Source organism: Alosa pseudoharengus, unplaced genomic scaffold (genome assembly GCF_046254945.1).
Source record: "Alosa pseudoharengus isolate Yale_2024_CS ecotype anadromous, Long Island Sound unplaced genomic scaffold, YU_APseudo_1.1 YU_APseudo_1.1_scf_1, whole genome shotgun sequence".
Classification (NCBI taxonomy): domain Eukaryota; kingdom Metazoa; phylum Chordata; class Actinopteri; order Clupeiformes; family Clupeidae; genus Alosa; species Alosa pseudoharengus.
The window spans coordinates 47,464,890-47,609,068 of record NW_027468564.1 but is presented as its reverse complement, the minus strand read 5'-3'; the positions used below and the strand labels follow the sequence as shown (position 1 = coordinate 47,609,068).

The 144,179-nt window shown below is 39.8% G+C and overlaps 3 protein-coding genes across 4 annotated transcripts in view; all 3 read left to right on the top strand.

Annotated features, from left to right (window-relative positions):
• The window catches only part of LOC143119215 (cytosolic phospholipase A2 gamma-like), a 19,766-nt gene extending 7,427 nt beyond the window's left edge, over window positions 1-12,339 (top strand). Inside the window, exons 12-15 of the mRNA XM_076280565.1 lie at window positions 2,757-2,919; window positions 8,043-8,215; window positions 10,991-11,162; window positions 11,334-12,339. Of these exons, the coding sequence (XP_076136680.1) occupies window positions 2,757-2,919; window positions 8,043-8,215; window positions 10,991-11,162; window positions 11,334-11,503 (678 nt within the window). The 3' untranslated portion in view covers window positions 11,504-12,339. The remainder of the gene's footprint in view (window positions 1-2,756; window positions 2,920-8,042; window positions 8,216-10,990; window positions 11,163-11,333) is intronic.
• Window positions 12,340-42,387: 30,048 nt separating this feature from the next.
• On the top strand, window positions 42,388-120,731 carry LOC143130910 (cytosolic phospholipase A2 gamma-like). 2 transcript variants are annotated; one of them, XM_076290195.1, is made up of 15 exons: window positions 42,388-42,468; window positions 44,299-44,328; window positions 49,356-49,449; window positions 49,691-49,833; window positions 69,405-69,609; window positions 77,815-77,902; window positions 78,065-78,217; window positions 86,677-86,754; window positions 87,041-87,076; window positions 87,240-87,341; window positions 87,640-87,807; window positions 92,405-92,488; window positions 92,591-92,745; window positions 112,314-112,476; window positions 119,685-120,731. In XM_076290195.1, exons 2-15 carry the CDS (start codon window positions 44,312-44,314, stop codon window positions 119,858-119,860), a joined length of 1,662 nt encoding a protein of 553 aa, XP_076146310.1. In that variant the 5' UTR covers window positions 42,388-42,468; window positions 44,299-44,311; the 3' UTR covers window positions 119,861-120,731. The 2 variants fall into 2 exon arrangements, with proteins under 2 accessions (XP_076146310.1, XP_076146318.1); XM_076290203.1 differs by having other exon boundaries at window positions 42,412-42,468; window positions 44,303-44,328.
• A 16,802-nt stretch (window positions 120,732-137,533) lies between these two features.
• LOC143119208 (cytosolic phospholipase A2 gamma-like) overlaps window positions 137,534-144,179 on the top strand; it is a 16,279-nt gene continuing 9,633 nt past the window's right edge. The window contains exons 1-4 of the mRNA XM_076280553.1: window positions 137,534-137,550; window positions 142,269-142,362; window positions 142,563-142,705; window positions 143,357-143,558. Of these exons, the coding sequence (XP_076136668.1) occupies window positions 137,534-137,550; window positions 142,269-142,362; window positions 142,563-142,705; window positions 143,357-143,558 (456 nt within the window). The remainder of the gene's footprint in view (window positions 137,551-142,268; window positions 142,363-142,562; window positions 142,706-143,356; window positions 143,559-144,179) is intronic.

The following is a 144,179-nucleotide window of genomic DNA, read 5'->3' as shown; positions in this document are numbered from 1 at the left end:
GCTTGGGCTGCAGCTTTCGTCGCACAGAGGGCTAGGTCGGTTACTCGGCGTAGTTCCTCCAACGTGTTGTTCTTTTCTTCTAGCTCACCCTCCGCCAGCCGCTTCAGCATTTCAGCATAGAACTCTGGCGACGCAGGAGGCGGCTCCCTGTGTGGATGTAGCTCTTTTGCCTCCCCCACAGACTCCTCTTCGGAGTGGAAGGGGGGTAACGTTTCTCCCTGCTCGAACACGAACACCCCGTCCAAGTCCTCGTGGGGCATTTCACCGCCATCGAGAAAGACTACGGGGGGCTTGATGAACCGGGGATGGTCAGCGTGGGCACAGTGTTGCCAATTTAGCGACTTTGTCGCTAGATTTAGCTACTTTTGGCCGTCTCTGGCGACTGAAAAGTGTATCTAGCGACTGACAACAAATCTGGCGACTTTTTTGTGTGTCTGGCGACTTTTGTTTTCTCTTTGCGTTATCCTTCGGTTTGCCCAGGCTGACTGCAGCAGCAGCTCAAAGCGTGAGAAAAATCTTCTAGCAAAGATGGCAAACTCTGTTTCATTGTTGAAACGTCAGAAAATCTCCCCTCTCATGCCTGTTTCGTTAGTGAATTACATCGCGAATTTGCCCAAAGCGTTGCCCCATGATTATAAAAGGAATGACTGGCCTATATAGTATCAGCCCATTTTATTACAAGGAAGTAGATGTTCTATAGATCTAAGCTCAGACAAGCTGGAAGGTGCAGCAACTTCGGGTGAAATTAAAACAAGAGAGTCAACGAGACGAGAGCAATGATATGATGACAGGGAAACAGGGACACGCTTGCCAGCATCGTTCAACAATTGAACAAAGGAAGTAGGCTACAACTTCATTCACAAGCAAAGCAGATAGTTAATCGAACATACATGTTAGAAAAACCTATAGCATTCGTTTAGGCTATGTAGGCCTAGCTTCAATGTTGTCAATGCAAGTTGATGCAGGACTGAGTAAAAAAAAAAAAAAATTCTATCGGTCTGTCCGAGTGACATTTAAGCCTATATTATGTAGCCTAAATATATCCAAAATATAGCCATTGCCGTAAGGGTAGCCTACATTGCGTGTAGGCTACCCTATGGTCACGTTATAATCAGTCTAGATGATAGGCAGTAAAGTGTAGCCCAGTGGTCTCCAACATGGTGCCGACTATGAGGCGCCCCCAGCGCACTTTCTAAAAGCGCTGCTCGCACGCATAGACAGTAAAGGGGGAAAAAACTTGCTTGTCTGGTGTAGCCAATGGTGGCCATTCCATGTTCGTCAAATACGGTTCTTGCATGATTGTTCAAGGACTGAAAAACAATTGCTTTAGCTCACAGGCCTTTTCTCCTCCGTAGGCAACTGCCGTATAATAGCGCTGAAAATGTTATAGCATGCATGACTGAGCAGGACTGTGCATTACCCTTTTTTGTCAGATCATGGATCATTTCAGGTGTGCAATAACTTTAAAAGGAGTTTTCATATGTTAGGGTGGTGTGGGCGATTACTATTGAAATGTTAAAACCGAATTGTCCACTGAAATCAGAACTTAAACAACCCCTGAATTCATATTGGTGGGTGGGTATAAATTGGGTACAAATTGTAACCCAAATTATTAATTGCACAAAAAGATAGATTAGATTCCCCATGCAAACTTTGAAATGAACAAACTGAACAAAAATGTTGGTAGTGTTGCATAGGTTATTGATATTAAATTTGAAAATACAGTTGCTTAATATATAAAGACGTATAGGCCTGCACAATATTAATAATAAAAATCACATAGGCCTATTATTTAGGAGGACTACCCTCGCAAAAAAGGGGTGAGGGTATGTTTGTTTTAAATGAGTAGCCCTCCATATGATTTCGGGTCTTCAGGTAGCCCTCATTCCCAAAAAGGTTGGAGACCCCTGGTGTAGCCTATCAATAAATATAAAAGTATATTAAATAAAATATATTTAAACTAGGCCCTTAAAGTTGCCTATATGAGTAGGAGAAAAGCAAACGGGGGGGGCGGGGGGGTAAGTACGACGTGCTGACGTTATTAATATGCAAATTAGCACGTGACGTCATCTAGCGACATTTAGCGACTTTTGGAGCTGGCTTTAGCTACTTTTCATTTGAAATAGTTGGCAACACTGTGTGGGCAGTCCGTCTGCGAAGAGAGAGCCACCACTGCGTGAATAAGCCCCAAGCATCCCACGCATGAGTCGTCCAGCGTGGCCCACCTCTTCTTCGATGCCATGGTAAGATCAGAAAAAAATCCAATCCAAAAAATCCAATCCAAAAAGTACTCGCTACCGTCCGGGCTCTCTTGCGAGCAGTGGACCGTTCAGGTAGTCAGTGAGAAAAATATCTACAGCTTACAGCATACACGGCGAAGTGTATCGGTCGCGCTGAAAGAATCAAGAGGAAGTACGCAGGCACGTCACGTATACTTATAGGCTAGCCGCGGTGGCGAGTCTAGGGCGTGCGTGCCTGGAGCCAGGTGATTGGCTCTTTGGTGTTATATAGCTTCAGCAGGTCGTCCTAAAGGGACTCATTCCCATAGCGTCTTCGACGCAGCATCTCGTGACCGATATTCACATTGCACTTTTCTGCTTTTTTGCACTTCTGGTTAGATGCTAACTGCATTTCGTTGTCTCTGTACTTGTACCCTGCATGACAATAAAGTTGAATCTAATCTAATCTAACCTAATCTAATGTTACCACTTACTATTGTAATTATTACAATCACTATTGTGTTGTCCCATACTCAGACACTGAAAGTGGCCAGTGATTATGCAGACAAGAACGGCCATCCCTTCCCTAATGTGGACATTACACGGTCGGACCGTAAATGCCCAAAGTCCTGCTATGTGTTGGGAAAAGGCAAACCAACTGTAATCCACATTCCTGTCTTTAACATGGGCAACTGCAAGGGTGAGTTACCTATATTGTGTTTTTTATTAAAGCATACACCTCAGAGCATACACTTCATAATAATCCAAATCACACACAAAACAACCAATTAAAAGCTACCATGATTTTCTCTCTGGCAACAACATAATTACTTCTTTACTTATGACCGCCGCTGGCGTAACGGTCATATAGGGATTGTCAAAGTTTTTTTCCCCCGTCATCAACTTCCTTAATTTTTGGTGAACGATTCCTGGGACACAGAAACACCAGTGCACATGAAACTTGGTGGTCATGTAGCCCCACTAAACTTTTACGTAAAAAAAATGTTTGGTCCCTGGGGGCCATTTATTTTCGCAGAGAGGATGTATGGGACTGAGTGGTGGCCATATTTTGTACCGCTATGCGGTTCATCTACTTATTACATTATAACAGCACAATTCACACTTATCACTAAGTAACAGAGAAAGCAAAGAAAGAATGATGCCTGCCACTCAGTTAGCTTACTGAAAAGTTGCAGTCTGGAGTGTATGTAGTTTATTTCCTGTAGTAAATAAATGTCCGTAATAATATGCCATCAGATACTGTAATAAGGAATCTTGTTAACGTTGACTGGGTGTTATCACCTCAAAGGGGTCTCCATGACTGAAATCAGAGAGGGTTAAAGCGGAGCGATAGGCGCAAACGTTTGACAACTTCCACGTTTGATTATTGCAAGGGGGGGGGGGGATCCCCCTTTATGCAGACCAGAGTAAGCCCTCGCTGCACTAATGTCAATGGAGACTTGTGGAATTTTATGTCTTTATATTTATGTTTTTCTGGATTTGTTGAGGGTTATTTGGAAAATTTTGTCTTAATCTGTAAGTCTTTTTGATCATTTCAAGCCTAATAGTGTAATTTTTTAGTGTTCGGATTTGTAATAAAATAACTTGATATCAGACCATGCTGCTGCCAGTTACGGTCTGGTTGTTAGCATGCTAGCTAGCCTCTTAGCTAAGGTAACATTTTAAACAGAAGTGTAATTTTTTTGAAAAGACAACTAGCTGAATAACATTACTGGCATTAGTTAAAGTGAACTTGCAACAGTATATTAAGTTTAAGCGAAGTCCTTCAACTACTAGTCACTTGGTAGCGCATAGCTGTATTGCCAGAGCTACTCCCATTCACTTGTATAGCGTTTTAATCTAGCGTTAGCTAGCTCGGTTCACAGACTAATTAAATTATTAAGCATGTCCTAAAGAACGATTCATTGGCATCATACATGATTATAGACAATATTACTGTAAACACAATTATGTTTATCTGCTCTTATTGCTTGTCAAGAGATAAAGTTTATTTAGTGATGTAAGGTGACACTCCCACTTATGCAGACCGGAACTGTCCCGTTTTGCTGCCATAGTAACGAATTACGTTGGTGTATCTTGCTAGTAATCAAGGATCTTTGCTGAAATCAAAGGATATGATGACACCACCTGGTTCTCTGTTATTTTCAGGTCATTTATGGATTCTTAATCTCCTCCACCGTAATAGGTCTGTCACATAACAGCCTTAGAGTGGAATTCGAGTTATCTAAGCCTTGATAATTAATAATACTATAATAACAATAATATAACCACAAGCGGTGATTGTCAGGGTCCAAGCAAAATGGCAAGAAGGATGGATGTGTACAGCAGGATAAAAGTGGGGGCTGTAGCGCCCCCTTTCGACCATATTGTACAAGATTTGCTTCCAGAGAATGTAGTATTGATTGTGTGTAAGTTTGAATAAAATTGGATCTTTATAAGATACAATATAGGTAATAGAATCGTTATAGGCCACATCCCAAAAGTTGATTGATGCGTAACTTTCAGACGGAGCGACAAATGAAAAATCGAAAAAAGCCAACCTGTTCAGCTTGGTCCGAAGATGATAGTGTACCAAATTGTGTAGCCATTAGATCAATGGTCAAGGAAAAGATAGATTAGTTTCACTTTTGAGTTTTTGGAAAATGGAAGGAAAATGTGAATGATGGAAATGGGTGTGGCTTGGTTCATTGGATGTAGAAGATCGAAAGGAACAAATGGAATGAAGAATTTATCAAAAATTCCATACGTAGACATGGGCAAAAACATAATTGCTGATTATAGCACCCCCTATGGAAAGAAATGGGTCATTTCTGTTTTGTGAGATCATGCATTAATTTGGGACCTATGGTAAAAATATAGCGTCTGTACCTATTATGGTTATGGCTGCAGATGCTAATGTAGTGCCCCCTATGGACAGAATTTCCATTTATCATTAACCACAACTCTCAGAATGGTCAAAAAGCACACACATTGGAACATTGAGAGTTTTTATGAGAACACTAGCGGCAGCAATAAGCTTCACTCTATTGTCACTTGATGTGGTCTCCCATCCAGTTATTGACCAAGAACATCACTGCTTAGTTTTTAACTATAGGACTTTGAACATAGGTAACACAGCGAGCCACGGACTTGAACAGACTGCATCTTCGATTTGACAGCTTTGTTTCACCCTAAACAGCTCTGAGGTGTCAGAATTGTTTCAAAGCCTCGAAACAATCTGGCACAATTGCTTCAAAGGTTTCAGTGTTTCATAAAGCTTCACTTTGCTCATTCCCAGTGATAACTCACCTTAACTCGAACACCCACACAAAGCAGGACACACTGGAGTGCTGGGTTGGGATGAACAAAATGGGCAAACTCTGGGCTAGCAAACAATTTATACTGGAGTCTGAGCCCCTGCTCCAGAGCTACAGGGTTTCCCAGCAGGTAAACTGGGCGTGGTCAGACAGCAGAGCCAAACTATCCTCCAGTTTCCCCATAGTACTTTCACTTCCATGAATTGTGCAAATTGTACATTTAAGAAATGAGGAACAATATAATAATAGAAAATATATAAACATAGGGCCCTATCATGACAGTCAAAAGCACATCGTCACTCGTCAAAAGCTTATTCAAATTTAGCCCAATGAGAATGACATCTGTCATTCCCTTTAACGGCGCAAAGCGCGATGTCAGATAAATACATGCATCGGTATTTTGACATTCAACGGCGCATTTGAAGGAGGCTGCTTGCGAGACCGTATGGAATAGTCATTCCACTTAACCATACTTTACTAAAACCTAGCATAGCCTTCACACATTTGCACTCCTCTATTAATTGAACTCATTGGCAAAGTGAAACTAACTTCACCATGGTGTCAGTCAACGACAAGACAGTTATATGCAGTTACTTTCACTATTGACTGACAATGGGTTACCATCGAAAACATAGGCTGGAAAAAGCAACACTTACCCTAATATTGCTTAAATGACTGAATAAAAAAACATTTATCCTGCAGGGGAGTTGCTTATATCTCGTGACAGTGCGTCTTCAGCTGTGCTCCATACGTGTCTCTCGCCTCTTACCTAATCACTTTTAACCGTCATTACCAATTTGCAAATGATGGTGAATAACTACTCATCATGAGATGTACAGTATTTCGTAATATCATTATTCTAATTATGTTTCCCATTGTAATCGTGTAATTTGTAATGTTTTGCATGGACGTGCGCTGGTGTGGTGTTGATTGTTGACAATGCACTCTTAAAATAACATATAAACAACTCGTTAGGCTTGGTCTGTAGATGACGTGTACCGAATTATGTGGGAATTTGATCAACGGTCTAGGAAGAGATAGATTAGTTTCACTTTTGAGATTTTTGAAAATGGCGGTACAATTTACCATGGTCAAATTGGCATGGCTGGTTTCATTTGCTGCATGATCTCTAAAGGAGCAAGAGGAAAGAACAATTTGTCAAAAATTCCATACGGTTCCTGAGATATGAGCAAAAACCTAAATTTGCTAATTATAGCGCCCCGTATGGACAGAATTCTGTGATTTCTTTTTTGTGAGATCAAGCCCTGAACGTGGCACCTAATTTGGTGTCTGTACCTATTATGGTTATGGCTGCAGATGCGGTTTTACTGCGGAAACATAATTGCATGAAAGGGTTAAAAATCAGAACAAAAACAATAGGAGTCCTGTAGCTTCGCTGCTTGGACCCCTAATAAGTTACTACAAAAGCTGACTTTTTCTTTCAGGTTCTCTGTATAGCTATGTAATACCTTTTACATAGCCTGACGCAGCCAGACTCAATTATATTCAGAATTTCCCAAACTCAAATGTTGTGGACGGGGTAAATTCAGGCTGGCCTCCAGGCTGATTCTAATGTAGATGACACATAAATTAGCAAATCCCCTTTGGTCTTAATCTGAATAGATAAACCCTTCCAAAAGCTTGTATAGAACCAGACCGTATGGCTTTGTTAGGTCTATAGCCGAGGCCTAACTGACAAGGGAAAAATAATAAGAACTTGGTTACTTACCTTGGCATCTAATTTGGTGTCCGTGCCTATTATGGCTGCAGATACAGTTTTACTGCGGAAACATAATTTTATGAAAGGGTTAAAAATCAAAACAATAACAATAGGAGTACTATAGCTTCTCTGCTTGGACCCCTAATGATAAAAGTTACTACGAAAGCTGACTATTTATTTCAGGTTCTCTGTAATAACCCCATCAATATCTAGTCTTGTTATGTTGTTATTGTTTTACTAAGTTAAAGAAATGGAGTGAATTGTGTTCCCCTTCTTCAAGCCATTTAGCTCTGGACAGGATAAATGCACCTTTAGCTTTATAGGAGAAAGCAGTAAACAGCTTCTCAGCTGTGAATTGTTATTCCTTTCATTGGAACAACCAAATGCAGCACGAGAATACGACATCTTTTGAGCTGCTCAGGACGTGACCAGAACTTGTTCAAAATGTGAAATGACTGGATAAAGATCCATGCTGAGAAGCCAAAGACGATAATATCTAATATCTATGATCCATATGCAGCAAAGTTAGCCTATAGTTAAAAGGGAGCTATAGGCTAACTAGTGTAACCTAATTCCAGTGAATTATGCTAAGCTAGGCTAATGGTGTCAGAGTGGGCTATTGCTCACACAGAGAAGATAATGATATGTGTCCTCTTATCTAATTTATCAAATTTATTTTATTCTAATTAACCTAATTTCAGGCTGATTTGTGGCTCCCTGTGGCCAAGAGCCACCCCTACAGGCTTACATATCATGGCTTCACACTCTCTCTGTCTCAATCTACAGATGAAGTAACAATCGAAAAGGAAAGTTATGAATATAGAACCATCCAGATGCCCTACCGAGACGAAACAAAGATCAATCACTTGGCAGATCTGTCAGCGGAAAATGTGACGATGAACCGAGGAAACATCCTGAAGCACATAGAAGAGGCTGTGCAGCGACGCAAGCAACAGAAATAATCTCTATGGCCTTTGTCAAAACAGTCAGCATCAACATGCACTTACATGAAATTTTGTCAGTCTGACTTGAAGAAGTGCAGTGAACAAAGGCATAATGTTTGTGAGATGTCTTACTTAATTTGTTTAAAATATCATCAAAAATATCACATTAAGCTCTACTTTTTGTGGATTCATCAATTTTGTAAGTTAATTCATGCTATTAAACAAGCTTTGGGTATGTTTAAATAAATACATTTTAGCAGATTTTCATGACCCAAATTCAACCTTTTCTGTAGAATGACCCTGATGGTCTTTGTTTCTGTCATATTTTCCAATAATCACATGAAGAGATTTCTTCAAAAACTATGTTTCTCATGTTCCAACATGCATTTCCTGCTCCTACTCTCTTACTTTTTATATAATTATTTTAGAATTTTAATGTGTTTTTCTGTGTAAAATTGCTACTAGTTAAGATGATTAATGTCGCTACCTATTACATAGCCTGACACAGCCAGACTCAATTATATTCAAAATTTCCCAAACTCAAATTTTGTGGACAGGGTAAATTCAGGCTGGCCTCCAGGCTGATTCTAACGTGGATGACACATAAATTAGCAAATCTTCTTTGGTCTTAATCTGGATATATGAACCTTTCCGAAAGCTTGTTGCATATAACCAGACTGCATGGCTTTGCTAGGTCTATAGCCGAGGCCTAACTGACAAGAGAAAAATAATAAGAACTACATAAGTGATGTAGGTCTACATTTGTGGGGGATTGGCATATAACGCTGAAAAGAAGTTTGAAAAAAATACAATATTTTTTTTGTTGCACTAACTCTTACATTTCAAAATATAAAAAATGGTCTTTTAGATCTTTTTTTATATACATTTAGAATCTGTGTTTAGTCATCAATTTGTGTATGAATGCCTAAAACTGTCTCATGAAAGTTATTGTGCATAGAATGATATTTTCTTCTGTAACTAAATCTTCCAGAGCAACATTTCTAGCCTCAGTCTTTCAATGTTAGATTCCTTTTTACAAACCTTATTAGAAATAAAACAAAATCTGTATGATTATTTCTGTCTCTTCATTCTAGTAAATGGGTTAAATATTGCTATACCAGCCACACTTCTGTGCATGTTCACTACATGAATGTTCACCTCACTATACATAAGTTAGTTGTATTTCTAGAGAGTGGTAATAAAATTATTTGTTACTTTTGTTTGACGTGGCGGAGGACAGAGAAAAGGCCATGTCACGTCAATTACCCTTGTAAAAGATAAAACATGTGGAAACTCAGTTTTACTATTATCTGCCACTAGAGGGTGAGAAGGTATTGTACATACCGTAGGTAGGGGAGAACGGAGATGGTTGTAACATTTTTTACATTTCTGTCTGTATCTTCAAGCTCTTTTAAACCAGTGCGTTCAAATTGTTCTTCAAAGTACCTACAGCACATGTGTCTGCTATAAAATGGCATAGGTGTTATCTTTTCAACACAAACAGAAAAAGTGTGATTTAGCTTCACAAGGAGTGAAATGTTGCAATCTGCACCATAGTCTGTGTTAGTTGTAACAAGTCCTGAGATGTTACATGGTATATTCCACCGGGGTGAAATTATGAAAACATTATGAAATATTAAATGAAATATTATTAAAACATATATCAACTAAATTAGTGTATGTGTGTGTGTGTGTAATAGAACCAGCTTCAACAATTGAACACTATTTGTGTGAGAGGGTGTGTAGGCCTATGGTAAATTAGCATCATGATAATAGAACTGAATAATAAGTGCAAGTGTGCACCAGCATAACAAATTTAACATTGTGTGTGTGTATGTGTGTGTGTATTGGTGAGGAACAAAAGAAAAATCTAAACAGCTGGCAGATTTCTGCTCCATATCAGCTGTGATAGCCTTGCTCTGTGGCAAGTTCGAAATGTGCCAATTTCCTTCACCAAATCAATGGTAAAAGTAATCTGCACTGAATCATATCAGTGAAAAGTTTTTGAAAGCGGTCAACACACAGAGAGACACACATACTAATATATATAATATATAAACTAATATATATATATATATAACCTAGTGACATATTTATATGCTGAAAGCTGTAGTTGGGAACTTCTCCACAATATAACATGTCTTAATGAATTTAGAATATAGAATATCTTCCCTCTTGTCTTCCTTAATGTATGTGGAGCTGCATTTCATGTTTTACTCTTGCTGTCGCAGGGCTGGTGTCACTATGCTAGCGACCAGGGTTCCCATACATCCTGGAAAACTAGTGATCATGAGCTTGACCACACCTCGTTTTTTCAAGTTAGCATGCAAACCAACTAGCGCCAGGCTGGCTCTCTTGTAATACCACCACATTGTACCACATGCCCCAACCGACTGTCAATCACTGCTCGCGCACTTGCAGCTGATAGGCTCCTCTGTAGCACAGGGAGGGGCTTGGGAGCTCAGAGGAAGGGGCGGTGGACTGAGTTGTACAGTCATCTCATTGCGCAAACCTCCCCACTACACTGTTATAATGTATTGCATATAATGTGTGGTGACAAGGTAGTATGTGAAGACCCAGCTCTTCAGAGAGTCTCTCCTCTTGTAGCACTACCCAAAACAAGACTTGCCAATTCTAGCATGTATACCACCTGACTAGAACTGACGCTTGAAGTTTCACTTACTGCAGCACTAACTGTCCTTATCACACTCTACCTTAATTGCTTCCATTGTTTGAAGTCGCTTTGGTTAAAAAGTGTCAAATGTAATATAATGTAATGTGTGTGTGCAGTCATTAGAGGGAACCTGTAATTATGCAGCCGCCAACCAAAGAGCCTTTCCCAAAATAGACTTTGAGGCTCTGAACCCTGAGTCTGACTGTCCAAAGTCCTTCTATGTTTTTGAGGAAGAGGGGAAGCCAACGGTGATCCACATCCCCCTCTTCAACATTAAGAATTGCAAAGGTGAGTCAAGCACAAACATCTCTTTAGCTCTCCTCTTTTCACCTTCCCCACATTTGATCTATTGATTATTTTTTTTATCTTTTCTCATGACGACAACCTACTATTTCGCCATTACCTTTTCTTCTTCTCATACTCTGTTGTCACTTTTCTTTTGCCACGTTACCTCTCCAGATGAGGCCACCATCCAACAGGAATGGAGGAAATATGCCACCTTTCAGATGACCTACAGGGGCAAAAAGAAGATCGACCACCTGGCAGATCTGGCTGCAGAAAATGTGAACAGAGACGGCATCCTGAAAGAGATCCGAAAAGCAGCAGAGAGACGCAAGGCCAAACACTGAGAACAAACACACACGCACGGGTTAGGGTTAGGATTAGAGTTAGGGTTAGGGTTCATGTGTCATGACAATGTCATTTGTTCATGACAGTGTCATGTCACTCTTATGTCGATACTGTCAAGTAAAGTGTTACCATCATCCCTAATCTTTTTTCACAAATAATTATTATGTTTAATTCAAATCTACAATGGGTTTCCGACAAAAACGTATTACTAACAAATGTATTACATATTAGTTAGCAATAGTCTAATTATATTAATTCTAACTGTTGATTAAATTACTGAAGGCTGGGTGTACAAAGGTCATGCTCCACACACAGAAAGATGCACACGCACACACACACACACACACACACACACACACACACACACACACACACTGACCGCATTAACTTTGAAATCATTGGTCCAGCCTAACCAATCAAATTGATCAGGGATTCCTAACGTTACTTCCTACTTCGCCTAAACTTTACAAACTGATAATCAGCAGCATTGGCAGTCAGGAAACAATTTATGTACAATGGCCTACCTTTGCTGTAAATAGAAGTGTTGCTAATACTGTTCATCACAGCCACTTTCGATTTTGAAACTAAAGCGTCATCCCCTCTTGTCGCTGATTGGCCTGACCTTTTTGGGGTCTGATGGAAATGCTAGTGAGCCAGCTCCTCGTAAGTAGACCTAGGTGGGCATGGCTAGGCTAACACAGTGGGGCAGTCAATCACAAATGCCCAACAAATATGGGTTTTGTTAGGTGAATTGGGATTGACAGCAGAAACAACTAATGATTATTTCTAGGGTTAGTAATAATAATTATTCTACCCTGTGTCTTTTATGTTGCACTTTTAATTATTCTTTATTTTTTAAATGATTTTACCTTGTGTGTTTTATGTTTTTTTTTCTTATTATGATGTTTACTTTACTTACTAAAGTACATTGAATGACCTCTGTATATGGAATGTGCTATATAAATAAACTTCACTTGATTAATAGATTTGATTAATAATATTTTACCACATATTTAAATATATAAATATGCCCCTGTGTTACCAAATAGTACCTTAAGCAAGTTCATGTAGTGTGATCAGAATTTGTTTAGTCAGACAATAACAATCATTCAAGAATTTAGTCATTTAGCTGATGCTTGTATCCAAGGCAACTTACATAAAAAGAGAAACAATCAAGATACAGTGAAAGGAGGACATGTTAGTGCGGCAATAAGTACTTCTCTCACAGAATAGAACGGCAGTTCAAGCAAAGTTAAGTCAAGGGGAAAGTACTAGATTAAGCATAGCCTGTTGATTGTAGTGCTCTTGGAAGAGTTGGGTCTTCAGGATGTTTTTGAAGATAGAGAGGGATGCCCCTGCTCTGATAGGAACTGGTAGTACATTCCACCAACGGGGAACTACAGAAGACAAAAGTTTGGAATGTCTTGAGCGTATACGGGTGGCAGAGCCAGGCTTTATTCATTGGAGGAGTGCAACGATCCGGAGGTATAGCATATGCCTGTATGTGGGCATTCAAATAAGTAGGTGCAGAACCAGAGACTGTTTTGTAGGCATTATGGCAACTTGAATTTAATGTAGACAGCTACAGGAAGCCAGTGGAGCTCAATGAGCATTAGGGTAATGTGTGATGATAATTAGATAATTAGATTAAAGTCTCAGACTCAAGTGCAGTTTGGTTTTGTTTACTCAGCGAAGGTAACAAGTCCACAATCCAAAGAGTATCCAACAAACAAGCCAAGGTCAGTACACAGGGAATCCAAAGACAGGGCGAACAATCCAAAAACGTAATCCAAACAAGTGTGGTCAAAAAACAGACAGGCAAGGTCAAAACTGGAAATAAGCTAAACAGGTTATCTCAATGAATATCCATTATCCACAAACAGACACAGCTTAGTAGAGTTAATACAAACAATACCTCACGTCGAGGCAACAGATACAGAGTCCTTTTATAGGGCAAGTCTACTAATTGGATATCAGTCACAGGTGTCAAAACTCTGGGGAAGCCATGCAAGACTGCTGGAGGCCATGCTGGAGGTCAGCGAAGCACTTATTACACGCGTGATAACTGGTATGATGGTAGGCCTAATAGAAGGTTTGTTTGTTTATAGTCCAACGGGCAGTGTTGGGAAGAATACTTTTAAAATGTAATCAGTTACAGAATACAGAATGCATGCCCTTAAATGTAATTTGTAACGTATTCCGTTACATTACTAGCCTGGCGGGCAATCCTATATCATTGAAATGTATAGTCTGGCATCGAATCATTCACCTCGCTTAATCCAAGGGGCGGGCAGAGAATTGTCTTTCAAACTGCCTAGGCATGCAATAGGCCAGCGCTACGACCATATCCGTATCCGGTAGGCAAAACGGCAAATACATCCTTCTTCGAAAGGAATGACTTAAGTGCATTGTGTTGCTCAACTTTCAAAGAAAAGCACAAGTCCAACTCCTCCAAAGTTGACGCCAACGCCGATTCAAACAACCGCTCTTCGTTCGCCATAGCCACCTTCCTTGTTGTTCACCGTCACAGGACTGTCGTTATCCTGTTAAGCCCGCCTTAAGACTCTCTAACGAAATAGAGCGCGGTGATTGGAGAACATCCACGGTGTTAAGCCAATAGAAATCCCTTTGGCTTTGCTACTAGACGTACAGGCTGAGCAAATTAATTTGCCGCCGCTAGGGTGCGTCTAGATTTCTAGGCTATTACATTACTCCATCTAAGTACCGTATTCTAAATACTTGGATTACATAAGCGCTGTTTTACATTTTATCAAGTGGGAAATCAAGCTGCTATTTCAGTTTGTAAGACCCACAGGCGATGTCAGCAAAAAACCCACAACTTAACTTTATAGGATAAACTGAAACATTATACATTTTGTTAGTGCACAAGATCATCTCACAGAAATATTAGAATTTCAGTTCAAAAAGCCCAGAAATTCATATGAGAAGGATTCTAAAAGTAACCCCTTAAAATGGCCAAAGTAACTGTATTCTGAATACCACTCATTGAAAATGTAACTGTAACTAAATACAGTTACCGGTACTCATATTTCAGGGGTATTCAATTAATCTTCAGCGAGGTCCAGTTACGGAAAATTTCCTCAAGCAAAGGTCCGGAGCATCATAATGTTTAGGCTATGTATATGTTTGTATGTATGTATAATATATATACAGGGGCGGAGCCAGAGGGGTGGCTCCGGGTGGCACAGGCCACCCTTGAGATTCGATTGGCCACCCCAGGTGCCACCCCAAATCCTAGTCTACGATTGGCCATTAACATGGTGTAAGGTGGGACCTTTCTTGATGCACTTGCAGCAGTGTGAAGTGTCAGATGTCAGAAATGTAAGTGGCAAACACACTTGCCTTTATTGGCCTGCGGCACAATTGAACTGCGGAACGAAAGGTTTCCCCGATCAGGAAATACTCCTTAATACGCAACTTTGTGTAGGCTTAACAGAGGTAGCCTAAATATCATGCCTATGACGATGACAGCTTTAAAAAAAAAAAAAACATTTATTTCACTTGTCTCGCTGGATTGAAGGCAGAATGTGGGCTGTTGTGCAAATAGATGAATGAGGGTTGGGAGATTCCGTTAACAAAAACCTAAAGTTTTGCTAACATTTTCTCCATTATTATCGTAAAATATGTCTCCATGCAGGGCAGGGCTGGTTCTAACCTAGGCTAGCTAGGCTACTATATTTGGGTGGGCTGGTAGACATTTTGGGTGGGCAACATAGCAAAGCTGTCAAATTGGATCAAAACTAACATAAACACAAAACAAACACAAAACAATCAGTACTACCTAGCTTGAGTTGCTGCAGCCAACAGCCAGGGATAGGCAGTATGTCTGATACATGTATGTAAAATGCAAAATAGTATGTTGTCATTTTTATTTTATTTAGTTGGAAAAAAATGGCATCATATTTTGTATCAAAATACTTTATAGGTTTGTAGTTTAAAAATAGTGCCAAATTATTTTGGTAAAACCAATAACCTACTTTTGGTGATGTGATTATAAAAGTGCAAAACAATGAATGCAGCACTGGTTCTGACTTGTAATTTGCTTGAGTTGTTGTGATCAGAATATTGAGATTCAGGGAGTTTCTTGAGAACTTTAGTCATCCAATTCAAACACATGGAAGTCATCCAATTCAAACACATGGAACTGGTTATGTGGTTGCCCTGCAAGAAGTTGCACCATGTGCAACGTGCACAATGTTTGCACACATCCACAATACACTCCTTCATACCAACCTCAAGTTTCTTGAGAACTTTAAAGTTCTCAAGAAACTGATGATTAATCATCTAATCGGAAGACATGGAACCGGTTATGGTTGCCCTGCAACAAGTTACCCCACGTGAAAATGTAACTAATAATTTGCCCAGACTTGTTGTGATCATAATATTGAGATTCAGGAAGATGAAATTGCTCACATACACAATACAGTCCTTCATACCAACCTCAAGTTTCTTGAGAAAATAAACAAATAGACAAAAAAGCAGGTCAAATTATTGTAACAGGTACAAAAATAGATGGCCATAGAGTGGGGGAAATGTCTTGGATGAGTATATTTTGTATATCTTCATTTACAGTAATATAATAAAATTGATTATATTTTAATGTCCCCATGATGGAATTTGTTTTAGAACAGCATAGCCCAGTGACAGACAACTTAGATAATTAACTTTAATATGTTTGTATTAAATTTTATTCAAATACAAAGCCATTTTATGTGAGAGTAAGGTATTTGTGTTTTTTTGTCCTTCAATTTATGAGTATGGTGTTTGCGTCTGGTTTCCCTAATGTATTTGTGCTAATTTCACATCTTGAGCCTGTTTCTGTTTATCTGGATGTTTTGCCTCATGCCACCCTTGAATCAGTGCCTCACTAGTGCCACCCTTGTTAAAAATGTCTAGAATCGCCACTGTGTATATATAATATTAGGATGGATGGATGGAGCATAGTTGTAGATAGATAGATAGATAGATATATAGATACTTTATTGATCCCCAAGGGGAAATTCAAGAAGATTGTAGGCCTAGGCCTAATGTTTAATGTGAAATAAAATAAGTAGCCTAAAAGGCAACATTCGAAATGAGGAGAAATAAGGCAAGATAAGAGTGATTGGGGAGAAAAACTGAGTAGCCTTTCTTGGCTATTTTAAAGATCTTAACGTGAACTTAAAATAAAATTTGAGCTGAGACAAGGCTGGTTCCTTGAACCCATTAATCAGCAAGTTTAATTTAATTTTCTTATTTTTTTTTATGTTGACCCGAAATCATGGAAACCCAGGAACATCACGTTGTTGGGCAGTGAATGCATGTCGGCTTAACTAGATTGTGGTGGATCCAGGGGCGTAGATTTGCGTGGGGACCGAATGACGTGTCCACACCAATGTCACATTACGACTGAAATGTCCCCACCAATATTCAGGTTGAAATGGGGGGAAAAGCGCTCACATGCGCTACACAAAGAGTTAAATAATGTCTCACTTCAGTGCTGCGGATCATCTCTTACAGATCTTGTAGCCTAATGTGCAATAAGGGTAAATCGCGCTGATTTGAAGTTACCTATAATATCTACCAGTGAGCCGCAGTCTCCTGCGCAGCATGGCACAGCGCTTCAGCTTCACTTCACTACAAGGCATATGAAGTGCGTCCAAATTCACCCATTCTTCTCTGTTGAATTCCTGGAGAAGTAGGCTACTCATCACACATGTCACACGATAGAGCCTTTTCTCAGCTTTTAAACGGTGCTAGCTAGCCACTATTTTCTGTGATAAACAGTTCGCGAGAAAAACAACTTCAAGGGATTTAATAATTATTCTCTGCGCCCATCTCCACATCCAGGGGCGCCTGCAGGAATTAATGCTATGGTACGCACCCCCGACCCATCACCCCCCCCGCAAAAAAAAAAAAAAAATACGCGTGGACAATATTTGTCCGTTTCCCGGTTTTAGCCCCGTGCATTTGCCTACCTTGTTCTTGCCCATCTGGAATAACTCCTCTACCTTTGCTGCCTCTATACTTTCTGTTGTTTAAACTTGTGATATCCATCATGAGTATTGAATTAGTGAATTAGCTCAACATTGTGTGCTGATAACCAGATAGATAGCCGAGTAAAAGAAAACAACAAGTAGCCTACGTGCCTGCGTCTCCTGCTCAAACAAAATGTGTGCGCGTTAATTTTGATGTGTTCACTAAGTTACGTAATAGAAAATTGTAAATAGCCTGATGGCAGCTAATGGGATACTGTGCATAGTTGGAAAGGTATGGTGGGCCAATTTGGTGTGAATACACATTACACACACACAAGGGAAATTTTCTCTCGTTGTTGAGCCTGATAGTACGCACAGTGCGTACGGACGTACACTTGCAGGCGCGCCTGTCCACATCCATTTGTCTCGGTGGAATATCGTAGGCCTGCACACTCTTCACGCAACACATGACAAACCATATATCAGAATAAACAGCAGACCTTACCGAACACAAAGGTGTAATGCCCGTGTATTAGCTGTTCCAGAGTAATCCGGTTTTGAAATAAATTGTAGCAAAATTCAACATGGTCTTTCGGCTTTTAAGCATTTCTTAAAACTGAGCTGTGCTTACATCGCCTAGATATCTGTAATTATTAGAATCAGAGAATATACAGGCAGCTCACGGTTAAGAGTTTGTGAATGTAGCCTTAATGATTTCTTTTCACAAAATGCTAAGCATGCATACACGTTTCTTAAAACTGAGCTGTGCTTAAATGGGTCAATGCATGATTTCATAACAGACAAATAGAAAATAAATGTTAAATGTTAAATATAGCCTACATATCTGTAGCCTAGCCTACATATTAAAATCAGATAGGCTACACAGTATAGTTAGATCAAGTTGGACAGTACATTTTAATCATGGATATAGTTGGACACATTTTAATGATTTTATATATCTAGTGGCTGGTGAAAGAGTTGAGTGGCTTTTTTTCGGGGCGGGGGGGGGGGGTAGTGGTGTCCCCACCAAAGCTTAGACCAAACCTACGCCCTTGGGTGGATCAATCATATTGCCTTCTTAAATCGTAAAATATTCTGTGGTCTCAGTTCACTGTTGAATGGGCCTAGCCTACCCTAGGCTTAATCAATATGCTTTGTCTAGTAGAGGTGCTTCAAATTGGCGCTTTTAAAAATCGCCTGTCTCAGAATAGAAGAGGTCCCGGGCAATTCTGCGCAAAACTGTCACATCCATATTTAGCCTAGTTGGCGTTACAGACGTGACAGTTTTGCGTGGTATTGCCCCTGTATCGTTATATAAAGCTCTGTTCTCGCTGTCTAGCTTCCTCCTCTTTGAGCAATCAATGATTTGAAAATAACTTACTTAACCAGGGGCGCCTGCAGGAATTAATGCTATGGTACGCACACACAAAAAAAACAACCGTGGACAATATTTGTCCGTTTCCCGGTTTACATAGCATAGCAACATTCACATGCAATAATACAACAACAACGTCTTCAATGACCTATTCATTTGGACAACTTAATACAGCCCTATAAAGGCTAAAGTTACCTTTAGTTTTGTTCTAGCTTACCATGACGTCTGGCTTTAAACAGCTGTCTAATGCAGTCTAACGTTCTGGGGGTCGTTTCTAGAAAGCATCGTTTGCTAACTTGCGTCGCAACCTTGGTAGTACGCTCCATCATTCTTGGATTTGGTGTTTCTAGAAAGGGTAGTTCGAACTCTCAATCGCAAACAAGGACGCAAAGTTTGGTCGTTTGAACTACTGCCCCTAGGCAGTCGCACTTGTGTCGTTCCTTGGTAGTTCCTGTTGGTGTCCGGAGCGCCTAACCAAAAATCACAACCGCCTAACCAAAATTTGCGAAGTGGATGTTTATCTCGTTACTCAATGATTGATCTATATTGTAGCTTAATTTTGATTAAGACACCTACTCCCCTACTTGGCTCATTCTTGCTATTTATGTTAATTCAAGTATTGCCTTGCTTTTAGTATTATAATCTTCACAGTCCCTTACATCAGCAGTGATAAATAGTGTAGTGGCTAAAGCAGATGACTTATTATCCCAACGTTGTAGGTTCGATTTTCTTATGATGTGAGATTGTCCTCTTGCTTCTCGCTACCTGCAGGTGAACTAGTGTGACATTCAATTGTTTTTGACTGATGTATTGTAGGCCTACCTATGGTCTCTCGATGTAGAGTAACTATATACATAAATATGTATGGTCAAAACCTATTGTGTCTCGTAGGCCTACTCTTAGTCAGAGATGAAAAGAAGACATAGGACGCGAACTCCGGCCGAGCGCTCAGTGCACTGACGCGCTGCCGTTAAGCCACGAGACAGTTGATATGCTATGGGATACCCAGACATTTGTCCAAGCTATATATTTTTTCCAACATAGATATTTAACACAAATAATGACTACTCATATTGGTCTGCTTAAATTAACTGTTTTATATGCTTGCAATAGGTTTAGGTTTTGGCTGATGGCAATGACAATGCCAGCATAAATCACTCGGTTTAGATTAGAAAAGTGTCGACATAGGCCGTGACAGAACATTTCTAGGGGGTGGGGTATTATACGTTGCCACTGTTTCCACCAATGATATGTATCGCTGCATCATCAACAACGTTGTTGGAACTACGGTGTTCGAACGTCGGAGGTAGTGAATTGCGACACAGGCACGATGCTTTCTGGAAACAGGTGTAACAGTGTCGTTGTTTGGTCGCAAGTTGCGTCGTACCATGGTGGTTGAGCAACGTCGTTGCTAACTTTTCTAGAAACGACCCCCTGAAAAGCAATTGCCTACCTTGTTCTTGCCCATCTGAAATAACTCCTAGCTTTGCTGCATCCATTCTTTCTGTTTTCGTTGTTTAAACTTGTGACATCCATGATGAGTATTGAGTTAGTGAATTAGCTCAACATTGTGTGCTGATAATATAGATAGCCGAGTAAAATAAAACAAGTAGCCTAGTTGCGTGCCTGCGTGCGTAGGCTACTCTCTCCTGCTCAAACAAAATGTGTGCGGGTTAATTTTGATAACGTGTTCACTAACTTCAATAGAAAATTGTAAATTGTAGCCTGGTGGCATGCAGCTAATGGGATACTGTCCATAGTTGGGAAGGTATGGTGGGCTAAAACACACACACACAGGAAATTTTGTCTTGTTGAGTAACCTGATGGTACGCACAGTTCCCCATAGTAGGCTACTTTACTCACTGACTCGACTTTATCAGAATTCACAGATTTCACTGGCTGAGTAGCAGCAAGCGAAATGATGGTTCCTGAAGCTCCTGAAGTAAATGCTGCTATCCTAACCAACGAAACATTTAGCGCAGCTTTGAAATCTTACGTGAAAATCTAAATTAGGCTATTGGGTCCGGATAGGATCACGTCAGCGAGGTGAAGTTGGCTATACGTTTGATATTCAGTTGATATTCGATTTTAACTTCCCCTTCATTCGAGATCGACAACGCAATTCAACTCAATGGCGTGATCAGGGTTGACTAAAGTTGACATTATTACAGAGTATCAAGCGAAAACAACTAAATTATTATCGCTAGACATTGCTAACCGACATAAAGCTTCACAGCACTTCACCGCCTGTTCTGTCGCTATGGTCTGAGTAAGGGACCGTCGACAAATTAGCGTTTTGGTAGATCGAAGGTAGACAGTAGGCTACGGATGCAAAACGTTGGCTATTTCTTGAAAAATATGCCAAAAATCAATTAAATGAGTTTTTCTCACTCTGATTGCTGTAGTACTTCCCAATCACTCACTGCTACTTACTACAGGTCAAGGTTTCCTGAAAATACAATTTATATGGAAGCAGGACTAATTTTTTCTGAATATTTGTCTTAAATATTCACCACAAATCAGCGAAAAGACATTTTCTCATTCTGATTGCTGTAGTAGTTGCCAATGGTAGGCCGCTACTTACTACAGGTGCATTTATGCTGATATCTGGCATTATAGTGAAACGGTATGCATATAAATGTTTAAAATATTCACCAAAAATCAACAAAAAGACATTTTCTCATTCTGATTGCTGTAGTAGTTGCCAATGGTAGGCCGCTACTTACTACAGGTGCATTTCTGCTGATATCTGGCATTATAGTGAAACGGTATGCATATAAATGTTTAAAATATTCACCAAAAACCAGCAAAAAGACATTTTCTCATTCTGATTGCTGTAGTAGTTGCCAATGGTAGGCCACTACTTACTACAGGTGAAATGTTGCTGAAATCTGGCACTATAGTGAAACAGTATGCATTTAAATGTGTAAAATATTCACCAAAAATCAACAAAAAGACATTTTCTCATTCTGATTGCTGTAGTAGTTGCCAATGGTAGGCTGCTACTTACTACAGGTGCATTTTTACTGATATCTGGCATTATAGTGAAACAGTATGCATTTAAATGTGTAAAATATTCACCAAAAATCAGCAAAAAGACATTTTCCCATTCTGTTTGCTGTAGTAGTTGCCAATGGTAGGCCGCTACTTACTACAGGATATCACCTTGTAACTTTCTTTCATCAATACTGATTTCTGAAATTGTTAACATCCAGTAGATCACAACATCAAAGGGAAACAAGGAACAAAGGCAGTCTTGTTTTTTATTAATCTTCATCATATGGAACACTGATTGTGGATGATCGATTACATAACATTGAGAATGGCCTAATGGCAAAGCAAATCAGAGAATGTCTCAGGTAGAGTCAGGATGAGTGTCTAAAAGAATAAATCTTGAGAGAGAGAGTCAGGCCTTTATGCTGTCTCTCACCCTCCAAGTGTAAGCACATACACCACCCTGCATTGAATGTTATGGACAGACAATATAGATAAACATTCCAAATAAAGCCAAAAAACAACTACTAAAACAATGTTGCTCCCATGTACATTGTCTTTTCAGGAAACCGTGACCTGTAGTAAGTAACAGAGAGTGATATGGAAGTACTACAGTAATTAGAATGAGAAAAACTCATTTCATTGATTTTTGGTGAATATCTTAAACATTTAAATGCATACTGTTTCACTATAATGCCAGATATCAGCAACATTTCACCTGTAGTAGGTAGCAGCCTACCATTGGCAACTACTACAGCAATCAGAATGAGAAAATGTCTTTTTGTTGATGGTGAATATTTTACACATTGAAATGCATACCGTTTCACTATAATGCCAGATATCAGCAAAAATGCACCTGTAGTAAGTAGCGGCCTACCATTGGCAACTACTACAGCAATCAGAATGAGAAAATGTCTTTTTGTTGATTTTTGGGGAATATTTCAAACATTTAAATACTGTTTCACTATAATGCCAGATATCAGCAAAAATGCACCTGTAGTAAGTAGCAGCCTACCATTGGCAACTACTACAGCAATCAGAATGAGAAAATGTGTTTTTGTTGATTTTTGCTGAATATTTTACACATTTAAATGCATACTGTTTCACTATAATGTCAGATATCAGCAGAAATGCACCTGTAGTAAGTAGCGGCCTACCATTGGCAACTACTACAGCAATCAGAATGAGAAAATGTCTTTTTGTTGATGGTGAATATTTTACACATTTAAATGCATACCGTTTCACTATAATACCAGATATCAGCAAAAATGCACCTGTAGTAAGTATCGGCCTACCATTGGCAACTACTACAGCAATCAGAATGAGAAAATGTCTTTTTGGTTGATTTTTGGTGAATATTTTACACATTTAAATGCATACCGTTTCACTATAATGCCAGATATCAGCAAAAATGCACCTGTAGTAAGTAGCGGCCTACCATTGGCAACTACTACAGCAAACAGAATGGGAAAATGTCTTTTCGCTGATTTTTGGTGAATATTTTACACATTTAAATGCATACCGTTTCACTATAATGCCAGATATCAGCAAAAATGCACCTGTAGTAAGTAGCGGCCTACCATTGGCAACTACTACAGCAAACAGAATGGGAAAATTTCTTTTCGCTGATTTTTGGTGAATATTTTACACATTGAAATGCATACCGTTTCACTATAATGCCAGATATCAGCAAAAATGCACCTGTAGTAAGTAGCAGCCTACCATTGGCAACTTCTACAGCAATCAGAATGAGAAAATGTCTTTTTGTTGATTTTTGGTGAATATTTCAAACATTTAAATACTGTTTCACCAGGGGCGTCACTAGACCTTATTCACTGGGGCACGTGCCTTAGTAAAAGTCTCCAGTGCCCCAGTAAAATTCTAGCGCGGCTCTCGCTGGAAACGGCATTTGTAAGACCTATGTAGTATTCAGTATCTCAATCTGTTACAGCTATAATGTTTGTCCAGGGGGTGGCAGTAGAGCGTTTATATCAGTATCCAAAATGCTATGGCTAGTAGAAAAGAAGAAGAGTGTGTTCAGTTTTAACGTGGGTTCTGAAGTGTGCTGAATAGCAGAATAAACGACGAACTTTTCTAACACCGGTGTCCTTATTTCAAGTCGATGCCAGCGGTGTAATAATTTGGGGGCCCGTACGGGGATGTTTATTCTGCAGTGAGAGACATTGGAGACGGATACTAAAAAGGTACTCTTGTTGAGGGAAGTGGAAGAGATATAACGGTTAGCTGAGTTAAGTTTGGAGCTAGCTTACGTCAGGATAACGTTGATATCTAGCTGAAGCCCAAGACACCATTCTACTTTTTAGTGTCAGTCATTCAAGAAAATGTCTGAAACACGCGAAGAATTGTTAAATGACATTGAAAAAACACTGCTCGGATTATCAGTGGAACAATTGCAACGTGTGTGTATACACGTGTGTCTACATTGTCAGACAAAGAACAGTGAAGATGCAGACATTAACCGGAAAAGCCGACGTGCATTGATTAAACATGTGATGGAGTTCTGTGATCATGATGATTTATTGGAGTCGGAGGATACAGGCATGTCAGTGCTTTTGGAATTGATGGACTTTGTGAGCAACATACAGCAGGAAGGTGCACCGAAGCCTGCTACTGAGCCTGAGGGTCACACAGATCCCACCGCAGAATTCAAGACAGAGGCTATGGAGTCACCGCAAGCGCGGGAGTCGGAGACCATGCCAAGAGGGAGGAGCAATGCACCTCATAGGGGCAGAGAGTCGATCGGGAGCCAGAATTACAGTGTGGCATGGAATGGCTACAGAAAGGACTTCAAAATCAGCGGACAAATTGGTGAGGCAAACCAAAAAGATAAATTGACTTTTACCAGCCTTGAACATCAAATGGTTTAAGAAAAGGCTATCCTGATTTGGAAATAGTGGAAGCGGTAATCCGTGCTTTGAGTCCTGGAGTGAAACTGAGGAGTTATTTAGAGGGCAAAACAGACTTAACTCTACAGACTCTCAGACACATATTACGTGCTCACTATGCTGAAAAAGATGCCACTGATTTGTACCAGCAATTAGCTAAAGCCGTGCAGGGTCCATGCGAAACAGCTCTGGATTTTATTGTTCGAGTACTGGACCTGCGGCAGAGAGTATTGAATGCATCAGAGCGAGCTCCATCAGGCCTGAAATACAACTGTGAGTTAGTGCAACGCCAGTGTTTTCAATCCATTGTGACAGGCTTGTCAAATGATAACATACGAGCAGAAATGAGAAGTTATCTGCAAAATGTAGACATCAGTGATGAACTGCTACTAGAGAAAATGCAGATTGCACAGTACAATGAAAATGAGCGGGCTGAGAAAACAAAAACAGTTGCCAGAACATCTCTCAAGGTTAGTGTGAATTCAGTGGAATTGACTGACAATGCGGATGTGCCTAATGTGGCCCCAGTCCGAGCTACTAAACAGGCCAGAGAGAACCCCTTGTTTTCTAAATTGGAGGAGAGCAATTCTGTTATCAGGGAGCTTACCTGTCAAGTAGCTTCATTAGTCCAGACTGTCCAACGTGAGAGATGAACTGGTGATAGGCCTTCTACCAGACCTGCTACATCAGTGAGTAGAAGACCCAAAAGACAGTGCAACAAGTGTCAGCAGGAGGAAGCACCCGACTGTAACCATTGTTTCAAGTGTGGCAGTGACTCTCACTGGTCCAGGGGATGCAGACTGGAAAACAGCCGTAGGTGGTCGGAAAACAGCCGGAGGTTGTGACTGAGGGACGAGTCATGGCCTCTTCTGCAGAGAAGTCCCACAACCACGCTGGTCAACAAAGCTTGCCATCGGACCCACGTGCATTGGGTGAGTTGAAAATGTGTGGGGACAATCCACACATCGGCACAGTAGGACATAGAAAGCAAATTGTAAGCCACACTGCAAACCATCAGACTGTACCCCAACAATGTAGGACAGCAAGCTATGAAAATGATCATTGGCCTACCAGGCGCAAAAACATTGCACAATTAATTGGCAAAAAGTGTTTAGTGTGGTGTACAATGAACAATGTGAAAACTCAAGCGCTGTGGGATACAGGAGCGCAAGTCTCAATTATGAGTGAAGAATGGAAGTCTAAGCATTTGCCGAACACCCCAATTCAGCCCATCAGTGACCTGCTAGAAAATGAAGAACTGTTGAATTTGAAAGCAGCAAATGACACAGAAATTCCATTTCAGGGGTGGGTGGAAGTGAATTTCAGTCTGTTTGAACCAAAGTCTAAAGTAACTTCATGCATGTTGGTGCCAATGTTAGTTAGTAAAGATGTGGGGGAGAAACCGATTGTTGGTTTTAACGTCATTGAACAAGTCATGAAGAACATTGACAGGGGCACTTCAGAGACTACAGACAGTGTGTGTCTGCTGAGAAATGCATTGAGGTTGGGAAAAGGAAAAGCTGAGGCATTGCTTAGTCTCATCCAGAAGGAGGCAGATGACAATGACGGGTATCAAGTCAAAACTGAAAAGACACCCTTGACCATTCTGAGTGGACAATGGAAACAAGTTGGCTGTTACGTCAAATGCGGTATTGAAGATCTCAACGCAAAGATGCTGTTTGAACCAGATGAAGGAATGTTATGGAATGAGGGGTTGGAGATACACTCTCAGTTAGTAAACCTTCACAAGCCTCGCAAAATTAATGTCAATGTTTACAATGCTACTAACCATGAAATCTCCTTGCCACCCAGAGCAGTTATAGGCCGTGTCCAGAAAGTGAGACTGTTATCCTGTATGCACTGAAGGGCGAAAAACAGTTTCAGTAGCCTCTACCCAGCGGATAGCTACCACAACATCAGACGGACAAGTAAGTAAAACCAGAGACACTGTGTGGGATCCCCCTGTAAACCTTGAACATTTAACAAACGTGCAGCAAGCCATTGTAAGAGCAATGCTCAGAGAAGAGTCTGGCACCTTTGCTAGAACTAAAGATGAGATTGGCTATATTGAAAATCTGAAAATGGACATTAAACTCACAGATAATATCCCAGTGGCTAAAACATACAATGCCATTCCACGTCCTCTGTACGAAGAAGTGAAAAATCATTTGCAGGATTTGCAGAAGAAAGAGTTCATTCGAAAATCCAACTCTTCCTATGCATCTCCAGTAGTGTGTGTCAGGAAAAAGGACGGTGGCTTAAGACTATGTGTGGACTTTCGTGAGCTTAACAAAAAAACCCTTCCTGATAGACACCCTATACCCCGCATCCAGGAGATCATTGATGGCCTTGGGGGTAATGCCTGGTTCAGTGTACTAGATCAGGGTAAGGCGTATCATCAGGGCAGCATAAGTGAGAACTCAAAACCATTCACAGCCTTTACAACTCCTTGGGGGCTATATGAATGGAATAGAATCCCATTTGGGTTGACTAACGGGCCTGCAGCTTTTCAGCGTAGTATGGAGGAGAGTTTAGAGGGGATACGAGACCAAATTTGCATCCCGTACCTCGATGATGTGCTAGTCTATAGCAAAACATTTGAACAACACATTGAGGATGTCAAGTGTGTTCTGAGGCGACAGAAGGAGTATGGCATCAAATTAAGACCTGATAAGTGTGACCTGTTTAAAAATGAAGTTCGTTACATTGGAAAAGTGATTTCAGCAGAGGGCTATAGAATGGACGAGAAAGAAGTTGAAGCTGTACAAGCATTGAAAAATAAGCCACCTACTAATGTCAAAGAATTAAGGAAACTTTTGGGCTTCCTGGGGTACTACAGAGGTTATGTGCAAGATTTCTCTCGCCATGCAAAATGTCTCTATGACCTGTTGACTGAGGAGCCTGCCATAAATCCTGGGAACAAGAACACCAGAAAAATAAAGAGAGCTGGACAAGCACCACCACATCAAAAGGTAAACTGGAAACCTGTACACCAACATGCCTTAGAGTATCTCACTAGTGTACTGACTAACCCACCTGTTATGGCCTATCCAAAGTTTGAGGATCCATTTATTCTGCATATTGATGCTTCTGAGGAGGGACTAGGAGCTGTGTTGTATCAAAGGCAAGAAGGTAAACTTCGAGTGATAGGTTACGGTTCACGTACCTTGACACCTGCAGAAAAAAACTACAGACTACATTCAGGAAAGCTGGAGTTTTTAGCCCTGAAATGGGCAGTCACAGAACGCTTCAGAGATTACCTGTTTTATGCTCCTGCAGTAACTGTTTACAGTGACAACAACCCACTCACCTATGTGATGACGACGGCGAAGTTGAATGCAACGGGGCATCGATGGGTGTCAGAGTTAGCAGACTTTAACATCACTTTGAAGTACAGACCTGGAAAAGTGAACATCGACGCCGACTTCCTGTCCCGCACACACCGGGACATGGAGGACTACATGGGTGAGTGTATAGAGCAGTGTTCACCTGAAGTGATCAGCGCTGTTGTCAATGCCACTGAGAGACAGAATGATGTTGAGTGGATTACAGCTGTTACCGTAAACCCTGCAGTTCAGGATGGTGCTGGGGAAGAGAAACATGGAACAGAGTTGCGTTTGTCACAGCATGAACTGGTACAAGCTCAGTTATGTGATCCGGTCTTAAATAGAGTATTGCAACTAAAAAGAGGAGGAAAAAAACCTGATAGGAAAACAATGTTTCAAGAACCAGTGAAAGTGAAACAGCTGTTGCATGAATGGAAAAAGCTGGTTGTGTCCAAAGAAGGCCTACTTAAAAGAAAAACAGCATCTCGGACACAAATAGTGCTTCCAGAACATTACAAGCAACTGGTTTACAAACATTTGCATGCTGAGATGGGTCACTTAGGCGTAGAGCGAGTTTTGAATTTGGCTAGAGACAGGTTTTATTGGCCAGGAATGCAAGGCGATATCGAACATTTCATAACTAAAGTCTGCAGATGTATAAAACAGAAGAAGCCCACCGTCGTCAGTAGAGCACCCATGTGTCATGTACATGCAACAGCACCGTTTGAATTGGTTTCAATAGATTATGTGCATCTTGAAAAAAGCAGGGGAGGGTATGAATATATTTTAGTGGTCATTGACTGTTTCACTAAGTTTGCCCAGGCCTACCCAACACGCAACAAATCTGGCAGGACCGCTGCAGACAAAATCTTCAATGATTTCGCTTTGAAATTTGGGTTTCCTGCAAAGATTCATCATGACCAAGGTAAAGAATTTGAAAATGAGTTGTTCAGAAAGCTGCAAAAGTACACAGGCATGACAAATTCAAAGACGACACCTTACCATCCTCAGGGGAACCCAGTCGAGAGATTTAATCGAACACTGTTGGCTATGTTAAGAACCCTGGATGAGGAAAAGAAAGCACATTGGAGTGCATACTTGAATAAAGTCATTCATGCTTACAATTGCACGACTAGTGAAGCTACTGGTTACTCACCCTTTTATTTGCTGTTTGGAAGAAAACCCCGTCTGCCAATTGACCTCATCTTTGGACTTCAAACAGAGGGAGAAAGCAAGTCTTATCAAGACTATGCCCTCAACTGGCAGAAACAGATGAAGGAGGCATATGACATTGCATCAAGGACAATCGTGAAAACTACTGGAAGAGGTAAAGCCTACTATGACCGGAAAAGACAAAGTGCTGTACTTGTGCCAGGAGACAGGGTCCTTGTTAGAAATATGTCAGAACGGGGAGGGCCTGGGAAACTGAGAGCGTATTGGGAAGACCAGATACACATTGTTGTTGCCCAAAAGGGAAAAGATAGTCCAGTGTATGAAGTAAAGCCAGAACGTGGGTCAGGCAGAAGCAGAATACTCCACCGCAATATGTTAATGCCCTGTAATGCGTTACCACTGGAAGAACCGATCCCAGATGGAACCCAGAAACAGAGACAGAAACGAGGTGGCCTGAGAAAATGCCTCAGACAAACTGAAGCAGTACAGCCGTATGAGGATTCTGAGAGTTCTGCTGAGGAGGACTACTATTGGGCCCACAGTTACAGGCATCAGCAGCCAGAAGAAACAGAGCAAGCACCTGAACCAGTTTTCCATCCTGAAAGTGTGAGACAGCCTGATGAAGTGGAATTCAGCTCTGTGGGTCCTGAGCAGGAGCTTGCTGTTGAGGAGAGTGCTGATCCAGAAACAGTGCAGCCAACAGAGGGATCGGACTCTGGTGAACAGTCCGACAGCCCGGAGTCATCACAGCCTGATACTCCGGTCCGAAGGTCGCAAAGAGTGAGGCGACCCAGAGAGACTCTGACGTATGAGAGCCTGGGTCAACCCAGCAGTCGTGTCGTTCAACTGCACAATAACCCAGTGTATGTAAACACACTGAGTCCATGGAACGAACATTACAGTGGACCTTGGCTGACCCCGTACTGGTGGGGACCACCTGTGATGTACCCCACTCCTGTCTCAGTTGGATATTATTAATGGACGGTGATGACATTATGGACTGTTTGACCTGTTTGACTATACATGGACTGATTGAAAACCATGGACTGTGACTGAGAACTATAGACTGTGACTTGTGACGATATGGACTGTGACAGTTTGAACTATGATTCCTGAACTACTTCATACTTGAGCACTTGGGATCTGGAACTTTGAACTTGTTGACTTTCGGGGTTGGACGAAAAAGAAAAAAAAATCAGTTTAATGTGAAAAAAACAACAACATTTGTGTATGTTAAAAAGGATACTTATTGTGAATGCTCTGGTGAAAATTATAAAGAAAGAACAGTTTCACTGGTAAAGTTTAATGTGAGCAGTAAGAGCAGCAGAAGAACAGTTACTCAAGGAAATGTGCTTTGGAGATGTCCTGTGGCAGGATGGTAAAGTGCATGCACTAATAAGATACATGGTCTATGTTATGCAGTAGTTCAAGACTGATAAATTGGGATGATATTTATAGAGTAATGATTAATCTGGTTGTACAGCCAATGTTCAATCAGTTTTCTGTGTAAAATGTATGTTTTCATCTGGAAGAAAATGGTTAACCACCATAGGTAGATGTTGTTCTAGTGAAGTGGAAAAAAAAAAACCTTTGTTATTGTTACATGTTGAAATGTTAGCTTTGCTGTGTACTGCCTAAATATCCATATGTTGGGGACAACATTAATTTTGTGGGGGAGAAATGTAAGACCTATGTAGTATTTAGTATCTCAATCTGTTACAGCTATAATGTTTGTCCAGGGGGTGGCAGTAGAGCGTTTATATCAGTATCCAAAATGCTATGGCTAGTAGAAAAGAAGAAGAGTGTGTTCAGTTTTAACGTGGGTTCTGAAGTGTGCTGAATAGCAGAATAAACGACGAACTTTTCTAACACCGGTGTCCTTATTTCAAGTCGATGCCAGCGGTGTAATACATTCATGAGCGCATCTCCGTGCATGCTTTAGTCATGACTCGAGCCTGTCACTTACCAGCCAATAAAAAAAAAACAAGGAATAAAGAAAGGGGCCATAATAGCCAATCAGGAAATAGCACCTCCGTAGCTGGGTAAGATTGAACGCAACAACCAATGAAAATCGTTCACATGATTCTTCCGAGTGTTTCGTTGTACTGCACACACATACACTGTGGAATCCGCTGGAGCGCGTTACATCACTTTGAGCAGAGTAAGTCGTCCCCTGTTTAATGTTACAACAAATTCACAACTTGTTTGCTGTTAGAGAGTGTTGCCCACATAACTAGCATCTGTTTTTCACTATAATGCCAGATATCAGTAAAAATGCACCTGTAGTAAGTAGCGGCCTACCATTGGCAACTACTACAGCAATCAGAAAGAGAAAATGTCTTTTTGCTGAATTTTGGTGAATATTTTACACATTGAAATGCATACCGTTTCACTATAATGCCAGATATCAGCAAAAATGCACCTGTAGTAAGTATCGGCCTACCATTGGCAACTACTACAGCAATCAGAATGAGAAAATGTCTTTTTGTTGATTTTTGGTGAATATTTTAAACATTTAAATGCATACTGTTTCACTATAATGCCAGATATCAGCAAAAAACACCTGTAGTAAGTAGCGGCCTATCATTGGCAACTACTACAGCATTCAGAATGGGAAAATTTATTTTCGCTGATTTTTGGTGAATGTTTAAGAAAAATATTCAGAAAAGAATGAGTCCTGCTTCCATATAAATTGTATTTTCAGGAAACCTTGAACTGTAGTAAGTAGCAGTGAGTGACTGGGACGTACTACAGCAATCAGAGTGAGAAAAACTCATTTAATTGATTTTTGGAATATTTTTTCAAGAAATAGCCAACGTTTTGCATCCGTAGCCTACTACCTTCAATCTACCAAAACGCTAATTTGTCGTCAGTCCCTTACACAGACCATCGCCACAGAACAGGCGGTGAAGTGCTGTGAAGCTTTATAGCGATAATAATTTCATTGTTTTCGCTTGATACTCTGTAATAATGTCAACTTTATTCAACCCTGATCACGCCATTAAGCTGAATTGCGTTGTCGATCTCGAATGAAGGGGACGTTAAAATCGAATATCAACTGAATATCAAACGTCCAGCCAACTTCACCTCGCTCACCTGTAGTAGGTTGCAGCCTACCACTGGCAAATACTACAGCAATCAGAATGAGAACATTTCTTTTTGTTGATTTTTGGTGAATATTTTAAACATTTAAATGCATACTGTTTCACTATAATGGCAGATATCAGCATAAATGCACCTGTAGTAAGTAGTGGCCTACCATTGGCAACTACTACAGCAATCAGAATGAGAAAATGTCTTTTTGCTGAATTTTGGTGAATATTTTACACATTTAAATGCATACCGTTTCACTATAATGCCAGATATCAGCAAAAATGCACCTGTAGTAGGTTGCAGCCTACCATTGGCAACTACTACAGCAATCAGAATGAGAAAATGTCTTTTTGTAGATTTTTGGTAAATATTTTAAACATTTAAATGCATAATGTTTCACTATAATGGCAGATATCAGCATAAATGCACCTGTAGTAAGTAGCGGCCTACCATTGGCAACTACTACAGCAAACAGAATGGGAAAATGTCTTTTCGCTGATTTGTGGTGAATATTTAAGACAAATATTCAGAAAAAATTAGTCCTGCTTCCATATAAATTGTATTTTCAGGAAACCTTGACCTGTAGTAAGTAGCAGTGAGTCATTGGGAAGTACTACAGCAATCAGAATGAGAAAAACTCATTTAATTGATTTTTGGCATATTTTTCAAGAAATAGCCAACGTTTTGCATCCGTAGCCTACTGTCTACCTTTGATCTACCAAAACGCTAATTTGTCGACGGTCCCTTACTCAGACCATAGCGACAGAACAGGCGTTGAAGTGCTGTGAAGCTTTATGTCGGTTAGCAATGTCTAGCGATAATAATTTAGTTGTTTTCGCTTGATACTCTGTAATAATGTCAACTTTAGTCAACCCTGATCACGCCATTGAGTTGAATTGCGTTGTCGATCTCGAATGAAGAGGAAGTTAAAATCGAATATCAACTGAATATCAAACGTACAGCCAACCTCGATCAGGTCACGGTCCGGACTCGGACCGCGGTCCGCCATTTGGTGATCCCTGCTATAAACTATACAGTAAAAAACAATACAATTTGGCCCCTGTCATGCCAAATAGTATACCGTATATGCAAGTTCATGTAGTGTGATCAGAATTAAGAATAATTAAAGAATTTACATTTCCATTTAGTCATCTAGCTGATGCTTATCCAAAACGACTGACAGAGCTTCCAATTCGGCAGCCGTGGCCGGTTAGCGCTTTGGACTTGTAACCGGAGGGTTGCCGATTCGAACCCCGACCCCTCATTGCTACCCGAGCGCTGCTGTAGTTGCAGGCAGCTCACTGCGCCTGGATTAGTGTGTGCTTCACCTCACTGTGTGTTCACTGTGTGCTGAGTGTTTCACTAATTCACGGATTGGGATGAATGCAGAGATTATATTTTCTTAAATGCAGAGATTAAAATATACTTATACTTACAATTAACCACATTATAATCAATAGGCCAAAATATTGTTATATATAATATAATTGTGTATCTGTGCCGAATTTCGTAATTCAAGTCCAGTGTAAAACTCAATAAGAAAACCATAAGGCTGTATATCTTGAACTTCCAGTATGTGAGAAACTTGACTTGCCTTAATATCTCCAACCTCAAGTATGCAGCTAATAAGGAAATAGAATTGTTATTTAATTAAACAAGGTGAACTTCTCCCCACTGTGGAATGCAGAAAAGGATGCTACAAGGAAGGAAATTCAAACACACTCAACACCTTACCATCTATTGATGTCATTGTGGTTCATTGAGATATCTGACATTTTTTCTGTTAATTGGCTTGGATACAAAAGGACATTGTTGCCTTTGTCGGTGTCCTTATGTGAACTTGCACAGGTAACCTTGCTCATCTTTACTTGCGTACGACTTCTCACCAGTGCTTCAGGGCAGCTGTGGCCTACTGGTTAGCGCTTCTGACTTGTCACCGGAGGGATGCCGGTTCGAACCCCGACCAGTAGACATGGCTGAAGTGCCCTTGAGCAAGGCACCTAACCCCCTCACTGCTCCCCGAGCGCCGTTGTTGTTGCAGGCAGCTCACTGCGCCGTGATTAGTGGGTACCTCACTGTGTGTTTACTGTGTGCTGAGTGTGTTTAACTAATTCACAGATTCGGATAAATGCAGAGACCAAATTTCCCTCACGGGATCAAAAGAGTATTTATACTTCAGACCAGAGGTGATGCTTAAGCAAAGGCCGTCACTGAAAAGCTGTGAATGTCGTTGAACACAGCTGTTCTCACATTAGCTGATTGCGATAAACATTAACCATTGTTGCCTAATTACCAATTATTCATTACACCTGTGTGTAGTATCTACTTTTTTTAGTGTTTTTCACATATAGTATTTTGCAGTATTTTTAAAATACAAAAATACACCCCAATAAAGTATTTTGATATAAAATACAGAGCCATTTCCTTCAACCCAATAAAATACAAATGACAAAATACTATTTTGTATTTGAAATACATATTACATGTTTCAGAAATACTACCCATCCCTGAGAACAGGCAGATTACATCTTTATAGTTGGCCATATGATGACATACTGTATTTCACCACTAGGGCACCAAAATTGCCAGCAGCGGCACTGTGTAGCCTATCTTGACATGTCTATGTTTTGGGTTGCAATATAGTGGGCTCTCTGTTCATTTTAATGAGTAGGCCTAAGCCTAAAGTTACAGCATTTCTATCACAATTGACCAGACTTTGACCTTTGGTCTGCTTTTAACAAAATTCTGGCTATGATTGTTCCTTGTATTGCATCATGAGCCATCACTCTGCCTATTGCATTCTACTGTAGTTAGCCTTAAGCCTAGCTCAGTCATTATGTTATACGGTTGGTTATACCACATCGCCCTCCATTAGAAGTGCAATGAGCTGCATTCCAAATTCATATTTCTAGATATTTTGGTGAGAGTAACTCAAAAGTAATACAATTGTAGTGTAATGCCTTACAATTCAGATACATATTATAATGTAACAAACAGTGTTGCCACAGTTACCTTGAAAATGTAATCTGATTACTGATTACTGATTACTCCTTAAAAAAGTAACTTAGTTACTGATTACTTGATTTTAAAAGTAACTAAGTTAGATTACAAGTTACTTTATTAGTGTAACCCACTCAAAAATAGCATTCATACAGGATTAGGTTATTTTTAGTACTACATCCAACTTCTTGATTTCTTTTGGTTAAGTTTTCCCTGCACATCATATTTGTCCAGTAGGTGGCAGTGGTGGCGCTGCATAGAGGGGAAACTGCTATACTTTGTTAGAGAAGAAGACCCAGACAACGTGAACAGCAGAACGCTAGTAAGCTGAAGCTGAATTAGAGATTCCACACTGGTTAAAAAAATTTTTTTATAAATAATCGCATTTAAGAGATAGTTACGAGTTTTCCCATCAAGCTTACGTCTAAGTGCGGTTTTGACACAAACGTGTCTGGGGGTTGGGATTTCCTTGGGTGCATTCCCATTGGCTTATTTATGTTTGACGGACAGCTAAGCAAGCGTATTGCGAATGCCGTACTCTGCTTCTGATTGGTTGTAACAACGTCATCACCGGTGCGTCACAGTTTTAAACAAAATTACACCTTAATGGCAGAATGCAATCCGAGGTAACAGCGAAGCTACACAAGGCGCGTAACTGAAGCGTTACGTTCGCGACGCGTAAAATCCATTTTAGATGAATGGTCTATTTTTTTTGAACGTACGCGCCGCTATCACGTCTGGTATAGCTACTTCCATTGTTTATAGTGTAAGCTAATTGTTGCAGCAGACGCAACGCGAACGGAACGCTTCAGTTACGTGCCTGGTGTAGCTCAACCCTAAGGCAGGACATAGGCAAGTTTACGATTCAGTTTATTATTAACAATTGTACATTGTTGTTTACAGGAGCAAGTACGAACTGAGTTCTTACAAAGAATAGCTTACAACAAGCTCCAGGTTAAATAACACGTAGGTCGTCAGTACAATCCAATTTATCCGAGAGTGTAGTCTGAACAGCCGGTTAAGAGGAATCTTCATCTTGAGCCATGCTCGGTGACTGGCTAACGTTACTGTCCACAGAGCCTCGCCTGGAGCCCAGCTCAGCCACAGGCTAGCCTCTGTCAAACACAAACACGGAGCGGTTTACCTTGAGCCCAGCTCGGTAACCGCTAGTCCCAGTCAAGCACAATCACAACAGCCTTGCCTTGAGCCCCGCTCGGTAACCGGCTAGCTCACGTCAAGACACACCGCCTCGCCTTGAGTCCCGCTCAGTAGGCTAGCTAGTAGCTAACATTCCATTCCTGCTGGGCAACATCTAATAGATAGCCGATGTCTAGTGCTTCATTTCTCAACATTAAGAGGAATCTTTGTTGTATTCTTTGTAAGAACTCAGTTCATACTTGCTCCTGTAAACAACAATGTACAATCAGTAATAGTTACAATTGTTAATAATAAACTGAATCGTAAACTTGCTTAGCTGTCCATCAAACATAAATAAGCCAATGGGAATGCACCCAAGGGAATCCCAACCCCCAGACACGTTTGTGTCAAAACCGCAATCAAAAAGTCAGGGAGCGCAAACGAGAAAGCTGGAATCGTAATCAAAGAAAACAGCATCAAACAAAACTGAGAAAGAGGCAAAGACAAATATTTTACACGGTTACCCAAATGATTTCTTTGCAATCTTGTAGTTTTTAATTGAGTTTAATTTTTTTGTTTGATTTTTTCTATTTGGTATTTTGATTTGTATTTTTTTGTTTGCTATTTTATAAGTATTCATTATTTTTTTTTTACACAAAATTGATTCCATAAGTAAGAGACAACAGAGGAAAATATTCTAAGTTACTGAAAGGAATTTACTTTCTTTCATTCCTTTTCTCCGGTGAGTTTTACACGTGTTTCTCATGTGTTATTAGCAGACAGCGTGTTTAATGAGTTTAAGCATGTAAAGTTATCCCTTTGTATTTTTGCTGATAAGGGACCGTTCGTTATTTATAAACGGGGTCACCGGAGGAAAATAGGGGAGGGTCATGTCTTTTTACTCTTTGCTGAGGGGAGGGTCACCTAACTTTTTTTTTGTCTAGGAAGGGGGGTCACCCATCTTTTAATGAAAACAGCAAAAAATCAAAGTGGCTTATTTGATTGTTGATTTCTGTCGCCATAACGTTCTCTTTCGTTCCATAGCTCTGTCAACATTGAACAATGAAAATAAGGGAGATTTCCCGGGTTTCTCACGCAAAATACGGAAAATGACAACATCCGTCCCCATTAACGTTGGAAGGGTTGGAGCAACAAAGTAGCTTTATTCACGCCTAACAGCCTATATCCATTTGGTCAACTTCATCCAGCCCTAAAAAAGCTAAATTTAACTTTGGTTTAGGCTACTTGTAGTTTACCGTGTAGCCTAACTTTAAACAGTGTGCATGCTTATAAAGCATACTTGTGCTTCATTCATCCACACATCCAGCTCCTAACGTTTTGACAAGCATTTCTACCAATTGACCTTGTTCCTGCCCATCTCTAACTTTGCTGTCTCCATCCTTTCTGTTTTTGTTGTTTGCAAAAAAATATATAGGCCCTATTTATTGGTAACCAGCAACAAGTGCAATTTGTTAATCGCTGTCATTCTCTCTCCTGCCAACAAAAATGTGTTACGTTCCAAGTAGCAGGGCGTAATTCTGCTTCATAAAGTTGAACAAATACATTGGTCATATAAATAGCCAGTTTATGGTCTACAGTGTAGAGTTGGTAAGTTATGGTAGGCCAATTTGGAGTGAATATACAGGGGGATTTCTTTGGCTCTTAGCCTGGCAGGTGCGCACGTAGACATAGCCTACGGGCGAACACTGCAAGCGCCAATGAATCGTGCTCTCACGACCACGTCGATAACTTAAATAGGCCTAGCCTACTGTAGGTTAACATTACTCTGAGTTCGCATTCAAGCAAGCAAAACGATGATTTGAATACATCTGTTTCTCTGGAAGGGCAAGGGGTACAACCGGACAACACAGAGACAGGCCAGAATGCAGGACTAATGTTATGAGAGTATTACAGTAATAGGCTATGATATATTCTACGGGAAAATATTAAAATGGCAAGACAGCGGAGAAAAGTTAAAATGATAGGCCTAAACCCGGAAAAAGTTGGCATGTTAGGTATTTTTCGGTCCCTGTGATTATTTGTGAAATTGTGCAAACGGCCTTTTCAAGTCATTTGAGAGGTTTAGCATTAAGCTCCCAAATTGACGCTCTGAGAAATTGAGTTTTGGATAATGTTCTTCGACAGCTTTACAATGACTGAGGAAGCCTGAGACGAGTCCATAGCAACAAGTTCATGTGTTGAATTTGTTATTACCCAGTGTGCTTTGTTCAGTGGTCTCAATATTTTATTTGTATTGTTTTATTTCATGTGAATACTTACTAGAGGAGTAGGCCTAACTTATTTCAAGTAGGCTAATGCAGTTGCAGGAAGTGTGCATTTTCCATGCTTATTGTGTTTCCACAACAATGTTAGTGAGTAAATCTACTGAAATGGCCACCATCTTGGTGAAGTGTGATGTGTAAGATCAGAAAGCAGAGGGTGAATATAGAATGATTGCTTAAGTCGATGTGTTTAGCGCTTTATAGCGTGGGCGGAAGGTATCGACAATTGGCTGGGGAGGGTCATGTCTTTTTTGAAAAGACTGCTGGAGGGTCGTTGAAAATTTTCTTGCAGGCAGGGGAGGGTCATGCAACTTTTGATTGAAGCACTCAAAATCCCTCCGGTGACCCCGTTTATAAATAACGAACGGTCCCTAACTCAGTTGTTCGATATATTGAGTGAAAATGTATTGATGAGATGTGTGTAAGCAAAAAAACAATCGGAGATTGAACATTAGTTTGAATGATTTGAAGTACCATGCTATGTGAAAGTGTAACGTGTAACTGCGTGGTATGCTAGTTTCCTGTATAGTGAATGCAAATGTTCAAAAGAAAATAAGAATAGCTACTACAGTTCATGAATGAGTTTTATTTCCAGATCTGGTAGAGAGTATAAAGAGAGTAATTGAATGTTGCCCTGCTATGCAGGTTGGTTTTTCTTGGATGCATGATTTGAGAAAGATTTCCTTTGGAAAATTCGCCATTGGACACGAGGCAGCAGAGCGGAGGGCGGGGAAGGATCATCTTGCCTGCACCACGAACTGCTCCTATTCACCATTTCATTTTATCAATCAGATAAGCGCGAGATTTCGACCTACTTTAAAAAAACATACTACCCGGGTAGATGGACTTTGAATTTTATTATTTTGGGGTTAAACAGAGCTCTGTGGTCATTTTATTTTCTATTACTGTTTGATAACTGATGTAAATAAATGCCAGCTATATGTTCTGAGTAAACCACCTTGTTTTTCATATTCTCTCCTCTTTTGAAAAGTTCCTTAGAAAGGCAGCACTTCACTTTTATTACAATAAGTGCCCCTTACATTAGTTACTTTCAGCAGCTGCCAACAACACCCCCACCGCCTCAACATAAAAATGATAACCGGTTTTGCCAATACTCACTATACTGGAAGTGCATTTTAACAGCAATAGCAGACATCCCAACCTAACCTACTTAGATACTGAAATTCAGATGTTTGTTCAATAATGTCTAAGTACACCAAATAAGGAAGGCCTATTGATAGAAATTGTTGTAGTAAAACATGTAGATTTTTTCATGTAGCCTTGGCAACTAGCCATCTTGTATAGGCCTGAGTAATATGCAAATTAAATTACACTTGTTGAACTCACCTCAACAAGTCTTTTGCAATCATTTAACCCACCGTGAGCAATGCTAAAGTTACTGTTACAGACAGTGCAGTATGCAAGACTATCATTATGTTTTAATCTTATGAGACAATTGGGTACACTTTTGTGTAGTCTGATGTGAAATGGGTCTTAAATCTTCCTTTTTGAGGGGCACTGACGCTGCCATGACGCTCCTGTTCCTAGATACACTGACTGAACTGATTAATTAAGTTTGGGAGAAAAGAGATATAAGCACACTTACACTGAAAACTGATTGGTTGATTTAGCAAAACAGTCCAGGATGCTCTCTGTCTTGGATGGCTTCAGGCACAAACGCACCACTCCTCTTTCTCTCCCTCTCCGTTGTGTGCGCGTTAAACTCATATGCACACGCGATTTGTCTGGCTTGCGTGCTCTTGTTCGCTCTAGGTTCCGGGAGATTTTATGTAATTTGAGGGCGTCAGGAAGCCGCTATCAATATGTGGGAGACTCCCAAAACTTCGGGAGACTTGGGATGTCTAGCTAGACAGCACTTTTTCACCAGCACAGAATGTACCATGTACCTTAATGTTGTCATGTTTAGCTGACACAAACTCAAAGTAATGACTGATGAAATGTGCATCTCTCTCTCTCCCTCCATTGTTGTTGACGTTTGTGTCGCTGCGTGGCTTTACACTTGAATTGTCCTGCTGAAAACGTGAGCATAGCCTACATGACATTAATCCCCAAGACAAGAAGAACGCAAAGAATATATCTTTTTACGAAGGAAAATGACAAAAATAGTAACACACAGTAACTTAGATAAGTAACTTTAATCTGATTACTGGTTTGTAAATAGTAGCGCGTTAGATTACTCCTTACCGAAAAAAGTGGTCAAAATAGACCAAAATAGTTACTGGCATCACTGAACCTGACTTAAAACAGTCGATAGCATAGAGACCTTTCTGAATGTCTTGGGAGTCATGCTGGTTGAAAAAAAATAGGGTAAATTAGTTTTAGGAAGTAAGGTATCTCACTTGAGTTTCATTGCAACATCACACCATTAGGCTTCTTTAACTTAATTTCTAAACAGATGATAAAATATAGATGGTGAAACAGAAAACTTGTCATTACCGCCATCACCTGTCATTACCGCCATCACCATCACGACAAGTTTTGTGTTGGTAATGACGATTGTGGTAATGACATTTTTCATCTTATTTCAGGAAAAAAGATGCTAGGTAATGGATTTGCTAACATCATTCATCATCTAGTACAACATGAACTTTAAATACACATAAATAATGTGAATATTTCTTTTTTTTTCATAAAAATATTGCTGCAACAGCATTTATGGTAATGACGCTGAATAAGTCTACTCCATGATCAGAAGGAACACATGATTAAATTACTTACTTTTTCAGACATCACTCTTCACTCTTCAGATATCACTCTTCTCTCATGGATGACATGTGCTTCCCTGTCACTATTCATTTCCATGGTTACAGCACAAACAAGTCTTATCCTAAAAAAATCCTAGTAGTAATCATAGACTGTCGCAGTAATGATGGTATTGTTGGGGGACAATACTAAATTGTTAAAAATATTCACAAATTGTATAGATGTGAACCAAAATAATGCATAGAATGCATTTTTAAGTTACTATTTAAACATATATTGTGATTTTTTAATGAAATGATAACATTTAATCACATTTTAAGAGCAGAAAAGTTTGAAAGTCTGGGTTGGGGACAAGGCCTAAGTAGCCAAATATTGGTGTTAAAACCAGTTTTTAAAAATATAAATCATAAAGATTTTAGTGTATTACTTTTTTTGGTGGTGCAATAAACATTATTTGAAATAACTAAACTATTTATTTTGTAATATAGTATTTCTAACATGAATTTATAACCTGGGGACATAAAAGTTTCCCTAATCGAAGAATGACCCATATATGTAAGTCACTTTGGTCAAGAAGTGTCTGCTAAATGTAATTTAATATAACTGGCCGAAATCATATTACATTAGATTTATATAGCACTTTGAGGGGGTTATACGTCAACACTTCATCAGATACACTCCTCCAACTTCCAACTAAGTGTTTTTCACAGCAGACACACCTGACCTGGCAGTTTTACACCTGGTCTCATGCCAGCAGTTCTAATGAACTCAGGGGTGGAGGTGGGAAACGTGCATGACATTACAATCCATTGGTTACATGAAAACATATTTTCATGCATCAGATAAATCTCCTCCCATTTCATGGGTATAAAATCTCACCTCAGTATTTGTGATGAACCAGTTGCAATTTCTGGTGTTACATGTCAGAGCCATATTCTTTTGATTCCTCTTCAATCCAGATAGGATTTTGAACAAGGTAAGTTTCAGTGACTGATACACACATACCTTGTGTATTTATTAGTAGTGTTGAAATAATTAAAAGCATTCTTATTCATAAGAAATGCATAGTATTTTGATGAGTAACACTTTATAATAACTACACACAATTCATCATTTATTAAGCCTTTGTTACGTATTAGTTAATGGTTTGTTCATCATTAGTAATTTATTGTTCATACATAATTTATCATCAGTAAAGCATTTGTTCACACAGTTATAAATGGTTTGTTCATAGTAAATAAGCCTATATCTAAAATATGTTTATATATTATTGTTAATACTTAATAAATGATGCAATAATATGTTTTTTATAAAGTAATATTTCCATTATTTAACAGTTGTTACATACACATGCATTAATGATTAGATAGGGTGAGGATACACATTTTATAAACCACTTCCTAATACTATAATTCATGATTAACTTAATTATTAAGTGGTTAGTTAACGAAATTGTGTGAGCTCATCTAAAGTGAGAACGTTTTATGCCTTGCAACACATTTACAAATAAGTTATAAAGTTTACATTAGCATTTATTCATTTAGAGGACACTTTCACCCAAAGTGACTTACACATGTCAATGAAATTAAAGGGCAAGGCCACATTGGTGGACGCTGGGCCTTGAACCCCCAACTTTATGGGTAAATGCATGCTAACCCGGCTCCTTATCCACTACACTACTTCTGCCCAGTGGTATCACAAAAGTCAATTCAGAAATATAATATAGATATATACGTATTTACTTACTATGAACAAACCATTTTTAACTGTGTGTAAACATGATTTACAGATGAGAATTAATAGTGCTTTACAAATGAAGAATACAGCATTTAATTATAGTTTACAGATGTTTAATAGATGCTTAACGGTGTGTAATAGAAGAAAACGGAAACTCTTGCATGGTTGTTGTAGGTGTTTCTATCTGGGCCAAGGTAGTGTAGTGGATAAGGAGCTGGACTAGCATGCAGTAGCCTGTAAAGTTGGGGGTTCAATTCCCGGCTTTCACTATAACAGTCAATGTCAATGGTCAATGGCCTTCAATTTAATTGACATATGTACGTCGCTTGTCTGCTAAATGAATGAGTGTGAATGCAATCTTTACAACTCATTTGAAAATGTGTTGGAAGGCATAGAAAGTCCTCACTTCAGATAAGCTCACAAAATATCATTAACTAACCACTTGTAACTCCTGAGTTAATCATGAATTATAGTATTAGGAAGTGGTTTATAAAATATGTATCCTCACCCTAACTAATCATTAGTGCATGTGTATGTAACAACTGTTAAATAATGGAAATATTACTTCATCAACAAAATATTATTGCATAATTTATTAAGTATTAACAATAATTTATAAACATATTTTAGATATAGGCTTATTTACTATGAACAACCTATTTATAACTGTGTGTACAAATACTTTATTTATGAGAAACATAGGAGCATTGCTTTACAAATGATGAATAAAGCATTCTGTAATAGTTTGCAAGTGGTGTATAATGGGAAATGATTTCATTCATAAGTGCTTGTTTCATTATTTATTAAGTATAAATCATGTACTTACAAACATATTTTTGGATAGGCTTATTTACTATGAACAAACCATTTATAACTGTGTATACAAATGCTTTACTGATGATCAATTATGTATGAACAATACATTACTAATGATGAACAAACCATTAACTAATAAGTAACAAAGGCTTAATAATGATGAATTGTGTGTAGTTATTATAAAGTGTTACCTTTTAATGCAATAATTTAGTCGCTGATCAATGATACTGACCCCTTATAATTGTCTCCTTAGCTAGTCTGCAGACATGTCAGTGGTGATCAGGTATGTGTTACAGCCAGCATATGTGTGTGTGTTTTTTTTTTCATTTTATCTATGACTAGTGCAGTGCCCGTTCAAACATGCCATTCCTGAAGAAAACCCGTAGCTCAATTACATGCCCACAGGTATGCCTGCTTTAAAAATAGGATGATAGGGAAACATCATTCCAGCTAAGCATTCAATAATGAATACTGAATATAATAATATATTAGCCTATAATTAATGTGGCCTCTAATACATTTAGGCATGGCTGCATGTGACATTTCTACAGATCAGAATGACATAATGACAACTGTTTTAAGTGAAGGCTAAATGTGTATAGCTTACTGAATAACTTCCTAATTCTATTCGAAGCTTGCACATGGGACATTCCAGGATTTTGGTACATTTCCCGACCCACCACTTAAATCTCAAATGTACATATCCAAAATATCTAAATGACTATTTTTTGTGAATAATGTACTTGTTATAAGACAAACTGTAAAATTTGGTGGAAAAATAAGCTCCTTAGATATTATTCAAAAGACCGAATACCTTTGGACCACCTCAAAAAATGGCCATTTCTCTTGACCCACACATTGGGTGACCAACTCCTTTGCCAAATTTGATATATATATATTTGATACGGACTATGAAAAGGGAGACATAAACAGTGGCGTAAACGATGCTCAGCTTCTCACTCGCTATAGCTCACACCGTTCGCGATAAACACCACAGCTCTGCATAAACTTGGACCTCAACAAACACTCTCAACTTCGGCAAACATTCAGCTGGACGAAGATGGCAAGGGGCTTGTGCAAACACACACAATCATCTGCTCTCCCACCTATAGCCTACCTAACAGGGCTATATCCAGGTGCACTGCAATCAATGAGATTCCCCCTCACTACAAGCGACACACCTCCCGACGTCATTCCCGGTGATACCCCTTGACACCACACTACATGCGTTTTAGTAGATCGAGATCTCGAATATACTATAACGTGCTCATTTACATGTGTCAAGACAATATTGAGTGCACGTTTTACAAATTGTGGCCACGTTTAAGTAGATCGTGCACACAATGTTCTATAACCATGTTCACAAATTGTGCTCTCATTTTAATAAATCGTGCCCTCGTTTAAGTTAATCGTGCCCTCGTTTTAGTAAATGGTGCACTCGTTTAATAAATTGTGCCCTCGTTTTACTATGCTTAAAACGAGAGCTCAATTTAGTAAAATGAGCGCACACTATAGTAAAACATTGTGCACACGATTTAGTAAACCGAGCGTATGATTTAGTAAAACGAGTGCACAATATAGTTAAACGTGAGCACAATTTAGTAAAACGAGCGCACAATGTAGTAAAACGAGCGCACATTCTCTCAACATGCAAAACATTTTGCGATGACACCTCTAGGGCTCCGTAGTAAAACCATAGCTTTTGGTGAACGGAGATGCAGATCATCACCGTAATTACTGTGTTTGTGCAACAGCCCGTTCTGCAGTTCACTCCAGCAAGAGTGAAATAAATATATAAATAAGCGGTCATCACCAGGCTATTTGCTAAGAGGCTACCTTATCAAGTAAATAAACATCAAGTAAATCTGGAAAATGTTTAGTTTATTTTTCTTTCAGTCTGCGGTTCCATAATAGGCTACCATTTAATTGTGCCGCAAATGATCCGCGGACCAGTAATCTCCTCATCCATTAACACTTTGAATGCCACGCTGTTTTCGGAAGCTTGGCCCAGAGTGCCAGCAATCTAGATTGACTTTGGAGAGCCACAGCGTGTTCTGAGCACATACTATGGCTATGGTACATACTATGGTGGCAACATTTTACTGAAGCCGACCAATATGTGTCATTATTTGTGGTTAGGCGCTCCGGACACCAACAGGAACTACCAAGGAACGACACAAGTGCGACTGCCTAGGGGCAGTAGTTCAAACGACCAAACTTTGCGTCCTTGTTTGCGATTGAGAGTTCGAACTACCCTTTCTAGAAACACCAAATCCAAGAACGATGGAGCGAACTACCAAGGTTGCGACGCAAGTTAGCAAACGACGCTTTCTAGAAACGACCCCCAGAACCATAGACTGTATAGCCCTATCAGAACCCATCACATTTTAGCCATCACATTCATTTGCTTATCGTTGGTCAATGTGGATGCTTTTATCGTTATGGCTATAGTTATAATTTTTGGTGTGAATGTCCTTTAACGATAACTATAAAAAAGTACTGTTCTTGTTTAACCTAAAGGAATGACGACGTTCACACATAGGCTAAACTAGCTATAACGATAACGACATGAAGAACGATAGGTCTATCATTGGGCATCGCTTTCAGAGCGATTTTGAAAATGATGAAAAGCTAACAAATCAGAACCCATCACATTTTGTTGCTAGGGTAAATCATATGGTTGCTAGGGTGTTGCTCAGGTATTTATGGTGGTTACTATGGAAAATAAAGTGGTTGCTATGGTAGTTTCTAAGGTAATCATGTTGGTTGCTATGGTGGTTGCTAGGTTGACATTATTGTGGTGGTTGCTAGGTTATTGCTAGGATAATTCAGATGGTTACTAGGTTGTTGCTAGGGAACATATGGTGGTTGCTATGCAACATAAAGCAGCTGCTATGATGGTTGCTAGGGTAATCATGTTGGTGGCTATGGTGGTTGCTAGGTTGACATTATAGTGGTGGTTGCTAGGTTGTTGTTAGGGTAAATAAGATGGTTGCTATGGTATTGCTAGGGTAGTTGTGGTGGTTGCTATAGTAACTCAAGTGGTTGTTAGGCTGGTTGCTAGGGTAATCATATTGGTTGCTATGTTGGTTGCTAGGTTGTCATTGTGGTTGCAGTTGATAGGTTGTTGCTAGGGTAGTTATGGTAGTTGCTATGCTGGTTGCTAGGGTAATCATGTTGGTTGCTAGGTTGTCATCGTGGAAGTGGTTGATAGGTTGTTGCTAGGGTACTTGAGGTGGTTGCTAGGTTAGTTTTGGTGGTTGCTATGCTGGTTGGAATGTTAATCTCATTGGTTGCTTTATTGGTTGCTAGGTTGTAACTGTGGAAGTGGTTGCTAGGCTGTTGCTAGGGTATTTAACATGGTTGCTAGGCTGTTCGTAGGGTACTTGAGGTGGTTGCTAGGCTGTTGCTAGGGTATTTATGGTGGTTGCTATGCTGGTTGCTAGCATAATCATGTTGGTTGCTATGTTGGTTGTTAGGTTGTCATCGTGGAAGTGGTTGATAGGTTGTTGCTAGGGTAATTGAGGTGGTTGCTTGGCTGTTGCTAGGTTAGTTGTGGTTGTTGTTATGCTAGTTGCTAGGTTAATCTCATTGGTTGCTATATTGGTTGCTAGGTTGTCACTGTGGAAGTGGTTGCTAGGCTGTTGCAAGGGTATTTTGACATGGTTGTTAGGCTGTTGCTAGGGTAGTTATGGTGGTTGCTATGCTGGTTGCTAGGTCAATCATGTTGGTTGCTAGGCTGTTGCTAGTGTACTTGAGGTTGTTGCTAGGTTGTTGCTAGGGTGTCCATGGTGGTTATTATCAAAAATAAATGAGTCACTATAGTGGTTTGCTAGTATAATCATGTTGGTTGCTATGGAAACGGACATAGATGCTTAATTTCAACGGTTGCTATGTTGGTTGCTAGGTAGGTGGTGGTTTAATATAGTTGGCTTGAGGCATAGTTGATGATTAGTTGACTACGCAGAAAACATTATGAACGGCATGATTTACATATATCAGCAGCCTTTTAACTGTGTTAAAATTGCAAGGGTTCCCTATAACACCTTAAAGTGACAGGCACTCAACAAATCCCTAGGTCGTTGCTAGGTTGTTGCTAGGGTGTCCATGGTGGCTACTATCAAAAATAAAGCCAAGTCAAGTCAAGTCAGTTTTATTTGTATAGCGCATTTAACATGCACAGAGTGCAACCCAAAGCGCTCCACATATAAGACATTGTCATTGACACATAGACTAACAAAGACAATAGCGGACGGAGCGGCGTAGTCGCCAGCGTACCCGTGACACAAAGACATAGAACTACATTTAAGAAATAACAAATGCAAAAGATGCCGGACGGAGCGGCGTAGTCGCCAGCGTACCCGTGACACCAAGACATACAAGACAGACAACAAACAAATTTAAAAAATAAAATAAATACAAATTAAAAATAAAATTAGTCCAATTTCCAACCTGCTGAAAATGTCCAAGGGCAATGATGACTCGCGTGAAACTGCGCACAGCTGTCTCCACAACCGATGCAACGCCAACAAAGTTCTTTACACTCACTGGCAGTCTGGAGATAACGTTAACGTTAGGCCTTGTTAGTCTTGAGATCACTGGAAGCATAACAGTCCGAAGTCGTGGGCGATCTTTTAGATCAGCAACTCGGTGGACTTTTTACAGCGACAGTTTATTGGTCCGTAGGCCTAATGCAGAGTTCTTCAACGTTAACGTTAACGTTAGTCTGCTCAATCCAGACTCAAGGCAGTTGGCATGGCAGCTCACAGGTCAGAAACAGCTCGGCGGCCTCGGCAGATCTCTCGCAGAGTAACTCCAGCTGCTGTCCCGAGAAATCCCCTCGACCAGACAGTGAAGTGCAGCACCGGCTCACAGATGGATGGGAAGGATGTAAGAGGCCCAGGGCAAAAGCTAGCCATAGCAAGCTCCCAGTGGAGAAAATGTTAACGACATCAGCCGACTTGAAAGCAGTAAAAAGGACTAAGAGAATGTAAAGGATGTGTTCAGCGGAATAATAATAAGAAGCAACCTAGGAAGAACAGTACAGTGGTTGGTGGTTACTAGTGAGGTCCCCCCATCCATGTGACGCGCTTTGAGTCTCGAGGAAAAAAGCGCTATATAAATGTAATGTGTTTGTTTTTGTTTGTTTGTACAGTGCATTTTCATGCACTGTAATAAGAAGCCGGAAGAACAATATAGTGCATTTTCATGAATCTCCCAGAAAATGTCCTGTCTCATGGTAAATCTTTATCTGATAAAGCATTTATAAAGTAAAATATTAAATTCTGACCTCCACAACTCTTCTTAAAGTCAGGACATCAGCGATCCTGAGAAGCATTTCAGTAAGAAAAGACAAAGCAAAATAGTGGAAGCTTTGAAAATACATGAGATTCTCTGTCCTGAGGTGAGCAAACCTACAAGTATTCATACATCATTAGACCTACATTTTCAGTATTCATAGATTAAGCCTTATCAGCAAGGTCTTGATAATATTGTCATTTGTAGTGGCCAATAAAAGTGAAATAGCATTTCTACAGTCAAAAATATATATTTGAGACCAATCATAATAGTATAATTGCAAGATAATCATAAAAAATATATGTTTACATTACAATTTTGCTCCAACATTGTGTTTTCCTTTCCAGAACGATGTTCCTCGTGTGGCACTGTTGGGTTCTGGGGGTGGTCAAAGGGCCCACATCGGCTTCCTTGGTGTTATACGGCAGCTGGGAACAGAACATCTCCTAGGATGCATGCAGTATGTGGCCGGAGTGTCTGGATCCACATGGTCAGTATCTGTTTATGGTATTTGGCAAATGCCTTTCTCTAAAAACATTACATGGAAAAATGCAATATAATATAATCATAAGAACATTAAAATTTCAGATTATAGTTAAAGAGCCAAATATCTTATCTGTGTTCCTAAAGTACACATTCAGAAGTTTATTTTCATGAAAAAATCCTTCACGGCCTTAAAATGGCTTAATGGTAGGCCACACCTTCTCATACCTTCTCACTCATGACTTCTAAAACCTATAAGGGACTCAAAGTGCTAAATACCGGAATTATCCTTTAACTGTACCTATACTGTATGTGATATCTGCAACAGTGGTAGGCTACTGAAAACTGTTGAATGTGATATCTGCAACGGTGGTAGGCTACTGAAAACTGAACTGATATTAATTTATGCAGTATGACCGATGACACATGTAGCCTACAGCAAACACTTAATTCTGAATTGATGTGCTATCCATACTCCTTTTTTTTAGGGGTGTAAATATTAATCGATTCGTATCGATGCATCGATTATGCAGCCGGCGATTCAATGCATCGATTCGTCCGCAAGAGTATCGATTAATGTGTTTATTTTGCCGCCTGTTTGTTTGCCTATCTATTTTCAGCATCAGCTCCGACCTTTCTTTTTCTGTCTATGGCTCCGATGTAAGCGCACTACCTACTCCTAAGCTGCGGGTGGTTTTTTTTTTTTATATGCAAAGACATGAGGCTGTATAACGAAGGCTTTAGATACCTGCTCCTACATTCCGAACTTTTGTTGATTTATTTGAAACTTCATAGATATCATGTAAAAATATTGAGTATTGAATCGTATCGAATCGTATCGTGGGGAATTCTGAAGTATCGAAAATAATCGAATCATTGGCTTAAGAAATCAATATTGTATCGAATCGTCATGAAGACTCCGATTTACACCCCTACTTTTTTTGCTTCTCCCCTCCCGTCTCTCTCTCATACATCACGTAGACCCTCGTCCAATCAAATTCAAACAAATTCAATCCAGGCTCACTTACCTAGCTGTTTCAAGGTAAAGTACATATTACCGGATTACCACAGCCCAGTTCCGTTGCTCTGGTTGGTCTCTCCAATTGCGTCCGGAGACATTTTGATCGGCGACCGTTGGCGACGCCCCTTTGGAAATGGGCCGTGAATGAACCTTCCCCAGACCCACTCTCAGTTACGACTGAGAAGAAGGTTCTGGTGTCAACCAGGCTAGCTCGATGTTCCTTGGCAACCAGAAAGAATTAATATATTTGTTGGTGGATGAATAATTAGGCCTATCTGGCGCATTTGAAGGAATCTGCTTGCACGTGAGACCGTATGGAACAGTTATTCCACTCAACCATGCTATACTAAAACCTAGCAGAGTATACCGTAAAACTCCAAATAATAGCCTGGGCTTTTATTTTCCCAAATCGCCAAACTGCACTGGCTAGTATAGGTACCTTCTGAGCCTACGTCACTACGTTCACTGGAGGCAAAACAAACCATCACCTCAGCTGGGAAGCTAAACGAGTCATCTCTGGGAGGCTAAAGGTTATCATGGTGTCATCTTGCTGTGCTGTCGGGTGCCAGAACCGAAAAAGTCATCGGTTAAATTTGAAATAAGTAGGCTACAGTTTCCAGTGAGAACGTAGTTGTTCGTTTGACTCACGATAACCTAAGCCTGGTATCCGAACGTCACATATTACCAATCGTCCCGTATTTCCAACCTCTTTACGTGTATATGTGTCACTTAATATTCATTTCTATACAAACCAAGACGGCGGATTCCTAAAGAAACGCAAGCACCCACACCATAAGTGTATCTAAATTAGCTATGTACCAAAAATTACATTTCACCGTGACTCGAAGAACTAAACTGTGATGTAAGGCCCAGCACTAAACTCCGAGCGTGGTAAACAAAATTGGATATTTCAGGCAGTAAAAGCCCCGGTAAGAAACAAACTAGATTTTTTTTCAAATCTACACACTTATGGCTACTGGAAAATGTGAGGTTCATTTATCAAATGTTATTTTGAAGTATTAAAAAACATCGTTGTTTTAGAATTTTCAAAAGAAATGGCTGGTAATTAGCACGTTTGCGATACATCTTTGCCTTGTGACATTGCCGCTGGCTTGGTAAAATGTCAGTTTGGGCAACACAAATCTCATCCGATATGTCATTGTAGGCCTATTGTAAGTCTTGGACATGACCATTTAGGAGATAGTGATTTGACATGATTTATACACCCTCAGCTTCTCTTTACTGTAGACGCTCGGTTTTTCAATAATGTCCGGCCATTCTACTGATGGCAAATCTGTCACTCTTCTTTCCAATCACTGAGGGTATAGGGGTCTGTCATCTGTCCCATCTGATAATGTAGCCTAAGTTTTTTCAAATAATCCTCCCGATCACGTACACTGAGTGTATGTACATATTGTGTTATATCGTTACCCATTTTAGCAAAGATTTTAGATTACTGTCTGATTTTAGCCACCTCACTAGTACTATTAGAATAGCCGCCTCACTATCCAAACAATTGTTTCTGCCTCCAGTGACGTCACGCCCACCCGGATGTTTATGTTTTCACCGCCGTTGCAAAGGGGTCTATTAGAGACAGGCGTCTATATGAGACAGGCATTTAATTCCCTTTATACAAAACTTTTCCTCTGCAAAGATGGAAAATATTAGCGAATTAATTATTTCAAACACACTGAATGTCTACCTATATGACTAGGCTATCTGATGACAATTACGAATCATCATTCATTTAGTGTTGAGTTGTTGTTCATTGAGTGAGATACAGTACGATCCAAATAGCGGGGATAGCCAGAACAGATAAAACACGTTTTAATCAAACATAATTTACAAAGAGATTGTATCACACTGAAAGCTCATATTTTGTCACTAGCAACCTAGCCTATATCGGTCCTTTGTCAAATAGCCTAGTTGCATTATCAGCCCTGATCAAAACCGTTCAGGAATTATTTATGCAAAAGTATAATGTTTCATTCTCCCTCCTTTTCAGCACGAATGAAACAGCATGAGAGAGCATGAACCATAGGCCCCTATTGTTTCTCCCGTATATTTTATTTGGCAAATTTGACAACAGTCAGCTTACATTTCAAATCATAGCCTACTTCTTTCTCTTTATCGCCATGGCAGTACGCATTTAGAATAAAGAATAACGTTCGCAAACCCTTTTGTTTCGTTGCCAGCATAAAAACAAGCTCACCATCGGCCTATCCGCAAATTTTAAACACAAGGGATGAATTGAACGATGACGAAGTCGGACATATAGGCATAGTTCATATTGAAAAAAAGTTATATATATTAGAACTCTAGCTTTTCCCCACCTCAGTCTTTTAATATAATGGTATCTAATCATAACGTTAGCGTGCGCAGTCTGCACCATACTTAAGCCCAAATCACACCAAAGATTCGCAACGAGATGAGCTGCAACATTCTACCAACAACTTGATGCAACATTCTAAAACCTTGCAATCTATCTATCTATCTATCTAACTGTGACTAGACATGGTGAATGCTTTGCGACGGTTGCTGGTGCAACATCTAATTCACACCACTGCAAACTCCTTCCTGCAACGGTTTTGTTTCATTGCGAATATTTGGTGTGAATTGGCCTTTAAACAGACGATCTATCAGGTTTTTAGAAGATTAAATACAACCCGAAACTAAAAACCAGACCTGCGTCAAGTTCCCCGAAAGCATCTTAAGCCTAAGAGCGTCGTAAATTCCCTCTTACGAACGTCTTAAGATTTGGACTGTTTCCCAAAACCATCGTACCTTAAGAGCGTCGTGAAAACACTCGTAGATCTAGTGCTCCAGAGTTCTCGTTACCGGCTAAGAGCATCTTAACAGTACTTCTCACTGAGGTCACCAACAGGACATACAGAGGAATTACAATTTAGAATACATAATCCAACGTACGTTCCCATTCTTTATTGTGTTTACCTGTGATGAATCAGCTTTTAGCGTGCAAATTAAATAGCATAGCCTACATTTAATGGTCATAATAATGTGATGAAAAGCGGACAAAAATGCAATCAAGTTATGAAACGAGACGTTGCCAGAATAGTTTGCCATTATCTTTGCTAAGTGAAGGCTATATTTTATTAGGCCTATGAGGTAAAAAGCAGAGAAAGCAACATGTGGTTTAGTCTGTACTGCATCAAAATCTAAGCCTACACATTTCCTGACTTTCTTACTCGACTTCTTTCTTATCTTCAAACGTGTTCTTAAGTGACACAGTGAAAAAGTATTGCATGGTGCAACAATCTAATCTTAAATAATTACAATTATTTATGTCTGTGTGTGGTATATAACCTACTTGGGATGCTTACATGCAGATGTCAAAGTGATGTGAATTAATGTGTAGATCCGAAGTTTAAACGGTAGGCCTATGTAATGTGTTTAGTAACTAGTAATAAAAGATGTCCACACTTTGGGCTCCACGTTAACTCATGTCTTTACTCAGTCAACTTCAGGTTCACATATACGCATGTCCGTATCACGTGATGACGTATAACATCATCACATCCACTCTCAATTTCTCTGGGATTACTATCCTATTGCCTCTAATAACCAGGCCCTGGTGAGCTGACAGCTCGTGTCTCATGGGGAAGAACTCCCTAACAGTTGGATGTGGTCAGGCCAACCGGACTGTATCTGGTCACAGCTTGTAGTGTGTCATCAACAGCCGTGGCAGCTCTGATGCTGTTCATTCTCCTCTCTGTAGCCGGCATGTTGTCGATGATGGATGCTACGTAGCATTCCACATCCACGTTTGTATCGCCTCCATCCTGCGCATCTCCTACTGGGCTCCTGGACAACGCGTCTGCCGTGACAAGGGTTTTCCCTGGTGCATACTCCGCCGTAGGGTTGAACCTCATCAGTCGCATCAGGAGTCTCTGGCAGCGGATGGGGACAGTATCCAGGTCTTTGGAGTTCATAAGCGGGACTAACGGTTTGTGATCTGTGATCAGCCTGAACCCCTCTAGGCCGTGTAAGTATTTCCCAAATCGTTCGCAGGTCCAGACGCTCGCCAGGCACTCTTTTTCTATCTGAGCGTACCTGGTCTCCGCCCCACTCAGACGCCGTGAACAATAGGCTACAGGCTTCCAGCCCTCAGTGTGCAGTTGCATCAGCACGCCCCCGATGCCGTAGCTGCTGGCATCTGCAGAGACAGCAGTGGATTTGTTGACATCATAAAACGCCAGAGTGGGTGGGGTTGTAAGAAGTTCTTTGATGCGTTGGAATGCTGACTGCTGTACTGGACCCCATGTCCACGCAGATTTGGACTTCAGCAGTTCGTACATGGGCTGCCCCACTGCAGCTAGGTTCGGGATGTATTTACCTAATTTATCCCGAGGACTCTCTCCAGCTCATGGACATTAGTGGGTGGAGTCAGATTGCTTATAGCGGACACCTTGGCTGGGTCAGGCCGTGTGCCGTCTGCGTCGATCTCGTGACCCAGGAAATGTAGTCTTTGCTGTCTCAAGGCACACTTTTCTGTATTTAGCTTCAACCCAGCTGTCTCTAGGCGCTCCATGACCTGTTGTAGACGTTCGTCGTGCTGGGTCATATCTTTTCCATGTACTATGATGTCGTCCATGTAAACAGCTGTCCCAGGTAGGCCTTCTAGTGTTTCCACCATTTTCCTTTGAAAGATTTCGGGCGCACTAGATATCCCAAATGGGAGTCGTTTGAAACAGTACCTGGCAAATGGTGTGATAAAGGTTGTCAGTCTCTGACTATCCTTGTGCAGCGATATTTGCCAGAACCCTGCCGCTGCGTCTAATTAGGAGAACACCGTGGACCCACTCAGCTCAGCAGTGATCTCTTCTGCTGTTGGCAAAACGAATCTCTCTCTCTTAACGGCCTTATTCAATTTTCGCAGGTCAACACAAATACGCACCTGTCTGGATTTCTTGGGAGCAGGCACCATGGGAGCGCACCACTCCGTGGGCTCTGTCACCTTTTCTATGATGCCTTTAGTCTCCATCCTGTCCAGCTCCAGCTTAACAGGCTTCATGAGGCGAATGGGGACTCTGCGGGCAGTGTGGACGGCATAGGGTTGGGCATCCTCCTGGAGCACTATTCGCACCGGCTGTGTTTTTAGCAGGCCAAACTCTTCTCCGGAGTCACGAACCTCATGAATCCTCTTCACGAGCCCCATTGTCTGCGCCACCGCTCTGCTAAGCAGGTTACTCACACTCTCTCCTCTAACTACGTAGACTCTGAATTAGTGCTTCTTGTTCTTGTGCCACACGTTCGCTGTGACTCGGCCAATACAGTTCAGTCGCCCGCCTGGACTGCACAGCACGGTCTTTGATGGGAAAAGTTCAGTCACTTGACTGAGATTTTTTAAAGTATCTTCACTCATAATGCACACATCCGCTCCAGTGTCTATTTTGAAACTAACTGGCGTGTGGCAGATGTTCAGCTTTACTGTCCATTGCCCACCACTGCTTGAGGATGTGCTTTTTACTGAGCCTAGAAAGTAAGCTACATTTTCTTCATGCTCGCTGACTTCGCTAACTATCATTTTACTTTTGCACATTCTTTCCCAGTGCCCAATCTTCTTGCACTTGTTCCATGCGGACTTCATTGCTGGACAATGTTCTTGAATCTTGTGCATCATCTTCCCACATCTGCTACATGTCTTTCCCCGTTCGCTGCGCCTGTGTTGTTCATTTTCGTTGTATTTCCGTTCATCCATTTTGAATTTGCTAAAGCCCCGCGCGACCTCCTCTACAGCGCACGCAGTAGCCTCACCTTGCTGGCTAACTTGAGCTTTCACCTCCTCCTGTTGACGAGCCTCCTGAACTGTCATCTCTAACGTGAGATTCGGGAGAAGCTGCAGTTTCCGGGAGAGTTCTTTGTCCCTGATGCCCACCACAATTCGGTCCCGTATGTGCTACTCACGAGTAACTCCGAAATCGCAGTGCTCAGAAAGTTCATAAAGAGCGCGGATAAAAATCTCCACCTTCTCCCCTGCCCGCTGTACACGTTGATAAAAGCAAGCCCTCTCGTGTATGACATTCCGTTTCGGTATAAAGTAAGCATCAAATTTGTCCATTACTACTTCAAAATCACTGTCCTCATCTTCATCGAAATGAAAAGACCCGAATATGTTCTCGGCTTCCCCACCTAAGGCGTAGATAAGGGTGCTAACCTGAACGCTACCATCCTCCTGATCCAATTTCGTAGCTGTACGGTAACGCATGAAGCGTTTCTTCCAGTCACTCCATTCTGCAGGTCTCTCGAAGCAGAAACTGTCTGGTGGATTAAACTTCGGCATCGTTGGCTCGAACCGCTTCTGACACCATGTAATGTGTTTAGTAAATAGTAATAAAAGATGTCCACACTTTGGGCTCCACGTTAACTCACGTCTTTACTCAGTCAACTTCAGGTTCACATATACGCATGTCCGTATCACGTGATGACGTATAACATCCTGGCACCTCATTTACGTGTGATCATTCTATTACAGCCTATATAGCTGTGACGTGCAGTCACCTGACATCACCATCAAAACAGAGGATATTTCAGAACTATTAACGTGGACAGCTCCCCTTAAGAGCAGTGCACGCACGTTCACGCTACAAGCATGTTCGGGAAACAGTCGGAAAAAACAAACGAACGATCGTAAGATGAATCGTAGAAAACCCTCTTAAGAGCGTGTCTCCGTCGTTATCGGGAAACTGGGCCCTGACCTCTATTGGAGACCAGCCTTTAACCCAAACCTGTAGCCACGCCAGGCGTTTAAAAGAGACAGGTGTCTATTTGGGACTCGGCTATTATTTGAAGTTTTATGGTAGCCTATACACATTTGCACTCATTTAATATTTGAACTCATTGGCAAGTGAAACTAACTTCACCGTGGTCTCATAGTCAACGACAAAACAGTTATACAAAGTTATTTTCACTATTGACTGAAAATAGGTTACCATCGAAAACATAACCTGAACCTAAGGACATTTATCCTGCAGAGGAGTTGCTCCTTACATCTCATGACAGTGCGTCTTCAGCTGTGCTTAATATTTACCTCTCGCCTCGCCTAATCACTTTTATCCGTCATTACCAATTTGCAAATAATGGTGAATAACTACTCCTTGTGAGATTACATTACATTACATTACATTTGGCTGACACATTTTTAGCCAAAACGACTAACAACATGGTAAACAGTTGAAACTTTTTAAAGCAATTCTCACAATTCTTGGAATTTCTTTTTTAAAAAAGGTAGAGTGCAATAAGAACTAGACTGCATTTCCGGCGGGAACTGCAAAAGTGTGCTTGCCCTGGTCCGGTCACTAACATGAGCAGACAGAGGCATACGCTATGCTGAACCTGTTGATCCAAGCATTCTAACAGTGCCTTTCAGTGTTGGAGCAGTGGCAATACCGCAAAAGCTCTAGGACAGGGCTATTCAACTATTGACTTGCGGGGTGAATGCGGCTCGTTGGATTTTACCTGTGGCCTGCCTTTGAATTTAGCTTCTATGACTAAGATCAAATCAATAAAATAAAACAACAGCAGTGATTGGCTGCAAAAATAAATAATGTCACGTGTCTTGCACCTCTCAAACATTAAAGAGGTTAATTAAAGGCATTAAAATGCTGCTTGTTTGTCAGGATACTTTTTCACTGATTTATTTTAAAAATATAATTTTTAAGATAATTGCAATTTAATTGAATGCAATTTACTTTTACGATTAAATAAAATTAATTTATCCCTCTCACCCATAGTTTTCTATTTATTTACAAATGTACATAGACCTACTGTAATTACATTTATACATAGTTATTCTACTGATCTTTATACTATTCATCCTGCACATAGACTTATTCTTACTACTCTTATAATGTTGTTTCTGCACTACAATGACACTGTTTCCACACTGAACATAGCTGTATGTTATGTACATATCTGTTATATATTTGTCATATTGAATATCCATATTTATTCTGTTTTATTATATTCTGTTAATACACTGCATATATCTATATTATTATTTCTACTATTATAATGTTACTGCTACATCTACATACATTATTCTGCTTATTGTATGAGATAACTGCCAATACACTGCACATATTTATATTTAATTCATATTACTCTAAACCACCTTCTGTAAATCAACTGTATACTACTCTCTACATTGCACTATATTTCTTGACCTGTCTCTGTATATTTCATCACCTTTCTATACTTTGCATCACATTGCATGCATATTGTAGCTACATGAATCACAGCTAAGATCCTTGGTTGCTATGAAGGCCAGTGGTTCTAAATGGATGGTTGCTATGGCCAAAGGCCAGTTATCTCTGCCGTTGTCAAGCGGGCATATCCTAACTTTATCTTATTTTAAACATCTCTATTTTACTTAGCCTACTTCCATACAGTGAGTCCCATTAAGAAGTGGCCACTTCATTCGCGCTTACCGTGATTCACGCAGCAACATTATTAAATTAATCTGTCACCATATGCCTATGCCAACGTTTGCAAAGAGGAGAATCTTTTAATTTGATTCACAATGAAACAATGTACATGCAAACAATGAGTAGGCTAGTTTTGGTTGTTGTTGGTGGTGTTACTGCATCCCTTAGTTATGCCTACAATGCAAAATTGTTCCCTCGTGATTGTTAGACACATTTCAAAACATCGCGACGTGAAATGCCACCACAAAACATTGTTTGTGAATCGGTCTTATTAGGAGCCCTCGCTTAAGCTGTCACAGACTCAGGCGCTACTTTTAGGGCTAAAATGCTTCCTGAATTACTCTTAGTAAAAAAAAATAGGAGTCCTAAAGTTACGAGTGACGAAGTTACGAGTACAAGCATCTCATATCAAATGACCATGGCATTACGCTAAGCAACATAAATCTCAAAACGTTACAGCAACATCTTCTCCCTATGACCTAGCTAGCTAGCTTCTAGCCACACAAGAAATGAATGAAATCTCCGCTTAGCATTCTAATAATAGATGGAGCACATTTATGTGGACCACTACAACATGACTCATTATGTCTGTAACGTTAACTGTATAAAACACTTACTTTCATAAAGGAAGCACACCATCCAGCACATACACATGGAAACCGATATTTTAGGTAGCCTACTTGGCCACGAACTCAAAACTTGTCTCTCTGAAGCTTTGTTCTAGCGTTGCTAAGCAACATCAAATAAACAAATAGACAGTCTTCCAGTATTAAATGTGTACGTGAGATTACGAATGGATGTGTGTGGTTTGCAATTAGAAACAAGAAATAACATTTCCAATAATTTCCCATTATAAATTACATAATATTTGCACCTTCCTCACTTGTGAAGCTCACATAATTCTAATGATCTCCTATGTAGATGTGAAATGTAATACAAGGTTGCCACCTAGCGTTCAGTAGGCTATTTACATTAACGTGACATTCTTGCTTATTCTTTCGTCAACTCCATGCTTTTAGGAAAACAATCTTTTTTATCATAGTTCCCTCTTCAATGAGCGATTACCAGCTCGTTTTTGTAACAGAGATAGCTGTTTATTGTCCCTAGGTTTAAAGAAACACCTATTCATATGAATACGTAGCCTATGGAGTGCTGCCGACCACTGTTCATTACGGCCCAGAATGCCTTGCATGTCTTTACAACAAAACAACACAGTAAAACCTAAATGCCCATAAACATATGCATTTGCATACTTGTAACATTTTTAATAATACTCTTCCATCATGATATTTAACAATAATGAAAAATTAAATTTGAATACCGTCAATGTGAAAACAACTCTATTATGTAAGCTATATATAGCTACTGTTCTCCTTGCTATTTCAATTCGTAAGTCCATACTATCCCATGGCAGAGCAAGGATTCCATGATTGGGCAAGGTTGCCTGGAGACATTGTGGCTGCCCAGAGACATTGAGCATACTTGGAAGGCATTGTGATAGAAGGTGAATGGTGCAAAGGTGAATGGTGAGAGTTACCAAATACCTGTAGGTGGTTTGCCAAATTATGGAAACTTTTGGAATATTTTTTTTTTTTTTTTTTTTTTTTTTTTTTAGCTTATGCACCCTCACACTGGAGTCCCCCAAAATTTGGTATCGATATGTGACAGTGTTCCTGAGATATGGACGACTTCCTGTTTCGGAGCTTCGCCGCCGATTTCGTTTGGCTGTGACGGGCAAACGCTTTCGAAAATCAAAAATTCTTCCGGTTTTGTGAGGCTTGGTCCAAGGATAATGTACGTCAAGATTCGTGGCGTTCGGACCAAATTTGTGACCTGTGAAACTTTAGTTTCGCTTTCTATTCAATCCAATATGGCGGAAGAATGACAAGGGTCAGTGACGTCATTTTCAATTTCCGCACTACACCGGTTCCGGCCGGACGTTCCAGAGTTGGATCGGTGGTGATATCTCAAAAGGTCTAGGAGCAGGAGCTGGCCCAAAATCGGGCTTACAGGAATAATAATAAATATAACCGCAAGCGGTGATTTACGGGGTCCGAGCAAAACGAACATGAGGTAGCATAGCTTTTTAGTTTTACATATGCTTTGATTGTTTGGGCACAATTGTTCAAAAGAAATGTGATTGGATTTCGGTTATCGGATTTCAGTTACTGGATTTCGGCTACCGGATTGGATCAAATCTTGAAAATGGGTTGTTCAAAGGGAAACAAGGATCCTGAAATTGGATTAGATCACATAATCTATTCTTGGTTTTGATCTGGATAAAACCTTCACTTTGTGTTGTTCAAAACTTTTGAGTTGGATTGGAATACATTTAATGCATAAAATTAGGATTACCCTGTGCTGTAACATTATAGTGTGCTAACCTCCACAACCTAATAGTATTCTAACAATACCCTATTCTAGTGTGCTAACCTCCACAACCCAACAGTATTCTAACAGTAGTATTCTAGTGCGCTAATCTCCACAACTCAATAGTATTCTAACAATACTCTATTCTACAGGACTATGCATTTGTCATGGGTAAGATGAAGGGTCTAATAATGGAAGGCAGTGTTTCCCACAGAATGGAATTGTATTTGTGGTGGTAGGTGAAGGGGGGTGGGGGTGGGTTCTGTGTTGGAGTCAATAAGATGAACAGCCTATAATTATACAGTTATACTTTCCTTGCACGACAAGTCCTGACAAGTAGCTGTAACGTTATAATGTGCTAACCTCCACAACCCAACAGCATTCTATTCTAGTATGCTAACCTCCACAACACAAAAGCATTCAAACACTAATGCTTCAAACGGGATTTGAACTCTCAACCTAAGGATCACCAGTACAAGGCATTATCCCACTGAGACACTGTCAATCCTACATATTGGCCAGTCACATTCACATGGTAAAAATGTGTATTGGTAAATACTAGAGTTGGATGTCTCGAGACCGGTCTTGGTCTCGAGACCGGTCTCGAGACCACTTTTACGTGGTCTCGGTCTTGTCACAGTCTCGACCGTCTTTGGTCTTGGTCTTGTCTTGGTCTCGGATCCCTCGGTCTTGTCTTGGTCTCATTGTCTTGGTCTTGCGGTCTCGTCGACATAGTGGTCGGGAGATTTGCAACAAATATGTCCATGATACAAAACATAACATTCGATAATGCAACATTAAATTATTCCGCCTTTCACGCCCTTCAGATGCAACCTTTCAAATGCAACCAATCAATGACATACATGTATTTTGTTGTGATTAAGAAACTGGCGCTCATCCAATCAAAAGACGCAAGTGTAGCCAGCGCGAAACGTTAGGTTTACGTCGTAGCTGTCAGTCTCAGTCAGACCTAGTAATAATAATGTCAGCGAATTCCGCCATCATTAAATTTGCATTCACGGAACATAGCTCACAGTCACACACATTCATGACATGCTCTGTCTCTGCATTGTTCTGTCTGTAGTTGAAATAATACCTTCTTAAATTTAATTTAAACTGGGACTGAACCTCTTACCCCAGCAGGGTTCTCAAGTCTCATGCAATGGGCGTGAGACACACGCAATTCAACAAGTTCACACGCTCACACACCACACCTTGCATTTCTCACGCAGAAATATTACTAGGGATGTCAAGGTATCTGCATAATTATTAGAGGAGGCGCAGGGATACGAGAGGATTTCTCGCAGGGTTCAGAACTATCGCACCACTCACCAGCAAAATCAAAAAAATAAATAGCCACCGATATCCAATCAAAAAATAGTAGGCTATTCGTTGTATCCGGGTAAAATTCCAAAATAGCACATCCCCTCCCTACAACCACGTTATGCTTGTGTGGGGTTACACGTTTAAGATTTCAAAACTGCACCAACATTCTTTTTATTCAGAAATTCAACTGTCTGTCATTTGGTAAACCAGCCTACTTATGGTACTTTACAGGGTGTGTAAATCAAGCCTTTTCACGAACATTTGGCCTAGCCTACTTTATGGCAAAATTATGTCTTATCTATAAACTAAACTAAACTGTCGGTCATTAAGAAAACCTAATGATTGTGTCGTTATAGCTTTGTGTAAGCCAGACATCAGCAACGTTCATTTTACACGACCAATCACTCTCGTGGCTGCCTGCACTTTCCCTGTCGTCACGGCTGCAACTTTCGCACTCGTTTGTGCTTTTTAGCGCCGTGTTCATCAGGTCCCTGGACACCCATCTGATCCTCCATGGACCATGTCAACAATGAATGAAAATTAGCTTATTATTAACGAGTGTTATCAATTTGAGCGAGTATGCTACACATAGGCCTACATTTTTTTCTAAACATACAGGACTGCTGCAGACAATGACCTGCCAACCACCATAATGTGATTGCTGTCATCGGTTTCGGCATGCACATGCTTAGTCTAATGATTCAGTGACAATATAGGCTACTCAAGTGAATAAAGCAATTAGCCTAATAAATAAAATATTTGTTTCACTCAGTACATATAGGCCTACATCTCGTAAATTGGTGAGCCATAGAATATCCCAGCGTCACGATTATTATATATCAAGATTCCAATCTATCCCACCTAAATATGAAAAGTTATTTCTACTGACATGCTTCCTGGTGACATAAAAAAACAAATGGTTTCCCTTGATAAGGCTGACATAAGAGACATAGGCTATGCATTATACTTTCCCAGACAAAAACAAGATATAGGATGTATAGATTACAATGACAAATTCAAGGTCTCAAAGGGTTAATGCTTCTTTCCAATTTTTTTTTATAATTAGTGAGTGAGTGCACCCCCCCCCCCCCCCCCAATCTCACTCCAAGCTGAGCTCAAAACTTGAGAACCCTGCCCCAGTATGCTGCTCTTATTCAATTGATGCAAGCAGTGTTGCCACAGTTACCTTGAAAAAGTAATCTGATTACTGATTACTGATTACTCCTTTAAAAACTAACTTAGTTACTTTACTGATTACTTGATTTTAAAAGTAACTAAGTTAGATTACAAGTTACTTTATTAGTTACTTTCAGCAGCTGCCGACAACACCCCCACCGCCTCAACATAAAAATGATAACCGGTTTTGCCAATACTCACTATACTGGAAGTGCATTTTAACAGTAATGTCAGCCATGTATAGCAGACATCCCAACCTAACCTACTTAGATACTGAAATTCAGATGTTTGTTCAATAATACCAACACCAAAATAAGGAAGGCCTATTGATAGAAATTGTTATAGTAAAATATGTAGATTTTTTTGTAGATTTTTTTTTTCATGTAGCCTTGGCAACTAGCCATCTTGTATAGGCCTGAGTAATATGCAAATGAAATTACACTTGTTAAACTCACCTCAACAAGTCTTTTGCAATCATTTAACCCGCTGTGAGCTAAAGTCGCTGTTACAAACAGTGCAGTGTGCAAGACTATCATTATGTTTTAATCTTATGAGACAATTGGGTACACTTTTGTGTAGTCTGATGTGAAATGGGTCTTAAATCTTCCTTTTTGAGGGGCCGTGGTTTTACGTGAATTGTCCTCATGCTGAAAACGTGAGCATAGCCTACATGACATTAATCCCCAAGACAAGAAGAAAGCAAAGAATATATCTTTTTACTAAGGAAAATGACAAAAATAGTAACGCACAGTAACTTAGATAAGTAACTTTAATCTGATTACTGGTTTGTAAATAGTAGCGCGTTAGATTACTCGTTACCGAAAAAAGTGGTCAAAATAGACTAACGCGTTACTAAGTAACGCGTTACTGGCATCACTGGATGCAAGTTATGGTGTAACACCAGAGACTTTCTAATGTGGAGACACAGCACTCAAAAAATCCTCCATAGAAATGCATGGGGCTAGTTTGCAACACCAATATGGCCGTTGTCTACACATATCCCACCCCTTCCTCGCCAAAATGTCGACATGTGTATACATTGAGCGAATCATGTGGTGTGAGTTGACTACTTTGAGCCAATTATGTGCTGTGTTGTGCAGACATTGTGCCAATCATGTGTTGTGAACTCGACACTGGAGCACGGTTGGTGTGGTGAAGCCTTGCGCACACGCATTTCTGCTGAATAGGATGCCCGATGAGTACCCAAAAAGCGTTGCAATATGGCCGCCGAGTGGAGGGACATGCCTAAAAGGACTTTGGTAACACTAGCTCGCTAGCTGTTTTTTTATTTTTTTTTTGGTCTCGGTCTTGGTCTCGGTCTCGTCTCGACTTTGTCTTGGTCTTGACTCAGTCTGTCTTGGCCTTGGTCTCGTCTTGGTCTCGGTCTTGATACCCTCTGGTCTTGGTAGTGTCTTGGTCTCGGTTTAGGCGGTCTTGACTACAAGTCTAGTAAACACACAACAAGAAAAACTCCAAGCATACATTTGACAATAAAATGAAGGGCTTTCCTAAAAGAAAGAAGACATTCTGGGGCAATTAGACATTTGTAGAGATGAACACTAATGGATGAAATATAAATATGATAGGCGTAATGATGAAGGAAAAATAGTAAACAAAGAAGTTCCCCTAAATGTAATAGAGAGTCCCGGCATTCTGATTCTTGGCATCTGATGACTGTGAATGTTGATTGGCTGATGTCATTCAGATGCTGTTCAATGGTGTGAATCTTAAATGACAAATCCTAAAGATCTAACGGGGATTTGAACACTCAACCTAAGAAACATCAGTACAAGGCATTAGCCCACTGAGCCACTGACAATCATACACATTGGGCAGTCACATTCACATGGTGAAAATGTGTGTTGGTAAATACACAATAAAAACTCCAAGCATACATTTGACAATAAAATGAAGGGCTTTCCTGAAAGAGTACACCTGAAAACTTTTTAAAATTCTGGGGCAATTAGACATTTGTAGAGAAGAACACTAATGGATGAAATATAAATATGATAGACTTAATGATGAAGGAAAAATAGTAAACAAAGAAGTTCCCCTAAATGTCAGAGTGGCTCAGCATTCTGATTCTTGGCAACTAATGACTGTGTATGTTGATTGCCTGATGTCATTCAGGTGCTGTCCAATGGTGTGAATCTTCAATAACCAATAGTATTCGATCTAGAGCCTAAAGCACTACCGGGGATTTGAACTCTCAACCTAACAAACACCAGCACTAGGGATTATCCCACTGAGCCACTGACAATCCTACATATTTTGCAGTCACATTCACATGGTGAAAATGTGTGTTGGCAAACACACAACATCAAGAAAATTCCTAGCATACATTTGACAATAGAATTAAGGGCTTTATAAAAAAGAGTACAGATCTGAAAATGTGCACTGTTAATGGTATCCACCTAATGATGGTTGTATGGTTGTTATCCAAGAAAAAAATTACTCATATAGGAATACAGGTGATATAGGATAAATGGGCTGAGTGGTCGAACTTTATTGGCCTATATCTCTGAAATGGAACAACATATCCAAATTATTTTGATAACTTTTGTGAGGCTTTGTCTAAACATTGTCTATGAGAATTTTGGTGAAGATTTGATAATTTTTGAAGCCTGTGAAACTTTTTATGATGTTTGGCTTTTCTCTGAAATTGTGGCAAAAGTAAACATTTTTAGAGCATAAGACCAGGGTGAAAAAGATGCATCTGAATGTAGAGATTAATATGATGAAAGAATTTTGAGTCTAGGTCAATCTGGTAAGGAGAAATAAGCGTTTTTGACAAGAGCGCCACCTTTGGGTGCAGTACCCCAAATTTTGGGTTATGGGTAGTGGGGGGTACTGGTAACAATACTTGAAAATGTCAAGTTTCTAGGACTTACGGTTTATAGGAATATAGGTGATCTAGGAAAAAAGGCCTAAGTGGTCTAACTTTATTGGCCTATATCTCTGAAATGGAACAACATATCAAAATTCTGAGCAGTAACTTCTGTGAGGCTTGGTGTAAATATTGTCTATGAGAATTTTGGTGAAGATTTGATTATTTTTGAAGAGTGTGAAACTTTTTATAATGTTTGGCTTTTCCATGAAATTGTGTCAAAAGTAAACATTTGAGTTTAGAGATTAATATTATATCTGAGTTTAGAGATTAATATTATGAAAGAATTTTGAGTCTAGGTCAATCTGGTAAGGAGAAATTAGCATAATTAACTTTTTTTTCCAATAGCGCCACCTTTGGGTGCAGTATCCCAAATTTTGGGTTATGGGTAGAGGGGGGTACTGGTAACCATACCTGAAAATTTGAAGAGTTTTGTAGTTACGGTTTAGGCTGCAGTATGACTTTTACAGAATTTTGGCCAAAAATGAACGGTACAGAAACAATAGGGGTCCTGCAGCTACGCTGCTCGGACCCCTAATAATAAGAAAACTTAAGAAGAACAATAAGTGTGCTGCTTTGCAAGCACACTTAACTAGAGAATGTAATTCCTGGGAATTACGAGTGCATGGAAATGAAAAATGGCTGCTGAATAAAAAATTGTTGAATATTGTTTAAAATCTAATCCAAGTAAAAAGATGGAGGTCAGATAGAGAAACAAGTTTGGTGGGGAGTTGTAGTTGATGACAGTTGGAATAGTTGAACATTTAAAACAGTTGGAATAGTTGAACATTTAAAAAGTTGGATAGTTTAAATGGTTAAATTATTTAATAGGGAATTATTGTATTGAGGACTTATTTTGAAGTTGAAGTTGAGGACAGAGGGAACAGTTGGCGGGAGTTGTAGTTGATGACGACTGACAGTTGGAATGGCTGAACAGTTAAATAGTTGGATAGTGAAAATAGTTTGGTTATTTAATAGGGAATTATTGTAGTGAGTACTTTTTTTTTTAAACAGTTGTGGGCAGAGGAAACAGTTGGCGGGAGTCATAGTTGATGACAACTGACAGTTTGAAAGGCTGAACAGTTAAATAGTTGGATAGTTAAAATGGTAGAACATTTTTAATATAGAATTATTGTAGTGATGACTTTTATTTTGAAACAGTTGTGGGCAGAGGAAACAGTTGGCAGGAGTCATAGTTGATGAAAACTGACAGTTTGAAAGGCTGAACAGTAGTTGGATAGTTGAAATGGTTAAATTATTTAAAATGGAATTATTGTAGTGAGGAGTTTTATTTTGAAACAGTTCTGGGCAGAGGAAACAGTTGACGGGAGGCAAAGTTGACGACAACTGACTGTTGCTAGAGTAGTAGAGTAGTATGGTGGTTGCTATGTTGGTTGCTAGGTTTTAACTGTGAATGTGGTTGCTAGGCTGTTGCTAGGGTACTTGAAGTCGTTGCTAGGTTGTTGCTAGGGTGTCCATGGTGGCTACTATCAGAAATAAAGGAGTTACTACAGTGGTTTGCTAGTATAATCATGTTGGTTGCTATGGAAACTGACATAGATGCTTAATTTCAATGGTTGCTAAATTGTTTTCAAAAATAATTAAGTGGAAATGCATGGATTCCAGTTGCTGCTACTGGAAGAAACTGTAATCCATGCATTTCCACAGAATTATTTTTGGAATCTGATCCCTTATCATACCTGTTCATTCTTACTCGTCGCTCGATTTATCGTGACTAAATTCAAGATGGCTGCAAACGCTAAACTTCGTGAAGATACTGTCTGTATAAATCGTCTTGTAAGTAAACTACCAGTGCTTTTTCAAAGTTCTCAATGTCTCGTTTTAAATGTCAGGGCCCTCGGAAGTCTACCAATGAAGTGTGGAGATACATTGAGCCTCGTAAATGGTGTAAAACAGTGATTTATTTGCATGGCTATGCCGATGCCGAGGCACCACCATTGACCGCCTTTTTATTAGCATCGGCTAACTAGCGCCAGATTTCGGAGTGCAGGGGACAAGCCAAGATGGGCTACGAGACATACGTTCACACTCGGTATCATGTTTCAAAACACTTTAGGTCAAAATCACACCGGAATTCTCCCTTAAGAATAAACGTTGCACTGGGATAATAATCCGCTTTCCGCCATGCGCCAGGTCGGAAAATAGGGCCCATAGACTTCATGGTTCAATTTTAGCAGCCAGTGCAAGTAAAGATTAATCAGCAGACCAAAGATCAAATGTGACACCACAATCTACAATAACATTGCAATACAGAACTGACTTTGACCTTAAAACTGAAACTCTATCTTTTTGCTGTTATGTCCACTATGCAAATACATCTTTGTTGGTTACAGGTGCATGTCCTCATTGTATCAAGAGCCACAGTGGACACAGCATGCAGAGGAGGCTGCAAATAAAGCACTTTTGAGCATGTCTGAGCAAGGGGAGGGTGTCACATTCCATGATGCCGTCGAGTGGATGAAGCAGAGATATGAAGAAGGAGATTTTTCCCTCTCTGATGTGTGGGGGGTGATTACTTGCTGGATAAAGGGTGTATCTGTGAGTAGACATATTATGAAGTTTTTTTTTTTTTTAATGATCCTTCATACATTCAGTCAAAAATTACTCTGCGAGCACCTGAGCATAAAGGAATAATTGCTGCAATTAACCACAATTAGGCTTCTCTGCTGTTGTTTGTGTTGACATGTTTTTATAAATACATTTACATGTATAAATATGTTTATAAATATATTTATGTAACTCATTCAAGCATATGTCTTACTTATTCTGTAAGATCCCTTTCAGTGCAATGAGTGTTTTGGGGGACAGTTGTTACATTAGAGTTCCAACCAACTGCAATGTGTGTCACAATAGCCCCCAGCCAACCATTTGTAATATTTCCCCAAATCAGATAATCAAAAGTGAACAAAAAAGAAGCAGCCGAAAAATTATACCATTTTTGGTATGCTGGTATACAATGATTATAAAAATGTGTTGCTTATATTCGTACCAAACCTCATTAATAGTGTAGTCAAAATCTTCTCAAAAAGGTGAAAGTTTACCATTTATTTCAGAAACAAACTTCTGTATGATGTCATTGCACATTTTGTCTGTGAGTTTTGCATAATAAAATAGAAGCAGATTTTTATAGAACAAATCTTGTTTTTATATAGAAAATTACTTTTTTAATGCTGGTGATAACACATTGGATACATTTGTTTATAAGCTGTTCCTTTGGGATGAATTTGCCAAATTTAAATGAAATAAATAACTTGTAATATGGTAATACTGTATATTAAGGAATTACATTTTACTTTTATAATGCCATACAAGTGTAAAAGATAAACTGTGGTAGGCTACCAATTATGAATGAAAAGAACCATAGCCTGTAACTGTAGGCTACAATCTGGCAGATGTTGGCATGAAAAAAAAAATCACTGGCATTTGATCAGCATTGGCCATCTGATCCTAGGGAGGTGGATGGGTTTTCCTAAAGTTGATCACATAGGCTTCCTCTGAAAGACAGTAACTTCTCCTCAAAGTCTGAGGACAAGCAATCTGTTGAAATATGTCAGAAAAGTGGGGTAATCTTATATTCGGGCCTAGAAAAAAAGAAGAAAAAAACAGAGATGCCGCTGTATTGATATTTTGTGTTTTTAGTTAGATTCTAACACCGGTGAAAGGAGACAGTGCGGTATGTTAATCAAAACCTGACACATTACAAAAATGTACAACTGCCTCCTGTCATCGGTGTTAGAACTGTCCCTTTTCTCCCCTACCATAAACATTAGTGTAATGCTTGGCAACAGTTGCTCATTGGCTCCCCCTACTGTTGTATTTTACACAACTCTCATAAATACAGTAGCTCAAACCATTAAAGATAATCTCTGAAGACCCATGTCGACTGACAAGGTAACATACAAGATATCATACAAATAGCAGGGTAGTAGGGTAGACTGAGTACAGTTGAGACACTTTTTGCCCACACAAAATCAAACAAAAAATAGATACTGAAAAGAAGTGATTTTCCACACAACATTCCACATGTAATTTCCTTAGCTTGTAGACTCAAGTATAATCAATCAATAATACCCATAAGTAGTTTATATTTTTCACAATTATGTCATAAACATAAGGTGCATTTTTTGTCTTGACTGTGTCTCAACTGTACCCTATAGAGTACAGTTGAGACACCTACCTGGTACAGTTGAGACACCCATCTTTAATGATGTATAGTTAACTAACCGTTAGTTGGAAAGTTGAATAAATAAAAACATAGCAATTGCAAAGTGTTTGTAGTTCAAATTCATTCATTTCATTTAAATTAGCTTTGGTTAAAAGGAATACATCATGAACAAAATGTGACACAGGAACAGATAGCGAAAAGTAGCCTACCAATGGAATGTTCAAGTAGCCTAACACAATCCAATGTGTGTCTCAATTGTCCCCCGCTGACCACCTCACACATTTCTCTAGATTTTGCAACAACCTTACATGGCACAATGCCATAAAATATGCCAGTTTTTAGGACACAGAATAATGTTTGTAATGATACCAGTTACGCTTAACAGTAACATAAGTGTAATGAGCTATTCATTGTCGAAGGTGCATGGTGAAGGGAAATTCTTACTTTAGAAAAAAAACACTTGCCGATATCCTTGGATGGGAGATACTTGTGTCGTTCAAATTTCCCATGATCAAAGAGGGCACTAATATGCATGTGCATAGCAAAAATCACAACTTGGGCTTACCGTGGTAAAGTTGGTTTTATATTGGACGTTGGATATTCGACACATTCGAAAAATCTATTTAGCACTGACTACGAGGGTCAAATTTGTGTCAAACCAACTTTAATGTGTTTAAACAAGGCCTGCCTATATTACACAAAGCTTCTTTTGTCCAAAAACCCATGTTTTGATTTTATGAATTTTTTAGGCTGATAAAAGATTTCAATCTATTATGCGGCTTCACCTTTTGACTTACCCATACTAAAACACATCTCCTGAACTCGGCTTACTGCCCTTTCTAGTACACAAAGCTTCTTTTTCCCTAAAACCTACTCTTTGATTTTATACAATTTTTAATGTTAAATGTTTCAAATCTATTATGCGGCTTGCCCTTTTGACCTACCCATGTCAAAACACATCTGGTGAACTCGGATTACTGCTCTATATAGTACACAAAGCTTCTTTTTCCCAAAAATCCATTCTTTGATTTTATAAATATTTTTTAATGTAAAAAAAATGCTTTAAATCTATTATGCGGCTTGACCTTTTGACCTAACCATGTCAAAACACATCTGTTGCACTCAGCTAACTGCCCTTCATAGTGCACAACGCTTCTTTTTTTCCAGAAACTCACTCTTTGATTTTATATAAATGTTTTACTATTCAAAAATGCTATAAATCTATTATGCGGCTTGACCTTTTGACCTACCCATGTCTAAACACATCTGCTGCACTCGGCTAACTGCCCTACATAGTACACAAAGCTTTTTTTTTCCAAAAATGCACTCTTTGATTTTATATTATTTTTTTACTATTCAAAAATGCTATAAATCTATTATGCGGCTTGACCTTTTGACCTACCCATGTCAAAACACATCTGTTGCACTCAGCTAACTGGCCTTCATAGTACACAAAGCTTATTTTTTCCAAAAACTCACTCTTTGATTTTATATAATTTTTTTACTATTCAAAAATGCTATAAATCTATTATGCGGCTTGACCTTTTGACCTACCCATGTCAAAACACATCTGCTGCACTCGGCTAACTGCCCTACATAGTACACAAAGCTTATTTTTTCCAAAAATGCACTCTTTGATTTTATATTATTTTTTTATTATTCAAAAATGCTATAAATCTATTATGTGCCTTCACCTTTTGACCTACCCATGTCAAAATACATCTGTTGCACTCGGCTAACTGCCCTACATAGTATACAAAGCTTCTTTTTTTCAAAAACGCACTCTTTGATTTTATATACATTTTTTACTATTCAAAAATGCTATGAATCTATTATGCGGCTTCCCCTTTCGACCTACCCATGTCAAAACACATCTGCTGCACTCAGCTAACTGCCCTACATAATACACAAAGCTTCTTTTTTCCAGAAACTCACTCTTTGATTTTATATAAATTTTTTACTATTCAAAAATGCTATAAATCTATTATGCGGCTTGACCTTTTGACCTACCCATGTCAAAACACATCTGTTGCACTCAGCTAACTGGCCTTCATAGTACACAAAGCTTCTTTTTTCCAAAAACTCACTCTTTGATTTTATATACATTTTTTACTATTCAAAAATGCAAAAAAACAAGCTACCTCTTTGTAGGTAGACATACATCATTTATATTTATTAAGTTAACTATATTTTGTTTTCCATCCAAAGTTTCATTTGGCTGTGTAAATCAACTGGATTTTTTAATATTTTCAATAAAAGTATAATATAGATTTATATGGCATTTTTTGATAATAAAACATCGGTAACACTTTATAATAACTACACACAATTCATCATTTATTAAGCCTTTGTTACTTATTAGTTAATGGTTTGTTCATCATTAGTAATTTCTAATTTATCATCAGTAAAGCATTTGTTCACACAGTTATAAATAATTTGTTCATAGTAAATAAGCCTATATCTAAAATATGTTTATACATTATTGTTAATACTTAATAAATGATGCAATAATATGTTTTTGATTAAGTAATATTTCCATTATTTAACAGTTGTAACATACACATGCACTAATGATTAGTTAGGGTGAGGATACATATTTTATAAACCACTTCCTAATACTATAATTCATAATTAACTCAGGAGTTACAAGTGGTTAGTTAATGATATTTTGTGAGCTCATCTAAAGTGAGGACTTTTTATGCCTTGCAACACATTTACAAATGAGTTATAAAGTTTACACATGCATTTATTGGAAATATTACTTCATCAACAAAATATTATTGCAAAATGTATTAAGTATTAACAATAATTCATAAACATATTTTAGATATAGGCGTATTTACTATGAACAAACTATTTATAATTGTGTGTACAAATACTTTGTTTATGAGAATCAACATAGGAACAATGCTTTACAAATGATGAACAAAGCATTTTGTAATAGTTTGCAACTGGTTTATAATAAGAAAATGATTTCATTATAAGTGGTTGTTTCATTACTTATTAAGTATAAATCATGTACTTACAAAATATTTTTGGATAGGCTTATTTACTATGAACAAACCATTTATAATTGTGTGAACAAATGCTTTACTGATGATAAATTATGTATGAACAAGAAACTACTAATGATGAACAAACCATTAACTAATAAGTAACAAAGGCTTAATAAATGATGAATTGTGTGTAGTTATTATAAAGTGTTACCAAAACATCTATAAAATCAAAGAGTGGGCTTTGGAAAAAATAAGCTTTGTGTACTATGTAGGGCAGTTAGCTGAGTGCAGCAGATGTGTTTTGACATGGGTAGGTCAAAAAGTGAAGGCACATAATAGATTTATAGCATTTTTGAATAGTAAAATATTAATATAAAATCAAAGAGTGAGTTTTTGGAAAAAATAAGTTTTGTGTACTATGTAGGGCAGTTAGCTGAGTGTAGCAGATGTGTTTTGACATGGGTAGGTCAAAAGGTGAAGGCGCATAATAGATTTATAGCATTTTTTAATAGTAAAAAAATAATATCAAATCAAAGAAAGAGTTTTTGAAAAAAATAGGCTTTGTGTACTATGTAGGGCAGTTAGCCGAGTGCAGCAGATGTGTTTTGACATGGGTAGGTCAAAAGGTGAAGGCACATAATAGATTTATAGCATTTTTGAATAGTAACAAATTTATATAAAATCAAAGAGTAAGTTTTTGAAAAAAAGAAGCTTTGTGTACTATGTAGGGCAGTTAACTGAGTGCAGCAGATGTGTTTTGACATGGGTTGGTCAAAAGGTCAATTCGCATAATAGATTTATAGCATTTTTGAATAGTAAAAAATTTATATAAAATCAAAGAGTGAGTTTTTGAAAAAAAGAAGCTTTGTGTACTATGAAGGCCAGTTAGCTGAGTGCAACAGATGTGTTTTGACATGGGTAAGTCGAAAGGGGAAGCCGCATAATAGATTTATAGCATTTTTGAATAGTAAAAAATTTATATAAAATCAAAGAGTACGTTTTTGAAAAAAAGAAGCTTTGTGTACTATGTAGGCAAGTTAGCTGAGTGCAACAGATGTTTTTTGACATGGGTAGGTCAAAAGGTGAAGCCGCATAATAGATTTGAAACATTTAACATTAAAAATTGTATAAAATCAAAGAGTAGGTTTTAGGGAAAAATAAGCTTTGTGTACTAGAAAGGGCAGTAAGCCGAGTTCAGGAGATGTGTTTTAGTATGGGTAAGTCAAAAGGTGAAGCCGCATAATAGATTGAAATCTTTTATCAGCCTAAAAAATTCATAAAATCAAAACATGGGTTTTTGGACAAAAGAAGCTTTGTGTAATATAGGCAGGCCTTGTTTAAACACATTAAAGTTGGTTTGACACAAATTTGACCCTCGTAGTCAGTGCTAAATAGATTTTTCGAATGTGTCGAATATCCAACGTCCAATATAAAACCAACTTTACCACGGTCTTGGGCTTGCTGTGCAAGCAAGATATTTAAGGTGTCTCAACTGTACACATGTCTCAACTGTACTCAGTCTACCCTACACAATTGCCGTAAAGCAATTTTTTATTCTCCAAGAGAAGGGAGAGCAAAATTGCAAGGCTGGTTCTCAAGCACTCTCAGATATCAGAGATGCCCTGGTGATTTGGGGGTTTTCCGGATGAATGCTATGTGTTAATTATGCTATGTATATGTTAATAATGTTAAGTTGTTTTTGGATAAAATGGGAGATTATCCTCACCTCTTTCATTTCTCTTTCCTTTGGCTGTCTTTTAGGGCTTTCAGACATAGCCTTCGTGTAAGACCGGGGGTTCTGCGGATGTTAATCGGTGGGGCCGTATATCTGAACAACATAAACGGTCATATGGAAGTCCGAACTTAGCCGGTTGTTCTTGTGTTGTTGTACACTATAAAAAAAACACGATCTATGTGGACAGCCCAGGCTCCAAAAACGGCAACAAAAACAACCTGGGCAAACCTAGCCCATAAAAACATAACAAACTGTTCTAGCAAATCACAGATGATATGCGAGTTTAGGAGAATTTCAATTGCACGGGAGAGCACGGGAGGGAGGGGGAGGAAGTAGCGAGCTAGCTCTCTGTTTTGTTTGAAAGAAGAAAAGAAGTGACGTTACCCAGCATCGCTTAGAGCACCTTTAAGGCCATAAATGCCAGTGTCATGATGGAGTGGCATAGTGCTGTCCAGTAGCCTAATCTCCAACCTGGAAAGATGCAAACATCATGGAGCTACTGTCCATGAGGGCAGACAGCATTGTGATAGAACACGTGAAGGGAATGGAATGATGTAGCCTACAACCGCATCGCAAGGCCAAAGGAATTCAAAAGACCAAATCATCATAAGCAGAAGGCGCTGAAAAGGCAGTAGCCTATAACGACGTCGTTGACGACAATAACAGGAGTATTTAATACATTGTTAGCCAACACGGTCGGTTTTCTGTTCATTGATAGCCTTCTAATAACCTCACTGCTGAGCCCGATATTGTTGAGAATAAATATGCCTAGAGAAAATGAAAACGAAGAAAACCCAACTTTGTTCCAAGCCCCTTACGTAAATGCAATAGCCTATAGATACATGGGGAGAGGATGCTTTTGGAAAAATAAACAATGAAAAAACGAACCACTTCACTGTTATGTTAGTATTTTGTTTGTTGTTTAAAAACGTTGTATATGATGGCCTTGAAGTCTTGAGTTAGCCTACTGAATTGGCTGCTAAAGTTTGTGCATGCTCTCTCCAACGCAAACCAGATTTGGGTCATAGCCAAGTAATTCTGCTACATAACGTTGAAAACAGATAAATATGTTTATTTGAAGCACACATACAAATACTGTAGGTCAGCTTCAAGTATGCGCACTTACGTGACTACTTCAAGTAGGCTATTAGCCTACGCACAATAGATTTTTCTTCTATAGCCTACATAATGCATACATTTTGTAAACAAAAACAGCAGCTGTGACAGCGGCCGCATATATTCTGCGTCATATCTCTTCTCTTGACTGGTTAGGCTCTGTCCTGCCTGTTCACTTCTTCTGGAGGAGACTCTGGCTCTCTCTCTCTCTCCTTACTTTTGGCTTTTGGGTTTGGTCTATTTGTTTGATGACTTGTTTTATCTGGTGTATTTGGCATTCTAACTTGTTAACTTGTTAAGTTTACATTTAAGTTTGTTGTTTGGTTAAGCTTACTTTGTTCATTTGTTCCTTTGTTGCAGTATGTTTGCCTACCTGAGTTTTACTTTACATTCAATTTAAGTGATATTGGTCACATTTACTTTTATGGTTTACTGGTTAATAAATTGTTAATTCACCACCAATTACATATCTCTCTTCTGGTATGCCATGCCAATACTCTGCTAGTTGATAAACTACTTGGTAATTATTCAAGATAAAGTTCTTAATTTAATGGAGTCAGATTAATTGTGGTTTATCATAATATACCCATTGCTTTTCCAGTCTGTCTTATTGTTCAATACACGTTCAAACCTGAGCGGCCAACACAATTCTTATCCGTGAAAGCGCATTGTGCCCTCTCCTTTCAAATATAACATATGAAAAGTAAATGGTACTTATTTCCCCCTGTTAGCTGGAAACCAGGCCTTTGATGGATGACAAAGATGAAAAGGGGGCCAGTCCATACCCACTCTACAGTGCCATTGATAAAGATCATAAAGGTGCTCTAAAACACCCACCCACCCACCCACCCACACACACACACACACACACACACACACACAAATACACACCCACCCACCCACCCACCCCCACACACACACAAACACACTGTCCTGTCTGGAGTTTCCTTCACTTCAAAACTCTTCTTCACATTTCAACAGAAATGTGGTTTGAGTTCAGCCCCCATGAGGTTGGCTTCCTAGAGCCTGGAGCTTACGTGAAGACATCACTGCTGAAGAGGGACTTTGAGGGAGGGAAAGTGAAACCTCATCAGCCTTGGCAGAGGAAGCCAATGGACATGGTTCAACTGCAAGGTTATCTTTTGCTTTAATTTTGCTATAACACCCCAATGCAATAGTAGCTAGGAACAATGTTCTAACACTCCTGAAAAAGGAAGAGCTCTTTCAGCCAAAATTCATTTTTGGTAGGTGTCATCGGTGTAGGCTACAGGTTGTAATGCCACTGAACTGCAATCCCATGTGTCATCAAATGTCATCATCACCTTACTATATGATCACAGCGCCCCCAATTCTCTCATTAAAAAGAAAATGAATGACAGGCGCAACACAAATTGGCACCCAGAGATAATCTTGTAAACACTTAGTGCAACTGAAGCATTTTTTATTTCCATTTATATTTCCCTTGATGATAATGTCTATGAACTTTCATGCTATAATCCTAACTTCCTGTTTCATTGAGGTATAATAGAGAGCCTAAGTCAGACCCCTTCCAGTTACCAGTATTTCTTTTATTTATTTATTTTATTTGTATGGTAGTCATTGGTGAGAGACAGATTGTTTTTTAGTCCGGTTTGACTTGTGCCATGAATTCCACATGTGAAGTTTGTGGATTTGTCAGAAGATAATTTTATAAATGTTTGCAAATACATTCTTAATTCTTATTCCCCAGGGTTAGCATGCCCTAAGAGCATCAAACATGATGACCTAGCCCCCCTGCTAACCATATCTTTAATATATCTATTAATAAATATATAGAAATAAATGTGTGCTGCGAAGTCAATTGCATTTCAGAACAGGGCAATTCCACAGAAAATTGACTTTTTGTCACATCCATAACGCCAGAGAAATGCCTTGGCATTTGTATGATGTGAATGATAACATTTTTTCTCATGTACATTCTTCAGCCAAAAATAGCAAATGCTCAAATTTCATGTAATCATACCATACACATCACATCACATCATACCATACCATCACATTTTATTGTCGTTATGGATGTTACAAAAAATGTAATGTAAGTTGCCCAACAACATAATTTCACACTTTGACAGAGCTATGAGAGACTGTATGGCAGATATTTTTTGCGATCAAGCCAACGGATACGGTGAGACACGCAAAGTACCTGTATGTTTGTAACATGCTAATGTTTGGCATTACATTTGTGAAGTTTTCAGCTCCTGATGTCACTTTCAAAGTACTTGACAGGTTTGTCTTTGATAGGGGTGCTTTGTTTCCATGTGGCATTTTCTCTCATGTGCCAGCGAGTGAACACCACACACTGGGGTTTCTGTCCCATTTTGTATCAATTTAAGTGAATCAATATCTTACTTCAAATATTCAGGGTCGTACCCTACTTCGATATGAAAATAAAATGATATGTCGCATAAACATTGTCTATGTCCATGGCAATGACTGACATACAAATAAAGTCTATCAAAATAAAGGTCCAATATTAGATCTGATAAGGTAGCTTTAAAAAAAAAATCTCTTTATTGAAGAACAAGTTACATACATGAAATACATAAAAGTTTTTTGAAATATTCATGGGTTCCAGATACCATAGAAAAGGTCATTGGACCCTCTAAGAGCATACTTTATCTTTTCCAATTTCAGATACATCATAGATCAGTCAGCTATACAGATACTTTTGGTGGGTATGGGGATTTCCAATGTAAAAGTATTTTGCACCTGGCAATCAAAGTTGAAAAGGCTAATATATATTTATACCTAGCAAGCCCTATATGGACACTGTTCCAAAAATTGAGGTATACACATTGGGCTCACATTCTATTACCGTTGGATTTGAAGTATGTGTTGAAATAGCCAGAGGGATTTTAGAAGTTACTAAAGCTGGGAGTGATGTTTAAAGACAAGAATTATTTTCAGATTCACACCATACCGTATCTGATGACTGACACCATAAAGTATTTTCTGACAGTTTGCAGCCCAATAGTAAAATTGTAAATTTGGCAAACCCAAGCCTCCGTTGGAATTTGAATTCTAGGAGCTTTACCAGCCCAAATAAATTATGTTATATACCTATCAATAGATTGAACAAATGATTTAGGAAAATAAATTGGAAGGGACTGAAAAAGATAAAGACATCTTGGGAGAACATTCATTATAACCGCCGCTAGCGTATCGGTCATATAGGGATTTTTTTTCCCTGCACCAAATTTCATGTTTATGATTAACCTGACATCCTCTGGGGTTATGGCAAGTTACGTGAAATTTCATCCATGGGGGGCTATAAAATAAATTAATTTATGTGTACATTTAGTGACTGTACACCTATCGGCCAGTAGATGTTGAGCGAAGGGTTGCTGGTAGAGGATGATACTGTCTCACACACATGCACGCATACACACGCGTGCACGCATGCATGCACACACACTTAGATCCACATGCACAGACACACATACACAGACACACACACTCCCACATGCACAGACACGTTCACACACATAAACACAGACATGCACACACATAAACACACACATGCACGCAAGCACACATACTGTACACACACACGCATTTACACACACACAGGCACGCACATTCTATCGCTATCAGCAATTACAACGGCAGATAAATAATTACAAATTCATTAAAGGAAAACTGAATATTGATTCTTCATTTAGACTGCATTTCCAGTATTGTCCACCAGATGGCTCAGTGTCTTGCTGCAAGACACACATGCATTTCTAGACTTGTTACTCACTTACTGTTTTTACTGCATGTACGTTAATCTTACACCATCCATAGGTGAAATAATGCTACCGTTAGCATTGGTTGAGTGATGAAGGCTAGTTGGATTGTTTGTGTATTTGTGAAACATAAACATGGTTATACCAAGCAAATTGATAACAGCACTGTAATTGTCTCTTTCGACTGTCATCTCATTCTTTTCTGACCATGCTGACAGGAGCTAAGTTAGTTAGCCACAAAGCTAATGTTCGCTAATGCAATGGTTTGCTAATGGAAGATATAAATGAAACTTAACCTGTCTACGATGCATCGTAAACACCGGGCTGGGACATTTCTGCTTGCTAAATAGGGTTTCAGAATCAGAATCAGCTTTATTGGCCCGGTTTGCGTAAACAAACAAGGAATTTGAGTCTGGTTACTCTTTGCTCTCAAAGTACAACACTCACTTAACATATAAAGAGTAAAAACAGAGCAATAAGAATATTATGAAGAGCAGTACTATATAGCTATGTGTATAAGTACTTTACAGTATGTACATTTGTGAATAAATAAATAGAACGCTATGGGTGGGATAAAGTAGTGCATTTCCTGTGTCTCATGTAGGTGGGCTAGAAACATTAGTCTCAGTCTTCAATTTCTTGCATTTCAAAAAAGGTGTGTCAAGTAAGGAAGAGCATGGTTTAGGCTTCAAAGGCTTAAAGTAAAGTAACTGATCATATTGTAAAATGTTTTTCTTGCATAAAGGGGGAGTCATTAAGCATAAACTGCTCACAATGTAGTTTGTGGCAATGTACAGAACAAAGACCTCTTTTATTCTTACTATTCTTTCTATTCTATACAACACAACTAATTACTGTATGAAGAGGCTTTCATTTGAAAACTTGATAGTTAGGCCTATTCATATACATAATGCCCCATCTTGATTGGAACCTTGTTATGGGAGAAAATCTTTACATTGTGTATGTTAAAAATGGCTATCGGCCGATACATACAGTAGAGGTCACCGACTTCGTTAGACCCTCAGGAGAGCAGCTTTTGTTGAGCTACATTTCTAAAACTTAATAGTCATGGGCAGATTGGGATCCTGTGCTTTGAGCTGACTTTATACTGTGACAATAAACTAGAAATGGTGTCATTAATTTGAGTGGAACTGTAGCAGAAACTTGTTCATGACCCTCTGCCATGGTAGTTAACACACTCCCTTGCTATGGTGAAATATGTTGTTAATTACTGATACACACAGTTATATCATATTCCTCTGGGAGAGCACTATGTGTATACAACGCAAGCATAGCAGCATACACTGTTCAAGTTGAAATTACATACTATAAATACTATAAATGTAATTGAATGATGACTTGTATGTAAATGCGTAGACTTTATACCAGCGCAGAAGATATCTATTATGCATCTGTTATGATACCAAATGTCGACAAACTCTAATCTCAAAAAAGAATAGCAGGGAGGGAGGCAAATAGAAGCTTTTCTATAGGCCTGCCTAAATCCTCTATCAGTAGATAACTCAGCACACTGCTGTGAGTGTGTCTTTGTGTGTGTTTGTTTGTTTGTTTGTGTGTGTGTGTGTGTGTGTGTGTGTGTGTGTGTGTGTGTGTGTGTGTGTGTGTGTGTATGTGTGTGTGTGTGTGTTTATATTGTAATGCTTTCCTGAATGCCCATTCAGAGATGTAAAAGTTTGATCATCTCCGACTCAGTCGTTTGTTGTGGATAAAGAATGTGCTTTGCAAGGCTATGCACGTACAACGTGTACAGCAGCTCCCCCCACATAATGCAGCGCCGTACACTAAGATGTTGCACAACATCCTTGACATTTCTTTGTTAGAACATCATGCGCTTCTCTTCTCTGTTACACAAGTGCAAGCACTGGATTTCACATTTTCAAACAGCATACGTGGTGAAGCCATTAACAGCAGTCTGTTCCAGCTTCAAACCATGTATGCTGATTCAGTATTTTGCTGATTACTTTACACATAGCCAAGGCTACCGTCGGTGCATTTTAATAGTAGCCTAGTCTAATAAGCTACACCAGCTTGTCTTTAAGAGGGGAAATTGTATAGCCTATAACATTAGCTGAGTCACATATTTGGCCATATGGTGTTTATCATAGGCTACATCATGAAACCAAATAGTGTAACAAAGGCGAACACTTTAACAGGGGAAATTAATTGGGCATGAATCATTGTGCTGAACGGTATTTGTCAATGCAGAAACACACACAACTGTTGATAAGATGTGCACTATGGAAATTGGTCTGTAGGCTAACAATGTACTTGTACAGGTAAATGTTCAACAATTGCTGTACAGGCTATAATCAATTAGCTAAATCATTTGTCAAGCTGTTTAAATTCGTGCTACATTCAAACGCAAAAGGTGCTTTGATATCTTTTTCATTGGAATGTCGGCAAGCAGGCATGCTGCGGTAGCATGAATGAGGATAATTGGTTTTATCTGCGGATTTATTTTTTGCATTATTTTGAATATGACTCTCTCCAGTCTCAACAGCACTTTCCACACGCATCTAAGTTCTAACACATATCCCCTCTCGCTTTCTCTCTCTCCATCTCTGCACACGGTGCTTTCTTAAAGGAGCTGCACCATCTTACAACAATTGCATCTACATTTTCATATTAGAATGTTTTGTCAAGTGTAAGCTTGACAAAAGTCAAGTAAGTTAAACTACCGTGATCAATTTAAGTTCCCGCTGAAAGTCTCATGCGCTTATCGTTATACTATCAAATCTATAAGTAACCGTGACAAATAGGGTATAAGATATATAAACTCACGCTATTGTATTATCATATATGTTTGGTAATGGCTCAGCTTTCTCTGATTGTTCTACTGACTTGGAAAATGCATCATGGAAGCAGTAAGTCAAGTCGTATCAAAAATAGTAGTGGCAGAACTCCAAAGTGACACCTTGTGGTTGTTTGTGTCAACTGCAGTTTGTGCCATTTCTGCTGAGAAAATGGGGTGCGTGATTCCTGAAGGAACCCGTCCAAACTTAACTGGGACCCACTGTACACTACACCATAGGTTCTCAAAGTGCGACCCGGGGGCCAATGGCGGCCCGCGGAAACATTTCTGGCGGCCCGCGATAACATCTGATAACATCTGTAAAACTGTTAAAACTGTACAACTGTAGCCACTGTGTGCTTTGAAAAGAATTAATCTCCGTTTAGTGGTGTTTAGTGGCCTTCAGGTTTTCCTGTGGTGCTTTGGTAGCTGGAATTGGCCCTGAATAAGGCCTATGCTGATAAGAAGCAAGGCACACTGAGACTGTTTGTTCTTAAAGGTTTGTACTTGAAATGGACTGCAACCAGAACTGTTATATCCCAAATTTGTCTGTTGAGGGTAGAGAACCCCAGGGATTGTGGGTGCATTGCAATTTTTCTTAAGATTTGCCAGTTTAGCCTCAGTTATGAATTAAAATGTGTTTAATGCAATAAATATAAACTGTAGAGATGAAACCTGGTCATTAAAATGATTACAAATGGGGATTTTTTTCCAGTTTTTTTTTTCTTTTTCTCCCCCCGCCCCTTTGGCGGCCCTCAGTTAATGTTGGGTTCCTGAATTGGCCCTCACCAATCAAAACTTTGAGAACCCCTGCACTAGACTATCGGACAAATTCACATACACACACACGCAGACACACACACATGCACACACACACACATCCACACACACACACAAACAGGGGCGCCGATAGGGTTGTATTCCACAGTACGCACCATTGCCCAGGGCGCTAATTACACCCCCCCCCCCCCCCCAAAAAACAAAAACAAAAAACGAATGGTGGCTAGTACCCTACACATAGAGGTGTTTCAAGCTTTTTAAAAGTTCTGGGATTAGGGAGATTTTTTACAAATTCTGGCTGGTAAACACACCATTTTAACACAATTTGGGTGGGACAGAAATACCTTTACAGAGCAAGCAGCTCTGGCCATATCGGCTCTACCTGAACATTGCTTTAAAGGCATTATTGCTTCACTACCCAACACGCGAACAAAGGAAAGAAAAGAAAAAAAGAAACCGATCAGCTTATGTCACGATTTGCGATAGGCCTAGGCCTAGAGAAAAGACAGCTATGGTAACCTAACAATAAGGATTTGCTTACACTGCTGTTTGGTTGTCCCAAACTTTGAGACGATCCAGGCTACTCTACGCATTAACTGAATCAATGTTGAAACCTGAACTGCGATGTTCCAAACAGAGAGACTGTAGGATGCAATGCCTAATCCCACTGCCTTCGGCATAACTGCTAAGAACAGTGTGCCTATTACTGTTAAACACCTGCTGTTTTCTTTTCATGACGAGCACTACGGTTGAATGATTTATGCCTGAATGGAATGTTGCATTTTTAAGCGCAACATGTCGTGACAAAGTTACACCAATCATCATCTTCTAATGTATCCTTATGTTGAGATGTCCATTCTCTTTGCCCTAAACATAGGCTATCATATTTGGGCGAAGCATGTTTCAATTAACACAGTACACAAGCTATTTTTATTGTAGTTATATTGAATGATTTCATGAATAAAGGTTGACAAATTGTACGCACAGTGCGTACAGGATTATGGCTGGATTAAGGCAGGCACACACTCACATACACACACGTATGCACACAGGCACACACGCGCGCACACACACAGGCATGCACATACAAGCATAGTGTACACAAAAGTTTCAAGAGTGAGGGATGGAGTAGATGGAGACAAATTGACAAGTGATTTATTTTCGCAGAACGGATGTACAGGACTGAGTGGCGGTCATATTTTGTACCACTATGCAGTACATCTAGTTTTAATACAGTTAACCCTACCAACCAGTGACAAATTAATGGCATTCCATCTCTGTAAATCAGACTTTAAAGCTGCAATTGGCAAGTCTGACAGATTGAGGGGACTGTGTTTACAACTCTCATGCCCCTCCCCCACTACCACCGAGCACCCTCTCACCGAGTTTGTGCTCGTCAGTGTGCACCAGACTGCCTGTGATTGACAGTCAGATCTCACACAGCCCTGCTCTGATTGGACCAGAAGAACCTGGAGCTGTGAATTTTGCAAAACAAATAACAGACTCTAGGTGGAGGTAGAAGTGCAGGTTTTTTTCTAAAACCAGCTGATTTATGTTGTTCTGTCGGAGCATAGTGTCAGTTTCAGTGAATATGATCAAAAAAATCTTGCTAACTGCAGCTTTAATCTACCTACTAATGGAGTAACGTTTTTTTTTTATGGTATAGCTCAGGAAAGGTTTGAGTCAAATTAATACCTAAATACTTAAACCCATCTCTGGACATACAAAAGGGTAAATCTGAGTCCTGAAGAGGATGGCCATGGATCTCTCTCCAGTTCAGGTGGCTCAGCGAAAACACTTTCTAGCTCTCCCATGAATTTGACTGGATCTTTGCCATTCTTGCTGCCCTCCTGATTAGAATGTTCACAATTTGCAGGTTCAACCTGCGTGATTTGTTTTCGAGATCATCCAACCGATCTAACAATTGTTCATTTGCTCCTTTCAAGTTTTTGTAGTTGCTTCAGCAGTGTTCAAGCGCTCAAAGTTATCCCGACCCACCAGTTAAGAAACACTGATCTAGGCCACAAAACTTTTGTTTTATCTTCCTCACGTCTAAGCTGATAGATACATGCTGAATATCTGGCAAATTATTATTTAGTTTGTGTGTGTGTGTGTGTGTGTGTGTCCTGATTCTAGTAATGGATGATGAACAGACATTCTTAATTCTTATCCTCCAGGATATCTATACATAGTCTAATCTAATGGTAATCCTGATCTAACCCTGATCTTTGCAGGAATCTGTGGATGTGCTATGGGAGATTTACAATTTATCAAAGACACTATATGGCACTGGATCCACTCACTTAGTCCTGGTACGTTACACCACCGGTTGTGTTCAGCAAATGATCACACTCTACCAAATGTCACTGTTGTTTTTCATTTGTTGTTCTCCCCCATCTGAGGTTAATGTCTTCTTAGTAGGACCTGCATGGATTTAATGAATGATCCAGTGTGTGTGTGTGTGTGTGTGTGTGTGTATGTGTGTGTGTGTGTGTGTGTGAGTGAGAGAGAGAGAGAGAGTTCCATTTTTTTTACAGAATTATTACAGTACATTAATTCAATTTAAATATTTAATTAGGAATATATTTTATTTCACAGTGATAAAAAATGCCAGAAAAGATCCAGATTTCACAGGTAAATGCCTTTGATGTGTAGACTGATGTATTACTTATTTTATGTCTGCTGGACAATATTAACATCTTTACATACATGTATTTGTGAATACAACTATAGTGTGTTGGTCAGCAGAAATCCAAATAATACATATTTGTTTCTATGTTTGTTTTATTGGGTAAAGACAAGATTGACATTGTATACATACTGGCTGACTTGATGGAGAACTATTCAGACCCAGAGAACAGCTGCTCTGAGTTGGAAAGACTGAAATGTCTCCTTGGAGGTATAGTATTTGTGTTTTACACATCTACCAACCAACCATTTACACATCCTAACCAACCATTTACACATCCTAACCAACCATTTTACACATCCTAACCAACTGAACAGTAGAAATAAGTTTGACAATAGGGAATGGTAGTTCTCAAAACAAATGATACTTTCTTGTTTACTACATGAAGCACACACAATCTGTAATCTTTAATTAAAATGACAGGATGATTAGGTTTGGTATTCTTGTATTTATTCAGGTTTTGTAGTTATGTGATGGACTTATATGCATTTGTTTTACTGCCATCTAGAGAGTTATAGAGATTTCAGCCCCACACTCCAGGGTGTAAAGCTTAAGAGCTGGAGAAGCCAAGACAGAAAGAAACTTGTGGAAAGCATCACTGATGAACTGGTAGCTTCAGTAGACAAGTGGGGCCCGCATCCAGACCAACTATTGGGCATTAATGGCATTGCAGATGGTAAGAGCTTTCGTTTAAATATTCTGTAAGAAAGAAAGTAGGCCTACAGATTTCAGCATTAGACCACAATGAATGGGTTAGGGCGTGTTATTTTGACAATGAGTGTGCACATCTCTGCTGAAGAAATCTGCTTGCACGCGAGACATGCAACATGCACATTTCTCATTCCCACCACCCATCTAGGTTGTGCACCATGTAATTCTATGGTCTGGGGCGGTATATACCCAGACATTTTTTTATCCGTGCCAGCTCAGTTGTTGTAGGCCTTTTGATTACTTTATAGCTACTAGGCACTAGCAATAGTACGGAGCCCAGGAGGTGACATGGAAAAAAAAAAAAAACGAAGGTAAAAAAAAAAAACTGAGAAAAGGTATGTACTTGGGACAAACACTGACTAGGTTTGCGAGATCTTGAGTTTGTTTTTGCGAGATATTGAGTTTGTTTTGCGAGATCTCGAGTTTCTTTTGCGAGATATTGACTTTGTTTTGCAGGATCTCGAGTTTCTTTTGCGAGATCTTGAGTTTGTTTTGCGAGATATTGAGTTTGTTTTGCGAGATCTTGCAAATCCATCAATGCAGAACCACAAACGTTCCGGAGAGCTTCAGTCACTGAAATTACGTTGCAGTGCCTTGTTTTGCCAGCATGCGGTGAACAAGAGCAAAACTCACGGGCTTCGCACATAAATGCAGGCCAGGCTGCAGTGTCATTGTCGGCGGAATCACTGAAAGAGACGCAACGGGAGCAACCGCAACGGGCCCGGTCAGGAGGGAGGGAGAGGGGGGGGGGGGAATAAATAAATAATCAAATAAACACTTTCTGTGGTGATTCTGCATTAACCCTTAGAACCCGATTGACGCAAAGTGCGTCAAAAAACACACCCTTTCTTCTCTGTTACATTGCTCCATAACTGTTCATCGCAGAGAGATGAAACCTTTATTGCATGACAGAGCAGAAGTGGGGCTTTCCAAAGAGACTAACATTTAAAAAAATCATGAAATTAAATCAAATTGCATCATATTTACAGTCTATACTTCTCTGCGTTCACCTGCACACACATTACTCTCGTTTGAATTACTCGCGAACCCGTGATCGCATCGATATGGCAAGCATATCAGATGAAAGAGGGGACACAGGGCTATCCATTGGTACCATGTTTATCGATCCTTCTTGCTTATAAAAACAGACGAAGTGACTGCAAAATAATAACATCATGTACACAAACCAACGCTGCACACCTATTACTCTCGTTTGAATTACTCGCGGACCCGTGATCGGATAGATATGCCAAGCATGTCAGATGAAAGAGGACACTCAGAGCTATCATTTCATACCAAGTACATCCTTATGGGTTATAAAACAGAGGAAGTGACAGCAAAATAATAACTTCATATAGCTGGACTTACCCCACGTTTTTGTCTGTTCTTGTGGCAAAGCATGTTTATAATCCAAAGCTATCGTGTGTTTCTCTATGGCAAAGCATGTTCATAATCCGGTTTTGAGATCCTAGCAAATTCCTGCATGGCATCCAATTCAAAGCTCACATTGCATCCCAATTTGTTCAACAAAGAAACACCTTTTTTGCCTTTACTTTGTTCATGGCAATCCAGTAAAAAGTTGAGAATCATTATGAGTGCATACACCATAGGCACGCAGGCTAACACGCAACCTCGGGTCAAGTCAGGTCAGATCAGTTCGTGTCACAGATATGGAGCGCAGAAAGGTCATTTTTCATCACTAAATAAATGGCATTTATTTCCGTAAATCAAACACCACATATTTCTGGAAATTGATCAGCCCCAGAGTATCCCTCCAACATGGCAATTATATTGCCCGATTCAGGACAGTCTGCCCTACACACACATGAAATGCATGTAGAGCTATGAGCTTGCTGTGGTGAGATACATGTCAAAATATAAAAAAAATTATAATATGATTTTTATATTTTAATTCTTTAAAAATAAAAATAAAATCAATGCTAGTACTAATACATGAAATGATGGCTGAAAATCCCCTAAAAACAGCTTAGGGTTCTAAGGGTTAAGTGCATTCATTGATGTGTCTCACTTACCAGCTTAAAGCGTTGTTGCTTTTTGTTTCTGGCAGTTTTCCTATTGGCTGATAACAATTTATTTTTAAAAATGTATCAAAAGTTACCCCTCCCCCGTGGGGAGTAGTAGGCTACGTTAGCCCATCTGACCCATCAAGACGTGAGATTAAGAAGAGATTCTGTTCTCGGTAGTGTAGCCAGAAATGTTCAAATGGGTGGCCATACAAACATTAATCATAGGCATGTTATATTTATGACATAAAAGTGGAATTTACTGAAGGCATTTGATCACAGCTGACAAATTACGCAGAAACATTTTCAACTGGAACAAAACAATGCATGAATGTAGCTTCGGTGCGTCACATGAAACACAATTGAGACAATAGATTGACCATATTGGACAACTTCAAAGCCTTATCATAGGCATGTTACATTCATGACATGAAAAGTGGAACTTATTGTACAAAAATGACACATTATTCAGTCGGCTAAACATTTTAAACTTGTGCAAAACTGCATGAACCCAGCATCGGTGCGTCGCATCAATTAAAACACAAATTGAACAGCTTGACCATTGGACAATCCTACTGCAAAGCCTTTTCATAGGCATGTAACGTTTATGACATGAAATGCGTTCATATTCCACTTTTTATCACACCTGACAATTACGGAGCTGCCGGCTGTAGCCTACGCGATTTGACTGATTCTTGAACTCTCAGCGCAGTGTAGACTTGCGCGTCTTTTTTAGATGGTGAACGTAAACGAAGGAAAGCCCTCTAATTGGACGGGCAAGACTGACAAGTAGACAGGCCGTTCCGTGGCTACGCGTATGCTTGGTTGGCAAAACTAGTGGGAAAATGTCTGTAAACAAATTTGGTAGCCAGAAAAAAGAACATAAACAGAGGATAGAAAATGCAAGAAAGGACGGAGAGAACGCAAAGAAGGTAGGCCTATGGTTCTTGGCTTCACGTTCGGGCAACAGACGAGTTCGAGGATACGGTAGGACAATGATGACATTAATACAGTAGCCCGCTGTGGCATGGTCCCTTGCAATTGTATGGTTGATCTATATTATTTTAATGATCTGAATTGCTTGATGTTTCTCCTGGTAGCCTATGCTCGCCTGTGCTGCGTGCGTATACCTAGGCCATAATGGCTGTTGCGGTCGTGGGCGTGTTGCTCCCCGGCCCAGAATAACGTAGGACCTGCCCTGTCTAAAATCAAAAGACTATCACTGTGCGCGTGTGTGGTAACGTTAACTTCTGGTCTTGACTCACTGCAGAATGCAGCGGCTTGTTCACTGCACTGGAGAATCCAGCTAAACAAGTTAAAGAAAGGGAAATGAAACTTCATATTTTTAAAGCCTCTAAAATCAAATTGACTATTGAACTCGAGGTTTAGGATGGAGTGATAGGAGCGATGACGCATCCCCCCTCGGCTTTTTTCACAAATCGCACCCTGACTAGGTTGGCTTGTCAGTCAGTGTGGAACGCAACCTCAGACCAACGCAGATGCCAAAATAATCAACTGCAACCTAATTCCAGTGGCTAAAGCTCTCCGGAACATTTCTAGTGGTTCTCATATGCATTGATGGATTTGCGAGACTCGCAAAAGAAACTCGAGATCTCGCAAAAGAAACTCGAGATCTCGCATAAACAAACTCAAGATCTCGCAAACCTAGTCAGTGTTTGTCCCAAGTACATACGTTTTCTCAGTTTTTTGTTTTTTTTACCTTCGTCTTTTTTTTTTTCATGTCACCTCCCGGGCTCCATACAATAGACACTAGGCAGCTAGAGCTAATTTATTGACACGTCGCAGGAAGCAATGACGCAGAAATAATTTGAGTCAAGGTCAAGGGTCAACAAAGTCAGGCCTGAAGTCCAAGGAAAGAAAGATAGCCTGGCATTTTGCTTGTCTGTAGCCTCTGTGGCATCTGTGGGGGATAACAGAAGAAAGGGAGCAAGCCCAAATAGCCTAACCAGCTACGCTTTAGAAACAAGTTTAAAGCAACCCAGGCTAAGCAGTGAGTAAGACTTTATTTATATAGCACATTTGTTATGTGCAACCCAAAGCATTCCTCACACAGACATCAAGACATAAACACATTAACAAATAATTTAAAATGAACATAAAGATGATGGAGCAGCATTAGAGGATGGTGTTCTATAGAAATGGAGCTTGTTGCTCTTCTCTGTCCTGTTTTGCCACCCAAAAGCGCGACATGGTATTTTATCTGGGATCTAGAAACTCACACATAGCCTAACCCTTTTGCGTTTCTAGTCGTTTTCTGCAACCGGTTTGTGTGCACAGCCTCCAGTGATGTAAATTAGAATGTAATTATGACGTCCACTCCACATTGGACCAAGGGGTTATGTGTATGGGGGCATTAGTGTCATGATTTGTTGAAACCATGGTTGTTTTTAGTTTACAGTGTACAAAGAATGCATGTTTGCCTACAGACAACACTATTTGTAATTCTGAAATAATTATGAAGTCTGAAATTGAAGGGTACCTTTTTGAGATACTGACACAACTGCTATTTATTTTCAGTGTGGTGGGTCATGTGGCATGTGATGCCAAAGTTCTTTGGCTGGACGTTTGGAACTGTGGCTAATTTCCTCTACAAATTTCAAGGTGATACATTACTGCTTCACTTATATGTTTGAAAAGTGCAAAAAAATGACCTTTGTCTTTGTTAAATAAATGTTCCGTCTTCTGTGGTAAATGTTGCTACAGATGATGCCATACCTAAGGAAATGATTCAAGAGGAACAGATGCATCTGATAGATGCTGGACTCTACCTAAACTCACCATATCCATCAGCCCTGAGAACAGCCAGGGACACAGATCTCATCATATCTTTTGATTTCAGTGATGGAGACCCCTTTGAGGTGAAAACACCCAGTCATGCCATTTTCATCTAAACAATTTAAGTAAATAGATGTTAAAGGAAAAGTTTGTTCTAACGACAACATATTTTGTTTGACATAACAAATTTGCCCCAAGGCAATTTCCTGGTCTTACTCAAAACTGCTCTGATTAACGTTGTTAACATACTTGTTATCACCTAAAAATAGACCCAAGGTTGTTGTTAGACCAAATTTGTCCTTTAATCACAATTGTTCGCAACATGCACACATGATTAGATTAGATGAGACTTTCATGCAGCTTTCATGTGACATAATGGAATAATAGCAGCACACAACATGAAGGAACCTCTCAAAATATTACATATACACTACTGTTCAAAAGTTTGGAGTCACTTAGAAATGTCCTTGTTTTCATCAATGTTGTAAATGACTTGTTGAAAGAACGTCTAGGTTACCAGGTAACCACGGTTCCCCAAATGAGGGAACAAGACGCTGCGTCGAAGACGCTATGGGAATGAATCCCTTTGGGACGACCTACTGAAGCTGTATAACACCAAAGAGCCAATCACCTGGCTCCAGGCACGCACGCCCTATACCAGCCCCGGGTAGCCTGCGTACTTCCTCAATTATTGCTTCAGCATGACCAAAAAAAAAAATGGAAGCACACGGCAAGGCGACGCACGGGGGCGTAGCTACCTGCACCGAGGCCCAGGCGCGAAGGGGGGCCCCCTCCCGTCAGTACTTGGGCTCATCATGCAATATTGTAAATAACTTGCGATCACGTCAGCAGTTTTTGGATATCAATATTTTTTTTCTCACACAACAGTATATTCTTTTCAGTGGGATTGACAGCCATTTATACCACTCAGATGCCCTATAACTTTTAGTCATGGTGACCTTATTTTTTGCATTGTGTTAACGTTCAGATGTCACAACATAGGCTACAATATGAGTTAGAAATAAAAAAAAAAATACCTGCAACTTATTAAATTTCTTTATTTATTTTCCATTTTTACAAAGGAACAAGGTCTGCTGGGAATGGGGAAAATGTGTTTATCCCAATGATCTTACTTCCTGTCATTCATGATTACATTACGTTGTGAGGCTACTTCTGGATGTGTTGTAGCTTAGTTATAGGCTAATAATCAGCAATGCAATCAGCAATTAGTTAGCATAAAAGTGGCACACAGAAGAGAAAAGAAAGACGAGAACAGATGGAGACTAAATCCAAATGAATGAAACTGAATATTTTTTTAAAAAAACACCTTGAATGTTGCTGCTGGCGTTGATGCTAGCAATGCTGACGTTAAGTCCTACCTAAGGATTAGGCTAGCATGAGACAAGAACGATTGAGTGGATTGGCTATACTCTCCATAGAGAACAGCAGAGCCAGGCAGTTGGGTTTCAACGATATATCATCAATGACTTTGCTGAACAGAAGGCCAGTAGAGTGAACTTCTAATGGGTGAGTTACAGGCTGCTTTTTTACGGAGTAGGCATGTGAGGTGGACTTTCTGTGACCTTTTTGTGGAAGGCTATCTGACCGCTGCACCACACTGTTAAATGGCTAAATTAAGCAATTGTGTGGTTATTGTGTAGGCGCCACCGCGTATGAGTTGCTGTGTTTTCCTTGATGGCTATTTAATTGTTCTACGGCTATACGTTATCTGTGTTGCGGTTTCGGAAGTTGGGAGAATTCAGTTTAACAGGTGGTAGCGATGATTAGTCAGGTAGCCACTGTCCATGGCTCTTTCTGATCATTTTGGTGAATCTCCATCACATGCAATTTTGTGTGTGTGTTTGTGTCGCGGGGGGTGGGGTTGGTGTTCAAGGGGGGGCCAAATGAAAATGCTTGCACCGGGGCCCTATGGCAAGCCATTTTAACATTTACCCGCTAAATTTGACTATCTGGAATTAACATTGTAGATATCAACAACGTCTTTCTGACTAGTCGCAATTACATTTTGGATAGTTGGAATTGTCATTCAAGATATCAGTAACGTAATTGTGACTTGTCGAAACGTCAGATAGAGATATCTGTAATTTAGTTTTGACTAGGCAAAACTGAATTACAGATATCTGTCATCACGTCATTGAAAACAACATTCAACTCGTCACACATCCTAAATGACAATTGCAGATATCTTTAATTCAGTTTTGACTAGGCAGAATGAAAGGTGAAGATATCTCAAACGTTGTTAGGGCCTATGACTAGTGCACATTATTGTGCAAGACGTTGCTCTTTAGATCCGTAGCAGAGCCCGTCTAGTACTTATTAGACATTCTCTGTCCGTAGGCTAATTTCCCCTCCCCAACATAATCGAAGAAGAAGTGGGCTTATTTCCTTATTTCTATGAATGGAAGAAGAAGAAGCAGTCATAGCTGTAATGTCTTGTTGACATCTAAAATAACTAAAACTCAGGGACACGTGTGGTTTATTAGACTCTCACGTTATCAACTGGCTTGATCTCTGTTTCGTAGCCTACATAAATTAGTAGGCCTAGGCTACTAAATGCACCAGCACCATCTACAGGAAACTCCATTCATAATGGTGTTGGTTGTAATCGAAAAAATCAAAGCAACATTGAATCATCAATTCTTGCTGCCATTTTTTTTTTTTTTTGGGGGGGGCACAAAATATGTTTTATATGTCTCTATGCTTTAATATTTCGGCATACATATATTTCGGCATACATTACATCACTGCATGGACCCTTACTGCACAATGCAATTCAAAAGACTGGTCTCTACCTTACTCTGATGATGACCTGCACTGGAGGGAGTCAGATAGTGTTGCATAGTCAGGGCAGTAGCTGCTGGTAGCCAGCCTCAAGCAGGCCTCCAAATGATTATCAGTCATGGTGGAACGGTACTTGGACTTAATAATCTTCATGTGGGAAAAGGCTGACTCACATAAATAAGTAGAGCCGAATAATGCTGTCAAAAAGGTTGCACATTTCCTCATGTTTGGGTATTTTTCCTCTGTAAGAAAGTTCCAAAACTGTTCATGAGCCCTTGACTTCAGCAGAATGTCAGCCTGTAGTGTCAGAATCTCATTCTGCATCTCATTCACTGCAGAGCAGTTCAGATGAAACAGTGTTGACATTTTTAGGACGAGGGAATCCACATCGGTATCGCTCGTATCTCCCCCAAATGGGTAGCACATAAATGTAGCAATTGGCTTGAAACCGTCTGTCAAAGTCTGACCGGATGTTTTCAATCTGCTCTGTGTAGCGTGCAATGTCAAGATGTGCACACGTCTTCCCTTGCATCTCGAGCTCTGACGCTATGTTTGAAAGTTGCCCAAATCGTGGCGCTGTAACTTTGAGCATATGAGTTGCCGTTTTCGCTTGAAAGTGTTAACTGAGCTGATCATGTTGACCACGCTTTTGTTTTTTCCTTGCAACTCTAAATTCAGCTCATTCAACATGTTGGTCAAATCGGTTAAAAATGCCAAGTCTAGTAGCCACTGACTGTCATTCAGTTGTTTTTGTTCCGTATGTTTAGCAACAAGGAGAAACTCCTTTATCTCCGGACAGAGCTCTCGAAATCTCTGCAAGAATTTCCCCCTACTTAGCCATCTCACGTCAGTGTGTAGCAACAGGTCGGTATAGTTACATTCAGCCTCCTCCAAATGCGCACGGAAAAGCCGTCTTTGAAGAGACCGAGCTCTAATAGAACAGGCTATTTTAGTGGCGACATCCATTAGCTCTTTCATGTTTAGCATTTTTGCGCATAATGCTTGTTGGTGTATTATGCAGTGATAATTAAGGAAGTCTGGGAAAGCATCATCCTCCCTGCACTTTGCAATAAATCCATTTGAGCGGCCCACCATTGCAGGCGCGCCGTCCGTGGTGATTGACACCAGTTTACTCATCGGGAGCTGTGTTTTATCAATGAAGCTTTTGAATATCTGAAAAATGTCCTCTCCCCGCGTGTGTTCTTTCATGGGTAGTATTGCTAACAGTTCCTCTTTCGCTGTCATATCTTGAAACACCATCCGAATGAAAATACATAATTGGGCTATATCACTGTCCGTTGACTCATCAAATTGTAGTGAGAAACACACACAGTTCGCAATGTCCTTCCGAAGCTGCTCGGTCACATCATCGCCCATCATTTCACAGCATCGTGTAACTGAACTTCTTGACAGCTGAAGAGCTTTGATTGAGGATATAATTTCTGGCTTGTTCTTGAAGTCCTGAAACAACGAGTCTGCTGGCTCAAGAAAGGCCTCTTTTACCATCTCTCCATCTTGGAAGGATTTTTTACGCTTGATGATGGAATGACTCACCCTTGAGTGCCAAAAACGTAATATTACGTTTTTAACTTTTTTTTTTTAAATTATGAAACTAGACACTCTAATACACCTTATATGTGATTTTGGGAACTCTGTGATGAATAGAAATGAAATATATGACGATCGTGAAACTCATGAAAACGCACAATCTGGACATTTTATCATAACTCGGTTGCCGCTTTGGGTCGAATCAGTGACGCATGCACGTCAGGTCAAAACCAGGCCATTTTCGTGGGTCTATCACGAGGTGGCAGTCTCGCCAGGTCTCACTGATCACTTCCCGGAATGTTTACACGAGTAAGTAACAGGCAACACTTCATATTTCATGAAAGACGTTATATCTCCATTTCTAGAAAAAAACAGCGATTTTGATGAAAACTAGCCACTGTTTAGCTTGGGATTTCTCAGGAACAGAGGCGTGTAGAAATACACGGTTTGCACCCACTGAGAGCTTAAAGTCTCACCTTTTAATCAAGCTATTGTACGTGTTCATAGCTATAACACAGAATATGCTGTGGCTGTACAAAAATCATCAACAATGGTCTAGATTGCTGGCACTCTAGGACAAAGCTCCCGAAAACAGCTTGGCATTCAATGAGTTAAGGATGCCTCGGTGGCTGCTTTGGCTTTTGCATTTGGCTTGGTAAAAAGAGACTGCTGTCCGATTAACTGTGATTTTAGTTCCCTTACCTTTCTCTTTCTAAGCTCACTTTTCGGAAGTCAGTGTCGTAGTTTTTATGAACAGTTCGATAGTGCCTCTCCACATTTCCCTTCTTCGGCACAGCAATGCTAGCTTTACATATGAGACAAACGCACTTGGAATATGAGGTTGTGAAGAAAAAGTCCTCCTCCCATTCAACATGAAAATGGTAAGTTTTAGGCTTCTTACTTGCTCCAGCTTGGTCCATAATTTTTTAAATTTCCTATTTAGTAGGCTAAGCTATACTTTATAATCCAGGCTACGCTGTAGGTCACTTGTATTTCGCGTTAGCTTACCTGTGGTGTGAATGTTTGAAAGGGATGTTGGTAGGAGAAATCTAACACGTTGTTATGGTAACCCAACCTTACAAACTATTAGGAAACAGCAGATTGGCGGTCTTTATGTAAATACAACAACATTATGGCAAAGGGAGGATAGATGATAGGATGACACATTAAAAAAACAAAAAAGGAACGTCACAAGATCTACCAGCACTGCCTTTGCGATCGACTGATCGACGTAATGAGCACCCCTGATTTTGGCTATGTGCTCACTTTTTTGACGGATGAGGTCTGGACTCTGGTTCTGCCACCCTAAAATGTTTCGGCAGAAGACGAAAGAACTTTGGGCACAAAGCCTGGTTTAGGAAGAAGAGTGACCATGTTTTTCGCAAAGCTAATGCATGACTGATGCACCGACATAGCATGTAACTCACCCACTCGCTTGGCCGAGACCAAGGCTAGTATCAATGCCGTCTTAGACAAAGTGCGCATAGAAATCTCCTGCATAGGCTCAAAAGGTGAATTAGTCAAGGCTCGCAGCACCAGCGATAAATCCCATGTCGGGGTCAGCGACGTCACCGCTGGACGCAGCCTTTTAACACCCCTCATAAACCTAGACACCAACGCGTGCTTACCCACAGACGTCTGATCTGGTGACACATGACACGCAGCGATTGCTGCGACATAAACTTTCAAAGTGGATGGGGATAAACCAACTGCTTGAGATTTAACAAGTATTCCCTCTCAGGGGCCAGACCCACAGTTTCCAACGCTGCGGGGACGGGTGCCACACTGTTCCCCTCGCTTGCGTTAGTAAATCCCTGCACACTGGAATTTTCCATGGGGAGCCTTTGGTCAGCGATATCAGATCCGTAAACCACGTTTGACTCTCCCATCGGGGGGCTACTAACAGCACCGGCATTCGTTCGGTTCTGATTCTGTCCAGCACCGCTTGTATCAGGCGAATTGGGGGAAAAGCATAAAGTGACGTGTTCGGCCACCGATTTGCTAACGCATCCACTCTGAGAGGAGCATCCCTGTCGTGTATTGACAACCATAGGGGACAGTGGGCTGTTTCCTTCGAAGCGAAGAGGTCCACTTGTGCTTGGCCGAACCTCTGCCATATCATTTTTATTATACGAGGATGCAGGCGCCACTCCCCTGGAACCGGACCCCCTCTCGATAGCATGTCCTCTCCATAATTCATCTCACCTGGGAGATGAATTGCCCTGATAAAGTGGAGTCGAGTGTGGGCCCACAAGAAAACCCTTGACTTGTCACTTGCTACTGAAGCTGCAGGGGGAGCTATGTCGTGAAAAATGCGAGCCCAAATCCGGCGAAAACCCAGAAACAGCGAAGGAATAACCAGACCTGCATAGGGCTTCTTTAATATCTTTATCCCGATTTTTCGTAATGGGGCTAAAGTCACTTCTACACATTTTGTGAAGGCACAAGGAAAAAGGGAGAGTCCAAAATGCAGAACGAGAAACTCGTACGACTTCCCTTTGAAGGCAAATCGTATTTGCACCCCCTTTGAAAACCTGTTGATAGCATCGGCTATTAACTAGTGCCAGATTTCGGAGTGCAGGGGACAAGCCGAGATGAGTTATGAGCAGTGCTTAATTTGTAAAGTGGGAGGTGCCGGAGCGCAAAGGCGGGGTGGATCCGGCGACTCAAAACGGGCCAACAACAAAAAAACCTGCGTACATAGCTCTGACTAAAAAAAACTAAACAACGCGGTGTGTACACCAGGGCAATGTTTATTAACTTCAGAACTTGCAACACACTGCACTGCATGGGTGTAAAATGTAAAAAAAAAGAAAAGAAAAACAGCAATTATCCATTATCAAATTATCGAAAAAAACTAGACAAACACTCTACGCATAGGTTGAAATAAAAACATATAGGCTATAGTATGCTATGTATTGCAATGATGACCATCCAGTAATCAATAATCAACTACATACAGCGTGGAATGATTAGTAATTTCTGATTGACACATCTGAATACCTATCTGAACCCCTATTCCCCCCCGGACACCTCCCCCCAATCAAAACACATCGGAACTGACACATACAGTAATATGACACAGAGAGGGAGCGGGAGACACAAACACTCACGCGCACACACACAAACACACACAAGCGTGCACACAGACCGGGAAAACAGGAGATACAGGGGAACCAACAAAACAGTCCAACAAGGGGCTAATAGCCTCGGCGCTAAAGTATGCTATATATTGCAATCATGACCACCCACACCCAGTAATCAATGATCAACTAGATACAGCGTGGAAGCGAGATTTCTTCCTACTGTAGCCTACGCCTACTTGTCCAAAATGGCCCATACAGCATTCAGACCCCCGGCCTCCATTACCCTGCTTCTTTCTCTACACCTATGTCCTTTAGAAATCCATGACCTCACGTAAGGAAAGGGGTTGAACCGGGCAAGCGGCGGGCCGACAAGGCAAATGGGGAGGAGATGGTAGAGGTGGTATTCCCTGAAAGCCCTGATGACATTCCGCGGGCTATCAATGCAAAACTGCTGGCAGAGCGTCTCAACTTCTCTCTCCCCGAACAGCACGTCACCCTCCTGTGGCCAATATTGTGGATAAAGCACTTTCAAATCCTCGATTAGCTTGTTGTATCCTGTTTGGTCTTTCCCCTATTTCTAAAGACTAATGAGAAAGATATCAACATTGAACACTACACAAACAGTAATTTATTTATTTTTCATTTAGGCAATTTATTTTTTATATTGACGTAAGAGTTGACGGATCCAATAAAAAAGGTTCCGGATCCAACGTCGGAGGTGCCGGAACATGTTCCGGCGTGTTCCGGCTCAAATTAAGCCCTGGTTATGAGACATACGTTCACACTCGGTTTCAACACACTTTAGGTCAATATCACACCGGAATTCTCCTTTAACAGGAGTGACCCTCGTTTACTAGCCACTCGGGGTACCGCCTATCGGTATTACATGTCCCCCAAGCACAATGTTTGACCATGGTTATCCGTCGGGATTTTTTGAGGAAATAAACTCCATAAATAAGCATTAATTGTCATTTTATGCCTCCTCCCTGTTGTTTCCTATGGAGTTGTTCGAGCTGATGTCCGAGTCTGTTGAGGCTGGACTGTCATTGGCTCATCTGCATTCTAAGGGTGGCGACAGGTCAATTGCCTCGCCGAATAGACCGTCTGGCGACAATGGAGCGTCCAGGAGAAAGGACTTGTCTTTGCCCGAGGACCACCAGGATCGACATCGTCCTACCCGTGGCTTGGGCTGCAGCTTTCGTCGCACAGAGGGCTAGGTCGGTTACTCGGCGTAGTTCCTCCAACGTGTTGTTCTTTTCTTCTAGCTCACCCTCCGCCAGCCGCTTCAGCATTTTTGCCTGGTAGGCTTGCAGCACTGCCATCGTGTTGAGAACTGCACCCGCTTGTCCCGCCGTGACGTATGCCTTCTCCGCGATCGCGGAAGTAGCTCTACAGGGCTTTGATGGCAGAAGGGGCTTCCGAATTCCAGCGAGGCGCCGCGGAGGGACACAAGTGAGAAGCCATGGAGTCTTCCAGGGGCGGCATGGCTATGTAGCCGAGGTCGGCGATGCCGCTGACGTTGGTGTACAGGGAAATGCCCTGAACGGGTACGCAAGCAGTGTATGGTGCTTTCCATGAACGCCTCAGCTCCTGATACACCTCAGGGAAAAGGGGACTTTGGCTTCTGCCTAGGCTGGCTTTGACTCCAAAAAACAGTCATCCATCCGAGATCAGTCAGGTCCAAAAGCTTGAGCAAGTCATAGAACTCTGGCGACGCAGGAGGCGGCTCCCTGTGTGGATGTAGCTCTTTTGCCTCCCCCACAGACTCCTCTTCGGAGTGGAAGGGGGGTAACGTTTCTCCCTGCTCGAACACGAACACCCCGTCCAAGTCCTCGTGGGGCATTTCACCGACATCGAGAAAGACTACGGGGGGCTTGATGAACCGGGAAGGGTCAGCGTGGGCACAGTGTTGCCAATTTAGCGACTTTGTCGCTAGATTTAGCGACTTTTGGCCGTCTCTGGCGACTGAAAAGTGTATCTAGCGACTGACAACAAATTTCTGGCGACTTTTTTGTGTGTCTGTCGACTTTTGTTTTCTCTTTGCGTTATCCTTCGGTTTGCCCAGGCTGACTGCAGCAGCAGCTCAAAGCGTGAGAAAAATCTTCTAGCAAAGATGGCAAACATTGTTGAAACGTCAGAAAATCTCCCCTCTCATGCCTGTTTCGTTAGTGAATTACATCGCGAATTTGCCCAAAGCGTTGCCCCATGATTATAAAAGGAATGACTGGCCTATATAGTATCAGCCCATTTTATTACAAGGAAGTAGATGTTCTATAGATCTAAGCTCAGACAACGGTCATTGGAAGGTGCAGCAACTTCGGGTGAAATTAAAACAAGAGAGTCAACGAGACGAGAGCAATGATATGATGACAGGGAAACAGGGACACGCTTGCCAGCATCGTTCAACAATTGAACAAAGGAAGTAGGCTACAACTTCATTCACAAGCAAAGCAGATAGTTAATCGAACATACATGTTCGAAAAACCTATAGCATTCGTTTAGGCTATGTAGGCCTAGCTTCAATGTTGTCAATGCAAGTTGATGCAGGACTGTCGGCTGAGTAAAAAAAAAAAAATTCTATCGGTCTGTCCGAGTGACATTTAAGCCTATATTATGTAGCCTAAATATATCCAAAATATAGCCATTGCCGTAAGGGTAGCCTACATTGCGTGTAGGCTACCCCATGGTCACGTTATAATCAGTCTAGATGATAGGCAGTAAAGTGTAGCCCAGTGGTCTTCAACATGGTGCCGACTATGAGGCGCCCCCAGCGCACTTTCTAAAAATAGCCAACAGGTAGCCTGCAGATCACGCTCTAAAAACACGCTCCATTGTGAAGTTTTCAATAGATATTTAAGTCTAGACAAGAACCATTTTAAGAATGTATGTAGCCATACATCTGTAACATTAAATTGATATTGGTAATACCTTACAAATTGTAGCTGCGTTAAATTTTATCCTTTGGCTCCAAATCCGTTTCCCATTCAATCTTTAAACAACAACGGAAGCGGAGCGCATACACGCTGCTCGCACGCATAGACAGTAAAGGGGGAAAAAACTTGCTTGTCTGGTGTAGCCAATGGAAGCATATCTTTGCAAAAGTTCTGTGGCCATTCCATGTTCGTCAAATACGGTTCTTGCATGATTGTTCAAGGACTGAAAAACAATTGCTTTAGCTCACAGGCCTTTTCTCCTCCGTAGGCAACTGCCGTATAATAGCGCTGAAAAGTTATAGCATGCATGACTGAGCAGGACTGTGCATTACCTAGGGCTGGGCGATATAAACGGTATAAGCGGTATGCGATAAAAATTTGGCCAACGATAGAGATTTTTGGCATATTGCGATAGGTCATTATGTCATCAAATTGCAACACGCTTGGCCTGCCGGGACCGGCAGCAACCACGAGGAGGCCACAGGTGTGGAAAAATGGCTGCGAGCGGTGAAGGTATTGTAACGATTTGATAGCGACACAGACAGTTGTCCAATCACAAGGTTTATTAGCTGAGAACGAGAGCAGTGACACAGACCCAGAACACAATACATACGGAGCAGGTCAAGTAGGCTACACACACACGCTACACATACAGGGGTGGACGCAGCCCCCCACACAAAAATGATCACACACGAGGGAGAACTAAAAGGGAAACATATCACGATAAAGACGCTAACTTTAGACTTATAACTTAGGAGAAATACAGACATAAACCCCCAAACAGGGTAGGAATTTCACGGCGGCCACGTCGTTGCCTCTTGCGTTGGCCGTGAGGCCCATATATATATATAGAACCTGTCAAAATAACCTAAGCATTCACAGCGCAAATTAATTGAGTATTTTACGCAGTGGAGAAAGTGACTGCGCAAGAAAGAAAGTGCGTCCAAATTCCATTAATCTCAGTTGAACTACTCGCGAAGTATACATCACACAGACATCACAAGTATCACATGAAAGAGCTTTTTCTCAGCTTTTAAACGATGTTACCGATAATTGCTTAGTTGAACGGTTCGCGAGAAAAGTAAATAATATAATTCAATTTAATCATACATTCTACTGAAGGTTTTGCGTCCCATGATCTCCCAACCCATTCATCTCGGTGGAATACTTCACGAACCCTTCTTTTAACACACGACAAACCATATATCAAAATAAACAGCAGACCTTACCGAACACAAAGGTGTAAAGCAGTCCCCTGTACAGTTAGCCGTTCCAGAGTAATCCAGTTTTGAATTTGCAGTAAATTTCGACATGCATGGATGTCTCCAAATTTGGGCTTTAAGTTTTACAATGTGTTTAAATTGTTCCACATGATTTCATAACGGGCCAAATACAAAATAAATGTTACAAATATCGCCTAGATATTGGTAAATCAGAGGACAGCTGACTGAGTTTGTGAAAGTAGCCTTAGCCTAATGATCACAAAATGCTAAGCATGCATCTAGGCTATTTGAGTTTCTTAAAGCTGAGCTGTGGTTAAATTGTTCAATACATGATTTTATAACAGGCCAAATATAAAATAAATGTTATATATAGCCTAGATACCTGTAAATATTAGATTATCAGATGATTTACAGTTCTATGTAATATGTCATGTTTCATGTTTTTGTAATGTTTCATACAGTGATGCCGGTCTACTGCAGTGAATAGGCTAAATAAAACTTTGATAATTTTTATACCCAATACATTTTTAAATAAGTAACAATCTTGACTATTTTATGCAAGAACCTGCTAGACCTATATTGAAATTCACACACCAAATTATACCGCAATATATACCGTTTACCGTCTGTGTCCCAAATTATACCGCAATATGAATTTTAGGCCATATCGCCCACCCCTAGCATTACCCTTTTTTGTCAGATCATGGATCATTTCAGGTGTGCAATAACTTTAAAAGGAGTTTTCATATGTTAGGGTGGTGTGGGCGATTACTATTGAAATGTTAAAACCGAATTGTCCACTGAAATCAGAACTTAAACAACCCCTGAATTCATATTGGTGGGTGGGTATAAATTGGGTACAAATTGTAACCCAAATTATTAATTGCACAAAAAGATAGTTTTTTTTGTAAAAAAAAAAAAATAGATTAGATTCCCCATGCAAACTTTGAAATGAACAAACTGAACAAAAATGTTGGTAGTGTTGCATAGGTTATTGATATTAAATTTGAAAATACAGTTGCTTAATATATAAAGACGTATAGGCCTGCACAATATTAATACTAAAAATCACATAGGCCTATTATTTAGGAGGACTACCCTCGCAAAAAAGGGGTGAGGGTATGTTTGTTTTAAATGAGTAGCCCTCCATATGATTTCGGGTCTTCAGGTAGCCCTCATTCCCAAAAAGGTTGGAGACCCCTGGTGTAGCCTATCAATAAATATAAAAGTATATTTAAACTAGGCCCTTAAAGTTGCCTATATGAGTAGGAGAAAAGCAAACGGGGGGGGGGGGGAGGTACGACGTGCTGACGTTATTAATATGCAAACTAGAATTGCGGTTCCGAGGAACTGCAAGAGTGGGTTTGATCAGGGGCATGGAACTCGGCCTCATCCAAGGATTCCAACGGTACCTCATTTATGAAAATCGGGCACACGGATAAAAAGTTATCTGCATTAACGCAACATCCAATAAGCTAAAACGCATAAATATAGTGGTTGCTATGCTGGTTGCTAGGGCAATCATGCTGGTTGCTATGGTGGTCACTAGGTTAGGAGGCCAGGCCTCCTGAGAGGCCTGAAGGGTCAGTTCTGAGGTTGTTGGCTGCTGGAACCGAAAAATGGACTACATTTTCTTAAAAGACAATGTGACTGAATGTGACTGAAGTGCGGGCAAAGTTTGCACAGAAATGTACGATTTTTCCCACCCTCATCGACCTTGTCATAAAACTTGTTTAAATGATCACACGACGCCTCCTTGCTGCTTTGTCGTCTACATCAGCCTTTCTCAAACTTCTTTGACCTGAGGCCCAGTCAAGGCATACTTTGGGGTCATAGGGCCCACCTACATGAACCCACCCCCTCCTTTGTCGTCTACATCAGCCTCTCAAACTTCTTTGACCTGAGGCCCAGTCAAGGCATACTTTGGGGTCATAGGGCCCACCTACATGAACCCACCCCCTCCTCCCACCCCCCCATCAAATTGTAATGATATCACAATTATTATTATTTTTATACTATATTGCTATACATGCACTTCAAAACAGTCAATGTTTAAAGTGCTAAGATTGTTCACAAAAGTTTGTGAAATCATGCACATCAGAGTACTGCTTTACTAATGTAAAATATAATTAGGCCTACACTAGTTTCATTGTTTTTGCATTGTTGCATGATTGATATGCTATTTAATTACATTTCATTTGAATGCCTGAATGTAAGAATTCAGGAAACACAATACCAGCTTTTAACATTTCTGTTGTTTACTAGTTTATGTAAATCACATAACACATGAACTGTTTACATACTACTGATAGCCCATTACTGTACACAATAATACTGTGCCCATTCATTAACATATATTAAACATCAGGCGTCTTGTTTACACATTAAAACCATATTTACACTTTGAATTTCGCTACCAAATTGTAGTAACTACATCTACGAAGTCTAAGGAAGATAACCATGTAGTCTGTTCAAGATAAGATCAATTTTGACAGAACTACAGACTTTGTGAAAGTAGTACCTAAAATGACTCCATTCACTTCATTGCAAAATCGTGGTTGGTCTGTTTACACATTAAAACCATATTTACACTTCGAATTTCGCTTCCAAATTGTAGTAACTACATCTACGAAGTCTAAGGAAGATAACCATGTAGTCTGTTCAACGATAAGATACATTTTGACAGAACTACAGACTTTGTGAAAGTAGTAACTAAAATGACTCCATTCACTTCACTTCCTTTTTTCTAGCTCGCAAAATCGCAGTAGTTCTGTTTACACATTAAAACCATATTTACACTTCGAATTTCGCTTCCAAATTGTAGTAACTACATCTACGAAGTCTAAGGAAGATAACCATGTAGTCTGTTCAACGATAAGATACATTTTGACAGAACTACAGACCTCGTAAAAGTACTACCTAAAATGACTCCATTCACTTCATTGCAAACAGTGTGATAAATGGCCATCACGTAAAGCATATAGCATATGACAACAGCAAATAGCTAACGTTTACGTTAGCCTATCTTACTTATCGTTGACGTTGACCCAACACGTTCATAAGTTAGACCATAGACTGATAAGGACGTCCATCAAACTAAAAGGGTTCGTTCTTCGATGTCTTCAAATTCGTTCGAATTCGTGTGCATCCTGTGTATCTTTCGTGCTGCTATCCTGTTACCTCTTCCTGCTGTTCTGGCAACAAGGTTTCACGCGAGATTACGCCACATCCCAGAGAGTTGTGTTGTCTCAAGATGGCGCCCGTCTGTGTGAACGAGATGTGAACGGTACTGTTTTTCTTTTTAATAAACTGCCTGTAGACTTACACAGTTCTGAATGCTTCGGTTTACATGTAGATACCCCGATTATGCTACGGTGTAAGTGTGTTGCTATTTGGAGCCTTGGTAGCTATTTATTTTTACTACGTTTAGTTCAAGCGCTCTGGTTCAAGCATCGTTGTGTTTGGTGGGTCAGGTGACGAGCCGTCGGATCACAGCACAGCACCCAGAATGCATTGCAACACACCATCATGAAGGGACTCATCGTTAGGTCGGCTTTAAATAGCATACAGAACCTATAGTAATATAACGTTGTCTGTAAGCTCCACAGATCGTGGCAAGACAATTGAATTGATTGTGGACTTCTTGCCGGGCAATGATGAGTAACTTAACTTGAATAATAATGATGCGTGGATGTGCCTAATATCTGTATGAAAGTGTGTTTCTCAATGTAATAATCTATACAACTGTACACATGACTAAGTTTGAATGGAGCTAGCTGGGCATAGGACTGGGCTGAATGGATTGGGAAAATACTTTCTTTATTTATTTTTTTAATGACCTATATGAACATGGTTTGACTTTAAAAAAAAAGATGAGACAGCGCTTTGTGCTGTCTCATCTTTTTTTACATGACCTTTACAACTACAAAATTTGATTTCAGCCTCGCACGTAGTCTGGCCCAACCGACAGTATGTGGTTCGCGTACGACCGCCCCAATCAGCGAACAGTTGAGTGATGACGCGGAACTTGCCTGCCGAGTTGCTTGTAGTCCAGGGAAGCTTGTAGTTCAACAGCATAGCAACAATGGCGACGGAGGAAGAGACGCTAGAAGCTATCCACGAAGTTGTCTCAACTCTCGAGGGCATTACGCAATTAAAGCAGGAACAAGAACTCTCAAATTACCTTAACAAAATCAATGTGGCATAGGCCTAGGCCTACTTAAGGAATGGAATGTTAGCTACCCTACCGAGCGGGGCTCAAGGCGAGGCGGTGTGTCTTGACGTGAGCTAGCCTGTTACCGAGCGGAGCTCAAGATAAGGCTGCTGTGATTGTGCTTGACTGGGACTAGCGGTTACTGAACTGGGCTCAAGGTAAACCGCTCCGTGTTTGTGTTTGACAGAGGCTAGCCTGTGGCCGAGCTGGGCTCCAGGCGAGGCTACCGTGCTTGTGGACAGTAACGTTAGCCAGTCACCGAGCGTGGCTCAAGGTAGGCTGCGTTGTTTTATGCCGAGGCAAGCTCCAGGTTAAATAACACGTAGGTCGTCAGTACAATCCAACTTATCCGAGAGTGTAGTCTGAACAGCCCGTGGAGAACAAAGTAAGCTCCGACGAAGTCACCGGGCTGCGTAGAACAACAATCGCATAGGTGCCAACTCTCACGCATTGGCCGTGAGACACACGCATTTGATTAGTTTCACACGCTCACACGCCACACCCCCGATTTCTCACGCTGAAGTGTCAACCCGGTCGGTCAGATGCCTGAAAAATGAGTTTAGCCTATCTATAGATCTACCTGTTGAGCCACGGTTATGCTTTCAGAGACGGTGAGAGGGTTCAAGAGCACCCCCTGTCTGGAATTTTCAAAATGTTCTCTCATTTGCGATGCTACTTCAGAAGCCATCCCAGGCGCATCCCCCCCCGCATTTCCCCGGCTTCAGGTATGCTTTGAGTATTATTGAGTATTTTTCACGCTGTGTCAACCTGGTAGGTCAAATACCTGGCAGATGAGGTTCAACTAAACTAAACCTATACATATGCTATATTACACATCATGTGAACGTGCGGAATCTAAGCTTTCCAATGATATTAGCGCCAAGTTGCTGTGATAAATGCTTCGCGAGAGAATTAACATTGAAACGACGTGCAATTTAGGCTAATCATATTTGCATTTACCCATTACTCTCGGTTTAATATTTCACTAACCCTTCACACAACACGTGGAAAACCCTATTTCACAATAAACAGCAAACCTACCGAATACGAGGATATAAAGCATGCCTCTGTGCAATAAGTGGTTCCTGAGTAATCCGGTTTTGAAATTGCAACACATTTCTACATAGCCTCATTGGGGCGAAATTATAATGTATTCTAATGTAAACTACTTGTCAGTAGGCCTACATAAATTTTTGTAAATTGCTCAGCCATAGATTATCCCACTATCATGGTTCTTATATTGTCAGGTTCCAGCCAATCCCATTACAGATAAATGAATATATTTATATTGGCATGCTTCCTAGTGACATTAATACAAAAATATGAAGAAAATCAAATAACGAGACACAAATATTGATATAAAGCCTGACATAAGCCATATGCAAACATTCACATCATGTAGATATGGGTAGGCTACATCCTGAAAAAGGAATAGCATGTAGGCTATAGGCTATGGCCATTACAATGACCAATATATTATCTTAAATAAACTAGCTGAATAACACAGGTGACCACTTCTGCATAATTTCATGGAGTGCTGAAATGTACACACATTTTTGAACATTTCTGAACTGTGAAATGTAGCATATGTTTTTGTGGTTGTGAACTTATTACAATATCACTATAACTATTCCACCTGTGTGTGCATGGTTATAATTCTGAAGTGCAAAATAGCTTAGGGTACAGCACAAATATTTCTATAAAAATAAGCAAGTCTGACCTCTGAATTTATTTTGAAAGTGCACCTGATTGATGCATTTAAAAGTTAAAATATACAAACATTTCTTAAATTCTTACAAAACACCCACCCACTTTTTAAAATTGTTAGTTTGGACCCCCCCCCCCCCACACACACACACACACTTTTGCCGTGCGAAATACCAGTGCTGTTTTCAGCATCTGTTTAGTGCTTCATTGTCATTTTCATTGGATTCTCCCATTTGCGCGTAAATCGCTCATAAACTTTTTTTTTTGTTTTTTGTTACACGCATTCTCCCATTCCGCTTCGGTCACACACACAGTGACAAGCGCCAAATCCCCCGCAGTGTTGAAGAGATCAGTCGTCCCCCTCACTTTTGATAAGGTAAAAAGCCTTATAGGTACGCCAAATAAATAATAACCTATAGGTTTACACTAGGCTATGTAAAACTCCCCATTAACAGCATCACGTCACTAACCACAGCTAAGACAATCTCTATTCACTCTGTTGGATATCTGAAGCCAGTTTGTCTACTTAGATACAGTAAATCCTCAAATTATGGCCGGGGTCTTAAGACAAAGTACAGGCCTTTAGGGGCAGGATTGTATTCGAGACAGCCCTTTATTTCTTATGCGAGTTTTATTTTGAGACATGCGTTTCTTGGAGCGGCATACTGGTCGGCCTTCAAAAGCATGACATTTTCGGTTTAGTTTGATATTTAATTTACTTTTGGACTGTTTGATTATATTGTTAAATGTTGGGACTGATGGGCACTGAAATCTGGGGAGGTATTTGATGATCACTATTACGTTCCATGTAGTTGAAAGAGTGTCGGGATTTCAAACAAACCATCCGCTTTCATGCGTTCATTGAACGTCCGCGGTGCTGTAATGGAAACCTTATTGCGTAGCCAAGTAGCCTATTGAGTTATTTTTAAATTATGCATGATTTACTTTTTATTAATTTCGTAGGCTGGCTTTATTTTGTTATATAGAAGTATCTAAATAACCTGTTAAAATGTACCAGAATTTCTGGGGGAGGACCCCCATACCCCCCGCTGAAATATCCAACCCACTTTCACAATGCCTCCGACGCCCATGGTCCTAGTAGTAGGCTAGATCCCTTTGATACCAATGTTCATATAACTCTGGGACCCTGGTCCCAGGGATGGATTACTGCACCCAGGGGCCCAAGGTGTCAGGGGGGCCTGAAGCCCAAGCCTTTGCATGGAATCATTGCCTCAATATCAACACATCAGGATGTAGGCTATGAATCTGATTGAATTTAGTATTGCCCATTCCCCAAATGCACCAGAATACAGGAAATCACATTAAACAAATTAAAAAAAATCTGGGGGAGTACCCCCAAACCCCCCTTCCACATATGCGACAATTAGTGGGGAGCCCTTAATACATCTGGGCCCAGGGGCCCGAAAGCTCATAATCCGTCCATGCCTGGTCCCTACACCTGAGAACCACTGATGTACGTTTTTTTTACAGTACGGTATAATGCTGAATGAGCCAAACAAAAATTTACGCAGCAAAATTTTGGTTGGCCCCACCAAATCTCATTCCAAGGTTTTTTGAAAAGTTGGCAGCCCTGCAATCGTCTGATAAGCGGCGAGAAGAGATAACAGGGAAAACTGGCGTGTGACAAGAGCTGATATAATCTCGGCGACGTGACGCTTTTGGTATACAACTCTCGGTCTGTGGCTGGCGCAAGTTAGAGATATATCCACTACGAAGAGACTGCCCTAGCGGTCAGGTAGCCTGCATACTAGCCAGCGGTCTGTTTACTACTGAGAGCAGAAGAGCCTGAAGCGGAAGTGGTAAGCGTAAAAGCCTGAACGGTGGTGGGTCTAGGGCGTGCGTGCCTGGAGCCAGGTGATTGGCTCTTTGGTGTTATACAGCTTCAGCAGGTCGTCCTAAAGGGACTCTTCCCATAGCATATTCGACGCAGCATCTCGTGACCGATATTCACATTGCACTTTTCTGCTTTTTTGCACTTCTGGTTAGATGCTAACTGCATGTCTCTGTACTTGTACCCTGCATGACAATAAAGTTGAATCTAATCGAATCTAGCCCAATCTAATGTTACCACTTACTATTGTAATTATTACAATCACTATTGGGTTTTCCCATACTCAGACACTGAGGGTGGCCAGTGATTATGCACACAAGAACAGCCATCCCTTCCCTAAAGGGGACTTTGCATTGGACCCTGGATGCCCAAAGTCCTACTATGTTTTTGAAGAAAGAGGCAAACCAACTGTAATCCACATTCCCCTCTTTAACATGGACAACTGTTATGGTGAGTTACTTATATTGTGTTTTTTATTAAAGCATACACCTCAGAGCATACACTTCATAATAATCCAAATCACACACAAAACAACCAATGAAAAGCTACCATGATTTTCTTTCTGGCAACAACATAATTACTACTTTACTTATGACCGCCGCTGGCGTAACGGTCATATAGGGATTGTCAAAGTTTTTTTCCCACAGTCATCAACTTCTTAATTTTTGGTGAACGATTCCTGGGACACAGAAACACCAGTGCACATGAAACTTGGTGGTCATGTAGCCCCACTAGACTTTTACGTAAAAAAAAATGTTTGGTCCCTGGGGGCCATTTATTTTCGCAGAGAGGATGTATGGGACTGAGTGGCGGCCATATTTTGTACCGCTATGCGGTTCATCTACTTATTACATTATAACAGCACAATTCACACTTATCACTAAGTAACAGAGAAAAGCAAAGAAAGAATGATGCCTGCCACTCAGTTAGCTTACTGAAAAGTTGCAGTCTGGAGTGTATGGAGTGTATGTAGTTTATTTCCTGTAGTAAATAAATGTCCGTAATAATATGCCATCAGATAATAAGGAATCTTGTTAACGTTGATTGGGTGTTATCACCTCAAAGGGGTCTCCATGACTGAAATCAGTGAGGGTTAAAGCGGAGCGAGAGGCGCAAACGTTCGACAACTTCCACGTTCGATTATTGCAAGGGGGGGGGGGTCCCTTTATGCAGACCAGAGTAAGCCCTCGCTGCACTAATGTCAATGGAGACTTGTGGAATTTTATGTCTTTATGTTTATGTTTTTCTGGATTTGTTGAGGGTTATTTGGAAAATTTTGTCTTAATCTGTAAGTGTTTTTGATAATTTCAAGCCTAATAGTGTAATTTTTTAGTGTTCGGATTTGTAATAAAATAACTTGATATCAGACCATGCTGCTGCCAGTTACGGTCTGGTTGTTAGCATGCTAGCTAGCCTATTAGCTAAGGTAACATTTTAAACAGAGAAGTGTCATTTTTTTGAAAAGACAACTAGCTGAATAACATTACTGGCATTAGTTAAAGTGAACTTGCAACAGTATATTAAGTTTAAGCGAAGTCCTTCAACTACTAGTCACTTGTTAGCGCATAGCTGTATTGCCAGAGCTACTCCCATTCACTTGTATAGCGTTTTAATCTAGCGTTAGCTAGCTCGGTTCACAGACTAATTAAATTATTAATTCCATGTCCTAAAGAACGATTCATTGGCATCATACATAATTATAGAAAATAATACTGTAAACACAATTATGTTTATCTGCTCTTATTGCTTGTCAAGAGAGAAAGTTTATTTAGTGATGTAAGGTGACACTCCCACTTATGCGGACCGGAACTGTCCCGTTTTGCTCCCATAGTAACGAATTACGTTGGTCTATCTTGCTAGTAATCAAGGATCTTTGCTGAAATCAAAGGATATGATGACACCATCTGGTGCTCTGTTATTTTCAGGTCATTTATGGATTCTTAATCTCCTCCACCGTAATAGGTCTGTCACATAACAGCCTTAGAGTGGAATTTGAGTTATCTAATCCTTGATAATTAATAATACTATAATAACAATAATATAACCACAAGCGGTGATTGTCAGGGTCCAAGCAAAATGGCAAGAAGGATGAATGTGTACAGCAGGATGAAAGTGGGGGCTGTAGCGCCCCGTTTCGACCGTATTGTACAAGATTTGGTGTGCTTCCAGAGAATGTAGTATTGATTGTGTGTAAGTTTGAATAAAATTGGATCTTTATCAGATACAATATAGGTAATATAATCGTTATAGGCCACATCCCAAAAGTGGATTGATGTGTAACTTTCAGACGGAGCGACAAATGAAAAATCGAAAAAAGCCAAACTGTTCAGCTTGGTCCGAAGATGATAGTGTACCAAATTTTGTAGCCATTAGATCAATGGTCAAGGAAAAGATAGATTAGTTTCACTTTTGAGTTTTTGGAAAATGGAAGGAAAATGTGAATGATGGAAATGATGGGACCTATGGTAAAAATATAGCGTCTGTACCTATTATGGTTATGGCTGCAGATGCTAATGTAGTGCCCCCTATGGACAGAATTTCCATTTATCATTAACCACAACTCTCAGAATGGTCAAAAAGCACACACATTGCAACATTGAGAGTTTTTATGAGAACACTAGCGGCAGCAATAAGCTTCACTTTACTGTCACTTGATGTGGTCTCCCATCCAGTTATTGACCAAGAACATCACTGCTTAGTTTTTAACTATAGGACTTTGAACATAGGTAACACAGCGAGCCACGGACGAACAGACTGCATCTTCGATTTGACAGCTTTGTTTCACCCTAAACAGCTCTGAGGTGTCAGAATTGTTTCAAAGCCTCGAAACAATCTGGCACAATTGCTTCAAAGGTTTCAGTGTTTCATAAAGCTTCACTTTGCTTATTCCCAGTGATAACTCACCTTAACTCGAACACCCACACAAAGCAGGACACACTGGAGTGCTGGGTTGGGATGAACAAAATGGGCAAACTCTGGGCTAGCAAACAATTTATACTGGAGTCTGAGCCCCTGCTCCAGAGCTACAGGGTTTCCCAGCAGGTAAACTGGGCGTGGTCAGACAGCAGAGCCAAACTATCCTCCAGTTTCCCCATAGTACTTTCACTTCCATGAATTGTGCAAATTGTACATTTAAGAAATGAGAAACAATATAATAATAGAGAATATATAAACATAGGGCCCTATCATGACAGTCAAAAGCACATCGTCACTCGTCAAAAGCTTATTCAAATTTAGTAGGGTGTCCATTCCACATTGGGAGGGTTTTCGTCGAGCGTATGGCGCAACAAGGTGTTCCTATTTTTTTTTTAATCAGTCATGGGTGTGTTTGGGGCGTTACATCATTTAAACCAATGAGAATGACATCTGTCATTCCCTTTAACCGCGCAAAGCGCGATGTCAAATACATGCAACGCATTTGAAGGAGGCTGCTTGCGAGACCGTATGGAATAGTCATTCCACTTAACCATACTTTACTAAAACCTAGCATAGCCTTCACACATTTGCACTCTATTATTTGAACTCATTGGCAAAGTGAAACTAACTTCACCATGGTGTCAGTGAACGACAAGACAGTTATATGCAGTTACTTTCACTATTGACTGACAATGGGTTACCATCGAAAACATAGGCTGGAAAAAGCAACACTTACCCTAATATTGCTCAAATGACTGAATAAAAAAACATTTATCCTGCAGAGGAGTTGCTTATATCTCGTAACAGTGCGTCTTCAGCTGTGCTCCGTACGTGTCTCTCGCCTCTTCCCTAATCACTTTTCACCATCATTACCAATTTGCAAATGATGGTGAATAACTACTCATCATGAGATGTACAGTATTTCGTAATATCTTTATTCTAATTATGATTCCCATTGTAATCGTGTAATTTGTAATGTTTTGCATGGACGTGCGCTGGTGTGCGTTCATGGATGATAGGTGCACGGACCGCCAATATGACTGTTGACAATGCACTCTTAAAATAACATATACCGGTAAACAACTCGCCATAGACTTCTGACCCGGGGTACAATAGCGATTTTTAGACAATGCGCTAAGCCACTCCCTAAGTTGTTAATGGCCACACCCCTGGGCGCATTGTTTAAAAATTAAACGTGCAAAATAAGGAATTAAACTTTGCGCCGGGTGGAAAACGAGTTTTACGCCATGTGCCAGTGTGCAAAATACAGCCCTTAGGAAGTCTTTTCTGCTTCGCTGCTTGGACCCCTAATAATAAATGTTACTACAAAAGCTGACTATTTCTTTCAGGTTCTCTGTATAGCTATGTAATACCTATTACATAGCCTGATGCAGCCAGACTCAATTATATTCAGAATTTCCCAAACTCAAATTTTGTGGACGGGGTAAATTCAGGCTGGCCTCCAGGCTGATTCTAATGTGGATGACACATAAATTAGCAAATCCCCTTTGGCCTTAATCTGGATAGATGAACCCTTCCGAAAGCTCGATGCATAGAACCAGACTGCATGGCTTTGTTAAGTCTATAGCCGAGGCCTAACTGACAAGGGAAAAATAATAAGAACATAATAATAATAACAATAGGAGTACTATAGCTTCTCTGCTTGGACCCCTAATGATGTTACTACAAAAGCTGACTATTTATTTCAGGTTCTCTGTAATAACCCCATCAATATCTAGTCTTTTAATGTTGTTATTGTTTTACTAAGTTAAAGAAATGGAGTGAATTGTGTTCCCCTTCTTCAAGCCATTTAGCTCTGGACAGGATAAATGCACCTTTAGTGCATAAAAAGCAGGAGAAAGCAGTAAACAGCTCAACTGTGAATTGTTATTCCTTTCATTGGAACAACCAAATGCAGCACGAGAATACGGCATCTTTTGAGCTGCTCAGGACGCGACCAGAACTTGTTCAAAATGTGAAATGACTGTAGAAAGATCCATGCTGATAAGCCAAAGACGATAATATCTAATATCTATGATCCATGTGCGGCAAAGTTAGCCTATAGTTTAAAGGGAGCTATAGGCTAACTAGTATAACCTAATTCCAGTGAATTATGCTAAGCTAGGCTAATGGTGTCAGAGTGGGCTATTGCTCACACAGAGAAGATAGTGGTATGTGTCCTCTCATCTAATTTATCAAATTTATTTTATTCTAATTAACCTAATTTCAGGCTGATTTGTGGCTCCCTGTGGCCAAGAGCCACTCCTACAGGCAGGCTTGGGTATCGGTTCCAGTTTCCGGTTTGGAACCGGTTCCAAACGTTCCGATCCATCGGAATCGTACACGTACACACGTTAACGATTCCACTAACGATTCCGAACATCCATTCCCACGTCGCGGCACAACGTCATAGTATGTGAAATTTAGAAATGTTAAAGCATTCAACTTCTGCAGTGTTTCCCCTACAATGTAGGCTAGTCAGCAGCTCCACTCCTAGAATTCAAGCTCTGCTGCAAAAAATTGCCTAATTAAAAAAACGCACGCAAGTGAAGTTAGGGAACAGCTGCTGTTTGTTCATGTTCAATGTCAACAAATAATAGGCTAACGTTGAAGGCGCAGTCAGGGATTCCACAGGAGATCACGTTTGTTTGTGTTTATGTTTTAACTTTATTAGCAGACCAATTTTGTGCAAAAAAACGTAGCCTACATTATGTTAACCAAGGAACCAATTTTTTTTTTTTGTTTGTTATACAGTCAATGCTTTCAAGCCCTGTGATGCTAACATACCTAGGCTGTGAAACTAAGGTCTAGCCTATTGGTGGGTTTAATTGAATTTCGGTAATAGTATATGCAACCATTTACATCTGTGGAGATAGTTTGTAATTTCCTGTAGAGCTCACCAAAATCATAGAAATGATACAAAACACTTATCTGCTATAATCCAAGATAGATTTGCTTCGAGTGGCTTTTGAGCATTTATTTTACCAAATGACATGGAAAACACAATTCATTTCATCCATATATCCTTGCACCATGCACAACAACGCTACTAAGTTAGCTTAAAACCGTGAGAATCAGTGTTGCGCGGTCTGCCCGAAATTAAGCGGTTGCCCGCGGTTATAAGTCATAAACAAAATATTTTAATGATATTCGGGTCATTTGCGGGCGGGTCAGTTAACATTTATTAAACTATATATTTTCTACAAATAGGCCTACTTAAAATATCACGAGAAGGCTAGCATCATTACAGTAAAGCATCAATACAGTAAAGTCAACAGTAAAGAAGCTGAAGACGCGGGTTAAAATAATAAAGACACCCCTTTAGGAAAAGCGATATAGGCTATGGGAAATATTGGGAAAAGTTCTTAAAGAAGATGACGGTAGTACAAGTTATGGTCTATGTAGGCCTACTTCTTGCGAAGCCATTTAAAAGTATGACAGCCAAAACGGGCAGCCTGCAAGAATAAATGTTATGGCACAGACTACACAGCATTATCTACCGTTCGCGCTTACTTCGTTGTGTTTGTGACTTTAAACAGTGGATGTGCTTTAGTAAAGCTTTGTGCGTTTTGACCAGCAATGTATCTCTCTTGCCTACCTTGCCTCACCATTTCTGTTTTCGAAAGAAAGATGTATGTCCATGGCCTTCAAATCTTATCCTAGTGTTCTAATCCTTTGTGGTTGCGTGCGTGCTTGCGCTCTTATTCTCATTCTCTCTCCTGCGCAAACATTATGTCCTGCATGCCTACTGCGTGTAGTTCTACTGCATAAAGTTTCGCAAATAAATTAGTTTGTTTTACAGAAATGGCCTACTGCCACACTGCATGCAGGCTATAACCAAAATCACACATTTTGTAAATAAGCGGGTCGGATCGCGGGTCGGGTATAATTTTGTCCTGATTAATATTCGCTGTCCGAGTTGCGGTCGGGTTGATTAAAATATCGGGCGACCGCGGGCCGCTTGTGACCCGCGCAACACTGGTGAGAATCAAGCAAGCCTCTCTGGCCGTCACGGCCTTAAAGTGACAGGCACTCAATTTGACCTGCACCGCACCAATACATTGTAATGACATGAAAGAGAAGTCTGTGCAAAAGTTAAGACACTATGCTAAAATTGACTAAAAGGAGGAATACAAATAATCTTTTGGAAATTAATCTTAATGGCTTCATTTAAAAAAAAGAGGAAAAATCAAGCCTTTAAGGACATAAATTTTTTGTGAATGTACAGTACCTTGTATCGTAAATAAATAAATGTTATTATATAAATAAATGTCTTAACTTGTGCACAGCATTCTAAATAGTAATAGCTTGTACAGTGGCTTGTGATTAAGCTTTATTTTTTGTCATAATTTGTAACTCAATCTGTCAATTTCTTTCGACAAAATCCACCAGAAGTCATCATTTAAGGAGTCATTTTTTCAAAATCTTCTGGGGGGGGGGGCTTCCTACGATCAACAGCACACCTGCTGGAAAAAAATCTAGGGGAAACACTGTTCTGTATTGATATTGCAGCCTTGGTATTAGTTTTCTAAAACCACTTTAAATTAGACATTCAAAGCCAACAACTCTCAAAGCCATCCTATAAGTGTTCAGGTACAGGAATCGATATGGGAATCGATAAGGAATCGCATCGATAAGAAGGTTCGACAATGGCATCGATATCGATAATTTCTTAACGATGCCCATCCCTACCTACAGGCTTACATATCATGGCTTCACACTCTCTCTGTCTCAATCTACAGATGAAGAATCAATCGAAAAGGAAAGGAAGGAATACAGAACCTTCCAGATGCCCTACCGAGACAAAACAAAGATTAATCACTTGGCAGATCTGGCAGCAGAAAATGTGACGATGAACCGAGAAAACATCCTGAGTGAGATAAAAAAGGCTGTGCAGCGACGCAAGCATCAGAAATAATCTCTATGGCCTTTGTCAAAGCAGTCAGCATCAACATGCACTTACATGAAATTTTGTCAGTCTGACTTGAAGAAGTGCAGTGAACAAAGGAATAATGTTTGTGAGATGTCTTACTTAATTTGTTTAAAATATCATCAAAAATATCACATTAAGCTCTACTTTTTGTGGATTCATAAATTTTGCAAGTTAATTCATGCTATTAAACAAGCTTTGGGTATGTTTAAATAAATACATTTTAGCAGATTTTCATGACCCAAATTCAACCTTTTCTGTAGAATGACCCTGATGGTCTTTGTTTCTGTCATATGTTATTTTCCAATAATCACATGAAGAGATTTCTTCAAAAACTATGTTTATCATGTTCCAACATGCATGTCCTGCTCCTACTCTGTTACTTTTTATATAATTATTTTAGAATTTTAATGTGTTTTTCTGTGTAAAATTGCTACTAGTTAAGATGATAAATGTTGCTACCTATTACATAGCCTGACACAGCCAGACTCAATTATATTCAAAATTTCCCAAACTCAAATTTTGTGGACAGGGTAAATTCCGGCTGGCCTCCAGGCTGATTCTAACGTGGATGACACATAAATTAGCAAATCTTCTTTGGTCTTAATCTGGATATATGAACCTTTCCGAAAGCTTGTTGCATAGAACCAGACTGCATGGCTTTGCTAGGTCTATAGCCGAGGCCTAACTGACAAGAGAAAAATAATAAGAACTACATAAGTGATGTAGGTCTACATTTGTGGGGGATTGGCATCTTATGTAACTAAATCTTCCAGAGCAACATTTCTATCCTCAGTCTTTCAATGTTAGATTACTTTTTACAAACCTTATTAAAAATAAAACAAAATCTGTATGATTATTTCTGTCTCTTCATTCTAGTAAATGGGTTAAATATTGCTATACCAGCCACACTTCTGTGCATGTTCACTACATGAATGTTCACCTCACTATACATAAGTTAGTTGTATTTCTAGAGAGTGGTAATAAAATTATTTGTTACTTTTGTTTGACGTGGCGGAGGACAGAGAAAAGGCCATGTCACGTCAATTACCCTTGTAAAAGATAACATGTGGAAACTCAGTTTTACTATTATCTGTCACTAGAGGGTATTGTACATACTGTAGGTGGGGGAGAACGGAGATGGTTGTAACATTTTTTACATTTCTGTCTGTATCTTCAAGCTCTTTTAACCCTTAGAACCCTAAGCTGTTTTTAGGGCATTTTCACTACCTTTATTCAGGATTTATTCTGGTCATTGTAAGTGCCACAAACACATATTATTAGGGTTGGGTATCGTTTGGGTTTTATCCGATACCGGTGCTAAATCAATACTTTTAAAACGGTGCCGGTGCCGAAACGGTGCCTGAACCAGTACTTTGTTTTTAAAATGTTTTAAATTAAAATGGTCTAAAGCATGAATTGCTTTTTTTTTTATTGATAAGACAATTTTGAACATGAAATTGAACTGTTATGTTCAATTTACTATCAATATCTCATTGTTCCTACGAATAATACATTTAAATGTTAAAACAGCTTGCCATGCATGCACACACAATGGTGAGCTCTGCTTTCAAGTTTACCCAGTGTAGGCGGTTTGCCATAATGCATGTTAAAACCGCTTGCCATAAAACTGCCAGGTCATGGACAACGGCATTTGAAAGCAAGCTAATCTAACAGGGACTCTATTTTCCAGTTAATTCAGTGTGTTCCCAAATGCTTCAAGAAATTTCTTGTCTTAACCCATAACACGCAGTAGTTTTGAACATGTTAGGCTACATGTCGGTGTTGAAGTGTTTAGATTCCCAGTGCTAGCCTAGTATTTTAACAGCAACTATGGCTATTCGCTAACACCAGTCAGCTGATAGGCTAGTGACAATGGCCCCACATTTTTGAGATACCCCTACCGGAGGTAGAACTAAACCCAACAATGTTTTTCCTCATCTCTAAGGTCTCCCATATATGAAATGGATTCTTGGCTAAAAATATTTTACTGCTAAGATTGTTAAATTAACAGATATTTTTATACACCCCAAAACCAAAAAAGGACTAAAATATAGCCTGTCCATATGAGAGTTAAGGCATATAAACTAGTGCAGATCAATTACACAAGCTCTAACAGGGCTCTACACTAACATTTTTTTCCAGGAGCACTTGTGCCCCCAAGTTAAAAAATTTAGGAGCACAGACAAAAATTTGGGAGCACAGTCAGTTCTGTACTTAACTTAGACATAATCTAACATTACACTGCAGCTAACAGTTAAACATGCCAGTGCACCAATTGCGAATATTAAGAATGACTGACAACATTTAGGCTACAGGAAACAGGATTTTAAAGATCAGTGCCTACTTTATTTTCAGTCTGTTTTATTTTCCTACATTTTGTTAATGTAAAATAATATAATACATTGCCATATTTGCATTTAGCCTGTATATCAAGTATCCTGCCAAATGTAGGCTAATTTATTTATTTGTGAATCCACCTGTAGCTAATCCAAATATGCCCATGTGACCTATCTGACTGCATACTGCCTAATACTACTACTAAAACAGTCAATTTTCTCTTCCACAAAACATAGTCTAATCAAGGATATATATATATTTTTATACTTTTATTTTTTTATTTGAAATATCTGCATTGATGGGGGCAGTAGCCAAACGTTAGGCCTACACTCGTTTTGCACTTAAGCTTGTATTCGGTGTAAACAAACAAGCATGCGTGGAAGCTTGGAGTTGTCAGTAGCGTTCTACCTTTGAATAAAATGGGAGTATTACGGGAAGCTACTTTTATGCCTGTTCGCTACAGCTATATTTACCATATTGCAGCCAATACATCAACTGGGCTAAAAAGCATGTTAGGTTACCTTTCCTTCTCTCACTGCATTCTCAGAATCTTATCCTGTTCCTCCTATATCCGATTAATTCGGTGGATAGAAGGCGGAAGAACTAATTTCTTCAATCTTTTCATCTTGGCTGGCTAGTCTAACTTTCCGCTTTCTCTGCGCGCTCATTGATTTCATAGAAGCGACTACTACTATCGAGTCCCAACGCGAAACTGCTAACGTTGATGGGAGGTGTAGTTTTATGCTGCATTCGCGACGTGATTCTATGGTTTGCACCAGTACTGTTTCTCGATGTTGCGGTGTATTTTGTAGACAAACATTGACATGGTTAGAAGTCATTCGCACCAGTGCGCCTAAATATTTTTTTGCACTCGCACGTCATCATTTTTACTCGCATATGCGAGTGAAATGGGCGCACTGTAGAGCCCTGTCTAAGAACTTTGAAACTTGGCATGTGTATAGTCAGGAAGTTGCTTTACCTACTAGAAAAGACTGGATGTGAATATCTTGATCTATGGAATGAATAGAGACATGTAAACATACACCTAAAATAAGCCTACATGCAAAAAATTTATATCTATGCAGAATGTTTTCATTTACTTTAGCTGCTTTACCAGGGATTATCATAGAAACACATATGATGGCTTGTTGGAAAGGTGGGGTTGTTCTGAATCCAACAATACCAAATATGTACATATAGTATGACAAGTTAGGGTGTTCTGTCACTCAATGTATGAGGTATCCAAAATGGCAACACTGGCAAAATACAGTTTCAAGTCCAAATCACATTATCAGTGGTGAGAAGAATGTTGACAAATTCATTTGTTACTGCAAGGTAAGTGTTGCTCTATATTTACATTTAATAATGATACATTTCATATGAAACACAGATCCAATTTAATCAGATTGAATCAAATTGGAATGGAACATCTTTATTAAAATATTTACATTCACTTCCATTTTGTTATGGTCAAGTCATTACTGAATAATGGAAAATAATATTGTTAGCTTTTGTCTGTCCAGACCAGCAGTGGACATTAGAGCCTACACTGCTTACTTCACCCCTAAGTAGCTAAACAGTTAGTTGTAGAAACTACTTTCCCTAGCTAAGAAAGTACTTAGCCCTCTGACCAGTGTTGCATGTGTAATTGAACTTAATTTTCATTTCAATGAAAATTCTGAAATTTTTCCTTTTCACTAGTCTCTTCAATTGTAGAGAATGTCTTACAGACATTGGATCCAAAGCTTGTGGGAAACATTTTGAAAAGGGCAAGAAAAAAGATCCCTATGTATGTCCAAAACCCCACAGTAGAAGGCCTCCAACGCATACTTACTCTTGCTCAGCAGAGAGAGAGATGGTGATGTCCAGGTGGGTGTGTCGTTCGTCCGCCATATTGGATTGAACAGAAAGCGAAACAAAATTTTCACAGGTCACAAATTTGGTCCGAACGCCACAAAACTTGACATACATTATCCTTGGACCAAGCCTCACAAAAGTTAGCAGAAGGATTTTTGATTTTCTAAAGCGTTTGCCCGTCACAGCCAAACGAAATCGGCGGCGAAGCTCCGAAATAGGAAGTCGTCCATATCTCAGGAACACGGTCACATATCGATACCAAATTTTGTATATGAACTGGGGACTCCAGTGTGAGGGTGCATAAGCTAAAAAAAAAAAAGAAATATTCCAAAAGCTTCCATCATTTGGCAAACCACCCACAGGTATTTGGTAACTCTCACCATTCACCTTCTATCACAGAGGTCCAAGTATGCTCAATGTCTCTTGGCAGCCACAATGTCCCCGGGCAACCTTGCCTAATCATGAAATCCTTGCTCTGCCATGGGATAGTATGGACTTACGAACTGAAATAGCAAGGAGAACAGTAGCTATATATAGCTTACATAATAGAGTTGTTTTCACATTGACGGTATTCAAATTACATTTTTCATTATTGTTAAATATCATGATGGAAGAGTATTATTAAAAATGTTACAAGTATGCAAATGCATATGTTTACGGGCATTTAGGTTTTACTGTGTTGTTTTGTTGTAAAGACATGCAAGGCATTCTGGGCCATAATGAACAGTGGTCGGCAGCACTCCATAGGCTACGTATTAATATGAATAGGTGTTTCTGTAAACCTAGGGACAATAAACAGCTATCTCTGTTACAAAAACGAGTTGGTAATCGCTCATTGAAGAGGGAACTATGATAAAAAGATTGTTTTCCTAAAAGCATGGAGTTTATGAAAGAATAAACAATGTCACGTTAATGTTAAATAGCCTAGAACGACATCTTAACGCTAGGTGGCAATGTTGTATTACATTTCACTAGTGTAGCCTACTTGAAATACGGTGTGAGATTCACAAGTAAGGAAGGTGCAAATATTATGTAATTTATCATGGGAAATTATTGGAAATGTTATTTTTTGTTTATTCTAATTGCAAACCTATGGAAGCCCGTTTGCGCCACATAAAAAAAAATTCTGATCTATTATATCTCATTATTGTGAGATACTATGTCATTATTGTGAGATAGTATCTCGTTATTGTGAGATAGTATCTCGTTATTGTGAGATACTATCTCACAATAATGAGATACTATCTCACAATAACGAGATACTATCTACCTATCTCACAATAATGAGATACTATCTCACAATAATGAGATACTATGTCAGAATAACGAGATAGTATCTCACAATAACGTATTGTGAGATAGTATCTCATTATTCTGAGATAGTATCTCGTTATTGTGAGATAGTATCTCGTTATTGTGAGATAGTATCTCGTTATTGTGAGATACTATCTCACAATAACGAGATACTATCTCACAATAATGACATAGTATCTCACAATAATGAGATATAATAGATCAGAATATTTATTTTTATGTGGCGCAAACGGGCTTCCATACAAACCACATACATCCATTCGGAATCACACGTACACATTTAATACTGAAAGACTATCATTTCGTTTATTTGATGTTGCCTTAGCAACACAGCCTTCAGAGCAAAGATTCTAGAACAGGGCTTCAGAGAGACACGTTTTGAGTTTGTGGCCAAGAACCTAAAATATTGGTTTCCATGTGCTGGATGGTGTGCGTCCTTTATGAAAGTAAGTGTTTCATACAGTTAACTTTACAGACATAATGAGTCATGTTGTAGTGGTCAACATAAATGTGCCCCTTCTGTTATTAGAATGCTAAGCGGAGAAGCATGCTAAGCAGAGATTTAGTATCATTAATTTCTTGTGTGGCTAGCTACAGGGAGGAGATGTATGTTGCTAATTGGGATTTATGTTGTTTAGCGTAATGCCATGGTCATTTGATATGAGATGCTTGCACTCATAACTTCGTCACGTGTAACTTTAGGACTGCTATTTTTTTTTACTAACAGTAATTCACGAAGCACTTTAGCCCTAAAAGTAGCACCTACGTCTGTGACAGCTTAAAAGAAGTGGCAAGGACTCCTAACGCGATGTTTTGAAGTGCGTCTACTATTGTCTACAGGAGCGTCCAATCGCGAGGAAACTTGCATTGTAGGCATAACTAAGGGATGCAATAACACCACCAGCAACCAAAACTATCCTACTCATTGTCAACATGTACATGAAATGTAACGTTTCATGTGAATCAAATTAAAATGTTTTCTTTGCAAACGTAGGCATAGGCGTATGGTGACAGATTAATTTAATAATGCTGCTGTGTGAATCACGGTAAGCGTGAATGAAGTGGCCACTTCTTAATGGGACCCACTGTATGGAAGTGGGCTAAGTAAAATAGAGATGTTTTAAATAAGATAAGGTTAATCAGAATTCTACGATATGCCCGCTTGACAACGGCAGACATAGAACTGGCCTTTGGCCATAGCAACCATCTATTTAGAACGACTGGCCTTCATAGCAACCAAAGATCTGAGCTGTGTTGCAATGTGAGGCAAAGTATAGAAAGGTGATGAAACATACAGAGACAGGTCAAGAAATATAGCGCAGTGTAGACAGTAGTATACAGTTGATTTACAGAACGTGGTTTAGAGTAATATTAATTAAATATAAATATGTACAGTGTATTAGCAGTTATCTCATACAATAAGTAGAATAATGTATGTAGTAGTAACATTATAATAGTATAAATAATAATATAGATATATGCAGTGTATTAACAGAATATAATAAAACAGAATAAATATGGATATTCAATATGACAAATATATATAACAGATATGTACATAACATACAAGGATACAAGGATACAAGGATACAAGGAAGTTTATTGTCACATGCATATAGTTACTGGAAGTAAGAAATGCAGTGAAATTAAGTATGGTGTCAGCCTATTTGTGCATTTATGGGGGGGTAAAAAGTGCAGTAGAAGAGGGGTTTAGTAGATTAAGTGGCAAGGGCTGCATAAAAAAGGTGGGGGAGGATTGCGATTGGGGGGGGGGGGGCACCAACAAGGAGCACCCAAGAGCAACAGGGGCAAGGAAAAACTCCCTTACCAAGGAAGAAACCTTGGGCATATCCACGGCTCAAGGGGCTAACCCAACTGCCAAGGGTCTTGGTGTGTGTGTTGGGGGGATGACAAGGGAGATGGGATAGTGTGCTGTGTATGTGGGGAGAGGGCAGTGTGCAATATGTGTGTTGGAGAAGCTTCCTCATGAGACAATGTGCTGTGTATTGGGGGGCGGGGGCAGTGTGCTGTAAGTATGTTGGGGATGTGTGTTGGAGAAGCTTCCTGATGAAATAATGTGCTGTGTATATAGGGGAGAGGGGGGGGGCAGTGTACTGCAAGTATGATGTATGTGAGTGATGACAGTGAAGATGTGTGGGCGGGAGGGGAGTGGAGCAGTGACTGTGTGTGTGTGTGTGTAGTGTGTGTGTGGGTAGGTGGGGGCAGTATGCTGTAAGTAAGTAGAGGATGTGTGTTGGAGAAGATCCTGAAGACAATGTGCTGTGTATGTAGGGAGGGGGGGGGCAGTGTGCAGCAAGTATGTAGAGGAGGCTTACTGTAGCAAGCAGTGTGCTGTATGTATGTGAGGTGATGACAGTGATGATGTAAGAGTGTGTGTTTTTTTTGTGTGTGTGTGTTGGGGATGGGGGGTGGGACAGAAAGGCTAGGCAATCAAGGACATGGGTAGATAGATGGAGGACAAATCAAAAATAATAAATAAAAAGTTCTATAGAGATGTGCAAAAGTTGGAGAAAGTCAGATATGTGTGTGTGTGTGTTTTGACGTGTGATGAATAAGAAAATAAATAAAAGGTCTGCAGCATAGGGAGAGGGATGTAAAAGTGCTAAAAGTCATGTAGGTGTGTGTGTGTGTGTGGGGGGGGGGGTCATGAGTGCTGAGGAGTGGATGAGTGCAAAGTCAGTATAGTGTGAGTTCAGAGTTGGGAAATGTTTGAGAGTGCTGAGGAGTGAATGTGTGCAAAGTCAGTATAGTGTGAGTTCAGAGTTCGGATGGCCTGGGGATAAAAACTTCTCCTGAGTCTCTCAGTTCTGGCTTTGTGACTACATAGGCGTCTTCTTGATTTCAGCGGTAGGAATAATCCATTGTTAGGATGAGAAGAGTCCTTCAGAATCTTTTGGGCTCTTAGGAGTACTCTTCTGGAATAGATTTCTTGTAGAGCAGGGAGTTGAGTTCTTATAGTACGTTCAGCTGAGCGCACTACTCTCTGCAGCTATGTGCAGTGTGGAAACAGTGTCATTGTAGTGCAGAAACAACATTATAAGAGTAGTAAGAATAAGTCTATGTGCAGGATGAATAGTATAAAGATCAGTAGAATAACTATGTATAAATGTAATTACAGTAGGCCTATGTACATTTGTAAATAAATAGAAAACTATGGGTGAGAGGGATAAATTAATTTGATTTAATCGTAAAAGTAAATTGCATTCAATCAAATTGCAATTAAAAATCTTTCCAGTAGGCTTTAATGTCACGCAAAAAGTACAACCAAAGCTGAGCTTGATCAACTAGAACGTCTAAAGAACCAGAACTTGAGTGTAGTTTTTTGCTGGGTCCCAGGCCATGTTGGTCTGAGGGGAAATGAGAAAGCGGACAGTGCTGCTAAGCAAGCCCTCAATGAAGAAGTCACAGAATAGACCTCTGAAGTTCGCCTACAAAAAAGAACCAAAACGGCCATCTTTGCCCATATAAGGAGATCCGGTTGTTAATTGAAGCTAACTACCCATGGTAAGTTGCATTGGAAGTTAGCTCTGGGGTAGCAAAAAGTGTGCCGCCTTCACGTAATCGATGACGTCGACGCAAAAATTACGTCGACGCAAAATATGAGCGTCGATTCGTCTAGCATAACGTGTGCTGCTAAATATTTTTAATTTTACACCTTCAGTGTTTTCCATACGTTGACTAATCTGTGGCTGGGCACCACGAAATCAAAACCGGCCACCACACATTGATGTTCTATGTTGTAGGCCTGCTATTTAAATTAAAGATAAGATAAAATAATTTAATTGAGCTGCACTTTTTACTCACACAGCCTTTTCTCGCCCCGCCCGCTCTCTCTCGTAACGAGCCCGCTGCTCCTCCTCTGCATGTGCATTTAACAAAATATTCACGATTGTTAAAGGATTGTTGTTGCCACATAGAAGCACTGCATAGAACACAGTGGGCTAAATTGCTATTAAATCCGCTTAGCATCGTGACCATGCTGCGCAAATTTGTTCAAAACCACTGCATTAAAGTTAAAGTAAACTCTGCTAAGGTCTTATCACAACATAGTAGCCTACATTGAGGAGACTAAACAAAGTTAAGTTACAGTGTGCAATCAAGCAGTTGCCCTATCTCAAAGCTAACATTAGAATACTGTTTGGATGTCAAGTTTAGCATGCTTACTTGCAGCTGCTTGTATTACTCATGCAGGGCTCATTTTATTGACTCTGTTTGCAAAACCCCGATGGAAATGGAAAAGTGTTTTCCAAGACTCAAAAGTGCTTGTCCAAAGGAGAAGTACGAACTGTTATTTGAACAAACTACTTATGAATTGCATCCACACATCAGCAGCCTTTTAACTGTGTTAATGTTAATTGCAAGGATTCCCACACGAACGTCTTAAAATCACAGGCACTCAATTAGACATACACTAGCCTACTGAACTTTATTGAATGCTACCTCTGACTAAGAATGCATTACTTTGCACTTGTACTTGCACTTCAGTCTTTTATTTTGGAATCTTAAGAGCAATAAACATATATTGCAATGTTAAAGAATTCATGTTTTTTCATTCAGATATGTAAATAAACATGTATAAGTTGCTATTAGTGAATTAATGGGGAGATAATCGATAATCGAATCGAAATCGAATCGGACTGAAAAAATGAATCGTTAGATTAATCGATGCATCGAAAAAATAATCGCTAGATTAATCGTTTAAAAAATAATCGTTTATCCCAGCCCTACACAGAATGTCAAATCCCTGCCCCAGACCTTAAACCTATACTGAACTCTTACATCTCAGATAAGTGGCAATCTGAATGGGATTAATGTACCAACAACAAGCAAGGAATGTGAATTTTGGAACATTTTCATGATCCACTGGGTCGTTATGGGCCACACAAAATACGGTGTAGCTAAAATTACTCCTGTGGCTATTAGAGACATGCGTTCATGAGTATCCAGCTACATTCAATGAGTTAAGTAAAATACATTCACACACACAAAAAAAAACATCACTAATGTTGTGGACATTCCTTTATTCTGAGATACATCAATAGGCTCTCAAAACAATCCCAAACAGACATAAGGTCTTTATAGAGCAAATCCATATAGATTATTTGTCAAATATACCAGTAAAACAGAATTAGGGGATGGAATATATAACATTCACACTCATAGCTCATATTTCTAAAATAAATCTGTGAAAAAGTATCCTGACAAACAAGCAGCATTTTAATGCCTTAGTCATATTTCATCATTTCAAATTTTTCTCTAGGTTACCTGATAGCCCAGTTTGAGAGGTGCAAGACGCGTGACATTTATTTTTGCAGCCAATCACTGCTGTTGTTTTATTTTATTGATTTGATTTTAGTCATAGAAGCTAAATTCGAAGGCAGACCACAGGTAAGGCACAGGACCGCAAGGCAATAGTTGAATAGAGCTTTTGAGGTATTGCCACTGCTCCAACACTGAAAGGCACTGTTAGAATGTTTGGATCAAGCCAGGTTAAGCATAGCGTATGTCACTGTCTGCTCACGTTGGTGACCGGACCAGGGCAAGCACACTTTCGCAGTTCCCGCCGGAAATGCAGTCTAGTTCTAATGATGTCACCGTATGTATGTGAAATGTAATACGAGAATTTACCATGACGTCACAATACCAATATACATTCTTCTGGGTGGCAAAAGCTGAAGCATTCTCCATTGGCACTACTAGTAAACAAACCCTTCCATGTCATTTGACCAGGGCAGAGCGATCAAGAAAACAGAGTAAATGGCTTGAATGAATGATTTTCGTCTTGCGGGGTGCTACAGGACTTCTCATTCATATTCATACGGTTATGGGAAGTCTCATTAATATGCAATGAGTCATACGTGTCTCTAGCCATGCTGCGTCCATTCTACCCCGTAGTTTGAACGAAGTGAAGTGTCAGTCGAAATCAAAGGCGAATGATGAAAATGCTACGTGAGGTAAATTGCTTGGGGAACCCGCCGTCGGCCGTAGCCTAGGCCTAATACATTTCAACAGGTAGGCTAAGTTGATTCAAAAACAGACGTGGTGCATATTCAGACATAGTTATAACTTGAGAGACTGGCCGGTTGCACAAAACACCTTGTTCAGGTTCCCTTAAAATCTGATTTAAGGCCCCCTTAAAATAAAATCGGCTGCACAAACACATTTAAGTATTCTACTTCGGTTTCCTTATCATTTTCCCTCAAGTATTTAAGGTTTTCTCATTTTCTTATCTTATAAGAAATTCCGTTGCACAAACGACCTTAGCAGCCTAAATAACCACACGAGGTTCGGTTCGCCAGGCAAAACGTAAAAAAAAAAATATATATTATTTTGGTGCCCTGTAAAACATGTTTTTTAAAAATATATATTTTATATTATCATATTTATGCATTGTACGGGACTGTACGGGGACAGTTGCAACTGTCCCTATTCCTGTCAGCCATGATAAAACCTCATGTGCTAGCTAAACAAGGGGACCTTGACACATGCTAACCATAGTAGCTTAAAGTTAACATATCACTCATTTAAATCATATAAGTTTGAGCTGAATCTCAAAAACAGTGACAGCAGTTTAACAGAAACAAAGCTCAAGAAAATAAATACTTTCATACCTAAAAAACAGTTTTTTTACAATAAATCCTGGAGCAGTTCAGGAATCTCCTTGCTTTTTCTCTGCTGGGGGGGGGGGGGGGCATCCAACTGAGCATACAGTGTGAGTGTCATGACTCTACCTTGTTTCTGATTGGAGAAAATTGACATGTTGCAACCATCCCCTGTTGCAACTGTCCCCGGTCTCCCCTAAGTTTGTTTTCTAGTACCAATTTGCTTGTTAGGTAAGCATTATATTGGCAAGACAGTAGGCTATAGCAAACCAAAGCTGAATAAATCAATGGGCGCTCCGTTTCAAGTTGCGTTAGCTGCTACATTATGACATGAAATAAGTTGAGCGATATTTTTTACTCCTCTCAATATGTAGTTGTAGAAAATAAGATGTGAAATCACATATTCTGTCAGAAATGTCATTATTGCAGATCTAAGAAGACTGTTGGCTGTTAGGGCTGTCAAATTAAAGCCTGTGGTGCAGGGTTTTTTTTGTGTCTTTTCTGGCAATTTTCTAGTTGGTAATAAACATTTAAACAATTATAAATTGTATTTGATGTTGTAAAGTATTACAAAAAAGAAATATAATAAGGAAAAGTAGGTGATATTTAACGGTTAGCAACAGGTTTGCGAAGATTCTTATTTTTCCCACAATGCATTCCATGACGTCACATGAGGTACTCGTTTTGGGATGACATAGGAAAGGCCGCCTTGATACCATTGAGAGAGACGACGATTAGTGAGAGTAGCAGCTACTGAGAGAGTAACAGTGTCAGATATATAAGTAAATATAAAGATAGAGATAGCCTAGATAGATAGATATATAGAGATAGATAGATAGATAGTGAGAGAGAGATAGCATAGATAGATAGTAGTGAGAGATAGCATAGCATAACATAACATAGATAGCTGATGGAGAGAGGGAGAGAAATAAATAGATAAAATGGTTTACTACTGTGTTTGTGCCGGGTGCAAGAACTCCAGCAAAACTGGACTTAGGGTCCATTGCTTCCCCAAGGACAAAGGGATCTTCGAGAAAAGAAACATGCCGAAGCTACGGGATAGAACCCCAAATGTATATGATTGGGTCGTTAGCACTGGTTGCTCCCATTGGCTGGCAATCCGGAAACTGTTGCTGTCCCTTACGCTTGTTTACACAGGGTAAAGATGGCGGAGAATACAGGTAACAGTCGGGGATTTGCTATGATTTATATTAATTTAATACTTTAGTTTAACTCTGTAACCCCTAAAGACGAGAGACTGAATCTCCTGAAGAGGCGTTTATGAATCGTATGCACCAACACATCGCCAAACAAAACAAAACAACAACTAAAGTCAGCGACTCCACAGGCTAATAATATTTATGATAAGGACTAACGTTATATGCTACTGCACGATATAGGCTACTGTTGTCATACAAATACAAGCATTTAATTATTATGAGATGAGCATGAACCTTGAGAATTTTGATTCTCAGAGGGCCTACTAAAATGGGTCATTTTTCTCAATTGCTTAATAGGCGATTTATTTGTTTATGTGTCTATTTATTTGCTGCATAGCCTATCCTACATGGGGACCATTAGTAGTCTATAACAATGCACTAAAAACCTGCGAAGTAGCCTACCTGGTGAAAAACCTGGTAATTAGGTGATTTCAGTGAGTTTGTACAACACAATGAACAATGCCAGGGACACGTATTGGGTTGTAGCCTAGCCCATTTGAATAGTAATCTCCAAATCTCATGGCATATGATATTCTCAAGCACACAGAAAGGTGGAATATAACTTATTACAGCTTAAACACACTACAAGAATTCCAAAAATATATCATTTAGGCTTTTTAAGATTATCTATCCTCATATTTTCATATTAGATTTACATACAAAATAGAACCATGTATAGATTTATGTCCTCCAAAGTTTGCAGGAAGGTGGAATATGTCGTAATTAGGGATGCAAAATATTGATTAATTCATTAATCATTCATTGATTGACCTTATCGATCATTAACAATTAACTTATTAGTGGCTTTTCCCCTGAGAATGTACATTTCTCACGGTATCAATAGTGTCTTTAACATTATACTTAACTTATATTTAACTTATATAGCCTACTGAATAAAAATGCATGTTATATTGCTCAATTGATGTTTTATTGTACCAGTTGGGATATGGTACAGATAATGGCATTAGTATTTTAACAAAATAAATTATGCACAGAAAATTAAAATACATAAAAAAAATAATTGTGCACTGGCTCACCTAGTTGCATGTAAAACATTAAGCAGCATAAAATAAATTTTAAATAGAAATTTAAACAAATGGGTAGGCTTAGCCTACACTATATTAAGCCTACATATAATAATCTGGTAAACTACTTATATGAAAAACTTGAAACATTAGCAGCAACACTTATAATCCCCCTTGGTCTGAGAAAGGTAACAGTAAGATTACTAGCCCTGGAAACTTCAAATATAGAACTGAACACAACTTAAATCATCCCTGAGGTGACAGTAAAATTAGAGGGTGTCCCTTAGAACAGTCAAATGAAGATACTGTATAGGCTATCTCTCCTGAAACAAAAACATTCCTGTCACAATGTGTTTTGAATAGGCTCCTGACCTAAACTCCTATATTTTTGTTCAAGAAAATAAGCATGTTAACATGGTCAGGAGTAAGTTGTGTGCACAGCCTGTTTACAGTGAGGCCAGCTGCTGAGAATACACGTTCAGATGGGACAGACGTGCCCGGTATGCACAGATATCGTTGTGCCACATTTACCAGCCTCAGAAATCTTCCTTCATTGACTTTCCACCATTCTGTGGGACTGGAATCAAGGAGTGGTGAGGGATCCTTTAGAAACACGTCCTTCTGGGGCCGCCGTGGCCTACTGGTTAGCACTTCGGACTTGTAACCGGAGGGTTGCCGGTTTGAACCCCGACCAGTAGGAACACCTGAAGTGCCCTTGAGCAAGGCACCTAACCCCTCAGTGCTCCCTGAGCGCCGCTGTAGCAGACAGCTCACTGCGTCGGGATTAGTGTGTGCTTCACCTCACTGTGTGTTCACTGTGTGCTGAGTGTGTTTCACTAATTCACGGATTGGGATAAATGCAGAGACCAAATTTCCCTCACGGGATCAAAAGAGTATATATACTTATACTTACACTGTGACAATGTGTCAGTGATAAGTTATTCACCCCATAATAGCTCAAATGAGATGTCAATTAAGAGTTTAATTAATTAATGACCATAGATTACCTTCATCCGTTCACCCAACAAAGTGCGCACTTAAGATTTGAATTCCACCACTCTGCTGCTGTCTTCATCTGCCATCTTGAGATGCGTGTTGATCAGAACCATGTACAGATTTATGTCCGCCAAAGTTTGCAGGAAGGTGGGATATGTCCTAATGTATGTTGACTTACATCTACAAGTGATATGCTCTCAGAAAATATATGGTTTACTTAGGTGAAATTGCTTTGCCCTCGAGTTGGCGCTTAAAACGCATCATATGGGCCTTTCATTCGCCAATATACAAAATAGAACCATGTACAGATTTATGTCCGCCAAAGTTTGCAGGAAGGTGGGATATGTCCTAATGTATGTTAACTTACATCTACAAGTGATATACTCTCAGAAAATATATGGTTTACTTAGGTGAAATTGCTTTGTCCTCGAGTGGGAGCTTAAAACGCATCATATGGGCCTTTCGTTCACCAATATACAAAATAGAACCATGTACAGATTTATGTCCGCCAAAGTTTGCAGGAAGGTGGGACATGTCCTAATGTATGTTGACTTACATCTACAAGTGATATGCTCTCAGAAAATATATGGTTTACTTAGGTGAAATTGCTTTGCCCTCGAGTTGGAGCTTAAAACGCATCATATGGGCCTTTCGTTCGCCAATATACAAAATTGAACCATGTACAGATTTATGTCCGCCAAAGTTTGCAGGAAGGTGGGATATGTCCTAATGTATGTTGACTTACATCTACAAGTGATATGCTCTCAGAAAATATATGGTTTACTTAGGTGAAATTGCTTTGCCCTCGAGTTGGCGCTTAAAACGCATCATATGGGCCTTTCATTCGCCAATATACAAAATAGAACCATGTATAGATTTATGTCCGCCAAAGTTTGCAGGAAGGTGGGATATGTCCTAATGTATGTTAACTTACATCTACAAGTGATATGCTCTCAGAAAATATATGGTTTACTTAGGTGAAATTGCTTTGTATGGGGATGTTCTGTCCCATGGTTAAGGACTGCTTTATGCCTCGTTTATTTCACGAGCAAAAAACAAGCTTTCCGTTCAACATAAGATTCGTAGACTGCATATAACGTTCTTGAACCGTTGCCGCTAAAAACAGCACCCCCTATCGCAATTGAAAATTACTGTACGGAGGAGCTTCCTCCCTTGGCCATTGAAAACGACGTGATTCACGAGCCGCTGGGGTCCGAGACGTTTATAATGGACTTCAATGAGGGGCTTGAGGAGGAAGCTCCTCCATACAGTAATTTTCAATAGCGATAGGGGGTGCTGTTGGCATTTTGACCTAGGGGAACGATTTTGTTCATTCAAAGTGTTAAAAATAGTAATATTAACAGTAATTTATCAGATTAGTAATTCACTTTATATATTTTTTTTTTCTCTCTGAAATTTTAAGGAGGGTGTTCCTCCCTTTCCTCAATGAAGGAGCCTCCTCTGGTGTGTATAGAGTTTTGCAAAAAAAGCCATAGTTACAAAAAATGTGCTTAAACAATCAGAAAAAAACTGTAAATGACTCATTACGGGGCGAATGAACGCCCCTACTGCCTGTAGGAAGAATATCCCACTTGCAAGTTCGGTGTATCCTACCCGCCGACCCGAAGCAGGATCAGTTTACAGCACAGAGGCAGGCTAACGAAATGCTAGAGATTGTTGCAAATGTGTGTATAATGGCAGAGCCGGCGAAGAAGCAGCGAAAACCCTTGACGGAAGACGCAAAGAAAAGGAAAAGATCTTCTGGTGTCCCTTTAAGTGAGTATTGTATTTTGAGAGCAAAGATTATCCGGAGTCAAATTCCTTGTTTGTTCATGCAAACCTGGCCAATAAAGCTGATTCTGATTCTGATACCAACATGGCTTTCTTAGAATCAAGACCAACCAGTTGCATCAGACATTTCTCCTCCCATATTTCATGGCATATAATCTCACCTCAGCATTTGTGACGAACCAGTTGCCAATTTCTAGTGCTGCACGTCAGACAAGAGTTTACACAGCAGCAACACACGTCCCTTTGACTCCCCTTCTATCACAGACTTTTGGATTTTGTACAAGGTAAGTTTCAGTGACTTACACTCAAATGCCTGATCTATATATTTGTCAACTGTGTCTCATACTCTAGGTTAGTTTTATAGTGTTGAAATAAATAATGACATTCATACATACGGTAATTGCTTTTGATATATGCTTTGATGCAACCATTTATAATCGTAACTGACCAATGATACTGATCCCTAATAATGTTCTCCTTAGCTGGTCTGCAGACATGTCGGTGGAGATCAGGTATGTTACAGCCAGCAGAAATTTTTATTTTTGTATATATTGGTCCTACTGTGCATTGTGTTCAGTGCAAAGTCTTAGATAAAGCCCTTTGTAAATTATTTTTTACTGTTATTAGGGGTCCAAGCAGAGCAGCGGCGGGAACCCTATTGTTTATGTTCTCATTATTAGGGGTCCAAACAGTGGAACTTTTAAGAAAAGTAAAAAATAATTGACATTTTGACAGTACACAAATACACATTCACACAAATACAGAAAAGACAGACAAACATATATACCGACACAGACACAAATAAACACACAAAAACAATGGGGTTCATACAGAAAGCTTTGTTTTGTGCATCTTGTCGAGGGCAGCAAAAAACATGGAGTATTTGTAGCTTTCATTTGTGAATCAGTTTTCTATCACTCATTTGCAAGTCAACCATATGTCTTATTTCAAATAAGAAATGCAAACTACATGCCCAGCCCTGGAACTGTCTCTCGCCCACAGGAGTTTCCGGAAGTAAGAATTCAATGCAATTTCTCCATTGACAATTCGGGTATAAGCCATACAAACTTAACTGCACATGGTAGACTCAAAACCAGCTACGGCTGTACTAAGCGATTGTGTATGCTCATATAGACGCCAAAAGTTCACGGGGCACTAACCTCGTTTTGAGATAAATGTCTTTTATTCGCAATGTCTTGGATAAGTACTTCATTACCCACAATCCTGAACAATCCCACAGTGATGCCTCTGATTGGTGGAAAGGCCGTTCAGTCATAGTTTGAAACTTGAATCAGCGAAAATTATTGACAAAGATGGCGAAAATCTTAATGTGAATAAAAACGTTCTAGACGAACATTGGTACTTATATCAACAAGGATTGTGGTTTATATATCACACAAACTTAGTCAGGGCCAATACACCATCAAATAGAACACTGTAAATGCTAGTTTGAACACTTAACTTTTCAGGTAGCCGATAGGCTAGCTAATCATTAGCCTTTCAGACATTAGAATGTCATTATAATTCTGCTAACATTAGCCTACATGCTGCAACACAGGTATGAAATATATTATGTTTTAGTGACCTTGTTGTTTCTATGAACATGAATTGTTGTTTATATGAAACATCAACTTAGACGAGGCATAAAAAGCCCTGTATATCCCCATTAAGAACTTAAACCTTTGGACTAGCTAGCTAGCTGATAGCAAAGCTGGATGCTACCACCTGGTATACACTGCAGTAAAATGGTTAGCAAACCGTCCATGCCCCCGGCCCGTGAATATTTCAGTTTCAAGGACGAAATCAAGAGTGTCCAAAGGGGTGAAAACCACTTTAAATCGGGTCACATTATTGACTGTTGTGTGTCGAGGGTCAGCTTGTGGGTTATGTATGGGCCAGCATGAGGAACAAGACCTATCAAACCTACGAAGTTGTGTGGTGAGTTTTGCAGGGAGGTTGGTAATGCTAGTTAACATTAGCTAGGCTACTGTAGCCTTCATACTGTACGAGCCATATCAATCATTAACCTAGAAATACTTCTTCGTACATTAAATGAACATTTTGTGTAATAATTCAAGTTAATAAACTGAATATGGTGGTCCAAGAGCAGACCATGCACCGTTCCATGCATCAGGATGGCAGTCAGATACGAAGCACTGCACAATGTTGCTAACGTTAACCGCTTTCACACACACGATGGTAAATATAACATTCAATACCAAAACACTATTATTTACACGATTACTCCTGAAATAACTGCTATTAACTATATAAAAATCATTGTTTGGAGGAGAGGGTTCGCTGCTGTCGCAGGTTGGAAATGAATAATTTCGCGCTGGTTCGTGCTGCTTATATATTTTTCAGTGAGGCCCGGTGGTTTATGGGATGAGTATTTCCTTCGCTCGGAAATGAAAATATGTACACAGTCTTGTACCTTTGACTTTTTTTGGACTTTCTCTTCGTTTTTTAACTCGAAATGATATGTTGTGTGCTTATGAGTTACTCCGTAGCTGGATATCCTAAGACATGCTCTAAAACTCTTTAAATACGGATTTTTCCAGAACGTCAATGGGAAAAATGAATGGGAAAGCTACTTCCGGAAACTAAGCTCTCTCGGAGGAGGGGCGGGACTGTGATGCTGTATAGAGCTGCACAGTCCCGCCCACAGCCAAAACGCGGTTAGGTGCCGGATGTAAGCTTCCCATTCATTTGTCCCATTGACGTTTGGAAAAATCCGTATCTAAAGAGTTTTACAGCATGTCTTAGGCTAACCAGCTACGGCATAGCTCATAAGCATACAACATATCATTTCGAGTGAAAAAACGAAGAGAAAATCCAAAAAAAGTCAAAGGTACAAGACTGTGTACATATTTTCATTTCCGAGCGAAGGAACTACTCATCCCATAAACCACCGGGCCTCACTGAAAAATATATAAGCAGCACGAACCAGCGCGAAATATTTCATTTCCAACCCTTTCCTCCAAACAGTGATATTTATATAGTGATTGTGCAGTTATTAGCAGTTATTTCAGGAGTAATCGTGTAAATAATAGTGTTTTGATATTGAATTTTATATTTATCATCGTGTATTTTATATCGTGTGTGTGAAAGCGGTTAACGTTAACGGCAGTGCTTCATAACGTTACCTGACTCATCCTATGCTGTCATCACTGCTCAGTCGGGCTGATGCATGGTCTGCTCTTGGACCACCATATTCAGTTTATTAATTTGCCGTGAATTATTACACAAAATGTTCATTAAATGCACGAAGTATTCCTAGGTTAATGATTAATATGAATCATACAGTAGTATTAATATGAAGGCTACAGTAGCCTAGCTAATGTTAACTAGCACTGCTAGCAGCATTAACATTACAACCTCCCTGCTTAGCTAACTCACCACAACTTTGTAGGTCTTGTCCCTCATGCTGCTGACCCTTACAAAACCCACAAACTGACTCTCGGACACACAACAGTCAACAATGTGACCCGATTTAAAGTGGCTTTCACCCCTTTGGACACTCACTAAAACATAATATTCATACCTGTGTTGCAGCATGTAGGCTAATGTTAGCTGCATTATGTAATGACATACAATGTCGGAAATGCCGAAGGTTAGCCTGTCGGCTAGTGCTAGCCTACCTGAAAAGTTTGAGTGTTTAAACTAACATTTACAGTGGTCTATTTGATAGTGTATTGGCCCTGACTAAGTTCGTGTGATGTATAAACCCCAATCCTTGTTGATACAAGTACCAATATTCGTCAAGAAAGTTTTTAATCACATTAAGATTTTCGCCATAGGCAGTAAAAAACTCCTCCATCTTTGTCAATATTTTTCCGCTGAGAAAGTTTCAAACTATGACCATAACGGCCTTTCCACCAATCAGAGGCATAACTGTGGGTGTGGGATTGTTCAGGATTGTGGGTAATGAAGTACTTATCCAAGAGATCGCGAATAAAAGGCATTTATCTCAAAACAAGGTTAGTGCCCCACGAACTCTTGGTGTCTATAGGAGCATATACAATCGCTTAGTACAACCGTAGCTGGTTTTAAGTCTACCACGTGCAGTTAAGTTTTTATGGCTTACACCGCAATTGTCAATGGAGAAATTGCATTGACTTTTTACATCCGGCATCGGCTGTGGGCGGGACTGTGCAGCTCTATAGTCAGTGTTTCAGGACATTGGTCACACATTGGTGCAGTCTCCTCATCGTCTTGTGTTAGTCATGGAAAAAAAGGTAGATGACGAATATATTTCGTCTCATGTTGTCTGACGAAATTAACACTAGCCCACTTCTAATAGAAAATTAATTGAATATTAGTGGGTGTTGCTTCTCATGTGAAATCCCCTTCATTTGGAAACTTTAAATACTAAGGAAGAAAAATGAATGTAAAAATATGTAGCCTAACATAAGATTACAGTTTTTTATTTTGAAAAGCTTTCTGTCAGTGTCATGAAATATGCTGTTCTATGTATTTTGTCAACACAGTCCTGCTATTATTTTCAAGGCCATAATCATAATATGCTTTAAAGGTGCCATATGTAATGTCCGCCAAAAAATCAATTCATACTCCACATTCCATAAAAGATGGGGCAGTATACCTCCAGAAAGTGAGTTGGTCTAGAGTAACAACCGAGACACGAATATTGCAGTTTGGCTGGCGGTTATGTTGCCCGCATACTGCCTCCCATGGCCGAAACTGGTATTATGACACCTGTCGGGCTGTGGCTAGTAATTTAGCATGCTAATTCAGGTTGATATCTCTGCAGCACTATACCTTGTCTTTTTTTTAATGACACCATCGCCCTTATTTCTTCTCATTCTTTTGATGCGTGTAGCTCATTTTTTGGATATTTTTACCTCAATTCTTACACATGGCACCTTTAAGGGGATCATGTCCCTCCGATATTCAGCAATGCTCAATGCTGAATATTGGACATATAGGGTCAATATGAAAATATTTGGACGCATGTCAAGTTTTGTGAAATTCGGCCATTAGGAAGCACTGTAGGCCTAATTTATGCATTTCTGTATCTCAATAATATATTATAAGCTGCAGCTGACATCAAAATGAGAGAATTATAAATAATTGGTTCTGAATGCCAGACAGTGCTACCCCTGTCCACTGGCAACTAAAATGTTCTGTCCTGTGTCATAGTAGCATGGATGGGTACACTTTATCTAATAAACCATTAATAAAATTCAAATCTCCACAACTTTTCTTTCAGAGATGACCTCAGCCCACCTGAGATTAATTTCATTAAGAAAAGCCAAACAGAAATACAGGATGCACTGAAAATACATGACATTCACTGTCCTGAGGTGAGCTAACCTGCACGTTTGCATTCATCAGTATTCATAGATTAATCAGGAGGGTCGATAAAAAGTTGATAAAAATGAAACAGCATTTCTACGGTCATAAATATATGTTTGAGACCAATCATGATAATATGATTACAAAGGAATCATTAAAATATATTTTTTAATTGAATTCTGCTACGACACTATGTGTTCCTTCCCAGAACATGGTTCCTCGTGTGGCACTGTTGGGTTCTGGGGGTGGCCAAAGGGCCTACATCGGCTTCCTTGGTGTTATGCGGCAGTTGGGAAAAGAAGATCTCCTAGGATGCATGCAGTATGTGGCCGGAGTCTCTGGATCCACATGGTCAGTATATGTTTATGGTATTTGACAAATGCTTTTGTCGAAAAACATTACATGAAAAATAAGAAGTAAAGCACTATGTATAATAGCAGAATAATCATGACAACATCAAACACTATTCATCTGCTATTGGCTGCTGAAGCTGACACATTAAGAAGTGTGTCTGCATTTTTATGAAGAATGGTCCCAACCCCAAGAACACAGGATTGTTTCAGTACCCTTATGAAGTCATAAAGGACAGCAGTTTGAGGCAGAATACTGAAGCTGCCATTGGTCGACCATAGATCCAAAGCAGAAATCCTTGGTAATGCCATGAGGCTCATTTGATTTCATGCAGCACTGTGCAGATCTGGCTGAACATGATGTATGCTGGACTTTTGCATAGTGCAAACATGTATTTTGTTAAGTCCTGCATGCATCAGCCAGATCTTCGCAGCGATGCACCAAGTTGAATAGGCCTATTGATTCCTTGTGGTTCAATATTAGCACCTTGTGCCAATGAAGATTAAAAATATGCAGATCAAAGACAAAATGCATCACCACAATCTTCAATAACATTACGACACAGAGCTGACTTTGACCTGAAATTGCAAATTTGCCTTTTTGCTCATGTCCACTATCTGCTCTATGTGAATACGTATCAATTGGTTACAGGTGCGTGTCCTCATTATATCAAGACCCACAGTGGACACAGCATGCAGAGGAGGCAGCAAATACAGCACTGTTGAGCATGTCTAACAAGAACAGTGTGTCATTCCATGATGGCGTCCAGTGGTTCAAGCAGAGATATGCGGAAGGAGATTTTTCCCTCTCTGATGTGTGGGGGGTGCTTACTTGCAGAATAAAGGGTGTATCTGTGAGTATACATACTATTTTACTCACAGATAGACACATACTATTATAAGTTTTTTGTTTTAATGATCCTACATACATTCAGTAAAAAATTACACTGAGAGCACCTGAGGAATGCTGCGATTTGGTAATTAACCACAATAAGGTTTCACTGCTGTTTTTTGTGTTGCTCTGTTTTTTATAAATATGTTTACGCGTATGAATACATTTATTTTATACATATATTTACGTAACTAATTCAAGCAGAGGTTTCTTATTTATTCTGTAATATTAATTTCAATGCAATGAGTGTTTTGGGGACAGTTGTTACATTTGAGTTACAACCAACTGCAATGTGTGTCATAATTGACCCCAGACAACCATTCATCATATTAGACCTAATCAAATAATCATAATTAAAAATCAACAGAGAAGAAGCAACTGAAAATTATACCACCATTCATACTAAACCTAATCAAAATCTTCTGAAAAGCTATAAGCTTTAGTGTGATATCATTGCACATTTTGTCTGTGAGTTTCAGCACAGTAGCCTATATTCAACCCTGAGACAAAATGTACAACTGTTTCCCACCCCCTGTATACCATAAACACTAATGTAATGCTTAGCAACAGTTGACCCAAAACG

Coding starts and splice junctions, on each gene's coding strand:
- LOC143130910 (XM_076290195.1), top strand. Junction 49,450..49,690: donor ATGAGATTCTCTGTCCTGAG/GTGAGCAAACCT, acceptor TTTCCTTTCCAG/AACGATGTTCCTCGTGTGGC. Junction 77,903..78,064: donor CATTGATAAAGATCATAAAG/GTGCTCTAAAAC, acceptor ACATTTCAACAG/AAATGTGGTTTGAGTTCAGC.